Source organism: Canis lupus, chromosome 23, assembly GCF_011100685.1.
Source record: "Canis lupus familiaris isolate Mischka breed German Shepherd chromosome 23, alternate assembly UU_Cfam_GSD_1.0, whole genome shotgun sequence".
Lineage (NCBI taxonomy): Eukaryota > Metazoa > Chordata > Mammalia > Carnivora > Canidae > Canis > Canis lupus.
Genome location: NC_049244.1, coordinates 31475991 through 31620169, shown reverse-complemented (window position 1 = coordinate 31620169; position 144179 = coordinate 31475991). Strand labels below are relative to the sequence as shown.

General features: G+C 39.4%; 1 protein-coding gene across 4 annotated transcripts; it reads left to right on the top strand.

Annotated features, from left to right (window-relative positions):
* Positions 1 to 43100: 43100 nt before the first annotated feature.
* RYK (receptor like tyrosine kinase) lies at positions 43101 to 133569 on the top strand. 4 transcript variants are annotated; one of them, XM_038570928.1, is made up of 15 exons: positions 43101 to 43338; positions 74741 to 74862; positions 86528 to 86627; positions 88749 to 88883; positions 90972 to 91025; positions 94854 to 94998; positions 99561 to 99661; positions 103452 to 103577; positions 105057 to 105143; positions 108886 to 108955; positions 114558 to 114690; positions 115961 to 116070; positions 116234 to 116393; positions 131372 to 131508; positions 132456 to 133569. In XM_038570928.1, the coding sequence occupies exons 1-15, from the start codon at positions 43101 to 43103 to the stop codon at positions 132565 to 132567; spliced, it is 1830 nt and encodes a 609-aa protein (XP_038426856.1). In that variant the 3' UTR covers positions 132568 to 133569. The 4 variants fall into 4 exon arrangements, with proteins under 4 accessions (XP_038426856.1, XP_038426855.1, XP_038426858.1 ...); XM_038570927.1 differs by having other exon boundaries at positions 103443 to 103577; XM_038570930.1 differs by lacking the exon at positions 43101 to 43338 and adding an exon at positions 49539 to 49593 and having other exon boundaries at positions 103443 to 103577.
* Positions 133570 to 144179: the final 10610 nt, after the last annotated feature.

Sequence of the window (144179 nt, the reverse complement as noted above, 5' to 3'; positions counted from 1 at the left end):
ATGGAGAAGGAGAGAGCTGCTGGTGGCCTAGAGAGGTACATAGGACCTGCCAACCCTCGGTAGGGCCCCCGTGGGACTCTCCGCCATTCTACAGTCTGGAAGAATTTGCATGTTTGTCCAGATGAGCTGAAAGATCAAAAGGCATGGACCATTTGTTCCTGAGCTCTGCATCCTGCCCCTAAATTACCTCTGATTTATGGATATTCATCTTCACAGTCTTGAGGGACACACTGAGTTTATAGTATTTACTCCTTAAAGTGATTCTTAAACATCTACTATGGCTGGGCAGGGTTAACAAAATTAGGGGTAGAGAAGGATGGGTGCCGAGGTCAGGGAAGTCACCTGACCAGGCTGAAGCTTCTCCTTTTCTTGACTTGGGCTTTTTCTTCTCTCCCACCCCTCTTACCCTACTTGCCCTGCCTGTGGCATTGAGGGCCTGCCTTTGGCCCACTTTTGCCTTGGCCAAGCATGGACCATCATATACTCTCTCTGCCTCCAGCATCACCATTGAAGATTAATGCAAAATTGTTGGTGCTTCAACGTTTCTTTTCTAGCTAGTTTGAAAACACTGCCACAGAATTAAATCTCTCCTGCAAAAGTCCAGGACAGCAGTTCAGCTTGGAGATGGGCTGGGGTGGGGGACAGGATGGGAACCAGGCACCATTGAAAATGTTTTCTGTAGAGACATTCTGAGGTCAGATAACAGAGTCCTAAAGCTCCAAGTCCGGGTTTGCTATGGATCTGTTTTTCCCTTCCCAGGCCCCCAGCCTTTTCCTGCTCTCTTCTCTCCCTGACACTCTGGTCCTGTCTTTCTTGGCTCTGTCCTCAAACCTCAAGAAGGAGAGAAACAAAGGAGTCAATCCTTGGAAAAGGGCTCTTCCAAATTCAAGTTTTTTGTCATTCCTTTTGGAGGGTTTAGAAGGCTTTAGGTAAAGGTACACATAAGACTAAGCCAAATCCTTTTTTAAAAAAAAAAAGATTTTATTTATTCATGGGAGACAAAGAGAGAGGCAGAGACATAGGCGGAGGGAGAAGCTGGCTCCCTGTGCAGAGCCTGATGTGGGACTCGATCCCAGGACCCCGGGATCACGACCTGAGTTAAAGGCATACTCTCTTTTTTTTTTTTTAATAAATTAATTTTTTATTGGTGTTCAATTTACCAACATACAGAATAACACCCAGTGCTCATCCTGTCAAGTGTCCCCCTCAGTGCCCGTCACCCACTCACCCCCACCCCCCACCCTCCTCCCCTTCCACCACCCCTAGTTCGTTTCCTAGAGTTAGCAGTCTTTACGTTCTGTCTCCCTTTCTGATATTTCCCGCACATTTCTTCTCCCTTCCCTTCTATTCCCTTTCACTATTATTTATATTCCCCAAATGAATGAGAACATATAATGTTTGTCCTTCTCCGATTGACTTACTTCACTCAGCATAATACCCTCCAGTTCCATCCACGTCGAAGCAAATGGTGGGTATTTGTCGTTTCTAATCGCCGAGTAATATTCCATTGTACACATAAACCACATCTTCTTTATCCATTCATCTTTCGATGGACACCGAGGCTCCTTCCACAGTTTGGCTATCGTGGCCATTGCTGCTATAAACATTGGGGTGCAGGTGTCCCTGAGTTTCATTGCATCTGAATCATTGGGGTAAATCCCCAACAGTGCAATTGCTGGGTCGTAGGGCAGGTCTATTTTTAACTCTTTGAGGAACCTCCACACAGTTTTCCAGAGTGGCTGCCCCAGTTCACATTCCCACCAACAGTGTAAGAGGGTTCCCTTTTCTCCGCATCCTCTCCAACATTTGTGGTTTCCTGTCTTGTTAATTTTCACCATCCTCACTGGTGTGAGGTGGTATCTCATTGTGGTTTTGATTTGTATTTCCCTGATGGCCAGTGATGCAGAGCATTTTCTCATGTGCATGTTGGCCATGTGTATGTCTTCCTCTGTGAGATTTCTCTTCATGTCCTTTGCCCATTTCATGATTGGATTGTTTGTTTCTTTGGTGTTGAGTTTAAGAAGTTCTTTATAGATCTTGGAAACTAGCCCTTTATCTGATATGTCATTTGCAAATATCTTGTCCCATTCTGTAGGTTGTCTTTTAGTTTTGTGGACTGTATCTAAAGGCAGACGCTCAACCGCTAAGCCACCCAGGTGTCCTTAAGCCAAATCTTTTTTAAGGTAGTTATTAACCCCTGGGGGAAAAAAACATATAACTATAGTTTACTATAGTGAACTCTTCGGCTCAGCCATAAACTATACTCATATGTTATCCCCCAACAGTAACTAATAATGTAACAAAAAGTTTGGTCATAGCAATCACAGCAGGGTGGAGAGAATGGCAGTGGAGAGAAGGAGGTGGTGTTAGTGCTAATCATTCACCTTCTGTAATACGAAGTCAAAAGATAATGTCCAGAGTTGAGAAATACAGAAGTGTATACAAGAAAAAAAATAGCTAAAAAGTTTCAGAAAGGGATTAGGACTAAGAAATTGCAGAACAGTGCTATCTATCAACCATAAACCCCTATTTTATTTATAAAATAACCTACATGCACTACTTCGATTTTTGGAAAGTATAATAAGAGAAAATTTGCAAACACAAGCTGAATGTGGAAAGATAATGTTGAAAAACATTTCCTTTAAAACAGAGTAAAAAGCCAGCAGATGGAACATATGAGATAAAAATAAAACGACACAAGAACAAATCTAGATGCCTGGATGCAGGGGAAAGAGAAGAGAGCTGAAGGAAACAGTGGAGGAAGTAGCCAAAGGACATTCTCCTGACACAAAGTAAAACACAAATCATCCGAGCAAGGTTCCAGAGAGGCCAGGAACATGAATGGGGAGTTAAGAAAAAGAAATTCAGATGGCCCATAAACACAGGAAACCATACTAAGCCAGAGATTCAGCTAAAGAAATACAAAACAAAACACCAAAGTTTTCGCCCATCACAACTGGCAATACTTAGCTCAATAATATTTAGTATTGCTAAGTGAATGGAGACACTCCAATGTTATTGAGAATGCCAACATTTTGTGGAGCAAACTGGCAAAACATGATCAAAATCTTAAATGTCCTTATTTGGGGTACCTGGGTGGCTCAGTAGGTTAAGTTTCTGGCTGTTGATTTCGGCTCAGGTCACAATCTCAGGGTCCTTGGATAAAGGCTCCATGCTCAGTGGGGAGTCTGCTTGTCCCTCTCCCTCTGCCCCTTCCCCCGCCACCCCGCTCTCTCTCTTTTGCTCTCAAATAAATAAATAAAATATTTAAAAATAAATAAATAAAATGTCTTTGCTCACTATCCCAGCAATGTCATGAAAAGGAATTTCTTCCTTGCATATACTCATTATTTTTTAAAAATATTTTATTTACTTATTCACAGACACAGAGAGAGGGGCAGAGACACAGGGAGAGGGAGAAGCAAGCTCCACGCTGGGAGCCCGACGTGGGTGGGACTCGATCCTGGGTCTCCAAGATCACACCCCAGGCTACAGGCGGCGCCAAACCGCTGCGCCACCGGGGCTGCCTGCATATACTCATTAAAGCACGTCAAGACATCAATAATTGTTCAAAGGTGTTTCCTGCAGTATTGTTTATGGCAATGTAAAACTTGAGATGATCTAAATGTCAACCAACAAGGTATTGATTAGGGCAGCCCAGGTGGCCCAGAGGTTTAGCGCCACCTTCAGTCCAGGGTGTGATCCTGGAGACCCGGAATCGAATCCCACGTCGGGCTTCCCGCAGGGAGCCTGCTTCTCCCTCTGCCTGTGTCTCTGCCTCTGTTTCTGTCATGAATAAGTAAATAAAATCTTAAAAAGAAAACAAAACAAAAAAACAAGGTATTGATTAGATCCACAATGGCACAGCCACAAGTGGAATGAGGGCAAACTGTTCCCTATGTTAAGTGAAACAGAACTGTTTCACTCTTTGCATTATATTGTATTATTTTATGCTTTACAAAATGTTAACTGGAGTTATCTGGGCGCTGGTATTATTGTCATTTTTGTTTTCCTTATAATACATTTTGGCATTAAACCAAATAAATGTTTTATTTTGGTTTTGTGTTGTTTTAAGGAACCCAGAAAGGGCCAATGAGAATACTAAAGAAATATTACATTTAAATGCACTTGGAAAAAAAAATAAATAAATGCACTTGGATAAAATTTCAGAACTGGAAGCATAAAAAGAAAAAAATCATATAAACTTCCAGAAAGAGAAAACAACTTACATATGAAGAAACAAGATTCAGCCTGACATCAGATTTTATAGGAAAATTAGGTTTTTTTTAAAGATTTTATTTATTCATTCATGAAAGAGAGAGAGAGAGAGACAGGCAGAGACACAGGCAGAGGGAGAAACAGGCTCCATGCCGGGAGCCTGATGTGGGACTCCATCCCGGGACTCCAGGATCACGCCCTGGGCTGAAGGCAGGTGCTAAACCGCTGAGCCACCCAGGGATCGCCTAGGAAAATTAATTTGAGTCTGGAATTCTATAGCCCGCCAAATTACTACCCAAAAAGAAGACACAATAAAGACATTTAGACACATCTAAAAAAAAAAAAAAAGACATTTTCTGAAATCTAGGGAGTCAGAAATTTACCATTTATGCACAGCCTATGAAGACATCACTCAGGAAGCTATCCCATTAAAACAAAGTAATTTAAAAAAGAATACATGAAACTTATTTTAAAGAGTGGAAGCTAAGTGTAAGAAGAAATATAAACATAGAAAGAAAATGAACCCATACTAGTTTGAACTTTGATGCTCAGAACATTCGCCTTTGACCTACAAAGGTTTAGTAATCTAAGGCTGTTTTGTTCTTTTTTTTTTTTAAGATTTTATTTATTTATTCATGAGAGACACACACAGAGAGAGGCAGAGACACGGGCAGAGGGAGAAGCAGGCTCCATGCAGGGAGCCCAATGTGGGACTCGATCCCGGGTCTCCAGGATCACACCCTGGGCTGAAGGCGGCGCTAAACCGCTGAGCTACCCAAGCTGATGCCTGGAACATTCTCCTTTGACCTACAAACGTTTAGTAATCTAAGGCTGTTTGGTTTTTTTCTTAAGAGTTCCAGTCAACACTGCTTGATTCTGCAGCAAACAATATTTACAAATTTGTAACATTGTAATTATATGTTACAATAATGTGATTTATATGGGGTTTAATATCTTAGATTCAATCTGTAGACAAAACATGCAAGGAAATGAACAGAACAGAATGTAAATATTATAAACCTCGACAAAGTAAAGGGGAAAATCGTGCTGAAAGCCAGGAAACTAAATTCTCAAAATTCCTTTAGCTGCAATTAGTATAGCAAAAGCCAGGACTCGCTGATTAGAGTTTAGGGTTCCATTAAGTGAAAAAGAGCCCAGGCCAGATGTAAAGGAAGTGACTCCACTGATGTATTGGAGCTGTCTCTAACTGCTCCCTAGAGCTGACTGTCTTCCTCTCCTTCCAACTCCTCATTGGCATCGTGTCGTTAGCTTGAAATTAGCCATAGTGGGAATATTTACACCACAGGTATGGTCACACCTATACATGAGGGCTTTTGTCCTGCCAGAGAGCCCATTGTTAAACACTTACTGGCACACCAGTTGGAAAGCATGAGCCTCTGGCCTGAAGGATAGTAAAAGGAAAAAGAAAAGGAAGGTGTTGAAACTCTCAGGGTTACATGAGCTGTGGGGGAACCAGTGGGATTCTTAGACAGTGAAATCTTCCAAGGCCAAAGGTAACTACTATCTTGAAACTATTCAACTCTGTTAATATAGCCCCAAAGCAGCTATAGACAATATCTATGTAAGTGTGGCTGTGTTCTAATAAAACTTTTTTTTTTTTTGAGAAAGAGAGCATGTGAGAGCATGTGAGAGCAAGCACAAGTGAGGGCAGAGGAGGCACAGAGAGAGAGGGAGAGAAAGAAACTTAAGCAGACTCCCTGCCCAGGGCAGAGCCCCATGCAGAACTCCATCTCACAACCGTGAGATCATTACCTGAGCTGAAATCAAGAGTCAGATGCATAACTAACTGAGCCACCTAGAGACCCCTAAAATTTCTATGACAGGTAGCTAGCCTGTGGGCCGTATAGTTTGACAACCTGTCATCTAAGACAAATCCCCACAGGAGGGTATTTCAGTTACGGCACAGAGAATGTCTCAGAGCCACCACTGGAGTTAACTGAATAGCTGGATATTTGAGCCAGAGGTCCCATTTCTGGCTCCTCATGGCTTCCAAGTGGCTTGCAAAGGAACCAGAAGTTCTTATGTCCCAGGTAAAGAGACACAAAGGTGCTATAACAGATAAGATTAAGTTTGGCTTTATAGTAGCTTAAAAATGCACAGTTTAATCATGGCTTAGAACACACACACACACACACACACACACAGATTTATTCTCTCATGTAAAAGTCTGGAGGTTGGCTCTCCAGGGCTTGAAGTGTGAGGGACCCAGGTCCGTCCCATCTTTTCCCTTTGCTATTCCTAGATGTTGCCCTTATCCACATGATCTGAGGTGGCTGCTGAAGCTCAATCATTCTGTCCACCACACCCTGCAGGCAGGAAACAGAAGGGGGCAGCCCTCTCCACAGCCAGTTTCACAGACGTATGACCTGTGCAATTGCTTTAGCAACTCACTCAGAAGAGTTCACACTTAATTTAGTGGACTGACACCATCTTGAAATTCTGAATAATGTTATCTTTGAAATTGTGTTTTGTAAATGAAATCCAATGGAACAATGGAGCATGTACGTGAGCAGTGGAGATGCATGCAATTCGTGTGTCATCACTCCTTGCAGACCTCATTCTAGTACAACATAGGTTATGCTTGCTATGCAGCTTCCATAAAATGGTTATTATGTGCTCAGATCCACACAATCAGAAGGACCTTCATGCAAGCATTAATCTAATTCTATGCTATTTTCTAATTCTATGCTATTTCTGTTTTTAATTTTTAATTGATTTTATCTTTGAATTCATGTTTTGTAAGTGAAGTCCAGAAGGACAAGGGAGGATGGGCAATATGCGTGCCTCCTGTTTCTTGCCACCCATTTGCATGTGCATGTAGTGTTTGCAATGTATTGGGAACTCAGATTTCCAGTGGACCCACAACGTGTGGGATTTTAGCAAGATTCCAAGTAAGGACAAGGTAAGCATGTTATGTCCATGTCTGAGTAAGCAGGAGCTGACAGCTCCAAGAGGACATGCTTTTCATTGGAACTAGAACTTGTTTGAACCACAGAAAGAAGGCAGTGGCATTCTTTTTTTTAAAAAAAGACTTTATTTATTCATGAAAGACACACACCCACACACACACACACAGGCAGAGACACAGGCAGAGGGAGAAGCAGGCTCTGCACAGGGAGCCCGATGTGAGACTCGAACCCAGGACTCCAGGATCACGCCCTGGGCAGAAGGCTAAACCGCTGAGCCACCCAGGGATCCCCAGAAAGCAGTGGCATTCTAAGAAACACAAATGACCAAGGACCTATTATATCTTTACTTATTTGTATTACTTCCCTGTATTTGTCAATCACTCACTTTGAAAATGATGACAGATAAAAGATAGGGCAATCCATAGTTCCTTCTACATTCAGCTCCTTTTACTAATCAGTAAGGTAAAAGTAGAGAATGTTGGTACAATGTGAGCACATCAAGAGGTAAAATTAATGTGCCGTGGTTGTTTTTTTTTTTAAGATTTTATTTATTTATTCATGAGAGGCACAGAGAGAGAGAGAGGCAGAGACACAGGCAGAGGAAGAAGCAGGCTCCATGCAGGGAGCCTGATATGAGACCTGATCATGGAACTCCAGGATCACACCCTGAGCCGAAGGCAGACGCTCAACCACTGAGCCACCCAGGCATCAATAATGTGCTGGTTTTATGGAATGTTTCCACTGTTGGGTATGAATAAAATACAAGCACATGTACAATCTATAAATTATAAATTGTATAATTCCTGTGATTTTGCTTGCATAGGAGTTTAATGCTTTTAAATTTTGTATTTAAGACTGGCATTGCACAATATAAAGATGAGTGGTAAAGGTCATAGTCATAGTATAAAATTTTAATTTTGCTTTACTTAAAATAACGGTAAATAGCAAATAAAAAGCACTATGACAAGTAAAGAGAGAGACCTCAAGAAGAAAAGGAAAACTTTAATATTTTAGTACTTTTAAAGTACTAAAGCACCTTAGCACTTCACTAAACTTTACTAAAGTACTAAACATGGTAGTAGTTTTTTCCTGCTTTCTGAACAAGGGGATCCTGCACCTTTATTTTATTCTGCATCCTGCAAATTATGTAGCTGGTCCTGGCAGCACATTGTCCTAGGGTGCCCTATGGGACCAGTCTCATCTCTCACATTAACTGACAGGAGCCGATGACCCTCTCCTCACAGAAAGCAGCAGAGGTCCAGAGAATCCCAGTGTTCTGAGGGGCCCCACTTCGGTGGATATGGTTAAGGGTCTTTATTTACCCAGATACCCAGATGACATCTTGAGGAGAAGAAGGGAAAGGGACAGAGCTGAGTTTTCCAAGAGTCTATGGAAACCAACCACATGGGGGAGTTCAACTTCAAGTAGATTGAATGCTCAGATTGAAAAAAGACTGTTGAGTGGGAAGAGAGAGTCCATTGTTGAAAGGCAAGCCCAGGCTTCCCCACTATACAATAGGGCTGGCCTGTTGGGGAGTTCCCAAGTTTCTTTGCAGGTCTGATGGAGTGTGTGCACTTGCAAGCCTGCTACCCTCTGGATCCCATGCACTTCTGTCTGAAATAGGCTCCTTCCTGCTTCCCCTGCCTTCTTTCCATCCTCTAGTCCTGGGGCCCTTGGTTACAGGCTATCCTTTCACCTCTCTGCCCTCAGCTCAGGTGTCTCCTCCTGCAGGAAGCCTTCTCAGACACTTGCCCTTACTCTCTCCTCTTCCAGCACTTACTGCAACCTCCACATGCCTAGTTTCAGAGGAGCAGTTTGAGAGACAGCAGGCACCGGCCCACAGGCTCAGTGTGGAGGCTGCTTGCTGTTCACTTACCCTCTTTGAGCCTGTTTCTCCATATGGAAAGTAGTGGTTACAATACTAGACCCACTGATCTTCCAGGATTTTTTAAATTTATTTTTTGAAAAAGTACTACACATGCATGCAGTACACAGTCTAAATAAGCGCATACAATGAAAAGTCCCTCTCCTTCCCTATTCTTTCCTCCAGACTCCCAGTTGTCTTCTCTGAAGACAATCCCTGTCACCAGTTTCGTTATCTTCCCTCCATACATACTCCATGTGCATTAGAGAAAATACATGGTTCATCATCATTTATGTAGCATTCTGGGGGTGAATGAGTAACCAGCCTCTAAGGAAGAGTCAGATAAACCCAAAATATTGTTTTTTAAGAAGTGATGGTTACAAAGCATCAATATCACAAAACACAAAGAAAGGCTGTAAATGTGTTCCAGGATTAAGAAGGCTGATAGATTACATAAAAGCATTATATTCATGTTAAGGTTATCAAAATTGGTATAAGTGTACTGTGGATATGTAAGAGAATTCCTTATTAGAAAACATGGGATCCCTGGGTGGCGCAGCGGTTTAGCGCCTGCCTTTGGCCCAGGGTGTGATCCTGGAGACCCGGGATCGAATCCCACGTCAGGCTCCCGGTGCATGGAGCCTGCTTCTCCCTCTGCCTGTGTCTCTGCCCCTCTCTCTCTGTGTGACTATCATAAATAAATAAAATTAAAAAAAAAAAAGAAAACACATACTGCCATATTTAGGGGTAAAGGGCCATTATGTATATAACTTACTCTCATATAATTCAGGGAAAAACATGTGTCTGTGTTTATGTGTGTATGTGTGTGTATAGGTGGGTATGTTTGTATATGAGAAGGGGACAGAGGGCATGAATGATAAAGCAAATGGCAAATGGGGTAAAATGTTAATAATAGGTGAATCTAGGTAGAGTATTGATGAATATTGCTTGTTTTATTTTTATTTTTGTAATGTATGTCTAAGTTTGAGATTATCTTCCCTAGAAAGTTGATGTTTGTATTTGCAGGTTCCATATTTGCCAATACATCTACTTGCTAAACTTTAACCCTGACAGCAATATTCAAGCATGTCCACAGTCATCTGCAAATTTGTACAGAGATATGAAAGGTTTGAGTTTCCCAACACACATGTTCCTAGCTGAGGTCAATCGAGTGGCATTCTGGCTTTTGGTTTCGGCTCTCATGCTATAAATAACTGTCCTTTTTGCAGTCTATTTAGTGCCACGTTTTCCACATTTTTATGCTTTTTGTTGATGATTTCACTGTTTAAAATAGCCTCCAATCATAGTGCTAAAGTGCCCCCCAGTGCTCCTACAAACAAGAAGGCTATGATGTGTCTTATGGAGAAAATACATATGTTAGATGAGCTTCGTTCAGGCATGAGTCATAGTGCTGTTGGCCATGAGTTCAATGTTTATAAATCAACAATATGTATTAAATAAGATGTTTTTAAACATAAACACACATAAAATATGGTTATGTATATATTGATGAGTTGATGAAAATGTTGTGACCAAGACTGGCAGGAACCTAACCTTGTATTTCCCCTGGGAGCAACAGTTTAGTATCTGCAAATTCAGTGTTTGTGGCAACTTTATAGAACATAACTACCATGAATAACAAGAATCAGCTGTTTATATATATGTATTTCCTGCACAAATGACAGTATACAATACACAGTGTTCTGTACCTCATATTTTTAGAGATCGTGCTATTATATTTGTTATTTTGAATAGATCCCTAATATTCCCCACACGGACGTATCCTAACTGATCTAACCAGTTTTCTAGTGATAAACATTTGTGTTTTATCTTTTCAAAATGCAAAGCTGATCATGTCACAGTCCTGCTTAAAGTATTTCCATGGCATCTCCTGGTTCTTGGGATAAAAACTGAAGTCCTTAATCATGACCTGCTGGACACCCTCACACAGCATCCTTCATCAGCTTGTCTCCCGTTAGCCTTCTTCTGCCCCCTGGTGTTAACCACACTCTTTCCTGCCACAGAGCATTTGCTCTAGCTTTCCTCATGAAACAATTTCCCCATTGCTCACCCTTGACCTAATGAACTACCCTCTTCCTTCAAATGTCAACTTCACAGATTGATTTTTGTTTACCAATGTATCCTTTGGCCTCTCATAGAACTGGCATTTAGAAGATGCTCGATACACCTTTGCTGAACAATTGAAGGAACGAAGCAGGAGGCAAACAGGGAGAGAAGCCAGCTGGTAAGGATTATGTTTATGTGGATCTCTTTTGACCAAACTCTTGGTCTTAAACTCTTCGTGGAATAGAAACTGTACAGCTGCCATATCATCTCCTCTCAAGCTCTCAGTTCATTAGCACCGAAGTAATTTTCGTTGGATTCGACAAGTAATGATGATGGAAAATCAGTGAATACAGCAAAGTGCCCCTTGGGGACCCGGTTACTGAACTTTTCTGTGCCAGTTCCTCACCATGAAAAGAAGGTGATACTGTCTGGCTTTGGCTTGTTGTGAGTAGCACACCTAGCACTTAGCACACGATGTGGGGACTCACCCCACCCCCAACTCCAACAATCCAGAAAAAGTTGGCCTGTTTTCTAAGAATATCCTCAGCCTATTAGCTCAGAACAAAAGATCTGAGTGCAGCACAAAAATATTGAATACAGTAAGATCCACTTACTGTCACCGTTCCTCCATAGGCAATCTCCTACTCTTCTTCCAGCCAAAAGGTGTTTTATGGAGCCAAGCTAAGGGGAAGAAACCAAAAAGGAAGTATCACATCACTGTGTTTTCCCACCTCCCCAGGGGCTGATCACCATGTTCCTGAGCTGGGAGGGAAGGAGCTCTTTCAGGACTGTCACTGGCCTTTGGCTCCTTTCTACCTTTGAGTGACTAATTCTATTTTCATGGATTCTCTAAAACTATATGAAACTTGTGGTTAAACCCACATCCTTCCCCTATGCCAAAAGGCCCTCCCACATCCTCCCAAGTTTTGGTTGCGAAATGAATTGAACTAGTTCACAGAAAAGACCTGAGAAAGAGAGACAGAGAGACAGAGAGAGAGAGAATACATGGGGGAACCTATATACTAGAATCCAACCAACAACTTCTCACCATCATCTCCCTGGTCTGCACCACCCTCATCTCACCGGTTTATTGCAACACCCTAGCTGATCCAGCTTTCACCTCTTGCCCTAGTCATCCTCCATGTTTGGGATTGCCAGATAAAATACAGGACACTTTGTTAAATTTGCATTTCAGAGAAAAAACAAATCATTTTTTAGTATAAAGATGTCACAGATATATAGGATATATTTCTACTAAAAAATCATTCATTTCTTTCAAATGCAAATTTAACTGGACATGATCAAGGTGTTTTTGTTTTTTTTTTTTTTTTAAGATTTTATTTATTTTTTCATGAGAGACACAGAGAGAAGCAGAGACATAGGCAGAGGGAGAAGCAGGCTCCTGGCAGGGAGCCCGATGTGGGACTTGATCCCTGGACCAGGATCATGCTCTGAGCCAAAGGCAGATGCTCAAACTCTGAGCCACCCAGGCGTCTCATGATCAAGTTTTATTTGCTAAATCTGGCAATCCTACCCATGTAGCAACCACAGTCATCCATTTTAAATGTAAATTAGCTCAATTTTGGAAGAGAGCACAGACTGTAATTTTTCTGACATTGGCCATAGCAACATTTTTCTAGATAGGTCTTCTCAGGAAAGGGAAATAAAAGTAAAAATAAACTTTTGGGTCTATCAAAATACAAAGCTTTAGCACAGCAAAGGAAATAATTAACAAACTAAAAGGCAGCTGAATAAAAGATATTGGCAAATGACATATCCAGTAAAGGGCTGTATCCAAAACATATAAAGAAGTGATAAGGGCAGCCCGGGTGGCTCAGCGGTTTAGCACTGCCTTCTGCCCAGGGTGTGATCCTGGAGACCCGGGATCGAGTCCCATGCCTCGCTCCCTGCATGGAGCCTGTTTCTCCCTCTGCCTGTGTCTTTGCCTCTCTCTCTCTCTGTGTGTGTCTCTCATGAATGAATAAATAAAATCTTTAAAACAAAAAGAACTGATAAAATTCAATAACTAAAAAGCAAATAATCTAATTTAAAATAGTCAGAAGGCATTAGCAAACATTTCTGCAGAGAAGATACAGATGCCCAACGGACACATGCTCAATATCACTCATCATCAGGGAAATGCAAGTCAAAACTACAATGACATATCACCTCACACCTGTCAGAATGGCTAAAATCAACAACACAAGAAACAACAGATTTGGGCGAGGATGTGGAAAAAAAGGAATCGTTATGCACTACTGGTGGGAGAACAGTATGGAAGTTCCTCACAAAGTTAAAAATAGAACTACCCTATGACCCATTAATTGCATCACTGGATATTAACTAAAAGATTACAAAAAAATAAATTCTTTTTTTTTAAAGATTTTATTTATTAATAAGAGACACAGAGAGAGAAGCAGAGACATAGGCAGAGAGAGAAGCCGGTTCCATGCAGGTAGCCCAATGTGGGACTCGATCCTGGGACTCTGGGATCAGGCCCTGAGCCAAAGGCAGATGCTCAACCGCTGAGCCACCCAGGTTCCCCAAAAACACTAATTCAAAGGGATACATGTACCCCTATGTTTATAGAAGCATTATTTCCAGTAGTCAAATTATGGAAGTAGCCCAAGTGTTCATCAATAAATGAATGGATAAAGAAGTGGTGGTATGTGTGTATATATATCCATACCTATATTTATAATGGAATATTATTCAGCCATAAAAAGAATGAAATCTTGCCATTTTCAATAACAAAGATGGATCTAGAGAGTATAATGTTAAGCAAAATAAGAGAAAAACAAATATCATATGATTTCACTTATATGTGGAATTTAAGAAAGAAAACAAATGAGCAAAGGGGAAAAAAGAAAGAGACTCCTAACTATAGAGACCCAGAGAGGAGGGAGGTGGAGGGATGTATGAAATAAGTGATGGGGATTAAGGAGGGCACTTGTCATACTGAGCACCGAGTGTTATGTATAAGTGTTGAATCACTATTTTGTACACCTGAAACTAATATTACACTGTATATTAACTAACTGGAATTAAAGTAAAATAAAATGAATGAAATAAATAAAATATAAATTAGCTCATAACATCCATTTGCTCAAAATCCATCAATAGCTCCCCATCTCTGAGCAAAGTCCTTACCTTGATCAGCCTTCTCCGGTACTTCTTCAATATCATCCCCTACCACTCTCTTCCTTTGCTGCTCAATCCAGCCACACTAGCTTCCTTGTGCCTTATTCTTCTCTCAGATGGCCGCATGGCTAGCTACTTCACTTTTTTTTTTTTTTTTAAGATTTATTTATTCATGAAAGACACATGGAGAGAGGCAGAGGGAGAAGCAGGCTTCTCGCAGGGAGCCCGATGTGGGACTCGATCCCTGGACCAGGGATCATGCCCTGGGCAGAAGGCAGACGCTCAACCGCTGAGCCACCCAGGTGTCCCAGCTCCTTTGCTTTCTTTAGGTTTTTGTTCAGATAGGATTACTCTCTCAGTGAAGCCCTCTCTGACCACCTTTTTTTTTTTTTTTTTTTTTAAGATTTTATTTATTCATTCATGAGAGACACACACAGAGAGGCAGAGACACAGGCAGAGGGAGAAGCAGGCTCCATGCAGGGAGCCCAATGGGGGACTCGATCCCCGGATTCCAGGATCACGTCCCAGGCTGATCCCAGGTGCTAAACCGGTGAGCCACCCAGGGATCCCCCTCTGACCACCCTTTAAAAACTGGAGCCATCCTATCCTCTATCACCTCTCCCTGCTTTTTCTCCAGCACATGTCATCACTAACATACCACATTTCTAAATATTTGTTGGTTTGTTCTCCAGCTCCCCACTAAAACATATGGTCCATGAGGGCAGGCATTGTGTTTTGTTCAAGCTGGATATCCAGCCCCAGAATCCTTCTTGGCACATCAATGTTTGTAGAGCCAATGATGAAACCAAGGGCAAGAAGCACAGCCAAGAAATCCCAGAAACAAGGGGGTTTTGTTTTGTTTTTCTTTCTCTACGGGCTTGCTCTAATCTTTCCCCACTTACTCATCTTGCTCAAAGGCACCCATTGGCTGCCTTCCCATATCTCACCAGGACTTTTCAGAGGCACCATTAAAAAGGCTGGGATGATCTGATCAGCTCAGCTCACTCTCCCTTCCTCTCTCTTTCTCTCTATCCCTGCTTCCCTCCTTGCCTCCCTCCCTCTTTTCTTTCCTCCCTCCCTCCTTATTTCTCTACACCACTTGTGTTTTTAATATTTTAATGAATGAGTAATACTTCTAAAAACACACTTTATGTTCTTAGTATGCCAAACAGGAGTGATTTGGAGACTCTCAGGGCCAAGAGCGAATGCCACGAAACATCTTCCTTGTGTCCTTTCCCACACTCAGATTCTTTGCAGAGAATCAATCACCCATTCTCTAGTCTATATTAGCCAGGAGAGAAGAGGCTTTCCTTTGGTGGTAAACAGCCTCCAAATCTTAGTCAACATGAAATAGAGTTTACCTCTTGCTCATGATACATGTCCAAAATCAATTGGCAGGGTCTATATACTGAGTCTCAAAGAACCAGACCAATGGAGGCTTCCGAATTGTAGCTGGGCCATCTGGCCATCCTCTTCAAAGCAGGGAAAGAGAGTGATGAAGGACACATGCTGGTTCTTAAATGCATCAGCTGAGAAGTGGGGGGCATCACTTCTACCCACAATCCTTTGTCTGAAATTGGTCACATGGCCCCACATAATGGCAAGAGGGCTAGGAAATGTGGGACAGCATACAATTATTTGATAAGAAGTAGATATCTCTTCCTAGGCACAACCTTTGGGAAGGGGAGGAGATACACAAGTGGATAAGCAGTCTGTTCAGACACAGACATTCATCTCCTCATCCACTTCACCTCTCAGAGCTCAGGGAATTCAAATGAGCCCTGGCTATACAAGAGAAAGAGATCAAAGGTGAGCCAGCTCTAAGCACCTGAACGAGACCAGATAGCAGTAGGGGAAATAAGATGATTTTCTAGTTAATGCAGGTACCAGGGACATCTGGGTGGCTCAGCGGTTAAGTGTCTGCCTTTGGCTCAGGGTGTGATCCTGGAGTCCCAGGATCAAGTCCCACATCAGGCTGCCTGCATGGAGCCTGCTTCTCCCTCTGCCTGTGTTTCTCTCATGAATAAATAAATAAAATCTTAAAAAAAAAATGCAGGCACCAATTGTGCCTACCTCTCCATGTCCAGATCCCATATCTGCTATGGAAAACAACACTATCTTTCATTTCTCTGGCAATGACAATTTTTTTTAAGATTTTATTTATTTATGTATGAGACACACACACACAGAGAGAGGCAGAGACACAGGCAGAGGGAGAAGCAGGCTCCAAGCAGGGAGCCTGACGTGGGACTCGATCCAGGGTCTCCAGGATCAGGCCCTGGGTCAAAGGCAGTCAGTTGCTCAACCACTGAGCCACCCAGGCTGCCCCTGCAGTGACACTTTTTAAAGAGTTTTCCTTCCTATGTGCATTTCATAAGGAATAGGCAGAGAGTGTGACATTTTTATAAAGGAGAAACCAGAGGTTCAGAAATGTGAAGAGAATTGCCTAAAGTCATAGAGCTCATAAGGGGCAGAACTGGAACTTCAGCAGTTCTGTTTGCCTCTACCTGGTGCAGAGCTCATGATCACATCACACGTCCTTTGACAGGGCTTTGGGGAGAGGAGGAGCACAACCCGTTCCGCATGGATCTCTGCAGCCACACCGCGTACGTAGGAAACCATTACTGCTGCCTTTGTTGTTCATAAACAGGTTAAGATACAAACATTAGGTAAAAGTTAGCCCTGCCTAGGAAACAGAAAGCATGCGATTATGTGGGAGGTACGGAACAAAGTGTAATGCATTTTCAAAACGGAAAGATAAGGGGAGCTTCTCAAAGTCCTACTCTTTCCAGGTCAGCCAGTCAGCTAAGTCGTGGAGAAGAGCGGGCTGGTAACCTTGAGCAACTGATAACTTTGCTGAATTTACTTACTGAATCACTTACACAATTTCCACACTGGTAAAATGATCATTGTAGCAGCCACTTTATAGACTTTTTAAAAAAGATTTATTTATTTATTTATTTATTTATTTATTTATTTATTTATTTATTTTTAGAGAGAGAGAGAGAGAGCACACAAGTGGGACGACGGAAGGAGAAGGTGAGAGAATCTCAGGCAGACTTCGTGCTGAGGACAGAGCTTGAGGACATGCCCCCAAGACCATGACCTGAGCCCATACCAAGAGTTGGATGCACACCTGACTGCCACCTAGGTGCCCTACTTTATAGACTTCTGTGTGGACATAATGTATATAAGCTTTTATGATGCTCACACATAGGTGTCATCATATAAAAGTTGTCTGTGTAGGGCTGCTGAGTGGTACAGAGGAAGCCAGTAGGACCTGGAGTTCAGAGATGAGAACACAAGAAATGGGAGCAGGGGCTTCCCTGTCTTCCTCCTTCCCTCACATTATTTTATTTTTAGTTATAAAAGACTGTGGAGCAACAATTATTTTTTTTAAGTTTAGGAATCAGGAAGAAAAAATGCAAAGGAAACACTCATAACCTCAGTGTGGTAACTGAAATATCTTGCTTTGTCCATACTTATGAGTCAATTGGCATTCTCTAAATACTGTGTTTTGAAACATTTTTCTGTGTTGCCTCTTAGGTATAGGATAGGTTATGCTTCAGTAACAACCCTCAAATCTCAGAAACTTAATATAATAAAGGTTTAATCTTTATTTGTCCAATTCCCCCTATGGACCTTAGTGACTCTCATGCAGTTGTCTTCCATGTGGTGACTTAGAGATGAAGGCACCTTGAACCTTATGGCACTTCCATGTGAATATACAGTCTTCTCCTTGACTGTGATGGAGAATCATGCATGGGCCCTTAAATACTTGAGCCCAGAAGAACATTTATCCCTTCCTAGTCATGAGGCCATATCTTACAGCAAGGCAGAGTGTGGGGAGGCCCAGGAAATGTAGTCTTCCATGTGTCCAGGAAGAAGAAAACTGAGACTAGCGCTGAGCCATTCTGTATGCAACTTCATGTCTGCATAACTTTTCATTAGTTGCACATTCCATAATTTATGGTAGACATTTAGATTGTTTCCAATATTTCAGTATTGTAAATTTAAGCAGAAGTTCCCAGTTTCACTATGCTCATAGTTGTAGCCAAACTGGCACCGATACCGCAATATTGTCAGATCTGGGCCTCCACCTACTCATCCACTGCCTCAGATCTCATCCCCACCCAATCAGACCAGCCTCAGCTCCTTCTTAGAGTCCTTAGGTGGGTGATGGGCCCTCAGATTCTACTCATTCAAGAATATACACTGAGTGCTTGCTGTATGTGAGGCAGTATGCCTGACACACATGCAGAGACCTACTACCTCTGCTGCCTGGAGCTGTTTCCTGATGGTCTGCCGGTCTATGGCAGAGGGGAGAGGGTAGGAGAATACACCTGTCCTTGTTCCACATGGCACTCAACTAGTTAGGACCTGAAGGCTACATGGCTCGGAAATGAAGTCTCACACAGACCTTTGTCAATTCTTCTTCTATTCTCTCATAAAGCTTCAAAACCAGTGAGGCAGTCAGTCTTATGGTGGTAGAGATTCAAATCCTCTTATTCTCCATGGTCCTCATCTTTATCCTTCCTAGAGAACACTTACTCATTCTTCACCCAAAATGCCGAAGCTGCCATGTACATCAACTGATGCAAACACGTACTTAAAGAGAGGAGCATCCCCTAATGCCACCCACCAGGAGCATGGTAGACTCAGGGCCACCAGGTCATCCAGAACCCCCTCAGACATTAGTAACACTCAGTGGACATCACCAAGAAAAGTTTCTTTCTTCTTTTAGATAATTTCCCTAGAGAAATTCCCAGATGTGGGATAACTGAGTCAAAGTATTAAAACATTTTTTATGGCTCTTAGTTCAAGTTGACAAATTGTTTTCCAAGATTTGCATGGTGGATAATCACTATCTACAATAATATCGGTTCCTTGACTGTCACCAGGATTAGGAACAATCGTTGTAAATTTTATCACTGTGATAGACAAAAATCATACTTTTCCTTTGCTTTAATTTGCATTTCTGTGATTATCACAAGCTTTAATCTTTTGCCATATTTGTTTCTAGGAATTTTTTCACTTGTATGACTTATTAGCACAGATGTTGGTTTATTTATTTATTCAAAACATTTTTTATAAGTTCTTTATATAACAATGATGTTAGTCTTCTGGCCATGGTTGCATCTTAGAGCCTCCATTCCACCCTAGCACCCCTGTTCTGGTGTATTTGCCTTTTTATTTTGGTTCTGTTCTTTTCTTTCTTTCTTTCTTTCTTTCTTTCTTTCTTTCTTTCTTTCTTTCTTTCTTTTTTTTGTGTGGTACAGAAGTTTAAACTTTTTTTTAAGATTTTATTTATTTATTCATGAAAGACACACACACACACACACACACACACACACACACAGAGAGGCAGAGACACAGGCAGAGGGAGAAGCAGGCTCCATGCAGGAAGCCTGATGTGGGACTCGATCCCGGGACTCCAGGATCACGTCCTGGGCTGAAGGCAGCACTAAATCGCTGAGCCACCGGGGCTGCCCTAAACTATTTTTTTTATTCAGCGTTGTCAGTCTCTGACTTTGTGGTTTCCTCTTCTTTCTTTCTTTTTTTTTCTTTCTTTTTTGTTTTAATCTCAAAGCTTTCAAACATATTACTTGTCCATCAATAGGGGACTGGATACATCCACACAAAGGAATACTATGCATCTCTAAAAAGTAATCAGAAATAGCAATATATTCTGCTATAAAGCAATCTCTGGGATATATTATTAAGTGAAAAAAGCAAAGTGTGTAGAACAGTGTGTACTGTATGTTACCTTTATTTTAAGAAAGAGGCAGGAAAAATATGGATATATATGTATATGTGTATACATTTGATTATATTATATTTTTTTAAAAGGAAAAAATGGAATAAACCTAAACCAAAAAGGAACCAGAGCCTTTTGAAGAAATGGCTAGGGCAGGAAATTACAAGATAAGCCTGGAATATCTTGTGTACCAGAAAACAAGGAAATTATGGAAGACTACTGGGTTTAAGCCAAAAGGACACAACAGCTAACAGGAAGGACTTTTCACTAATCAAAGATGGAATAATTTGAATATTAAAAATAAACAAAAAAGGTCTGAGAAAAATAATGACATATGTGTGTACTTGATTAAAACACAATAAACATATTACTACCATAAGTCTGTAATGTTATTAAAAATAATTCATTGGTGAGATAAGTTGATGAGAGGTCATCAGCTCATCATTCTGAAAAGTAGTAAAGAAGAGAAAAGAATAAATAATTTATTTTGCCTCTTTTGTACAAACTGTATTTCAGAGTAACTGAGTAATTGATGAAGATGAATTTTCCACTATAGATTTCCAGCTAATGCATGCAAAGGAATGTGGTAACCAGCCTCCAATGATCCTGACTCACACCCTATGTAGTATTCACACCCTATGTAGTCCCCTCCCAAGTTGTACCAGGGCTGACCTGTTTGACCAGTGGCATGTAGAAATGATGGTATGTCACCTCTAAGATTAGATTATAAAGGACTTTGGCTTCCATCTTGTTCTCTCATTCTCTTCTCTCTCTCTGTTCCTCTCTTTTTCTTTCCATCTCTCTCTCTCACTACTCATTCTGGGGCAGCTGCCATATTGTGAGACATTCAAGTAGTCTATGGAGAACCACACTAGGTAAGGAACTGAGTTATCCAGTTAAAAGTCAGTAGAACTAAAGCCTGACAACAACCACGTACGTGGAGTTGGAGGTAGATGATTCCCCAAATGACTGGAGCCCCAGTTAGCAGACTGATTGCAATGTCATGAGAGACTCTGAACTAGCTAAGCCATTCTCAGATTCCTGACCCCAAAAGCTACGAGATAATAAATGCTCATTGTTTTAACCTACTAGATGTTGGAGTAATTTGTTATGCATACACTGCTAAATAATACAAGGGGTTAGAATATCATAGATTTGTACTAATAATTAGATGAGAGCAATGCTCATCAATGACTGCTAAAACCATGAGGTGCAGAGCTAAGAAGGATCTTTATAACCGATGGGTCTGTAGGCTGATGATATCTGAACTTAGTAATCAAATTTTTTTTCATACTCACAGTTACAGTTTATTCTGGTGAGGAGTACAGAGCAAATCCAACAAACGGTGAAGTCCAGGGAGAACCAAGTGTAGACTTCAAGAGTCTCTCCCAGTGGAGTCACCCAGGACACACTTAATTTCTCCAGCAACAAATTGTGACAACTCCTGCTAAGTGATGTCAGTCAGGAAAATGTAACTGAATCTAGGAGTCTGGTGTCAGTCACCCAAAATTATAGTGCTTGTGTGACTATCACTGGAACTCTAGATCCCAACAAAGAAACTGTTTTAATAAAATATCTACACAAAATGGTACAGTGTGAGTAATCAAATTTTTAAAAACAACTTCATTTTTATTAACTCTTTGTTTGAAAATGCTTTATTATGTACGATTTTAAACATATAAAAAGTACAGACAATAATAGGCTGGAATCTATATGCCCATTACTCAAGCATTAACAATTATCAGCTCACGGCCAATCCTGTTTCATCCATAGCACCAACCAACTCCCTTCACTCCATCACCATACTGAGTTCCTTTGTTTTTTTTTTTTAAGATAATTTCTTTATTTATTTGCAAGAAAGAGAGCAGAGATTAGGAGAGAACAAGGAGGGGAGGGGAAGAGGGAGATGGAGAAGCAGGCTCCCGACTGAGCAGGGAGCCTGATGCAGGACTCAATCCCAGGACCCTGGAATCATGACCTGAGATAAAGGCAGAAGCTTAACCAACTGACCCCTACACACACCCCCATAACCCCCAACATCCCCCCCCCCCGCCGCCCCCAGCCAGGAGCTCCCTATACTGAGTACTTTCAAATAAGTCCCATGCACCATATCATTTCATCCATGTCACACACAAAAAAAGAGACAAATAGACATTATATATCTTCTGATGTGATGCAATTAGAAGTCTCCAATATTATCTATGAAGTATTATTGCCAAAAAAAAAAAAAAAGACTTGAACTTGAAATCAAGTTCCAACTACAAGTTTACAGGAAATACAGAGGATATGTAGGAAACAATACATATAGGTGACTTGATTTCTTCAAAACACAAATGGCTTAAAAGAGTGGAGAAACAAAATTAGGAGATATATCAACCCCAGTGATGTGTGGACTATATTAGCCAAGGTCCTTCAGAGAAACAGAATCAATAGATTACATATAAGAAGGGTTTTATTATAGGCATTGACTTACATGGTTATGGAAATTCATATGTCCCACGATCTGTGTTTGACATCTGCAGATTCAAGAGAACTGGTGATGTAATTCAGTCTGAATCTAAAGGCCTGAGAATTGGGGATACCAATGGCATAAGTCCCGGTCTGAGTATGAATGTCCCAGAGCCATGAGTGACAATGTCTGAGGGCAGGAGAAGCTGGATGTCTCAGCCCAAGCAGAGAGAACAACTTGCCCTTCTTCTATCTTTTTGTTCTTTGCAAGCCCTTAATCGATTGGATGATACCCACACTGAACTGGCGAGGGTAACCTTCTTAGTCTACAGATTTAAATGCTAATCTCTTCTGGAGACAACCTCAGAGACACACCCAAAAATAATGTTTACCAGCCATTTGAGTATCCCCCAACCCAGCAAAGTTGCTACACAACATTAAGCATCACATGAATCCTATTAGGACATCAATTCAAAGAAGCCATCTGTAAAAGACATTGTGAGACAATCAAGGAAAAGGGAACATGAACTAGATATAAAAGGATAGTAAGAAAAAAAAAATAAAAGGATAGTAAGGAATTGTTATTGATTTCATTAGGTGTGATAATGGAACTGTGCTGCTTTTTCATTTGTTGTTCTTATCTATAAGGATACATATAGCAGGGGCACCTGGGTGGCTCAGTGGTTGAGCATCTGCCCTTGGCTCAGGGCATGATCCCAGGGTCCTGGGATCGAGTTTCCCATCAGGCTCCCCACAGGGAGCCTGCTTCTCCCTCTGCCTATGTCTCTGCTCTCTTTCTGTGTGTCTCTCATGAATAAATAAATGAAATCTTTAAAAAAAATAAGGATATATATTGAAAGAATTTGTGTATAAAATTAAACTACATGATGCTGGAATTTGCTTTGCTCATCATGAAGTTTTTGTATTTTGGCTTTCTAAAATATTATATTAAAATATTACTTACTTTGATTATGGAGTTTTCTTTGTTTTAGGCCCAAAGCAAGTGCCTCACTCAACTCACACTAGTCCTGGCCCTGAGGAGACTAAATGTAAGCACAGTAGTCAAGAAGTAAGCAATGTGGGGATCCCTGGGTGGTTCAGTGGTTTAGCACCTGCCTTCAGCCCAGGGCGTGATCCTGGAGACCCAGGATCGAGTCCCACATCGGGCTCCCTGCATGGAGCTTGCTTCTCCTTCTGCCCATGTCTCTGCCTCTGTGTGTGTGTGTGTCTCATGAATAAATAAATATATAAATCCTTTAAAAAAAAAGAAGTAAGCAATGCAATCACAGAATGGAATGAATACTATAAAGGTAAGTGTTGTAGAGAATTGCTAGGGAGTGAGGAGAGAGAGATTGGGAGACAGTGTGTGTGTATGTGAGCATGTGGATTGTGGGAAATGGGGGAGGCAGGCTGGGGAATCAGGGAGCTTTCAAAGGAGTTGCTGAAACTGGAGAGAATTAGAGGTAATTCAGAATATGTTTGCAGGATGGAAAAGATGTGACTTGCTAATGGCTTAGAAAGAGGAGAGGAGTGAAAGGTAGGAGACTGGATTCAGCTTCAGTAATGGTTAACTGAGGTGAGCAATACTGAGGAGGAAAAGCATTCAAGGGAAACCAAGTTTGATTTTGAACCATACTAAGTGTGAGCTGCTAAAAGCCACAAATAGAGCTGAAAAAAGCCATTCATATTTGAATTCTAAAACCCAAGATACCAGACAAATCTGGAATTTGAATTCTAAACCCAAGATACCAGACAAATCTGGAACTCAGGTGGAAAGAGATGAGCAAGAGATACAAATTTGGGCAAGATCACTTATGGAAACAGTGTCAATAGAAAAATGGAGTGGGCATAGATCTGAGCTCTGGGTTCACCAACACTAAAAGGTCAGATAAGAAGGGGGAGCCTGGAAATGAGGCTGAGAATTAGCCATCAGTGCGGTAGGAAGAGAACAAGGAAAATATTTCCTCAAGAAGAATTGTGTGAAATCCTGCTAAGAAATGAAGTAAACCGAAAACAAAACAAAACAAAACAACAACAACAAAAAAAACAACCAACTATTGGGTGTGGTAACAGGCAACCAAGAGGTGGGCAGTTTCCATTGAGTAGGGAGATGGAAGCCGGATTGGAATGAATTGGCAAATGTATTTGAGAGAGGCAAGGAAATTAAGACAGCGAATCTGATAATGCAGTTAAGCAATTCTTCAAGGATGGAGAATAGAGAGGCGACTTGAAGGAATCAAGTTGGGGCATAATCCACAACTCTCATCTCTACTGTCTACCTACAGTATTTTGTATTGAGTACAGCTCTGGCTCGGGGAGCTGTGGAGATTGATTTCATGAGTATGGGGTACTTTGTGAGAAGATTATAAATAGGAAATAATCTGTTTTACATTTTGAACATTCTTTTACATATTAGCTTTTAACTAGCTATGACAATGGCAGAGAAGGATATTAGCTAAAAATGTTAGGTCTACATCAGGGGATGAGTTTTTAAAAGTAAGAATCATTTCTTGGGGTGCCTGGGTGGCTCAGTCAATTAAGTGTCTGACTCTTGATTTTGGCTCAGGTGATGATCTCAGGGTCATGAGATTGAGCCCATGTCAGGCTGCACTGGCATAGAGTCTGCTTAAGATGCTCTCTCTCCATCTCCCTCTGCCCCTCCCCTACTCCAGCACAGCTCTCTCTTAAAAAAAAAAAAAAAAAAATCATTTCTTAAGGCAAGGATCTAGGGTACAAGTAAGGTAAGGTAGGGGGTAGGGGTGAGGGAAATTGAGCCCTATTCCTGGGCAGAGCATCTGATAGATGAGACGGGGTCTGCCTACCACCCACCACCCATAGAGTGAGTGTCCTAATTGAGTGGACAAACCCGTAGAGCAGCCATGAGATGGAGCAGCCTCCGTGATACTTTCCACCTCAGAATTCGTGAGCAGTGCACCATTGTCCCTATGCTTTCCGACAAGAGTAAAGCCAGAACTGTCCCTGATAGCTCTAGTCACCCATGGGTGGGGGAGGTCCTTCCCTCACCAATAGAAGCAGCAAAGGTGGCGCCTCTTCTCTCCACCCCACCTCCTGTTCTCTAGTGAAGACTGGTGGAGAGAGGAAGAACAGCAAACATCCATTTAAAAAGCCACAGACCTGGATCCCTGGGTGACTCAGCAGTTTAGTGCCTGCCTTCGACCCAGGGCGTGACCCTGGAGTCCCGGGATCAAGTCCCACATCAGGTTCCCTGCATGGAGCTTGCTTCTCCCTCTGCCTGTGTCTCTGCCTCTCTCTCTCTCTCATGAATAAATAAATAAAAATTAAAAAAAAAAAAGCCACAGACCTTATCTCTCTTATCCATGTATTTTTAACTAAGCTTAAAGGGAGAAATTGCCTGCTTTGAGAGGTAAAGAAACTTATTGTGAGTTTTGAATTCTAAACCCAAGATACCAGGTAGCATGCTGCCCATGATAATTAAAGGAATAGAGACAACTCTGTGCCTCGTTTCAAGCAAATTGAACTATAAAATATGACAACCTCTCTGAGTCCTGTTTGTTGTGTCCCTATCTGTGGCTCTTTTTAAATTTCCTTCAGACATCGGGCAAGGACTGCTCAGACGGGCATAAGTTTCTGTACTTTATTATTTTTTTTAATATTTTATTTATTTATTCATGAGGGGCACAGAGAAAGAGAGGCAGAGACGCAGGCTCCATGCAGGGAGCCCGACGTGGGACTCAATCCCGGGATTCCGGGATCAGGCCCTGAGCCAAAGGCAGGTGCTCAACCACCCAGCCACCCAGGCGGCCCAGTTTCTGTACTTTAGACAAGGAAATGCAACATTCATTTAGTCAGCAAATTTGGCTGCTCTGTGGCCAAACTTCGCCCAGCGATACATCCAGAAACACACAAATCCACCTCTAAAAGCTTGTAGAGTAAGACAGCTTTTGCTGAATGTTCTCCCAAAAGGGGCAGTGAATGGAAAGTTATGCCACCTAACATTGTAATCTCTCCCAATCCCTCCTCTTGGGAAGAAAAGCTATCTCTTACACAAAATGCCCTCACTTCCTCCTCTAGCTGCTGGCTCCTCACTGCCCTCTCTTCTTCCTAGCTTTCTCAGGAAGGCTGGCTGTCAGCTTCTTCCACCTTCCCTTCCACCCCTCACCCCAGCAGTCCTAACTGGTCCTGACCAGAGATTTCCTGCCCTTGAATATCATCAGTCAAAACAGGTGTATGGGCCCACTGTCCCCCGCGACAGGACTGTCATTTAATCACTGAGACCCTTGGAATTTGTAATGGTTTTCCTAATGGTTTCCTAAACTGTAACAACTTACCACAAACTTACTGGCTTAAAACAACACAAATTTTAGATCTTCAGTTCCGTAATTCAGCAGTCCCAAATGGGTCTCAAGGTGTCAGCAAGGCTGTAACCCTTTCTAGAGGCTCTAAAATCTGAGTTTTGCCTTTTCGAGCTTCTAGAGGCTGCCACATTCCTTGGTTCTTGCTCCCCACCCCCACCCCAACCTTTGGAGCCAGCAAGCACATCACTCTGACCTCTGCTTTCATCACTGTGTCTTCTTATCTGACTCTGGTTGTTCTGCTGTCTCCCTCTTCTACATTTAAGGACCTTTTTAAATACCCTGGCCCTGCCCTTATAATCCAGGATATTCTCTCTATCTCAAAGTCAGCTGATGAGCAACCTTAATTCCATCTGCAAATTTATTTCTCCTTTGCCATATAACACAGAATATTCACAGTTTTGGGGGGGATTAACCACATGGACACTTTTGGGGGGCCATTATTTGTCCACCACAAAGTTCAAAAGTTAGTACAGCTGGTGGGTGCTTGTAGGGGAATGGTCTCCTCTTCCTCTAGCCAAAGGCTATACAGGACAGACATGGTGCTGGGCTCTAAACTCAACTCAAGTAGGTGGCTAAGGGCTTAAAGTCTTCTTCTAAGTTGAGCATCGTGTAACCCTTTCTCAATATTAGCTCTGCTGCAATCCTTGTCCCTTATCCCCATGTTAGGGGTCATTGGGCAGGGCTGAGTGGTGGTAAATGATTTTCAGAAGAAACACAGATAAACTTTATCTCTAATCCAGAGACATTTTCTCTCCATGACCATTTCCATCCTCCTCTGGAAAACTCTGGGCTCACAAGCACTGAGCCATCCAGATTTTGGTGGACATCTTGGCATTTGAATGTCTAGTCCATCCCAGGTTAACACCAGACTAACATTAAATTCTTCTCATGGACTCAGGAAGGAAGGGAAGCACTGTCTCCCTGGGGTTCTGATTTGTAGATGAGGAAACACAGGAAACAAGGCCACTTATTTTGATCTGGGAGTGACCATCACTCCAGATTCCAGGTCTAGAGGGTATACTAAGATAGTCTCCGAAGACTGCTGTCATTGATTCCTTATCTACCTGAATGCACTTGTTGCTTCTCACATCAAGATGTAGAGTCTAATTCTCCTGCCTAGGCTGGCCTTGGTGACTTGCCTGACCAATAGAATGTGATGAGAGTGACATTCTGGGTCCTTTGTGTCTAAGTCACAAGGTTTTTGCTGGATCCTCTTGGAATCCAGCTATAATTATGTGAGCCCATGTGACATGGAGAAGGCAAATGTAGGCTCTCTGGTTAATAGGACCTGTTGAGTTCCCAGCTGAGAGCAGCATTAACTGCAAGCCACAGGAGTGAGCTATCTTGAACATCTAGCCCAGCCAGGCCTTCAGCTGACTACAGCTCCAGTTGTTATCTGAAGGCAACAGCATTCGAGGCCTTAAGTATAAACCATCCAACTTAGACCAGCCAGCTCTTAGAACTTCGAGCAATAAAAATAGTCATTTTAATCCACTAAGTTTTGAGGTAGGTTTGTTACAAAGCAATAGACATTTATGGTAGGCCTATACTCTTGGGGAACCTAGAATAAGTCTAGGCAAGTGCGATGCTGAGACTACTGAAAAGCACCAGATATCGATAGAGAAGATATAAAATGTGTGATTGAGGGATCCCTGGGTGGCGCAGCAGTTTGGCGCCTGCCTTTGGCCCAGGGCGCGATCCTGGAGACCCGGGATCGAATCCCACATCGGGCTCCCGGTGCATGGAGCCTGCTTCTCCCTCTGCCTGTGTCTCTGCCTCTCTCTCTCTCTGTGACTATCATGAATAAATAAATAAAATCTTAAAAAAAATGTGTGATTGATAAATAATAAAGACTAAATGTCATAGGATTTTGGAAGAGAAAGATATCACTTGTGGGGAGCTGATCAAGGAAGGCTCCCCTGGAGAAAATGAGACTTAATCTGAGTCTTAAATCCTGGGTAGACTTTAACAGGTAGAGAGTGGGGATAAGAGAGAATATATACTTGAAAGAAGTAATCTAGACAAAAATGACACATCAAAAGAATGAAGGGTAGATGAGAAAGGCAAGTAGATATGCTAAAAACACTCATCTTTCAAGATTCAGGGCAGCGGTTCTCTCTCCCAGGCAACCTCCTCCACTTTCTCCCATTTTCCCCCCTTCTGCCTTACTTGAAGTGATTTTTCTGCTTTTGTCATAGCACCAGGAATACTTCGAGCTATGCTTTTTTTTTTTTTTTTTTTTTTAACACTCCAGTTATGGTTAGGCTAACGGTAAGTGCCAAAGCAAAGAGTTCCCCAAATACAGTGGCTTAAATCATGTGGATATTTATTTTTCTCTCTTGTATAACAGTTTTCGGAGGAGACCTGCCACTCATGATCATTCAAGGACATGGGTCCTTCTAAGTCATTGCTCTGCTATTCCCTTGGGCAATGTCACTAACACACATGGTAGAAACTTGGTCACCAACACATCTAGGCTCCAGCCAGTCTGAAACTGGGAAGAAAGGTACAGGAGGCATTCTGACATTCCCAAACCAGAAGGGGCATATATCACTTCCTTCACACACCCTTGTCAAGAACTTGGTCACACGGCCTCACTGAAGCCCAAGGGAGGCTGGGGATGTGTGATCCAGCTGGGCAGCCATATAGAACAGTAATTCTATCACTAGGGAAAAAAGGGATTTGGGGTGGGCAGGAGTAGTCTGTGTCACAAGTGCTCATCTTCCTCTGAGTCTAGGAGCTCCTTGAGGGCAGAAACCACATTTTCTTCATCCCTAGTCTCCAGCACTGAGCCTGCTGCCTGACCCAGAGGAGTATTCAGTCCATATCTGCTGGATGGATGAAGCTATCACAGTGGCCTAGGCTGGATATGAATAAGGTGCAAGGCAGTGTGGGGACCTGAGAAAGAGAGACAGATGTGGAAGTATTTAATAGGGAAATGCACAGGGCTTGATGAAGCTTGCCAGAACAGAGAGCTTTTAATGTTATGATCTTCTGTGATCTAAGCTGACAGCTCTTTGGCACAGGTTTAAAGAACTTGTACTGAATACCTCACTTAACAGACATTTATTGAACACATTCCAAATTTAAGAAATTCCTCAACTGTTTCAAAATCACTTTAGGAAGAAGCATGCCTCGAGCTTGAAGACTTTCAGGGTTTTTTCTCAACACTAGCCTCTGCTACTGGTACCAGGTTTGAGCACCTAACTGCACATCAGGGCTTTCACCTGGCAGCCATTCCACATCATCAATACCTTCCTGCTCCGACACCACCTCCCTGGAGTGCCAACCACTCCCCAGAAAGTGAATTGTGTGTGCTCCCTCACGGATGTCCAGACACTCTCTCCTTTCTAGAAAACAGGCTCTGTGGCTGAATGCGGTCTAAACATGTTATTCTTCAACGCCAGCACAAGTTTTGGAATCAGTACAGACTGAGTCTGAATTCTGGCTCTGCCATTTACTAGCTACATTGGTAGTAGATTTAAGTGACTTCATCTGTTTAAATCCCAGCTCCTTCACCTGTAATATGGGGATTATAATGAGGCTACGTCACGGGATGTATGAGGATTTAATGAGCTTCCAGGTATAAAGCACTTGGCTCTTAATATTGCACTCAATAAACAATACCTCTTCAACTATTATGACAACTAGGTTTTCAGGCCTCTGAAATGGCTTCTCACATAAAGGATATTAACAGGTGTAACCGAAATAATAGCCAGTTATGGCTGTGCACAAAACTCAAGTGTGCAAATTGGAACCTTAGTAATTTCTTTTTTTTTTTTACATATTTTATTTATTTATTCATGAGAGATACAGAGAGAGAGAGAGAGAGAGAGAGAGAGAGAGGCAGAGACACAGGCAGAGGGAGAAGCAGGCTCCATGCAGGGAGCCCAATGCAGGACTGATCCCGGGAATCCAGGATCACGCCCTGAGCCAAAGGCAGACACTCAACCGCTGAGCCGCCCAGGGGTCCCCTGGACCCTTAGTAATTTCTTGACTTGGCCTTAATTTCCGACCCTGTGGCTCTGTCCTAGCCTCCATAGGACAATCTGATCCTGGTGCATGCATATTTGGTTCTATGAAAAACTGGGGCCCACGTATATCCATTACCCCTCTTGCTTCCTATTATCAGAAGTACAAGACCTATTTGAGCAACTGCTGCTGGGAAACTGAACCCATAAGTCTTCCCTTCCGCTAGATGCCCTTCCTGCCCTTCCTGCCCTTGAGGACAATGCTCCTTCTTCCCTTTCTCTTTCTCCTCTCATGAGAACTCATGCTGAGAGGAGTGTCCCAGCACTTATCACTCTTGTTCTTCCTTTATATCGCTACCTCTCCACCTACATCCTCCCCAGCACAGAGCTCCTTTTTTTTTTTTTTTTTTTTTTTTTCAGAGCTCCTTTTATACAGATGGAAGGGACTTATACATGTACGTGTGCACACACGTATGCATGCACACACACACCTGGCAGAAACCAGTTCTTTGAGTTTGTGCATACTTTACAGACTGTTTTATCTCCCATCCTCCAGAGAACAGAAGTTCTTTGAAATGATAAGCTAAGGAGTCTGTCATTCCTGTTCGCAGGCTTCTTGCAGTGGCCAAGAGGAGTGAACATGCTATTTGATGTCTCAGCTATCAGTCTGCCACAAATTAATACTTCATCTTTTATCCTGTCTGATGAGTTATACAGGTTTCTAATAATGTAGTTGCAAAGAAAAAAATTATGTACCAGCTGGCTCAATTCAGAGTGGTCAGAGACCCCTTTGTGGTGTTCCCATTGACCCTTCTATTTCCCACTCCAATCTTTTCATTTAACTTTTTTTTTTTTAGGATTTTATTTATTTATTCATGAGAGACACAGAGAAAGAGAGAGAGAGGCAGAGACACAGGCAGAGGGAGAAGCAGGCTCCATGCAGGGAAGCCCAGTGTGGGACTTGATCCCGGGTCTCTAGGATCGAAGGTCCTAGGTCGAAGGCAGTGCTAAACCGCTGAGCCATCCAGGCTGCCCATCATTTAACTTTTACCAAAGTTATACACATAATTTTAAAAGTCAATTAAGCCTCTAGAACATCAGAAGGACAGCAGTCTTCCAGGCCTCCTCTCTTGTCCACCATCCCATTCTCACTTTAGTCCTTTAGCTGGTTCTTTTAATATTTGCCCCTATATTGCTAAAATTGGAATCACATTGCTACTGCTCTATTTGTAGGCATTATTTACAGATTTCCAAATAGGGAGATGAAGATAGCACTTCTTGTAAAGACCCCCCACACATATTAAGTTGCCCTCCCTCCACCAATACTTAGGGTTTGTCCCATGTCCTCCCACCTAATCCTCTGGACCACAGCCCTCTTGTCCTATAGCACAGCTCTCATCTCTTATTTATCCTCTCATCTTCTTTGTCTTATTTGCTACCTCTATATATTTATTCTACTTTCTGGGATATTTCCTTGGCTTTTTATTTAAACTTTAAAAAAAAGATTTTATTTATTCATGAAAGAGAAATCAAGAGCACATGAGTGGAGGCGCAAAGGGAGAGGGAGAAGTAGATTCCCTGCTGAGCATAAATCTCCCATTTCCTGGGATCTGGAGATCATGACCTGAGCTGAAGGCAGATGCTTAATCAACTGAGCCACCCTGGTGCCCCTATTTCAACTTTTATATTGGGTTACACACTTTTTTACATCACAGTTTATTTTGAGTGCTCTTTCCTTTTTGACTTTTTCTTTAAGCAACTAATTCCTATTTCACAGATGCTACGTTATCTTTAATTTCTCTGGGAATATTATTAATCATCATATTTAAAATATTTTCTTCATTCTTGGCATTGTCTCTATTAATACAGATTCTTTTTTTTTTCTGTTTATTTTGGTTTTTGCCTTTCATGTCGAAGAACTCCCTCAAATGTCTAGTGGTCCTTGCCTTTCCTTTCCTCTTTGGGTGTACAATGCTAAAAATCTTATTGTTGGCTGGTGATCTTGACCAGGAGTAATAAAGGTGGAAGGAGCACTGGGTGTCAGTATCTTTTGATATTTCTTCTGTACTGCTCAGATTCCCTGAGGAAAGATCTCCAATCTCCAGCCAGCATCCTGGGAGTTGAGTGTAGGAAGAGGGCTGGAGAAGAGAGCAGAGTGGGGAGGGGGCCATATTCTGTGGTCAGTATATAGATTTTTACTTTATCTTCCTATTTTTAGTATGGTACCTCAGCTCTCATCAGTGGCTGATGTCTTCCAGTCCAAAGACCTTTGTTTTATCCTTTCCAGATCATAAACTTTTAGTTTTGTGCTCAAACTGTGGAGAAGACCCCTGGATCTATATGCTTCTCAATCAATCTTCCTATTCTTAGCACACCCCGTGCTTCTCCTTTTCCGAGCTACCTGATGCTGCAACTCCTGACTTAGGTTTTAGCAAAGTCAGTTGCCATGGATCATCCTCTTTTGGCTTCCAAAACGTAGTTGCTGCTGTCCCTACCATCATTTCCCTTTGTTATTTGGGTTTATACCCTTAAGAAAAAAAAATCCCTTTCCTGCCATTTTAGTAGGGCTTGGGGAGAGTGAAGAGATAAAAACTCTGGGGATCCCTGGGTGGCGCAGCGGTTTGGCGCCTGCCTTTGGCCCAGGGTGTGATCCTGGAGACCCAGGATTGAATCCCACATTGGGCTCCCAGTGCATGGAGCCTGCTTCTGTCTCTGCCTCTCTCTCTCTCTCTCTCTGTGTGACTATCATAAATAAATTAAAAAAATTAAAAAAACTGTTCACTGCCATCTTTCTTTTTTTTTTTTAGATTTTATTTTTTTATTCATGAGAGAGGCAGAGACAGAGGGATAAGCAGACTCCTTGCAGGGAGCCTGATGTGGGACTGGATCCCTGGACCCCAGGATTACACCCTGAGCCAAAGGCAGATGCTTAATCACTAAGCCACCCAGGCGTCCCATCAATCTGCCATCTTTAAGTAAAAGTATCTCATTCTATTTTAGTCCTTTCTGGTTTCACTTAGGAACCATGCAAGCTAGATGCTATGATGTAGCACTTTAAACATCCTCTATAACCCTTCCACTGCTCTGGATCTGCATGAATGAGGATTATTCCACAGGCCATCTTCTTTCTTCTTGCAAGCAGACTGCTCAACATACAGATCTGTATTACCTCAGACACCACACTTCTCAGTTTCAACCTCACTTTCAACAGTGCCCAGAAGAGCTTAAAGAACCCTGGTCAGGCAGCCCGGGTGGCTCAGCAGTTTAGCGCTGCCTTCAGCCCAGGGCCCCATCCTGGAGATCTGGAATCAAGTCCCATGTTGGGCTCCCTGCATGGAGCCTGCTTCTCCCTCTGCCTGTGTCTCTGCCTCTCTCTGTGTGTCTCTCATGAATAAATAAACAAAATCTTACAAATAAATAAATAAATAAACAAACGAACGAACCCTGGTCAGTACTATCTTCTATCCACCTCACCAGGAATTGCAGATATTCAGCCCTTTTAGCAACCTCCAAATTCTACCCTACTCTTCTGCTTTAATCCAGAAAAGATTTTTCCTTCATACTTCAGAAAAAAATGGAAGCAATCAAATGTGATTTCCTCGATGTTTTTCTCCTATTTGTCTCCCCGATGAAGGAATCTGTGTCTGAACCCATCCAGAGCCCCCTCTTCAGTAGACTGGGAGCCCACCTAGTAACAGTCTCTGTGTCTAAGGCAGCCAAAGGTGCTCCTCCTACCCTGTTGACCATGCTGTGGCTTTCAGAACCAGCTCCTCCTGCCTCTTTGGGACTTATTTCCTGTTCTTTGCATCTTGGACCTCTCCCTGTTTTGGCACATTCTTTTCAGCTTAGAAACAACTTAAATGTTTCCACCTTAGAAGAATCTCTGTAAATCCCCATTTAGATACTGCATGCACTTTCTCTCTTGACTCCGCCTCCCAGCTTCTTGAAAACATCAGCGCTCATTATCTCCACTTTCTTGCCTTTCCTTACTGCTTTGACCTTTGTACTCAGCCTTCCGCTTGCCAGTCTCCCTCACCAACGCCCCTCTGCTGGACACATGTGTTGGACATGCCACAGTTCTTGGCCTACTTGGCAATATTTAGCATGCTGGGCCTCCTTTATGTACCATTTTTCCTGGACTGCACTACTGCTCTTCTGATTCTCTTCACTCTCTGGCTATTCTTTCCCTTTTATAGTTTCTCTCTCTCTTTTAAAAAAGATTTTTATTATTTATTGATGAGACACACACACACACACACACAGAGAGAGAGAGAGAGAGAGAGAAAGAGATTGAGAGAGAGGCAGAGACAGAAGCAGGCTCCATGCAGGGAGCCTGATGCGGGACTCCATCCCAGGACCCCAGGATCATGCCCTGAGCGGAAGGCAGGTGCTAAACCACCGAGTCACCCAGGGATCCCTGTAGTTTCTCTTCCTTTGCTGTCCTTGATGTTGATGTGCCCGGCGTTCCATCTCAGCCTTCTTTTCCCTAAACTTCCCCAATAATCCCATACTAACCACTTGGTCTCCCTTGCCACTTCTGTGTGGATGACTGAATTTCTTCCCTAGCTTTTCTGCTGAGTTCAGGCCTGCATTTCCATCTGCTAGAGGGACATTTCTACCAGGATATTCCACTGGAACTTCAAACTCGGCATGCCTTAAGCTGAAATCACTATTTCAGAACCTAAACTTGTACAAAGTGCTTTTTGTAATCTGTGAAATCTTGGGAAAGTTGCGTTCTCATCTGGAAAACTGGATGATAATACATTCTGTATAGGATTAATTGGTCTCCTTATGTCTTATAATGTATATCCAGCATTCATCAATCAGAGTGTCTGACATACTGTCCATGCTCAACAAAAGGCCCCATCATTAGCAGTAGCAGAAGGAGGAGGATGGTGAAGAGGGTTAGGCACTGCCATGACCTGTTCCCAGTCCAAACACCTGGGATTCATTCCAGGCCCTGCCCCCTGCCAACCTTATTTAATCTATCATCAAGCCTACTGATCCTATCCCATAAATATCTGTCATATCAGGTTTCCTGTTCCCATCCTCACTGCCCTGCCCACCCCATTCAGTCCCAGTCTTCTCTCACCTAGGTACTGAAAAATCATGCTGCTTGTTTTTCCAGCCTCTGGTCTTATATTTTCCCTCCAGTCCATCCTCTAAATTTTCACCAAAAATGATACACCTAAGGGACACCTGGGTGGCTCAGTGGTTTAGAATCTGCCTTCGGCCCTGGGCATGATCCTGGAGTCCCGGGATTGAGTCCCATGTCAGGCTCCCTGCATGGAGCCTGCTTCTCCCTCTGCCTTTGTCTGCCTCTCTCTCTCTCTCTCTCTCTCTCTGTGTCTCTCATGAATAAATAAAAATAATAAATCTTTAAAAATAAAAAAATAAAATGATACATCTAACATGCCTGTCTGATTGTCACATCTCTCTTAAGCATATTTCAGTAATAATTAAAATTGTAGCAAAGAGTGAGGAAAGCGAAATATTTAAAATCTTAACTGCTTGCAGCTGCATCTTCCCCTAATGCATGTTTCCTCCTGAGCTCAGGGCTCTTTTTGGTAAAACACCTGAGTGGATGCAGAAGGTGAACAGTTGAGAAGAGAAAACAGAGGTAGCTAAACTCCTCTGCAGAGAAAATAAACTGGAACTAAGGGTTTAGAGGGCATCTACAAAGGATAAGAAAGTTAAGGAAAGCCTTGAGGGTGCAAAGATTCCAGCTCACTATCTCAGTGAGTTGCTGGGGTGCACTAGGCTGTGGTAGAGTAGGGCTGTCAAAAGATTAAGAGGTATCTAATATATCCTCTCAAGATCTGGACCGTTCTGTGATGCTCTAGAACCTCTCCCATTCTGCCCTCAACCTCATTGCCTTTTACTCTGCCTGGAGGCAAAGTTTTGGCTGGCCACCTGGGAATGGGGAGTTGGGGTGGGAATTGGTTTGTCTGGGGTTGAGCTTTCAAGCAAGCAAGGCCAAGAGTTTGCTTAACAATGGAAGGATTGAGCAAATAAGCAGATACACTGAGGATAATGGATTCAGGATTCTTACTGTCAGAGAAGAGAGTTACAAATAAGTAATGAGGAAGGAATGGTGTAGGATTAGAATCAGGAGTATTAATACTTATGGATTTTATAGATCTGTGTATGTAGGCATATAAATACACAGAATATACACAGATAAATATATTTATTTCCATACTCTGTCTCCTGAGAAGGTCTAAATCAATTATATCACACTAGCAATTTTAAGCACACTATCTTCCAAATCTTGGTTTCTAAATATCATTCTCCACTAAAAGGAACTGGGGGTCCTAAGAAAAAAGGGCTGATTCCAGGCAGGGACAAAAATGTACAAGAGAAGATAGGAATATTTTGTTGTTTCATAAAGTAAGGAAATGTTCAATGAATGCTAGAGACCTATCAAAAGAACATAGGGATGAGCTGAAGGAGCTCAAAGGTGCCCCTCCCCCCAAATTTCTTATTAATCACAAGTAAGGGGGGCGCCTGGGTGACTCAGTGATTGGGTGTCTGCCTTCAGCTCAGGACCTGATCCTGGGGTCCTGGGATCACATCCGGCATCAGGCTCCCTGTGGGGAGCCTGCTTCTCCTGTCTATGTCTCTGCCTCTCTCTCTCTCTCTCTGTGTCTCTCATGAATAAATACAATCTTAAAAAAAAAAAAAAGACTTTAAAATAAATCACAAAAGGAAAAATAGTAACTTTACGGCAAGGAAATGTATCAGACACCAGATTAACCAAGTGGTCAAAGATAATATCATCAGTAATGGGCCACACTGACATCATGCACCTTTTTTTTTTTTTTAAAGATTTTATTTATTTATTTGAGACAGAGAGAGATCACATGAGTGAGCTCTGGGAGGAGGGGAGGAGGAAGAGCGGGACAGAGTCTTAAGCAGACTCCACGCTGAGTGTGGAGGCTGACACAAAGGGCTCGACCTCACAACCTGCCATCATGCTGCTGAGATCATGACCTGAACTGAAACCAAGAGTCAACTTTTTTTTTTTTTTAAAGTTTTGACTTACTTATTCATGAGAGACACAGAGAGGCAGAGACATAGGAAGAGGGAGGAGAAGCAGGCTCCATGCTGAGAGCACAATGTGGCACTCTGATCCCGGAACTCTGGGATCACCTCCTGAGCCAAAGGCAGACGCTCAAGCTGAGCCACCCAGGCATCCCAAGAGTCAGATGTTTAACTGACTATGCCACCCAGGCACCTGACATCATACACTTTCTGATATAATATACTGAGAATATAACATTTAGGTGATAATCCTATTGAAAATACATAACCTGAATCTAATCATGAGGAAACATCAGGCAATACCAGTTGAGGGACATTTTACAAAATAACTGGTTAAGGTCAAGAACTTTAAGCAAAAGAAAGGTTGAAGCACTTTAAAAAGAGATGGTGTTAAAAAAAAAAAAAACTAAAAAGACTTTATAAATAAATACAATGTCTGATTCTGGATTGGATCCTGGACCAGAAAAAAATAGTTAAAGAAGACTTTATTGAGATAATTGATGAAATTTGAACATGGACCATGGATTAGAAAATAGTAATATATAAATGTGAAATGTCTATATTTTGAAAATTGCACTATGGTTATGAAAGAGAAAATCCTTTTTCTTAGAAAATGCACAGTGAAGCTTTTGGAGGAAGGGGGCATTATGTCTCCAACCTATTCTTGAGTGGTTCAGAAAAAAATCCATCCATCTACCTACCTATCTATGTAACTATCAGTGATAAAGGAAATGGAACTGAGAATTTCCTGGAATTTTTAAAAGATACCAGATCCAAGAACCTCAATAAATTTCAAGCAAAGTAAATGGAAAGATAGCCAATAAAACTTCAGAACACCATAAAAAAAAAAAAAAAAACAACAACCTCAAAACAGCCACAGAGAATAGACAGATAATGTGTCAAAGTGGCAGTTAGAATTACAACGGACTTGCCAACAAATAATGGAAACCAGAAGACAGGTAAGGAAGAGTATGTCTGGAATACAGGAGATCCTTTAGGGAGTCTCCTAGTTTATCATGCCCTGTGATTAAGGTTAATGGCAAACTAGGACAATTCAATCCAGGTAGGATCAGTAATGGCCAGACCCTTTAGGAAAAAAGATTTGGGTCATCCCCGCCAGGTAAAGAATGAGGACCAGCTGAGGAAGTGTTTATCGGTCTTTAGGAGGGCAATTCAAGAATCTATCAACATTATAAAGTAACTCCCTTTGATTCAGCAATTCCACTCCTGAGAATCTGCCCTTTTTAAATATGTGTGATGTGCACAAAGATGCATGTGCAAGGATTCGTGGTCTATCACCAGAATCATGAAATCTATCATGGTCTATCCCAACCAAAAGAATACCAAGGATATACTTCTGTATGCTCTGTCATGCAAGCATCCTCAAGACCTCAACTTACTTTGATCAGTGAAAATAGCAAAACATGCAGACCATTACCTTTTGTACAATTTCATTTCTTTTCTTTTTAAAGTTTTTATTTATTTATTTATTCATGAGAGACACAGAGAGAGAGAGGCAGATCCGGGGACTCCAGGGGTCATGCTCTGGGCCGAAGGTGGAGCTAAATCGCTGGGCCACCAGGGCTGCCCTACACTTTCATTTCTATAAAACTTAAAGCATGCATAAACACACAGTTGTGTGTCTAAACACATATACATATACACATATGCATGTGTGTGTAAATATGGAGAAAAGGGCTATAAGAACATACACCAAACTGGGAGGTGAGGGGATTCCTGGGTGGCTCAGCCGTTTGGTGCCTGCCTTCGGCCCAGGGCATGATCCTGGAGTCTGGGAATCGAGTCCCACATCAGGCTCCTTGCATGGAGCCTGCTTCTCCCTCTGCCTATGTCTCTGTGTCTCTCATGAATAAATGAATAAAATTTGAAAAAAAAATAAAAGAACTGGGAGGTGAGGAGAGAGATGATGATTTGTATCAAGGAGGATGTTCTTATTCCTTATACTTTTGTGCCGCTTGAATCTTTCACAACACAATAGGTTAATATATTACTTGTGGAGGGAGAACATTTAAAAAGTAAACTACTCTAGAGTACACAGAGCAGCAGCATTCCCAACTCCGAGTATTCCAGGTACAGAGAACAGCAGGGCAAAGGCCCTGAGGTAGGATTGTGTCTGGTATATGGGAAGCACAACAAAGAAGTCATTGAGGTGGGGAAAGAGATAGGATCAGAAGGGAAGGGAGGAAGATGGAGAGTGAGAGCTGCCTTGATAGCTTGTAAGGACTTTGCCTTTTATTCTAGATGAATTAGGAAGCCATTAGCAGTTTAAGAGCCAAGGAGCAACATGATCTGGTTCTGTATAATAGGATAGTTCTGGCTGCTACGATGAGAACAGACTAAAGAAAGGAGTCAGGGGAAGGCACAGAGGCCGGGGAGGCAGCAACTACAACAGCCCAAAGGAGAGGTGGTGGAAGCTGAGATTTTCTTGACAGAGTGGCCAGCATCACCTGGAGGGCCTGTAATGCTCTTTGGGGCACAGGGACTCTTTAGAACAAATAATGAAACATATATACCACTTCCGTGTTCCTATTTCATGAAGTCGATACTAGGGTATCAGTAATAACTATCAGTTGATTAGTCTGGGGTGGGGCCAAGGAATCTGAATTTCTACAAGTTACCCGGTGATAGTACTGCTGGTCTGAGAATCATACTTTGAGAACCACCAACTTTTTCTTCAGCGCACTGATAAAATTGTGCAATAAACATGTGCTAATCAAATGTCCTCAAGGAAGCACCTTGCTTATCCCAGCGTCCCAGTGCCAAGCATGATGCCTGGCACCAATGCACTGGCCCAGATCTGGGCCAGGCGTGGTGCTGTACTGAAAGTTCTTGAGCATCTCTGGTTTGAATGGTTTGAGCTAAGTGGTGATTAAACTTTTCAGGAAATGGTCATTATAGGGAAGGGATCATTATAATAACAATAGCAATGGGTGTAACACTCACCCAGTCCAGTGTCTGGAGTCTGGCATTATCACCCCTATTCTATAAATGAGGAATCCAAGGGTCTGGAGTTTAATTCACTCAAGGTCACACCATTAGCAAGTACCACAGCCCGGCCAGGCCTGACTGACAGCTCTGCTGTGTTTACATCACAGACTACTTCAAGAAGTCACTTGAGATTGCCTTGAAGACAGGAGCTTCCTCTTTTGGAGACTGTGAGCCATTTTGAAGAGTGTGGGAAACACGCCATCCTTTGAGAAAATGCCTCCTGTCGAATTGAGGGCCCTGTTCACATAGCACATTTCCAGCCCCAAGCTCTTCTCGACAGAGTCCCGGTCCCCTAAGAGGTAGCAGCGCCTGCCCCAAGATAAGGATTTTTGACGACCTTTGTGTTTTTATCGTTCTCTTGTGGAGCACGAGAGACTCTCCACTCTCACCCTCTTCTCAGCCTCCTCCTGTAGGATGATGGACACAACTCCCGGGCTGAAGCTTGACAAATCCACGCTAGCCTTTCTCTAAATGGAACAGATCGCTTTTAGTAGAGAAGGAGAAAAAGTTCCAGGACCTCCCGCTGCATCAGTCCCTCTCTCTCTCTTCCCCCACCCTCCCCAGAGGATAAAAATAGCCGCCTCCCGGGCCTCCCTGCAGGAGCAGCAACTGCACACGGAAACCCGGCCTGTCCCGCGAGCAGCTGCGCAGTGAGGCCCGGGCCCGGCTGGCGACCCGGGGTCAGGGCGCGGGCCTGCCCGCAGGGGCGAGGTGACCCGGGCCGGGCAGGGACGCTTGGAAGTCTCAACCGAGACAGGGGGCACCTCGAGCAAGTCTGAGCACGATGGTGGGTGCTCGCAGAAATGCACCCCGAGACCTGGAGCTCCGCGCACGGCTCGTTGGGCAGCCTTCCGAAAAGCCAAGGTGTATCCCCGATTCTTAACCCCTTTAAGGGGCTGGGACTCGCTAGAACATTGAAACGTACGTGACAGCACTTCTCTGTGCGGGCCAAGTGCACCGCGAAAACAGACGCACTCTTCTGCACACCACAGGCTCGCATCCCCGGATGAGGGTTGACGATGGGGACGCAGAACGGTTTTAAGAAATAAAAATTCGTAACGTGTAAGGATAAGGTCACTAAGCTTTGCTGAGCAGGATCTTTTTGGAGAATAAGTGCACGTAGTATTCTATCCATGGGATAGTGACACAGGAAGGTTAATGTGGACCTCCCGATGGTGGGATCAAAGGTGCTTTCTATTTTTCACCATTTTCTCAGTAAGAAGAAACAGGTTTGGCAAACTGATTTTTTTTTTTAAGATTTTATTTATTTATTTATTTATTTATTCATGAGAGGCAGAGACACAGGCAGAGGGAGAAGCAGGCTCCATGCAGGGAGCCCGACGTGGGACTCGATCCCGGGTCTCCAGGGTCACGCCCTGGGCTGAAGGCGGCGTTAAACAGCTGAGCCACCCGGGCTGCCCTGGCAAACTGAATTTAAATAAAATATTAAAAAAGAAAGAAAGAGGGGAGCCACCTGGGTGGCTCAGCGGTTGAGCGCCGGCCTTTGGCCCGGGGCGTGACCCTGGAGGCCCGGGATCCGATCCCATACCGGGCTCCTTGCATGGAGCCTGCTTCTCCCTCTGCCTGTGTCTCTGCCTCTCATGAATAAATAAATAAATAAAGTCTTTAAAAAAATAAAGTAAAAAATAAAAAAGAGAGAAGGAGGGGAAAATAGTTTCCCTTTTGCTCCCGGAGCGGCTGCACGCAGGCAGTCCCTCGGCCCCCGCGGAGCCGGCTCGGGGGCAGCCGCGGCCCGGGCCTGCCGGTCTGGACTGTGTGTCGCGGGGAGCGGGGGTGCTGCAGACAATAGACGTGCAAACATCAGGTTGGTGACAACGAGGGGCGGGGACCGGCTCCTTTCGGAGGGTGCCCGGAGAGCCCCTAGCGCGCGCGGCAGCGCTCGGAAAATCAAAGCGCTCCCCTGCGGGCCCGGCCCCGCCCCGGCCCCGCCCCGGCCCGCCCCGGCCCCGCCCCGAGCGGACGGCGCGTGCGTGCGCGCTCTCGGGGGGCGGCGTGCGCGCGCACGCGCTCGCCCCCGGGCCGCCCCCTCCCGTCCCCTCCGCTCCGCTCCGCTCCGCTCCCCTCCCCTCCCTTCCCCTCCCCCGTGCAGCGGAGGATGCCGCCGAGGAGGAGGCGGCGGCGGCGGCGCGCTCCGGCGGTCTGAAGCGGCGTGCGGCTGCCACGGGCCGGCGGCGCGATGAGCTGGGCGGCCGCCCCCGGCTCGGAGCTGTGAGGGGCTCGGGGCCGGGGGTGGGTGGCGGCGGCGCGGCGGGCGGCCCGCGCTCCTCGGCGGCGGCGGCGGCGGCGGCGGCCATGCGCGGGGCGGCGCGGCAGGGGCGGCGGGGCCGGGGCCGCCTCCCGGGGACCCGCGGCCTCAGGGCCCCGCCGCCGCCGCCGCTGCCGCTGCTGCTCCTGCTGGCGCTGCTGCCGCTGCTCCCCGCGCCCGGCGCCGCCGCCGCCCCGGCCCCGCGGCCTCCCGCGCTGTCGCCCGCGGCCGCGGGGCCCAGCGTGAGCGTCTACCTGAGCGAGGACGAGGTGCGCCGGCTCATCGGTGAGTGGGGCCGCCTGCGTCGCGACGGGCAGGTCGGGCCGACCCCGGGGCTTCCGGCCGCCCGCGGCCCAGTGCAGCCCGCGCCGCCGCCCTGCGGACCCGCCGCGGAGCCCGCGGCCACGCCGTGCCGCCTTCCCCGCGCACAGCCTCCAGCTGCCAGCTTCTCCGCCCCCCGCTTGTCATCCAGGGCCCCGGTCCCGGGCTCCTCCAGGTTTTACGCGGACCAAACCTGCAAGCCCTTTGCCCCAGTGCAGGCCAACGATGCTGTTGCTCTTACTTTCTGGTTATCTTACCTTTCTTTTTTTTTTTTTTTAAGTATTTATTTATTTATTCGTGGTGGACACAGAGAGAGAGGCAGAGACACAGGCAGAGGGAGAAGCAGGCTGCACGCAGAGAGCCCGACGCGGGATTCGATCCCAGGACCCCGGATCAGGCCCCGGGCCGGGCCGAAGGCAGGCGCTCAGCCGCTGAGCACCCCCCCCCCCCCCCCGGGCATCCCGTTATCAATACTTTTTAAAAACGAGATGGGGAGGAGCGAGAGGTTGGAAGGGCACACTACGAGTTCGTGGCAGTCTCCAAACCTTGTGACAGATAAGCATATTTTTTAGATCGTGGGTGAATCTCCGGGTAGCAGACCTGTTAGCGTCGTTCGGTTATCTTTTTGGTTTCTTGTCTTGGATATGTTGGGCCGTGGGCCACCCTCGTATTCTGAATTCCTTGTAGGGAAAGGAGAACTTAGTTTTGGGTCAGTTGGTTGTTCCATTCCACCTAATTAGCTTTGTCGTTTGGGGGATTAATTTGAGAAATAATGGTGTCCTTGTACTGAGACTGGATTCTGGAAATGAGCCCTCAGAGGGAGGTCTGATAAAAATGGCCCCAAATGGGAAGTCTTTGGTAGTTAGGGGTATCTAGACATTCTTGGCGTGTTAGACTTTTGTATGTTGTGACACTAAATATTATTCCTCCTCCTCTGAGTGATGGGAGGGGAAATTATTATTATTATTATTATTATTATTTTTGATCACCCATTATCTATTTTTATTTTTATTTTTTAAGTTTAGAAGACTTTCTTGAAGTCGATTCAGTGTTGAATGGTGTTGCTTTTAGCAGTCTGTTGAGACGTTGTTACATATATGGGTTTCTAGTCTATAATCAAAGGAGAATGCTGTGTTTTTGTAATGTCTTGCCCCTCTTAGTCCCCTTTTCCGTATAGCTGAATTAGCTAAATTTTGTTGAGATGAATTAAAACTGGAAATTAGGTTAGTACTCGGAACATAAAACTAAGGTTTAGGAACGATAATGAATGCTCACAGATAGACTTGTATCTCACGATTATTTTAAAAATATTAATGCATTCTGCATGATTTTAAAGGTTTTTTGGTTAAAAGCTTGTATATGATTTGTGACTTTGTTCATATGTAAGAGTACATGTTAGAAACCTGCCAGGTGGGGGTAGGGGGCTGGGAACAACCAGGCTGACATTGATTGAGTGCCTGCTATTTACCGGCCCCTGCATGTTTTATACGCATCATTTCCTCTCATTTTCTTGTGACCCAGTTAAGTAGATACCATTATTCCCATTTTATTAAAAACATTTTTTTTTTCTTTTAAAGATTTTATTTATTTGACACACAGAGAGAAAGCACCAGCAAGGGGAGCAGCAGAAGGAGAGGAAGAAGTAGGCTCCCCTCTGAGCAGGGAGTCCAATGAGGCGCAGGCCTTCTCCCCAGGAAGGCAGGATCCTGACCTGAGCCCAAAGCAGACGCCTAACCGGCTGAGCCACTCCATTATTCCCATTTTAGAGTTGGAAGAAAGTGAGGCTTTATGTGACTTTCTCAAGGTCACACAATTCATAATCATTAAAGAAAAAAAATTAAACATAGTGTTGACATAGGCCACAAAGTTTTATTAATTGTAATGAAGATATTGTTTACATAGAAGTTTTATTACAGCGTGGTGGAAAAGAAGTCATTACTAATTAATACTTGAAATAATGTGTATGTATCTGTCACCTGACTGAAGAGGATCCAGTTTATGCCAGGAATGGGCTGTTGGGAGGAGGGGAAGGAGGAGTGCCTCACTGATCAACCTCTGGGGCAAGAGAGACCTCCAGTCGTATTTTTTCTAATGCAGAAGGAGTTGACCTGTTACAGTATGTCTTTTTGACTCCCCTTCTTGCCAGATTCAGGGGCATCTCCCTCATCCACTGTACCTTTAAAGTTTCTTGGCTGCTCCTGTTTGGGGAAGAACAAGTGGGTAGGACTCAGATGTCTACCAGGCATCTTGAGTTCTCAGACTGCAGTTTCTCACAGAAACCCTTGCGGTGCTTAAGACTACTTGAAATAATAGTTTGTACTATATTTCTTTTTTTTTTTTAATTTTTTATTTATTTATGATAGTCACAGAGAGAGAGAGAGAGAGAGAGAGAGAGGCAGAGACACACAGGCAGAGGGAGAAGCAGGCTCCATGCACCGGGAGCCCGACGTGGGATTCGATCCCGGGTCTCCAGGATCGCGCCCTGGGCCAAAGGCAGGCGCCAAACCGCTGCACCACCCAGGGATCCCTGTACTATATTTCTGTATCATTGTGGGTTAAATGCCTCTGAAAGCTGACTTGAGAAACTAATCATCATTTTAAAAATATTTCCAAGACCATGAGTTTGGAATTCCTAGTAAGAAAGTTATAAATGAACTTGATAGTGACGGCTTTATAAATTGAACTAATTACACTTGATATGAGAATAAGTTGTTGTTTTAATCCAATTAATATGTGCACACAGCTTAAAAATCAAATGGTGCTAAAAGGCTTAACATAAAACACAGCAGTGTCCTACCCTTGGCCTTTTTATCCTCTAGGTTCTACTTTCCAGTGGAAGCTACCATCTCATACTAGTTCTATTTATTTATTTTCCCATTTTTTACTTTCATATTTTGAAATTAATGTAGAATAAGCATTTGATTTCCTAGTATCATAATTCAGCACTTGCCCTGTTCTCTGGCCCAGTCCCTCAATATAGCTACATAACAATTTTTGGTAAAACCAACAATTAGTATTTACATTATTGCGTATATATGTATTGCTCACTTCTGAGTTAAATAGTGATGCCAGATTATGGGATTTTTCCTGTACTGTTTTGTTTTTACTGGAGCAAATAATTGCCTTCAACCTTTTGATTAGTTTTCATGTATCTATGGCTACGTTCCTTAAATACTCCCAAGAAATCTATTCAGTGCCTTTTGATATTTTTTTTTCTAGGTAGCACAAATCATCTCTCAGTTCCTCTTAGAGACTCCCTACTTGGGAGCCTTCCATCCTCTTGCTCCAGTCTGGACAGTAGGATTGTTTTTCCTGTGATTTCTGTTCCCTTCTCTCTTCCCTTGGAGCCTGTTTCCTGGATCACTTGCTTTCTTTTTCTTGGTTTGCTTCATTTTGCTAAAGGGTATCCTCAGTAGCTTCCTAAAAAGGGATCCATTGGAGGTAAATTATTTGAGGCCTTGTAGTCTGAAGGTGTCTACCCCTACCCTAGATACTTTATGGATGATTTATAAATGCTTATAGATGATTTGCCAACATTTAGAATAGTAGGCTGAAAAAATATTTTTTCCCATAATTTTGATGGCATTTTCACAGTTTCTGGATTTAAGGGTTTCTTTTCTTTTCTTTTCTTTTCTTTTCTTTTCTTTTCTTTTCTTTTCTTTTCTTTTCTTTTCTTTTCTCTTTTCTTTCTTTTCTTTTCTTTTCTTTTCTTTTCTTTTCTTTTCTTTTCTTTTCTTTCTTTCTTGATTTTATTTATTTATTTATTCATGAAAGACACCCGGGGGTGGGGAGGATGTGCAGAGGGGGGGATGTGCAGAGGCAGAGGCAGAGGGAGAAGTAGGCTCCATGCAGGGAGCCTGATGTGGGACTTGATCCTGGGACTGTGGGATCACGCCCTGAGCTGAAGGCAGATAATCTACTGCTAAGCCACCCAGGCATCCTGGATTTAAGAGTTTCAAATAAAAAATCCAAACTCATCTGACTTTTGTTTTTATTTTTGTTTTTATTGAAGCTCAGAGTCTTTTTCTCTGGCATTCTGAATTTTTAAAAAGATTTTTAAATTTTATTTATTTATTTATTTGAGAGAGAGAGCACAGAGGAAGAGGGAGAAGCAAACTCCCCACTCAGCAGAGAACCCAGCAGGACTCAATCCCATGATCTTGAACCTGAGTCAAAGGCAGATGCTTAACTAACTGAGCCACCTGTTTGCCTGTTGTTTATCTTGTTTTAGTAGGCCCTTTGGATCTAGAAAATCATATTCTTTATTTTTATTTTTTTTTTTATTCTTTAGTTTTAAAAAATATCTGTTACTTTGATAATTTCCTACCCTTTGTTTTTTGTTTTTTCTTTCTGAGATATCTATTGGTTTGATTACTATATCTCCTGGAATTGATCTTCAGATACTCTTAACCTATGTTTCTTCTTGTTTATATCTTTGTGTTTGGAGATGGAAAGTGTGTGGGTGGGGATCTTCTTAATTTTGTCTTCTAAGCTTTTATTTTTAAAATTTTAATGATTTTAAGTTACAGAAGCTCTTTTTGTTCTGTCTTCATTTCCATTTATTTTTTTTAATTTTTATTTTTTAAAGATTTTATTTATTTATTCATGAGAGACACAGAGAGACACAGGCAGAGACACAGGCAGAGGAAGAAGCAGGCTCCATGCAGGCAGCCTGATGTGGACTTGATCCCGGGACTCCAGGATCACGCCCTGGGCCAAAGGCAGATGCTTAACTGCTGAGCCACCCAGGCGTTCTACGTTTCCATTTAATTGCATTTTCTGTTCCCATTTTATTCTTTATGGATGTATTATCTTTGAGGTGTGTGTTTATGTATTTTTCATTTTTTTGTATGTTTAATATGTTTTTAATGTTTCTTTGCTTTTTCAAGTGTGCTTGTTAATTTCAGAATTCTTTTTATAGTTTAGATCATAAACATCTGGTGATACTTGGCTGTCTGCAATTAAGAGTGAGATGCTGAAAAGTTGATCAGGAGAGTATTTGTGCTGGTGATCTAGTGACTTCTTTTGAGTACAGGTAGTCTTTTCATTGGGTGTCTACCCCACATGTCAGCACCTTCACATATCCCTTGAGAGCAGTCAGTGTCTGCAGAGAAGATACCTCCAGTAGTCTGCCTCTGGTATGTTCGGTAATACACTGGCTACCTAGGTTTGGGATATCAGGTTGAGGAGGGAGATGAAGGGTGCTACCATTCAAGCTGCAGACTTTGACTTCTTTTGAGAACCAAATTCTCCTTTTGAGAATTGAGAACCACAATTCTCTTGCCTCTGTGGTTCAGTTTCTTCAGAAAAAACTTAGGGTCTCTTGCTGGATCTGAAAGTCCATCTCTTTAGAGGCTCCCCCTTTGTCACTCCTAAGCCTCAGGCAGCCCTTTGGTTGCCTCAGGGTCCTGATGAGAAAAGACCATTTCAATCTATCTCCTCTTTTGGAAAAGTTTGTTGAAATGTCTATTGTGTTGTTGTCTTCTTTCCCTTTCTGTTTGTCTTTGTGGTTTAATGTCTTTGTGATTTCATTAGTATCATTCCCATGAGTTTGGGGGAGGAAATGGGAATAAAGGCTAGGGATCATTCCACACATGTAAATGACATTTAAGTTTGGGCTTTGACTATTGAAGAGCTGTGGATGTGTAACAGGATTTTTTTTTTTTTTTTTTTTTTGGTAATAGTATTTAGAAGAGTAGTAGTTGATACTTTTTAAAATGCTGCTGGCATGGGATCCCTGGGTGGTGCAGCGGTTTGGCGCCTGCCTTTGGCCCAGGGCGCGATCCTGGAGACCTGGGATTGAATCCCACGTCGGGCTCCCGGTGCGTGGAGCCTGCTTCTTCCTCTGCCTATGTCTCTGCCTCTCTCTCTCTGTGACTATCATAAATAAATAAAAATTTTAAAAAAATTAAATGCTGCTGGCATGGAGCAGTCCTTTGCTTCTGGCAGGCACAAAAGTAATTCCTGTTTTAAGTATATATTGTTTCCATTTTATAGTTGAAGAAACAGACTTGGAGGAAGTATGTAACTCACTCAGTTCCTTGATTGTAGGGCATACATTCCTGAGGAAGTCTTATCTGTACAGAGACTCCAAAAGCCTCAGGAAGCTTTACTCTCCATGTGGCATCCCTGTATCCCCCAGTCCAGTGAATGCTCTCATTTACTATTTACTCTTCATAATGGGCTGCAATGTAGACATCCACTTCTGCATTTTCACTGGTAAGGACTTTGATTTGGGGTCCTTTGGGCAGTGAGTAGAGGGTCAGGTCTTGACTCAGTTCTGCCTGAATCCAGAATCCATCTTGCCTCTTTGTTAGCTCTGGAGGAGTTGTGATTAACCAAAAATACTCAAGAAGTAGAATTTGAAAGCCTGCTGCCATGTGTTTGTGCTTTTGACTATTATCTGCATTTTCCTATGTTCTCTCTCTAATTGATCTAATAGTATTGAGTTCCCTGAAAATACAGGGCTTGTGAAACTGTTATATGGCTGGGGGCAGTGCTAGGAGTTTGTTCCTAGCAAAATCCTGAAGGGTAAGGGCTGTGGTATAAACTGGTTATGGCAGCAGTGGTGATAGTGATAGGGACTCTGTAAGGGTCTGGGGTTTTCTAAGAATAGACTGCCTTCTACCAATTAGACATTCACTTTGGGTAGCTTGCTTTTTCTGTTAAAATAAATATCTCTGGAAGATTTAAGCATTGTTCACATTTTATTTGGAATCAGTTGAATACAAGTTGAGATTGATGCTCCTCAAATCAGTCCAGTAAAAAATTTTGAAGCCCAACCAAGTACCATATATTGTAGTAGAAAATGGTGACTCAAAGTTATTAAATTGCTTTTCTGGAGGATCTCAGAATTTCATAGGGGAGACTAACCATTGTATCGAGGACTGTACCACTGAGATAAGAGTCATACTGCTGATTGACATAAGTTATTGTAGGAGTGATTACTTTGGACTTAAGAAAGGAGAAAGAACCTTAGAGAGTTTAGGGAAAGTGTTCCAGGAACGGAGACATTTGAGCCTCATCTGGAGGATGAGTTTGATAAACAGAAAAGAGGAGCAGTTCTTGCCAGGTGAGAAAACAGCATGAAAAGCTATAGGTGTATGGAAGTGGGGTATGAAATCAAGTAGGAAAAACCTAATGTGGCTAAAAATGAGAAAAATTGGCAAAGTCAGGGAATGGTAGGATATAAAGCTGGGAGGTAGGTTGAAATTGGAGTTGGAATTTGAACTTCATCTTGTAGATAATGAGCTGTTGAATTTAGGAGAGGAGAATGCACAAACAGGACTGGGTTATAGAAAAAATGACTTTGGCCCCAATGAAGGGCTTGGAGAAAGACAAGCTGGCTTTGGGATCAACTAGGGTAGTTGCAGGAGTGGGATGGATTTGTGCGAAATGTACAAGGAGTTTGGAAAAGACTTAGCGGAGGAGACCTGACGGTTAAAGAAAAGAGAAGTCGTTCTGGGCTGCTGAACCAAGGGACTCTTTCCATTTGGGAGGTAGTTGAGGAAAAGAAAAATAAGATGAGCCATGTGTTCCTCTCTTTCCTGTTAAACTTTATTTTTTTTTAATTTGTTTTTTGTTTTTTTAAAGACTTATTTATTTACTCATGACACACACACACACAGAGGCAGAGACACAGGCAGAGGGAGAAGCAGGCTCCTTGAAGGGAGCCCGATGCAGGACTCGATCCCGGATCCTGGGATCAGGCCCTGAGCTGAAGGCAGACGTTCAACCGCTGAGCCATCCAGGGATCCCTCCTGTTAAACTTTAGGCCAAGTGCTTGGGGTGGTGGTGGTGAGGAGGGCAGTGACTGTTCTCTCTACTTCTGTGTCTGGCATAACCTGTGAGGTGTAGGGTGCTTGCTGGTGGAGTTGGGTTAGCATCCTGCAGCAAACTCTTAATCCTGGGCATTTTGGGTGGAGTTGGTGGCATTGATGGAGGATTAATTTGAGTCCATGTGTTCTTCATTGGGAGAGCAAGGCTGAGACATTGTGCAATTGTGGGTTTTGAGTTTTTTTTTCCCCCCCCTTCTTCATGCTACACATGTGGGAGAACTCTATCCAATTATGGCTAAACCTGTCCCCTATGAGTCACATCCTGAGTTGACTAGTCAGTTCTGAAGGTGCTGCCTAAAATACTATTTGGATTTTAAGGGTCACTTTAGAAACAAATGAAACATGAGGGTATTTTTTTGAGTGTCCTGAATTGCGAAGTTCCATAGCGTTACTTTTGTGGTTTTAATGCATTTATGCCAGTGTTGTGAAAAAAGTTGCCAGCTATACATACTAAAGCAAAACAAAAAGACTGGGGCATGAAACAGAGCCTTTAGCTACTCTGAACTTATATTACACTTAAAAGTACTTTTTTTTGTGTTATCCTTGTTGATGCAAATCAAGTACGATGTTTTCTGATCAAAATGTTTATTAAACAACTTTCATTTATGTGGGACCTCTTAAGATGTGATGTGCCAAAACAAACGTGTGTGTATTGCTGAGTTACATAATAAATACTTAGTGAATGATTGTTTTTACTATGCCCAGCAAGTGTTACTGCTGAGTGGTAGAGTATTTCTGAAACGTAATGTAATATCATACTTGTTCATAATCTCATGCTTGTTCATAAGGTAAATATGTTATTATGTCTTGTTTATGAATAAATATGTTACTTAAATGTGTGTTTTATAGCAAGAAGTATACTTCTTGCTATATGCCAAGTACTTCACATGTGTTCTTTTTATTTTATCAACTATACAAAGTAGGTGGCATTGACATTTTTTTTTTAATAGATAAAGCTGAGGCTTTGGGAAATTACACAATTCACTGGAGGTCACAGAGATGTCTGGGGCTTTGTGACTCCAAAGTGCATGCTTTCTCTTTGCTGCTTCTGAAGATTAGCAGGTTACTTAGTCTTTATCTAACCAGAATCATCTGAGAGGCTTAAACAAAATATGGATTTCTCCTAGACTTATCCTGAGCAATTTATTTACGAGATCAGAAATGGGGCCCAACTCATGAACTTTTTGAGTGCCATGTTTCATTGATTATAAGATGTAGTTTTCCCATGTTTGAACATCTCTATAAAATTGGAACCATTTTATAATCAATGGTGAGTCATCAGTTAATTGACAGTTTTTTTTTCTTTCTTAGTGGCACAAAAAATAATGTTACAGTTTAGACTAAATGAAATACAGTGTGGTAAAAGGATTGCCACCTTTCCTTTTTTTGAGGGGGGGTACCTGTCAGCTCTCTTTCAGAGATGTAAAATTCACTAATGGTATTTATTATTTGCTTGTGGTAATGGCTGTGTAGTAATGATGGCAGTGAGATATTACCATTAAGTTTACAGACAATAGTAATAGTTTTCAGCTAGGAAGTTGCTGGCAAAAGAAATAATCAGCGGTTAAGGTTGAAATATCAACCTTATTTGTGAAAGTCTTCTGGCCTTTCCCTAGACAAAGACATGGATACTCAGTCTATTAAAGTTTTGCATACTGTGCTGACTTTGACTTTGGGGGCTTTGTAGGGACCTCTGATGAAAGCTTATGATGGTGCATCTTGTGTTCCACAAAAGCTGGCTCTGGAAGGGACATATTACATTCTGTATTTCATCCTGGTAATCCCCGACCTCCTTACATGAATTTTTAAAGATTTGCATATATTAAGATTCACTTTATTGTGTTATATGAATCTTGATGGATGTACAGTGTTAAGTATCCACCATAATATCATATAAAGTAGTTTTATCATCCCCCCAAAATCCCGATTTATTTTAAATAAATTTGCTTTTAAAAATGTATTTATTATGGAGAAATTCAAATATTCAAAAGTAGAATAGTATAATGAGCCTATGTGTACCCATCATCCAGTTTCAACAATGATCAACTAATGGCCAATTTTTTTTTTTGGTCTGTACCTCTCTACACCCCATTCTACTCCTTTGCCCTTACTGCCCTGATTCCCTATTTGGATTATTTGAAGCAAACTCAAACACATAATTTTGTAAGAAAAATTTTAGTATGTACCTCTGAAAGATAGGGACTCTTTAAAAATGTACAGTAACCATTTTTACACCTAAGAAATTAACGGTTCATATGTATCAAATATCTGTATGTTCAGATCTTTTTGATTTATAGATGTTTATATGGAGACTCTTGCCTGCCACCTCTATCCTCTCTTAATCCCCTCCACCCTTCCATGTGTTTAGTTCCTCTGATTGCCAAGCTGTTTTTCACCTTAGGGTCTGCATTTGGTGGTTGCTTTGCCTCACATACTTTGCCCAGATTTTTACATGACTGGAGCCTTCCAAGTCTCAACTTAAAATGTCACACCTCAGAGAGCCTTGCCTTTCTAGGGTTGACCCCCCAGTGCCACTTTGTTCTTATCACCCTGTTTTATTTTAAGCATGTGATACTTTTGTTGTTTCTGTCTCCCTCTATATAAAAGTTTGTTCTGTTTGAGTAGAGACCTTTTATATTATTCCACTCTAGATCTCCAGTACCTAAAACAATATCTAGCATGTAGTAGATGTTCAGTAAAAGTTCAATGAATGAATAAATGAATAAATCATACTCTTTTTAGGGGAGATTCACTATCTTATGCCTTAGGGAGGTCATCATTCTCTTTATCATTTCCCATTACCTGCTGAGTTAGTATCCAAGAAGGGAGTTCGGCTGGACTTACTTATATTTATGAATGGGATTTTTTTTTTAAGATTTTATTTATTCATGAGAGAGAGAGAGAGAGAGAGGCAGACACAGGCCACAGGCAGAGGGAGAAGCAGGCTCTATGCTGGGAACCCAGTGTGGGACTTGATCCCAGGTCTCCAGGATCACGCCCTAGGCTGAAGGCGGTGCTAAACCACCGAGCTAATGAGCTACCCGGGCTGCCCTGAATGGGAGTTTAAATAAATTAGTTTTTAATACCTTATTTTCTTTGAGGTTGCTTAATTTTCCCAAGTCTGTTCCTTGTAGCCCTCTTTCTGGTAAGGTGTCCCCCATGTTGGCTTCCATAGGTCTTACACTCTGACAAACAAATCAGTATTACTATACTCATAACATTCTGTCTTTCCCATATACTGCATTAAGGTCATCCCATGGGTTGACACATAGCAGGCTCCCAGCAGACTGTTGGTCTGCAGGACAGTTGAAAGCTGCAAAGTATTCAAGAGAGCTTCTGGCAAAAGCCTTTTCCAGTTATTAAAAGATGGGAAGTGCAGTTTCTCATCCTTTCTTCTGAAATGCTTGAGCTACTGTTAGTTCTATCCAGTGCATTTTTTCATTCTACATTTCATTGTACATTCTACATTTCAACTACACAATGTAGTTTTCACCTCTGGAAATTTGATTTGGGTCTCTTTATATCTTCCATGTCTCTATTTAACTTTTGACCGTGTGAAGTATAGTTCTAATAGTTGTTTAAACATTCTCATCTGCTAATTCTAACATCTGTGCTGGTTCTGAATTGATTTCAATTAATTTATCATCTATTTATTTATTTATTTTCCTTCCTTCCTTCCTTCCTTCCTTCCTTCCTTCCTTCCTTCCTTCCTTCCTTCCTTCCTTCCTTCCTTCCTTATTTTAGCATGCCTGATAGGGTTTGAGTGGATGGCAGGCACTGTGAATTTTACTCTGGTGGTACTGAATATTTTTGTATTCTTGGGTTTTGTTCTGAGACTCAGTTGAGTTACCTGGCAACAGTTTGACCCTTCTGATCTTGCTTTTTGGATTTGTTAGATAGGACAGGAGCAATGCTCAGTGTAGGGCTAATTATTCTCCTAGTACTGAGTTAAGAACCTTTTGTGTACTTTTCTCTGGTGACCTGTGTGAATCATGAGGTTTTCATGTCTGGCTAGTGGGAATAGTGGTGATATTCCAGATCCTACACAAGTAGAATTGTATATTTTATCCTTTCTCTGTCCTTGTGCAGCTCCTTTATCCATACTGTGAAAGACTGGAGGGCAACTGTTACATGCAGATCTTGGAGGTTTTCTGTGCTTTCTCCTCTCTGGTACTTCATCCCACTTACTCTAGCTGTCTTTGTCTGTCTGAACTCTCATATTTTGTATGGTTCTTGGTGATCTCAGACACGAGAGTTAGTCTGGTCTATCTTGTCTAGAAGTGGAAATAGGGATTATCTTTTTTATTATTTGCATCTTTATGATTGTATCTATTCTAATTTAAATCATTTGTCAAAGGAGAATTTAGTTCAATTTAAAGAAAAAAGTTTTATTTTTTAAGATTTTATTTATTTATTCATGAGAGACACAGAGAGAGAGGCAGAAACATAGGCAGAGGGAGAAGCAGGCTCCCTGTGGGGAGCAGATGTGGGACTGGATCCAAGGACCCCGGGATTACGGGATTACAACCTGAGTTGAACGCAGATGCTCAACCACTGAGCCACCCAGGCGTCCCTAAAGAAAAAAGTTTTAGTTTGTATATGTGTGCATGCACATGTACACAAATGTGGGAATATAGTAGATAACATGGTATAGGACAGTACTGAATTCTGCATTTTTGAGTTTTAATTCCATTTTATGATATATGTGTTTATTAATGTGTTGGTTTCTTCATATATAAGACAAGATGCTTTTCAACTACGACAGGGTATCTTTTATCACGGTCGATATGATGTATATGAAAATGTTACATAATCTTCAAAACAACTTAGTTATTGGTGGGAGAGTTGCATGTTTTTGGATGAAAACTAAAATCATAGAAAGTTTGAAAGACAGGTCACTTAGATATTAACCTGGTTGATTGATCATCTTTATTAGCAACACTTAACTCATACTTCAAAGAGTTCTTTATTGAATGTTTACTAGGCCTTATTTTAGGGGCTTAATATATTTTAATAAATTAGATAATATTTTAATAAAATGGATAAATATCTCTCCCCTCATGGTTCTGAGTTCTAGCAAAGAGCTAAATGGCTTGCCTGAGAAGAGAATTTATATAGTTTTGGAACTGGACTTCAGATTAGGACTTTGCAGTGCCAGTTGCTGGCAGGAAGAAGTGATGTTTGTGAGTTCTTCATTATGCTTTCCTGGACATAACAGTCAATGCTAAGTTACTAGTGGCATCCATGGCTGGCTGAGATCAGAGATCATGTTCCTATTAGGAGTTGGCTATGAAGTTGAATGGTGATCATGTCAAATGGTAATTTATTCCATCTTTATTACAGAGCTGTACCTGCAATGCATGTTTGAGCTAGTCAGATTATCTTATTTAAATAGGACAGGAACTAATGACATTATTTTCCAGAGTATCTTTTGACCAGCTACTGGAGCATTGTAGTACTATGGCACCTCATGTTTCATATGTTATGCTATAGTGCTAGAGATTATGGGTTGTCACTTATTTTCCTTGGATAAGATTTGGGAAGAATTTTACGATCTCTGCAGTTGTGGCACAAATCACATCTTTGGGAGAATTCTTTTATGGATTTTGTTTTAGATGACAAGTATGTTAATTAGACCTGAAATCTTGTTCCTCTATTTCAGTGTCTAGCTCTCTTTATAATTTCTTATTCATCTACTGTAGTATTTTCAGATGGGGAAGGTGATAGTCCATCATTTGAGTCACCCACTTGAAATCAAAAGTGACCTTACTCTACCTTTGATTCTACACAGGTGATATCATCAAAGGTAGTAGAGAGATAAACCTGAGCACAGTATTTATGATGGATAGCTTTGGGTTTCCATTTTCAGGAATCACAGAATTACAGTGAAAGCTACTTTCTGAAAGTAATCTCTAAAGGATAGGGGAGGAGAGATGCTTAGTAAATGGATCTTTGCACCCTGTAGCTTCATGATGTGTTATAAATCAGTGGCAACAAATAGCCACTTCAGGGGATTGTTTTTAGGTAAACTGTTGATTTTGACCACATTGTCATGTTTTCTTCCCGAAGTGGCAAAATAAGGAAAGGTGCTCTGTGATTGCAGATGCCTGGCTTTTCCTTGGGAGGACCAGGAGATTCCCTTCCTTGAAGTTGACCACTTAGCTACCTCTTAGGGACGGAGAGGATGGGTCTGCTTTCCTTTCCTTCAAGCAGGCCAGTTTTAGGTAGGAGATGTGGGAGCAGCCTGGAGGAAGGGAATGGAGGGAGGGGGCATATTTACACTGTCTTCTGTTGTCCAATAAGCATATTGTTTTCTCTTCAAAGCTCACTTTTATTCTTTTTATACTCACTGTGTATCATATTATATGCTCTCAGCTGTGTTCTATGGAGATGCTTAAGGTTGCAGGAGAAAGATTGGAGAAAAATGATGAATTGGTAGAGCATTACATGAAAAATCTTATTTAATCTGTAAGATTATGGTTTTAACCATTATAGAGATTGAGGATTTATATGCTTTTTCTTTTGTAATTATGAGGAAAGGATTCTCCTTTCCTATAGTCTAATATTTGTAAATTCATTGTCTTATAATGTAGTTAAATATTAGGTCTCAGCCAATTTTCTAGTTAAAATTTGACTATAGTTAGATTTATTAGATCTTGATGGACAAATTATTTTATTGTATCTATTTCCACTGACTAGTTTCTATAAACTAGGAATATTTGGAATATGATCTTACTTATTTTTTTTTAGAATTGATTAAAATGTATTTAGTGGTTTTATACCTAGTAAGTGATGTTGGCTTTTTTCCTCTGGCTCATGTACTGGACTGTACTCAGAACTTAAATTATCTTGACTAAATTTTTTACTTAAGTTTTGACTAGCGGGATCCCTGGGTGGTGCAGCGGTTTGGCGCCTGCCTTTGGCCCAGGGCACGATCCTGGAGACCCGGGATCGAATCCCACATCAGGCTCCCGGTGCATGGAGCCTGCTTCTCCCTCTGCCTGTGTCTCTGCCTCTCTCTCTCTCTCTCTCTCTGACTATCATAAGTAAATAAAAATTTAAAAAAAAAAAAAAAAAAAAAAAAAAAAAAGTTTTGACTAGCATTTAGAAACTGGATGATATCATAGAATATAATAGAGGTTTGGCTGACATTTGGAAATCATAGATGATATCATAGAATAATAGAATTTTGTGGCTGGGGAGGGACATTAACATCATCTGGTTTAGCTCTCTTGCTTTATAGTTGAGAAAATTGATGCCTAGAGAAAGTGGTTAAATAATTGATTCCCAAAGTTCACTCAGTTACTTATTAGCAAAAACTCTGCTTTAATTCTGTTTCCACAACATTACTTTTGTTTTCCTCCCTTAACTGATTCCTGATGTTTTCTTTAAAATATCATTTCCCAGGACACCTGGGTGGCTCAGTGGTTGAGCATCTGCCTTGGACTCGGGTTGTGATACCGGGGTCCTGGGATCCAGTCCCTGCATCTGACTCTCTGCAGGGAGCCTGCTTCTCTCTCTGCCTCTGTCTCTGCCTCTCTCTGTGTCTCTTATAAATAAATTAAAAAAAATCATTTCCCTTAAAATTCATCTTTGATGTAGTTGATTTTTATCAACAGGCTGCCATTCATGCATCTAATATTTGAGTAGCTACAAATATTCGAAGACCCCAGTCCTGCTTGTGAGGTGTACACAGTACTGGGGAGTACAAATGCATGAACAGTTCTCTGGAATGTATTTTTTTTTTAAGATTTTATTTATTTATTCATCAGAGACACACAGAGAGAGGCAGAGACACAGGCAGAGGAAGAAGCAGGCTCCATGCAGGGAGCCCGACGTGGGACTTGATTCCGGGTCTCCAGGATCACGCCCTGGGCTGAAGGAGGCGCTAAACCGCTGAGCCACCAGAGCTGCCCCGGAATGTATTTTGTTAAGTGCTATAAAGGTAGCTCTAGGGAAGCCTGGGTTGGCTCAGTGGTTGAGCATCTGCCTTCCGCCCAGGGCGTGATCCCAGGGTCCTGGGATCGAGTCCCACATCAGGCTCCCTCCAGGAAGCCTGCTTCTCCCTCTACCTATGTCTCTGCCTCTCTCTGTGTGTCTCCCATGAATTTTTTTTTTTTAAAGGTAGCTCTTTTTATAAAAGGAGATGGTTTGCTCATTGGCACTATTCAACTGTTGTTGTGGCCTTGAGAAACCAATTGTTAACCTTTAAAATTATTTGGAAAATTTTTTGAACTAGTGAATTATTTGAACATGAGCTAGACAGGGCAGATCATGTAGGACATAGGCCTTGATTAAAGTTTGAATTTAAGATTATATAGGGAAAAATTAAATTTTCTTGATGGGAGTTGAGAGTTTTGAGGAACAACTTTGGTTTCTTGGCTTGGAATTTAGTTTGTTTAAAAATAAAGTTTTGGACAAATGCCATAATTTCTAATAAGAGCAACATTCCTACTTTGCTGGAGTTGATAATGAAAAATTAAGTCTGGTTATTGTATCGAAAAACTGAAATATTTTTCGTTTTTTGTTAGAATAGAAAAGTTATACTTATTCAGATAACAAAATACCGCCTCTTTGGTTGATGGCTGTTTACTCTTGCTCCTATTTGCCTTCTAGCAGGGCCCCTTTACCCCTCTACTCACTCTACTTTGTCTGGTCTATCCTCTTTTCTGCTGGCCCTTTCACTTTATCTTGTGGAGCTCCAGTTCAGTTTTGAGGTCTCTTCTGACTCTTTTCATAGTCTCTTTATCTTTTCAGCTTAACTAAGACCTGGTTTTCTTTTGTAAGTGATAGTTTCCTCATAATTCTTTCCAGTCACTGAAAGCCAATTTTATTATACACCCTCCCCATTTATGGGGCAGAGGCTAGCTCTTTTTCTTTCCTTTTTAAGAAATAATAATTTGTTGAGGTGAAATCCATGTAACATAAAACTAACCACTTTAAAGTGAACAATTCAGTGACATTTAGTACATGTGCAATATTGTGCAACCACCACTTTTCATTCCAAAACATTTCCATTACTCCAGAGTAAAGACTCCTTACCCATTAAGCACTCTTCTCCCCACCCTCCTGCCCCCGTCAACAACCAATTTGTATTCTATCTCTCTAGATTTATTTATTCTGAATATTTCATATAAATGGAATCCTACAATGTGAAACTTTTGTGTCTGGCTTGTTTTATTTAGCATAATGTACTTCATTCCTTTCTGTGGCTGAATAATATTCCATTCTATATATGTATCAAAATTTATTTATCCATTTATCTGTTGATGGACATTTGGGCTGTTTTCACATTTATACTATTATGAATAGTGCTCTGTGAATGTGTGTGAGTGTACTTGATTGAGTGTCTTCAATTTTGGATGTATACCTAGAAGTGGTATTGTGAGTTATATGGTAGGTTCTATGTTTAACCTTTTTCTTTTAAGTTAGCTCTACGCCCAACATGGGTCTTGAGCTCACAACTCCAAGATCAAGAGTTGCATATTCTACCAACTGAGTCAGCCAGGTGCCTCCATGTTTAACTTTTTGAGGAACCACCAAATTATTTTTCACAGTGGCTGAATCATTTTGCATTTCTATCAGCAATGTATGTAAGTTCCAATTCTCTACATCTTTGCTAACACTTTCTTTTTTCTTTTTTTTAATTAAAGCTGTCCTAGTAGGTGTGAAATGATACCTCATTGGGGTTTTGGTTTGCATTTCCCTAATAACTAACTAATGATGTCAAACATATTTTTATATGTTTGTTGGCCAATTTTTATATCTTTAAAGAAATATCTACTCAAGTCCTTTGCTATTTTTGTATTGTCCTTTTGTTATTGCGTTGTAAGTCCTTTATATGTTATGGATACTAGACCTTTATCAGACACATAATTTGCAATATTTTCCTTCATTCTGTAGGTTATCTTCATCTTCTTGATAATATCTTTTGATGCACAGAAGTTCTAAATTTTTATGAAGTCTAGTTTGCTTCTGTTGCTCATGCTTTTAGTGACATATCTAAGAATCCATTGACAAATTCAAGATCATAAAGATTTTCCCCATGTTTTAGTCTAAAAGTGTTATAGTTTTAGGTCTTATATTTAGGTTGCTGATCTATTTTGAATTTCTTTTATATATGGTATGAGGTAGGGGTTTAATTTCATTCTTTTGTATATGGTTATCTAGTTGTCCCAGAATAATTTGTTGAAAAGGCTACGCTTTCCTCGTTAAATGGTCTTGGCATCTTTGTTAAAAATTAGTTGGCTAGAAAAATAGGTTTATTTCTGGATTCTCAGTTCTATTCCGTGGGTCTACATGTCTGTTGATACCATACTGTTTTGGTTTCTGTGGGTATGTGGTGAGTTTTGAAATCAGGAATTGTGAATTCTTCGACTATGTTCTTCATCAAGATAGTTTTGACTGTCAGGAGCTATATGTGTGATTCTGTATTAATTTGAGAATCTGCTTTTCTATTTCTGAAAAAAAGAATTTTAATAGAGTTTGTACTGGTAGATCCATTTGGGTAGTATTACCACCTTAACAATAGTGAGTCTTCCAATCCATGAAAATGGGATGACTTACCATTTATTCAGATCTAATTTGTCTCAGCAATGTTTTATAGTTTTTGTTGTTAAGCCTTTGTTTAAATTTATTGTAAAGTATTTCATTCTTTTGGATGCTATTGTGAATGGAATTGTTTTCTTAATTTCCTTTTTGGATTGTTATTAAGGCACCAGTTTTATCATGCATTACATCCTTCTTTTTCTATTTTTGATTGTTTTGCCCCAAGACCGTGACGCCACATCTTCCTTTTGATTCAGCGACAGAAAGGAATGATATTTACTTACCTTAGGGTTGTTGGACTCCCCTGCCCTCTATAAGATGATCCTTCATAACTTCAAACCTTGACTTGTTTTTATTTCCCTCTCTTTATCCCTGGATATTAAAACCTGCTGTGACTTTCTTCTCAACTATTACTCCTTTGTACGAGCTGGTATTCTAGTTCCCAGCTCTCTTTTCCAAATAAGGTGCTCATAGAAATGGCCACTTTAGACTTGGTCCTCTTAGCTCTTGGAACTTTTCTCACCAGGGCACACCAACCTTCTTTCTCAGTCACTTCCTTGTACTGAAACCAGGCTGTTTCTTCGTCTCTTAAAGAGTTACATAGTTTCTGGCTTGTTGTAGACTGGCTCAATAAAGTATTACTAAATAGATTGCTTCCCTCATTGCCTATCTAACCATTCCTCATTGCCCACCTTACCTCTATGGAACCTACCACATTACTTGCAGACAATGATAACTCTTGTTATCTGCTACCCCTGCTTTGAGACTGCATTTAATTGCTTTGTCATATTGACACACTAATAATAGCGATTAGAAAAGAGTGTATTATCTAGATTGCATCTTCATTTGTCTTTTTCTTAATTTTTTTTTTTTTTTTTTTTGTGAGCGTATGATGGGCAAGGAAAGAGAAAGAGTATATTCAAAAATAATGCATGATATTCTTGGGGCATCTGGGTGGCTCAGTTGGTTAAGCTTTTGCCTTTGGCTCAGGTCATGATCTTGGAGCCCTGTGTTGGGCTGCCTGCTCAGTGGGGAGTCTGCTTCTCCCTCTCCCTTTACCCCTTCCCTTGCTTGTGCTTCCTCTTTCTCTGTCTCTGGAATAAATAAGTAAAATCTTTTTTTAAAAAATATTTTATTTATTTATTTATTCATGAGAGACACACAGAGAGAGACAGAGAGACAGAGACACAGGCAGAGGGAGAAGCAGGCTCCATGCAGGGAGCCTGATGTGGGACTCGATCCTGAGACCCCAGGACCACACCCTGGGCCAAAGGCAGGTGCTAAACTGCTGAGCCACCCAGGGATCCCCAGTAAGTAAAATCTTAAAAAAAAAAAAAAAAAAAAGCATGATATTTACCACAGATTTTATCTTTTCCAAAAAATCAGCTTGTTGAAACTACTTTTTATCTTATTAATTTTATTTTCTGATTATGTGGGTAAAAATTTGTTTAGGTTATTTGGAAAGGATATAAGACCATAAAGAAGAAAAGTATACATTATTTAACCAAGTATTGGTAATTTTTGGTAAATAACTTTACAGTATTTTTTACATGTTCTCATATTTTTTTAATGTAATTGAAGTCTTACAAAATAGGAATATAGATAACTTTTTGAGGTAGATAATACTTCAAAATTTGTAGTGTTAAGTTTTCCCTCCCTCCCTGCTTCCTTCCATTGGCCACCCTGTGGTCAGAAGGTAGCCTGCACATTTTCTACTTTAAGAAATTGATTGTGCTTTCGTTATGGCTGATCACTTTTTGTAACTCTCTTACAAATGCTTTGAAAGAATTGAATTTCCTATAAAGTGCTGTCTTTTTTTTTTTTTTTTAAAGTGCTGTCTTGATGTGTCAATATGTCTATCATATTAATCATAGCTACATATATGTAAATTATGTACTCTACATGCTAATATCAGTCATAGACTAATAGTTCCATACCATGATTATACTTAACATTGGGTTCTCTCCATATTTCTAATATTTGGGGATGATTGTGCTTCCATTGGATTCTCTTTGTATTTCTAATATTTGAGGGTTTTTGGATTCTTGATATTTTTTTAAAAATTTTTATTTATTTATGATAGTCACAGAGAGAGAGAGAGAGAGAGAGGCAGAGGGAGAAGCAGGCTCCATGCACCGGGAGCCCGATGTGGGATTCGATCCCGGGTCTCCAGGATCGCGCCCTGGGCCAAAGGCAGGCGCCAAACCGCTGCGCCACCCAGGGATCCCTGATTCTTGACATTTTGATTTAGAGCTGTAAAGATTCAAGATTATAATACTCTCATCATGAGGTATATATCTTCCCAGTATACAAAGCTTCTTTATCGCCTGTTAAAAATAAAACTATTATTAATGTCTCAGAATATTTTGGAGTAATTTTGCAGGGAAGAATACATAATTGGTATATTTTCTGAAGCCTTCTGAGAATCTCATGTCTTTACATATGATTAGAATTTGTTTGGGATTAGAATTTCCTGGCCTGCTTGCTATTCCCTTGAAAAATATTGCTTTATTGCATTCCCTGTCGTCTTCAGAATTTCCCGTATTATTGTCATTCAGATGGTGAGCCTGTGAGTATTCCAAGAATTGTCTTCTCATTTCAGCCCCATTGTTACCGGGGTTGTATGTGAAAATTCTTTGATCTTCTCTTTCCAGTTCTTAGTGCTTTGCCAAGTTTTACTTTTTGGTGTACCTGGATATTTGTAAGGGAAAGAGGAAGGTGTTTTAGTCAGTGATAATTTATCATTACTAGTGTTAATACTGGTGTATCAGAGATTTATCCTTGCCAATGTGGTTTTTGTTGAATTTCATTGCTTGAGGGCCTTCTCGCTCTTACTAACCTTCATGGATTACTTTAGGCAGTTACTAGATTTTTGTTCAGTAAATTGCTGCAGATATATATGTATTTCTTTAAACATGTTTTTGAAAACCAGTTTTTTTTTTCCGGTTTAACTTTCATAGGAAATTTAATAAAAAGAATAAAAGCATGCATAAAAATAATCCATAATCCATAATTTATGATCAACCACTATTAATATTTGTTGATATTTCCTTTCTTTTCTGAGAAATGGAGCACACACATCATGTATATACTTAAATATTTAACTTTAGTTCACTGAACATTTATCAAATACTTCTTACATTGAGGATGTATTCTAGGTGCCAGACACTGTTATAAAAATTTGCTGTATATAGTTTGTATCTTGCCTGTTTTTATTTTATGTTACAGTCTAAGCAAAACCCAGTTTATTAAAATTTATTTGTAACAACTCTATTCATGACTTTGTAGTCTTTTCCAGTGTTTTTTTTAGTTACTAAAACCTGTTCTCAAAAGGGGACCTCAGTATATCACATAGATGAATTGGGAGAGATTTGATTAAAGAGGTATAATGACTTACCACCTCTCGCCTTCTCCAAAGAAAGAAACTTTTGAAAACTATTCTCTGTTATGGATGTACAGTATTATAGTTTATTAATTGCTGCTTTATTGCTGGTCATTTATTTTGTTTCTTGAATTTAAAATATTACTTTGATTAATAACTTTATAAAGTTTTTTATCTACATTTGGTTTCCTTAGGGTGGATTTTTAGAAGTGGAATGACTGGATCAAAGAGTATAAATTTTGTAAAACTTTGATATATATTCATAAACTGTTTGCTTGCTATACCCTAACATTCAGTATTACAGTTAAAGAATATAAACGTTTCTGTTACAACATCAAATGCATTCCTAAACAAAAACTCTTCAGGATTGCCTGTTCACTAAAAATAATAGGACTTATGGGAAAAATAAGGTTAAAGGCAAACCACTCAAGACCTCTGCAGTTTTCAAACCAAGTACTAACAAAAGCATAATTGGTACCTTATGAGATAACTTGGACTGTGCAATCAAACCACTTAGCACAGCTGAGGCTGCTTTAGAGGAGAGTTAAAGATATTAAAATATAATAGGATGGAAATCACTGGCCTGCATAGTCTTGAGGTAATGCAGATGTAAGTAGATTTCTAAGCCAGTGGAGCTGCCATAGAGGTAGACACACAAGAGGAAGTTCAGCTTGCTGTGTTCTAGGAACTGTGTAGGCTGGTGGTGCTCCTCTGAGTAGGAAGCCCTGGGTGCAGGTGCTCATTTTTGTTTTCTTAAAATAGGGCAGAGAGGGGGTGCCTGGGTGGTTCAGTGGTTGAGCATCGTCTGCCTTTGGCTTAGGTAGTGATCATGGGGTCCTGGGATCGAGTTCCCTATCAGGCTCCCCCCACGGAGAGCAGAGAGTAGAGAGTAGGGGAGAGAGGGCTCCTGCCTGGCAGGAATTGAGACTTGAGTGAGGGTCTTTTTCTTTTCCATAGAAAGTTATAATTCGGGATCCCTGGGTGGCGCAGCGGTTTGGCGCCTGCCTTTGGCCCAGGGCGCGATCCTGGAGACCCGGGATCGAATCCCACGTCGGGCTCCCGGTGCATGGAGCCTGCTTCTCCTTCTGCCTATGTCTCTGCCTCTCTCTCTCTCTCTCTCTGTGTGACTATCATAAATAAATAAAAATTTAAAAAAAAAAAAAAAAGAAAGTTATAATTCTTTACCTCCTATTCCAGTTCCCCTCGCCTGGGAAAATTCAAATATGAACCATCATAATTTTTGTGTTATAGTGGCATTGTTATTTTATTAACTAATCACTTATAAACTAATTGGTGTTATAGGAACCTGTCTTATGACAAAACAGACTGTTTTTGCTAATTTTATAGGCAAAAATTTGAATCTCATTTTAATGGTTTCTTCAAAAAAGTTAAAAGCCTTTCAAACTAGGAATTATTAACCTTGGTCAAAACAAATGTTTTCAAAATCTTTAGTCAGAAAATATCAACTCTGTGTACCTGTCACATTAGAATTTAAACACCTTAGGGTAGTAAATTTCCAATTTCCAATTTATTTTGATGGCCATTAAGTATTTATAGATATGGATCATAGGACTCCAAACTCTCAGCAGCTTATGAATATTAATTTATTTGTTGAGAGTAGAAGACATGGCTTTGTAGTGACTCTCATTTGTGGGAATGGCTTCATCCAGGATTATGCAGTGTTCACTCAAAGTACCAGAGAAGACAGAGGGTAGGGGAGTCAAGTCAGTTCAAGACTGCCTGGTTTCTAGGGTTGAGTGTACATGTCTACCATAGGCAGAAAGTGATGGGAGAAAGTTGAGGGTACTAGTAAGAAAGTGATTAAAGTAATTGGGGTTGAGGCCAGTAGGAAGAAAATGAGGAAACGATTGGTATAATAAAATGGGAGAAACAAGAAGATTTTGGATATGGGAGGTCTTATGAGCCCAGAAAACAGTTGTTATAATAATAAAGGGAAGGAGCTGAAGAGCTACTACATTGAGACATTACATTTCAAGATTTTGGAGGTAGAGCTATTTACATATTGCTGCTGTCCATAGAAATGGGTTGCTTTGGTATAGGTGGAGGTTGTTGGGAGTTGAGGATCAAAAGGCACATTGAAGGACAGGTTGAGAGTGCATTGGTCTCAAGGACATTGGAAACCTGCTATAGTAAGTCACAGAATAAGTATGTACAGAAGTTTTATAAACTAGTTCTAGAGTCCTTAATGAATGAGGTAGCTAAGATACTGAGAAGATTAGAGAGTGGCATAGTTTGATAGTGTATGTCTGAAAGGAAACAGGACTTTTTTTTTTTTTTTAAGATTTTATTTATTTATTCATAGGCACAGAGAGAGGGGCAGAGACACAGACAGAGGGAGAAGCAGGCTCTATGCAGGGAGCCCGATGTGGGACTCTATCCTGGGTCTCCAGGATCATACCCCAGGCTGCAGGCGGCGCCAAACCGCTGCGCCACCGGGGCTGCCCAGAAACAGGACTTTTAAAAAAAAAGATTTTATTTATTTGTTCATGAGAGACACAGAGAGAGAGGCAGAGACATAGGCAGAGGGAGAAGCAGGGTCCCTGGAGGTAGCCTGATGGGGGAATCCATCCCAGATCCTGGGATCACGACCTGGGCCAAGGCAGACACTCAACCACTGAGCCACCCGGTGCCCTGAAATAGGACTTTTAATAAGAATACTTAAGTAATCATCAGAAGTGGTTATAGAGATTCAGGGCAATACCCATTAAGGGGGTAGAATGGGTCTTTCAAGGCTCTACAAGGCCAGCTATGCCTCAAGGGGTGGAAGTTGGTTGAAGTTACAGTGGTACTGGGGGATGACAGTATAGAAAAAAGTCATTGAAGAGAAGGGGGGTCATGGATGGATGAACAGGTTAATAAGCATGCCAGCCAAGTTGAGGTCCAAATAGGCTTTAGAAGCTTGAGAAAGTTAGCAGTCCAGTCTTTGCTCAACCTTCTATTGGAATATTGTAGAGAATTTGCTCTCGTGTCTTCAAAGAGAATGTTTTCTAGTCAGGAACCTTGGTTTCTATCTAGAGTTTGAATTGGTAGAGCTGGAGAGACCTTGAGCAATTTGGGAAGTACAGATGCCCCTAGGATGTTGGAAAGGGAATTGGCCATATCCCTCAGTCTCATCTTTTGAGAAGTTAAGAACTCAGAGAATTTTTAGTACGACTAAAATCACAAATTATTAAGGACTGCATGCATGGCTTGAGGATGTGCTTGCTTTTTTGTTTTTCTTTTCTGTGTTTATAGCTCGTTTTCATCTGGCTTTATAAGGAGTTGAATTTACAGAACCCCTAGACGTTTTTGATATTTTGAACTGTGTCTGGAAAACTTAAATATTTACACATTATTATTACTACTAGTAATAGCATCATAACTATTATTTATTAGGAACAGAGTTCTTTATTTCCCTGAAAGATGTTTTAAGTTTAAATTCGGAAGATGTTGATTACTTAAGATTATTTTTTTCTACAACTTTCTTGTTAGTGCTGATTATATACTATGGTCTGCAAGCTTTTTGAGATTAGAAAAGAAAGGTAAAACCTATTGACTTTTTTCTTCCTCTTTTGAAAAATTTAGGTTAACTTTACATACAATGATATTGCAAATTTTTTTATTTTTTATTTTATTTCTTTTTTTTGTTTTTTGTTTTGATATTGCAGATTTTAAATGTATAGTTGATTGGATTTTGAAAAACACATATACCTATGTATACACTGTCTCAGTTAGATCTAGAACATTTTTATTATCGGAATAATAAAAAGTTCCTGTGCCTCTTTGCAGTCAATTCACCGATCTCTCCCACCCTCTTTCCCAGACTATATGGTTTGATTCTATCACCATATAGTCTTCCTGCTCAAGGATTTTATGTAAATGAAATTATATAGTATGTAATCTTTCATACATAACTTCTTTTCCTCGTGTAGTCTGTGAGATTCATCCCTTTTGTTACAAAGTCTCAACAGTTTCTTTTTATTGCTGAGTATTTTGTTGTATGAATATACCACAATTAGTTGTTCATTCATCTGATGATAGACATTTGTATTATTTCCAGTTTCAGCTCTTCTGAATAAAAGTGTTATCAACATTCACATACAGATTTTTTTGTGGACATATGTTTTCATTTCTTTTGGGTAATGACCTAGGAATATAACTATGGGGTCATAGGCTATGTATATGTTAACTTTATATACAAAATTGCCAGTTTTGTAAAGTAATTTAACATTTTTACACTCCCAGCAATGTGTAAGAGATGCAAGTGCTCCAGCATGTTTGCCAACCTCTAATAGTTCTTGTAGGTAGAAATGATACCTCGTTGTTGTTTTAATTTGTATTTCTCTGATGACTAAGGATGTTTAGTCCCTTTTCATATGCTTATTTTCCATTTTCATGTATTTTCTTATAAGATGTGTGTTCACATCTTTTGCCTAACTTATTTAATTGGATTATCTCTTTATTTTTAGTTTGTAGGCGATCTTTATCCTAGAAACAAGTCCTTTTTTTAAGAATGATGTGCTGTGAATGTTTTCTCCTGGTTTTTGACTTGAATTTCATTTACTTAACAGTGTCTTTTAGGAACAGTTTTTAATTTTGATGATGACCAGTTCATCTATTTTTTTTTTTTTGTCTTTTGGTTTATGTTTTGTGTGACCAGTCTAAGAAATCTTTATTTATCCTAGATTGTGAAGATATTCATTACATATTCTTTTAGAAGTTTTATAATGTTACCTTTTACATGTAGGTTTATAATTTATTGCAAATCAGTTTTTGTGTGATATGTAAGATAAGGGTGAAGATTCTTTTCCCCTTTACTTTTATCCAGTTGCCTTAGCATAACTTCAATTGAATTGCCTTGGTGCCTTTGTTGAAATTCCATTGACCCTATATTTGCAGGTTTGTTTTTGGATTCCGCTCTCTTGATACATGTCTTTTTATCAGTACCACACTGTCTTGATTACTGTAGTTCTCAATTATGTTGTGAAATCAGGTAATGTGAGTCTTCCAACATTATTTTTTCTTTTTCAAGATAGTTTTGGCATTTAAATTTCATTTTAGAATTAATTTGTTTCTTCAGAAAACTTTTGGAATTTTGCCTAGGATTACTTTAAATCTGTACATCAGTTTGAGAAACTTGACACCTTAAGAGTGTTGAGGCTTATCTAAAAGAATTATCTCTCTCCACTCATTTAGGTCACCTTTAATTTTTTCTTAGCCATGTTTGGTAGTTTTGTGTAGAGGTCTTATATCTTTAGATTTATTTCTAGGTACTGATATGTTTCGATGCTACAGTTTTGATTTTTAAATTTTATTTTCCAGTTGCTAATATATAGAAATACAGTGCATTTTTTTTATATTGGCCTTGTATTCTGAGACTTTGCTAAAGTCATGAATTGGTTTTAGTAGTTTTTTAGTAGATTTTATAGTGTTTTTTACACAAATAATCCTATCAGCTGTGAGTTTGAGTTCATCCACTCCAGTTTTTATGCTTTTTTGTCTTGTCCTTATACGTTGGTTAGGACCTCTAATTCAAGGTTGAATAGAAGTGGTGGAAGTAGACATCCTTGCCTTGTTTCTGATCTTAGAAATAAGAATTTGATAATTCACCATTGAGTATGATGCTAATTGCAGGGTTTTTTAAAAAAAATATTTTATTTAAATTCAGTTTGCCAACATGTAGTATAACACCCAGTGCTCATCCCATCAAATGTCCTCCTTAGTGCCCATCTGAGGGGTTTTTTATAGATGCTCTTTACCAGACTGAGAAAGTTTATGTCCATTCCTAGTTTGTGGACAGTTTTTGTCATTAATTTTACCAAGTGCTTTTTCCACATCTACTGAGATGATCCAGGTTTTTATCTTTTATTCCTTTAAGGTGATGAATTAATGATTTTTTTGAATTGGTGATTTTTCAAAATTAACTTCTCATATACACTTAATCATGATGTAATTATCCTTTGTGTATATTGCTGGCTTCAGTTTGCTAATATTTTACAGAAAATTTTATGTATATGTTCATGAAGGATGTCAGTCTGTAATTTTCTTATGTTTCTGTCTGGTTTTAATATCAATGTGATGCTGGCTTTATAAACTGAGTTAGGAAGTATTTTCTTTGACTATTTTCTGAAAGTTTATGCAAGGTTGATATTATATCTTCCTTAAATGTTTTATAGAATTCTTTTGGACCCAAGCTTTAGGGGGAGATTTTTATTATTTGGATTTTTAACTTCTTGTCAGTTTTGGTAAATTGTGTTTTTTCTTTTTTTTTTTTAAATTTTTATTTATTTATGATAGTCACACACAGAGAGAGAGAGAGGCAGAGACACAGGCAGAGGGAGAAGCAGGCTCCATGCACGGGGAGCCCGATGTGGGATTCGATTCCGGGTCTCCAGGATCGCGCCCTGGGCCAAAGGCAGGTGCTAAACCGCTGTGCCACCCAGGGATCCCTAACTTGTGTTTTTTCAAGGATTTTTCTAAGTTATTGAATTTATTGTCATAAAGTTGTTCATACTAAGTTGTTTTTAACATCTGTAGGATTTGTAGCAAAGTTCCTCTTCATTCTTAATATTGGTAATTTTCTCTTTTTTCTTAATCAGTCTTGCAAAGGATTTAATATTCATTTATCTTTTCAAATAATCATCTTTTGGCTTTATCCTTAACTTATAGTTAATTTCTTTATTATAACATTTGATGGAGAAGGTAGCCTTTATTATGTCTAGTTAGAATCCATTTTTTAAAAATGTGTATGGTCTAACTCATGATTAACATCGTGATTAATACCCTGATGGGTGTTAATCGTATGGAGGGGCTACCAGTTGTGGGGCGTCCCAATTGGGTGGTGGTTGGCAGCGGGAGCGATGAGGTAATTCATTCAAGGCAGAACAGAAGAGATAGAAGTTTATTGAATACATGCAAGGGGGACAGTGAGGGTCATGACAGCAAAACTGAAACTGTCTGCTAGGAGGCAGTGGTGAAGGGCCACCGTGATGAGGGCAGAGTGAGGAAATGTAGGGACATAAAGAATTTCCCTTTTTGATAATCTGAGGAACTGTACTGTGCCTGTTTGTAATTGGTCAGTTAGGGCCTATGTCTATTTTGAGGTAGGTCGCTTAATAAGCCTGTGTACTTTGAGCTAAGTGGTCTCTGTGGGCCCTTTTCCTTGCTTAAGTTTCCATTGCTCAAACCTGCTGCTTAAAAGAGCCTCGATAACCCCCTTGTTTCCTGTCCCATAATTATATTGTTCAAAGAATATCATAACCAAAGTAACATTAGTTCGCACCTTGGTGAGGTAGAGACTACACCAGGTGGAGTTGTCAAGAAAGGAAACTATTTTTGCAGCAAATAAGGAGATCACGGGGAATAACTTCTAAAGCCGTGACTCCCCAAGCAAGGGTGAATGGTTCCTTTTATTTGGGGTTAGGATGAATATTCAGAAAGGGCAGCTTTGTCATCACCTTGTGGAGGTGAGCTTAAAATTGTGACTGCACCTTAAGGAAACCTGCGTATACACACATTGCCTGTCTTGTTAATGAGGCTTGTGCCCATCCTGGGGTGAATTTTTAGCATTATAATGAGGTAAAAGTAACTGTCCCTTCGTGGCCACCTCCAATCTCTGCTGGTGTGAATTGGGGTTAAGCTCAACCTGGTCTGGGTGGTCTGGGCCTGCCAGAGCTTCCTTTGAGCAGTCATTTTTGCTTGAGGGGTAGTTTTGGTTTCCATCATGGGATGCTGTGCCCATGGCATTCTTTGCCTGAGTTAGAAGCTGGAATGAAGAGCTTAAAAATGTGGGAAAAGGTGGGCAGTAGAGGTTAGGCTTTGGGAGTCCAGCTGGGGACAGAATAGCCACTCTAGATTTTTATGTTTTCTGAAATGATATTAGTCTCCAACTATGATTATGGATTTGTCTCTTTATTATTGATTTTTCCTGTTGTTTTTTGCTTTCTATATTTGAGATTCTTTTGTTAGTTACACAACTATAGCGTCCTGTGTTTTTTTTACTAATGCCTTTAATATAAAATCTTTTTACCTTGCTCTAGTTTATCTCATGTCAACACTGCTCATCTACTTTGTTTTTCTTCCTTTTTAAAAGTTTTGTTCCAGGTGTACTTCTTGTAAACAGCATCAGTCTCGACTAGAGTAAGACGTGACTTTTTTTTTTTTTTATAAGCACGTTTAAGCAGTTTACAATTATTGTGATTGCTGATGTTTTCTTTGTTCCCAGCTTTCTTGTTGCGTTCCCCCCCCACCCTTTCTCTCACCTTCTTAATTTTGTTTTCCTTTTCCCCTTTCTCCAATACCACCAGTCCTCCCTCCCCATGTCTGCAGCGCTACCTGTCCTGCCAGCAGGGAGGGTCTTTTGTAGAAAACCCCAGAGTTTGTCCCATTGCATTTGGTACCTCTATAGGATAACTAAAGCAATGCCACCCAAAAAGTGCAGCTTTCCCCTAGGTAAGCCTCAAATCTCATTTCTGAATTAATGATTTTAGATTCAGTTGAGAAATGAGAAAATTAATTTTACGGGAGAAATGCCTGTAGCAGAGTTATTTGTTTCTATATCTTAGGAGGTGTAAGATCTCCATCTTGACCTCTGCATACCGCAGGTTTTCAGGCTTATGGTATAGATTCAGTAAATAGGAGATTGATATTTTGATTGGTTCAGCCTGTACCCTTTCCTTCCAATGTGTGGAATATATATGTTACACATCACTAGAGGGACACCTAGATACATCTTTAAATACCAGCAAATCAGTTGAAAGAAAGAAAGTAATTCTACTTTTATTCATTCAGTTCTTTTGGATTATCATGGAGAAAGCCTCCATTTGATTCTTATATCAAATACAGGTAGGACGAAAGGGAATGACAGAATTAAAGAACATGATATGTTTGGAGGTTGGATGTGGCCTTAATAGAGAAGGTATGGGAGTGAATGAAATTTGGAAATTGCTTCTCTAGCACTTTTTAGGTGTCTGGTTATTTCTGCTTTATCTGCAGAACTGACTTGTTTAACATATGTTTACTGAGCATCAGCAGAGAATTGTCCTGAGAATATGGGGAAAGAACATGTGTTGATGTGGCAACTAGTGTGAGTGTATGATGGTAAATGCTGTCGGAGTGGCCAGGATGTACTTGCCTATGAGGCAAAGGAGAGATCATCTCTGGCCTTGGGTCAGACTAATATTTTCACGAAACTACATGTCTTTCTCCCTTTTATTTTGAACCTCTCTTCCTAAATCTACGTCAGTTTTGGGGGAAGAAGGGGCTCTTGTTTATAGGTATTACTCTGAGAAGGACTGTGTCTGAAAGGAGAAGTCACATTGGTCCTCAGAAGACAGAGTGGCTCCCAGAGTTCTAGATCTAGCATACCTGTGTTTAGCTGGATAACTAAATTGTTTAGAATCCCAAGTTCTTCATCTTTATTGATGATGGTGAAACCCAGAGTCCTACCTGATTCATTAGATAGCATATGTGAGAGACATTTGTGATGTACTTTCGTACATCCTATTTTCACTCTCAACTTGTATTTGAAATATTGGTGGTTAATGATTTTGAGTGCATTTTAGATATTTAATTCTTTTTTTCTCTTTTTTCCCCCTAGGTCTTGATGCAGAACTTTATTATGTGAGAAATGACCTTATTAGTCACTACGCTCTATCCTTTAACCTGTTAGTACCCAGTGAGACAAATTTCCTGCACTTCACTTGGCATGCAAAGTCTAAGGTAAGAGAGTGGTCAACCAAAGATGCCAAGACAGAACCACTCAGGCCCTCTACCTGAGGGATGGTCTGCCCTCTGTACAAAAGGGTCTGTGGCTGGTGGGTTGTAGCAGTACTGGGTCTTTTCAGATTTATATTTTAAGTCTTTAGCCTATTCTGTTAGACTTTCTCAAGTCCTTTAAAATGAAGGTAGCCATCATTTATTTATGTGACTAGCTAATGACAGAACATCCTTTCAGGCTTTTCAGGCAAGGATGCAGATCTGGTTTGAATAGGGAACAGTTGGATCTGCTAATGACTGCTGTTACTCTGAGCTGATAGGAGTGGTGGATAGGAAAATTGGTGAGATAGGTGTTTGGGGCATGTTTGATGTAATGGATACAGTTTTGCCATTTCTGGAGAAATGGTACAAGTGAGATACATCAGACACACGACACCCATGTGTGCTGTGGCTAAGCTCCTTTAACGGTAAGGAGCCTTCTGTCTGGCTACTTACTGATGAATTCTTCACACTTTCTCTAACTGACTGAACTCCATGAACATGGTAAGTTTTCTCACAAAGAGTGGGAGCTTGAGGGTAGAGCCCACCTCCTCCAGTCAACTTTAATTTCTTTTATTATCATTATATATAAACTGAAGAGGATTTTATTTGGGAAATAAAAATAGTTTTAATACTAAAATCTCTTCTAGAGTTTTTTTTTTTAAGTATTGTAAATTGTTGTCTGTCCTGATATTTGTTGCAAGTCATTTAAATTTGATGACTTTAATATAGATCTTTTTTTTTTTAAACTTTATTTATTCATGAGAGACACAGAGAGAGAGAGGCAGAGACACGGGCAGAGGGAGAAGCAGGCTCCATGCAGGGAGCCCGACGTGGGACTCGATCCCGGGTCTCCAGGATCAGACTGAAGGCGGCACTAAACCGCTGAGCCACCCGGGCTGCCCCTAGATCATTTTATCTACTTAGAAAACAGTAATGAGTATTAGGAAACTTCAAGTATTCATAGAATTACTTTAAAAACTGTTGAGACTTTGTTTAGGTCTAAACCCCAAAATAATCATTGTTTATAGTTTGGTATACTTCAAACTCAGTTTTCTTTTTTTATGTTTTAAACAAAAAAGGGGAATTTATTCCCCTTACCTATTACTGTTTCCTGGCATCTTTCCATGTCTCTACTTATATATCTAACTTATTCTCTTTAATGGCAATATAGTATGATACTGTATGGATGTATGATTATTTTTTAAGTGCCTCATTGACACATGAATTTTTGATAGCATTTCACTATTTCAAACAATGCATCCTTTTATTGTTAGAGATAGTTTTCTTCACTTCATCTGGTAGGCAAGATCCATGGTACAGAGATAGCGAAAACAATTGGTAGTTCATATTTGTTGCTGTTTTTACCTTTGTTATTGATGAATATAGAAACGTAGAAATATATGTGTGCATATGTGTACTTGGGTGTATGTATATATGTGTGTACATTGAGAAGTTTTTGTGCACTTGTGGCATTATTTTTGAATCGTAAGTTATTGCCAAGTTGTGAAATGGCAGAGTCAGAGTGTGAATGTTTAAAATTTTGGTTGGACATTGTCAAATTATTTCTCCCTTCCTCTTCCAAGATGGTGCCAATGAACTAACATTCCTTACCAACCAAGTGAATAGGAGTGCTTATTTCTTCAATTCACTACTTAACACAAAATATTTTAAGTATAGTTGTTTGCTAACCAGATGAGCAAAAATGATTATGTAACTGTCCATATTTTCATATTATTACGGTTGACCCTTGAGTAATGTGAGGGTTATGGGGCATGCATGTCCCCCTGCAGTTGAAAATCCATTTATAACTTTTGACTCCCTCAAAGTATAATTACTGATTGTCAATTTTTTTTATTAAAGATTTATTTATTCATGAGACACAGAGAGAGAGAGAGAGAGAGAGAGAGAGGCAGAGACACAGGTAGAGGTAGAAGCAGGCTCCCTGCAGGGAACCCGATGTGGGACTTGATCCAGATTCCAGCATCATGCCCTGAGCCGAAGGCAGAGGCCCAACCCCTGAGCCACCCAGGCATCCCACTAATGGTCAATTAATGCATATTTTATGTGTTATATGTATTATATGCTGTAATTCTTACACTAAAGTAAGCTAGAGAAAAGAAAAATCATAAGGAAGAGAAAGAAAATCATAAGGAAGAGAAAATCCATTATAGTATATACAGTATATACAGTATTACACTATAAAAAAATTCATGTAAGTGGTCTTGTTCAGTTCAAAAACCATATTGTTCAAGGATCAGCTATATATATATATATATATATATATATATATATATATATATATATATATACTGAAGCATACATTTAGAGAAATGTGTACTGAATGTATACTAAATGCATACTGAAGCATACATTTAGAGAAACATTATATACACATATACAAACAGGCATTAAAATAGAGCTACAGTAGTGCAATTAATGTTGACTTAGCTTGGATTCTGGGTAAAACATATATGCCTTGTCATCTGGAGCACTTTGACTATCCAACATTGTTACCTTGGGGTATCCAGATACGGGGCTGCTTTTTTAGTGGTGGATTATCTCTTTAGGGTAAAAACTGCAAAACAGAGGTCAAGAAAGAAAATTCATGTGAAATAATTAAGAACATTTAAGAACATTGGCCACAGGTAAAAGAACATTTATCAACCTTCACTTGGTTGGTAAGGAATAATGGCAACATTATTGCCAAAGTAAATGGTAGAAATGATTCAGAAAAGGTTCATATGAGACATTTTCATCTGAGGTTCATCAGTATCAGTGAGTAGGACCTGAACTCTTCAAGGAAACTATGCTAACACATTTTTCAGTATTCTTACATAATATTATATGACCTTACTACTTAGGGATCAGGGTAACTTTTAATTTTGATATAATTTCAAATGTAAAGAAAAATTATAGTAGTACAAAGAATTCTCCTACATCCTTCATCCAGATTCACTGGTTGTTATTAGTTTTCTTCCTGTGCTTGCTTTATCATTCATTCTTTCTCCCCACCCTCATGCACGCATACTTTTTTCTTGAACTATATGAAAGTGAATTGCAAGCATCCTGTCCCTTTAGCCTTAAATACATCAATATATATTTTCTAAGAATAAGGGCATTCTTTACATAACCAGAGTACAATAATCAAAATGAAGAAACTTAACATTTATACAATACTATTATCTAATGTACAGGACTCACATTTCATCAGTTATCCTGATGATGATCTTTATAGTTCTTTTTTTCATCTGATTTAGAATCATACATGCAGTTGGGTGATGAAACTTTAGTCCTCTGTTAATCTGGAACATTTCTTTGGCCTTTCTTTGTGTGTCTTGACCATGACATTTTTGAAATGTCAGTTTTTTTGTAGAATGTTCCTCAATTTGAATTGTCTGAGGTTTCCTCATGATTATCTCAGGAACGTCTCCTTGCTAGTAACACCCAAAAATACTGTCCTTCAGAGTGCACATGATGTTAACTTGTCCCATTACTGGTGATCTCTGATCACTCAGTTCACCAAGTTTCTCCACTGTAAAGGATTCTTCTTTCTAATGAATAAGAAATTGTGGGGAGATTTTGTGAATTACATTTTCAAAATATTCCTTATCATGCTTTCAACTACTAGTTTTTGCCTCTATGTTTAGAATTAGTTCTCACTTTTTAGCCAGTGCTGTCAAAGAGAATAGTATGTTCCCTCTCATTGGAAGAGGTCATCTCTACATTGGGTAAATATTTGGTGGGCATGTTGTAGAGGGAATGGGAATTTAAGCATTTGTGGAGTAATTGGTCTTTCATTTTAAGTTCCCTTGCAACTCTGAGTGTTTCTCTGAACATCTTTCAGGCAGAGAAACTTCTTATGTTCTCCAAAAAATTGATAATCTTTTGTAACTTTTCCTACTTTTAATGTTGATAAATATAAAAACAATACATGTATTTTGAAGTAGTGAAAAATCTAATGAAATAGTAGAGAATCTTCTGTAGTACTCTACTGACCTTGAATAGGGTATGATTATGTCTGGGCTCAGAAAAAATAATGATATATCATGAGAATGGTTCTTGGGCATGTATATGGGTAGGATTTGTGAATAAAAAGGCAGTGTGGCATGTGGCAGTTAGAACTGAACAGAATTAAACCTTCCCCTAAAATACATTCCCTTTTTAAAATATACATACATCGGATGTTTTTATTTGGAGTGAGTTTCAGGGATCTGATATTGCTGATAATGGATGTCTGAAGAATTTTAGGAGCCTGTCACAGGAAGAAGTTGGAATGGAGGAGAGTAGAGAGAGGAAAGGGTTCAGATAAATATATACATTTGAATGGGAAGCAGCACTGGCCTGGGCACATGTTGGGTCAAGAGGAGCCCTGCTATTGCTCTAGGTCCTTCCATATTCTTCATGAATAATTTCTGAATTACTTCAGTGGCAGGTTTTAAATACCATCATTATTGCACATTTGAGCTACCATTGCTAGTATGATATTCCTGGTGAGGCAGAAAGAAGTTCTCTGACTTGTTGGAGGGCATCACCACTATTACACATCTAAGCCAGAATCCTAGAAGGGCCCCTATACTTCTCCTACATTTGCCAAGTCTAGTTGATTGTCTCTCATAATTATACTTTGAGTTCATCTTCTACCTCTCTCTGGACATAATATGCCATCTGTAGTTTAAGCCTTAGTTTTTTCTTAACAAGATATGGAAATAGTTTTATAACTGGTCTCCTTGCCTCGGGACTAACTGCTTGCTGCATTGCTGCCCCACCTCACCGCTTAATCTCTGCTCCCAAAAACTGCTCTAGGGCTCTCAGTTGCCACCAGAATAAATTTCTGATTTCTTAGGAAGTCTGTATGATCTTGTCTCTGCCTTTCTTTTCTACTTTCTCTTCAGCTAGTTGTTTAGTCTCGTTTTGTTTGACAATTTTTTGAATGCCTTGGACTCTGTTACATTGCTGCCATTGGCAGTGCTAGAAATGCCCCTTCCCCATTGACTCCTGTTCATCTTATAAATCTCAAACCTGGTATCACCTCTCTTTTGGCTGTGCCAGGTGTTCCTTTCTGTACTGTGGCACCCTTCTCTTTTCTCCCTCATCACCATTGTCATACTCTTAAGAATATCATATGGTTGATCTTCCTTTCTATCTCCCTCTTAGATGCAAAGCCTTTCAAAGGAAGGAACTCCTTTTCGTCTTTGTGTTCCCTGTGCCTGGTATTTAGCACAGTGTACTATACCGGGTACCTGGTACTTAGTTATAGGTGCTCTTTTACTGACTACAGAAGAGATGGAAGAAGATGGTGGAAGCCACAGGGCACAGCTCAACATACAGGGATCTTCTGAGTGGTTAGAGCTCTTTAAAGTTGGAATGTGGTGAACTTCCTGTTTCTAGAAGTGTGAAACATAAGTTGGGTACACTTGACACTGGTTGTCCACCTGGGATTTGTCAGGTATTTCACTGTGAATAAACTTATAAATTGGAAGAAATGAATGGGATTCATAGCTAAACTAATTTCACAAGTTCATCTGTAATAGGATTTAGAATTAGGGGAAAGTAATCATCTTCTATCTTAAAAGGTTTTACAATAAAAAACTAAGGAATATGTGTGTGTTAATCCAGTTTCAGGCTTTGGCTACCATTGCAACCCCTAATTCCAGTATTAGGTTATAATCTCTTTGGTAATTGTAGCACAGTTGAGTAATTGAACTTTGCTTATTTTAAAAATTAATCTTTTGAGCATTCAACATATGCATACGGTACAACACTCAAAAGGCATAAGGGATATACAGTGAAAAATAAGTCCCCTATACTTTCCTAGTACCATCCCCAATCAATCTAGACACTGAGTTGCCCTTCCAATGGCAACCACTGTTACTTGATTCCTGTCTCCCATTCTAAAGCTAGTCTGTACATGGATAAGCATCTGTGTGTGTGTGTGTGTATTTTAACAAGTAATATACTGCATACTTTGTGCAGTTTGCAGAGCACTGAATATATATTGGTAAAGGGTTTATAGAGTTGAATGCTTTCTCTTTCAAATCACTGAAAAATACATTATATGGTTGCAGTTTGGTTTACTGATCAGTTAGTTATTATGAGGGAAAAAAAATAAGATCCAGATTTGGGAAGGGACTTGCTCAAGGTAATAGTAGAAGCAGAAGACATAGGTGGTAGAGGTGACTTGAAATGGGAAAGTCACACAAGGGGGCAAGAGAGACCTGGCTTCTTTACCTGAGAAGACACAGGATTCTTCACCTGATCATTTTGGCTCTAGGATGCAGTCATGAACTTTCTGGAGGAAGGCCACACCTCCTAAGCTCTAACTATTTATCAGAAATTCTCAGTTCTTACTTTTTTAAGGTATGCCAGGAGGTAAATAAAATGTTTGCTTCCAGAGATCTCCAGGCTCTCCTTGATATGCCCATTCACACTGTAGATATTTTAACATTGGTTTTCATGTATCAAAGCTTTTTGCTAATAGTGCTGTTTGTCAGTGTTTACTTGGTTGTTTTGTCTTGCCAAATAGACTGTGGTCTTCTCAGAAGTGAAGCTGTATCTTATTCTTGACATCTGTTGAGTAGTAGTTAAATACCATTGGTTAATTGCATTTCCAGGTGGGATGAGAACTCTGGTATTTCTTTTCTTTCACAAGACCACATGGTCAGAAAAGCAAAAACTGCTGGGTGGTTTTAACAAAGAATTAGTTTCTTCTATATTCCAGAACATTCTCTGATATCTGGGGGAAAAGCATGCCACTGCATCTGTTAAATGTCAGTAGATATTTTAGATAGCTGGAAGGCAAAAATATACCAGAGTGTAGCAGAATACTCCCCCAATTCCCGTCCACTCTGTAGCTGTTCTCTGGTTTCAGGAATTCTTCATCATTGTCAGGAGGGTCTGCAGGGAACTTGTCCAGAGTTCCTACAGTATCTCCTGCAGAGTGGGATTTCCGTGAAGAAGGCAGCACTTTTGGTAAATTCAGAGAAATTAAAAGACTGTACGGCTGTAGGAAAATGTATTCACTTTAAATCTGTACTGTGTTCCAGAAGGAAATGGCTTTACTCATCAGCTGCCTATTTGGAATTGCCATTTGTTTCCAAGTAAGGGAAGATTACCAAAAATGTTTATTTTTTAGCTTATTCAAATATTTATATTTTCTCTAGCTTCTTTTCTGAAATATTTTGGCTTACTCTTTTCTGATAAACAACTGCTGTTCAGATTTCCTTTGTTCCATTAGGTTGTGAATGTTAGCTTTAGAACGGATCTGTTTTTTCAGAGGATCATGGGCAAGTGAGACTCCACATAGATCGATACATGGCAGAGTAAAGAAAATTGTACTGTGACAACTGACAGTTTGTTCTCTGACCCCCAAAACTACAATTTAAAAATTAATATTCTAAGAATTTCAGAGAGAGAAGAGAATGTCTTGTGAACATCTCGCATGTTTAGATAGTCCCTCAGAAAGGGAGCCGGCAAAGGGCAGGCTTCTTTCTGTACTTTCATACTCCTTATTCCTCTAGGTTGCTTTTCTAGTCAAAAGGTCAGCCTTCTCAAACCTCCCACCCAGCCCCTTCACCACCTCTCTCCAGCTCCATTTATAAGCTCATTTCCCTCCCCTTTGCATTTCTGAGATACTTGGATGCTCGTCTTGTCCCCTGCCTTCTGCATTGCAGTTAAGGCTTTTGACCCCATTTGCCATTCTCTGCTTTCCTAGAAATTCTGGTCTCTGGTTAGCTCTGCGTCTGCTTACAATAACTGAGACCTAGAATAAAAGAGCCAACAGGTGTGGGGAAACATACATTTGTCTTTGAATCTGTTAAGTTTTGAGAGCTGTAAGATTTATAATATACTTATGTTTAGTAAGTAATTTGGCATATGGGAGAGATTGAAGGTATAGGAGAGTGAGACCAGTGAATGATAAGAGATCCCATTGGTGGTGAAAATGGGCTAGAACCTTGTATAGTAGGAGAAGAGGATATCTTTCCTTGGGACCGTAGTACAGAGGTTAAGTGCTCTAACATTTGAAAACAATGACTTCAAAATGGGGTTCCTGTGGGCTAGCAGAAGAAGATGAGGACATTGTCTGAAGAGTGAGGAAGTGGGGAGGGCAGCAGATGGTGATGTCCTGTGACATTTGGAATGAGTAGACTAGGGAGGGAGAGGAATCTGTGAGGAAAGGCTTGCTGACAGCATTAAGGGCCTACCTACCCTGAGCCTGGAAGTCATCTTTGTGTAGAAGCACCCTTCTCTCCAGGGATGTGATTTCCTCCAGCAGTGCTGAGCAGCAGTAGAATGAGAGGTTAGGGTGCTGGTATGGCCCCCTGAGGGTATGGAGGGGAGTGAACCAATTGAGGGTACCAATATGACTGTCAGTAACATAGTCATCTCTGGGGCACAGGCTCTGGGAAAGTGAAACCAAGTCACAGAACTGGTTTTGTAGGAATCAAAGTTAGTGATGGGATCTTTGATAGGGTAGGATTTGTGCATTTGTTTTGGTTTTGGCGTAATTCTTTATCATTTAGCAATACTGAATACTTAATATTGAAGCTACCAGGAAGATGGCATGAGACAAAGTGAGCCAAGGGCCAAGGCCTCTGCAAAGTTTTTGTTTGTTGTTGATGTTGATGGTATGAGAAACAGCCATCGTGAGCTTCGGGGTATAGAGGATTTTGCACAAGAGAGGAATGTCTAGAGGACCTAATGATCCTAAAAGAATGCTGACCCTGCTGCCTAGGCCCTGGGGGTTAGGTATTGTAAGAACTGACTGATAGGCAGGGGAAGAGATGACTTCTGAGGAAAGCCAGGTTGCAGGAGAAGGTGGGGAAGACAGTTGTGAAAAGCTTAAGCATGTAGTAGGCTGTTTAGAATAGTGGGGGTCCCAAAATGGGGAACAGAACAGAGGGCTGCAGCAATGTCCTTAGCACAGCACAGAAGGCTTGTATCAGAATCTCTAGGGTCAGTAGTTAGCTGGTGCTTATGGGGAAATGCAGTGGGGCAGTAGGATAGTTATTCTGGAATGATGCCACCGGGGTCTGTGTTTACCAGGGGCCCTGTGCCAGACTGACAGATGTGTTGTATTAAGTATCCTATTTGATCCTTGTAATGTGTTGTGTTAGCCTCATTTTTCAAAAACTGAAACTCAGAAAAGTTAATAATTTACCTAAGGATCACAGTCTCATGGTTCCAGTCTACTTCTTGGTTAATTTCTTTCCTTTCCTTTCACGGTCCTTTCCTTTCCGGGGGGAGGCGGGAGGGAGGAAGGGGAAACCGGGACGGGGGACAAGGGAAGGGAAAAGGGAAGGGAACGGAAGGGTGCAAGGGAAGGGAAAAGGGAAGGGGAAAGGTGAAGGGGAAAAGGAAGGGAACAGGAAGGGGACGGGGGGAGAGGAGAGGGAGGGACGCGGCGAGGCGAGGAGGCGGAGACGGAGCGGAGAGGAGGAGAGGGGGTATAGAAGGAGGAAGGAACGGAAGAAGGCCTTCCTTACGGCCTTCTCCTACCTTCTCATTCCTAATCCTTTCTTCCTCCCTCCGCCCTCCCTCCCATCCCTCCTCCTCCTCCCTCCCTCCCTCCTCCCTCCCTCCCCCTCCTTCCCTCTTTCCTTTCCTTTCCTTTTTCCTTTTTTCCTTTCCTTTTTCCTGACCTGACCTGACCTGACCTGACACAGAGAGAGAGGCAGAGACATAGGCAGCGGGAGAAGCAGGCTCCATGCAGGAGCCTGATGCGGAACTTGATCCCGGGATTCCAGGATCACGCCCTGAGCCAGAGGCAGATGCCCAACTGCTGAGCCACTCAGACGTCCCCTTGCTTAATTTCTTTTGTGCACTTGCCCTTCGTGTATTGTCCTGTTCAAAGATAGTAGGAATATAGGAATATAGCTAATGTATTCTCTTAGTCAATGAGTATGGCTGCTTGCTCCTTGGCCCACACTTAGCCAGGCTGCTCTAGCACCCCCTGGTGGCATTGACAGTATTGCAGCATGCTAAGGTAAGTGAACACTGACAAGCCCAAAAGTACCACTAAGTCAGTGATATGCAGCAGCAAAAACATTTTCTTTGTCATGAACATAGCACTTACCAGATACAGACTTTAACAGTTGTTTGTATATGTATCTTAACTGTGAAGTAATACTATGATATTTGTATACCCCTAACAGTGTTCAGGGACATTCGAGTATGAAAGTGTGAAAAGAGATCCATAGGGAGAGTTAAATTCATTGGCATGATACTTACCATGGGTAGACAGACACCCTTTGCCCCAGACAGTCCCTTTTCTCATAAGCTAGGATGATACTCTCTTCCTGTTTACTTTAATCTTTATTACGTCCCATTTCATTGGCTTTTTTCATTAGCATACAAACACATTATAATACCTCCCATTGAAGAAAGAAAGAAAAGCCTCAGAATCTGTCTCCTCGTCCCTCCAACCTGGCTCCATTTTTCCTAGTTAAGTTTCTTAAAGAATGGTTTCCTAAACCTCTTTTCTACCCCTCTTTTCCCATCCCACTGCCCCCTTGGCTTCCTCCAATTCTGGCTCTTCACCAAAACCACCCTTGTGACCACTAGATGGGAGAGAAGTACCATTTTTATCAAGACCCCTGCAGGCTATACAACGAGTGATATGAAATATAAAGCTTCATTAAAGGGGACAGCCCCGGTGACGCAGCAGTTTAGCGCCGCCTGCAGCCCAGGGTGTGATCCTGGAGACCCTGGATCGAGTCCCACGTCGGGCTCTCTGGATGGAGCCTGCTTCTCCCTCTGCCTGTGTCTCTGCCTCTCATTCTCTCTCTGTGTCTCTATGAATAAATAAATAAAATCTTTAAAAAAAATAAATAAAGCTTCATTAAAGGTCTTGAAGGTGGCAGCTATTCCAAATTTCAGCTATTGTTTTACGGTTTGAGCTATTTCTTCCATGACCATCAGTCTAATGATAGGGCTGTATTTATTGATGCTGGTTGGTTATGTTAAGCCACCTATGTAGGCCAGGTATTGATAGTTAATATTGCTGTCGATAGTTAATATTGGTGTTCTAGTGATATCTTCATAATCACCTCTTTTTCTTTCTGGATTCTTAATTACTTGAGAAGTAGATTCAGAAATTAGATGGGTTTCCAAACATAAACTTTATGGTGAAAGCTGGGCTAGAGTCATTCTATGAGAAGTTTGTGCTTTGTAATCTGCTTGTGGAGTGAGTGGATCTGTAGATCAGATTTTCATCCACTAGCCACATGGAAGCCCTCAGACCTGGCATTTATCAATCAGAGAAGACATTGGTGACTAGTCAGTGGTCTGTAAATTACACATGTCAACAACTTGGCTCTTCATATCTGTCTCTCCAGGGCCTGTCAGTGGCTGTGTAGTTCTCAGCAAGATTTCTGAATCTTAGAATACAGGTTTTACAGGAGAGTGGTGGTACTGTTCTGGACATGAAATAGAGAGTGGTTTACTGAGTTGAATTTTTATCCAGTTGAAATTCCTAGGACCGTTTCTAGCAATTTGGATTTTTTTATAGGTAGATTATTTGTACATATGAAAGGCTCATGCATTTACTAGTTAATGAGCTAATCAGTGAAGTCAGACTGTGTCCTTTCTGTTATCACAGATTCAGTTTGTTTATGTCTATATTTTACAGGTTGAATATAAGCTGGGATTCCAAGTAGACAATTTTGTGGCTATGGACATGCCCCAGGTCAACATTTCTGCTCAGGGGGAAGTTCCACGCACTTTATCAGGTGAGTCTGAAAGAATTAACATTCTGTTTTCAGTTGTGTTCCCCATGTCCAAAAAAGAATAGTTTTTTTTTTTTAATTTTTTTATTGGAGTTCAATTTGTCAACATATAGCATAACACCCAGTGCTCATCCCACCAAGTGCCCCCCTCAGTGCCCATCACCCAGTCACCCGAACCCCCTGCCTACCTCCCCTTCCACTACCCCTTGTTCACAAAAAAGAATAGTTTAATAATTGATGTGTAGTGTATCTTAGTTGATAGGCATAAGATGTGTAAGTACTTTTAAAAATCGGATTATTTACACTGTGTTTTAAACCATTCCCTCTTCCATCCCTTCCAGAACTGTCTGTGCTCACTTCTTGTCTCCTTTTCTGCATTGCTGGCCTTGGCCTCCACGTGTGTCTCTGTGTCTGGTCTCGTTCCTCTGACTAATTCCTACACCGTGGCCTGGATCATCACTGAACATTCATATCTGACCAAATGACACCAGGTCCATTAGGGCCTCCTACCCCCATCAACTGCATACATTGTAGACTCTCCAGCCGTGTGCTGTATGTTTATCATCTGCCCCTGCCTGCCTGTCTGGCCTTGTTGCTGCATTTGCCCCAGCATTCCAGTGGTACCATACTACATGAAGTTTTGACATCCTTGCCTTTGCATGTGTTGGTCTGTGTATATGAAACTGCCTTTTCCTCTTTTCTGCTTATAAACTCTAATTCGTACTAAAGATTCTTCGAGATTCAGTATCTGCACTGTCCTTTTCTTGCTTCCTTCTGTCCAGTTGTTAACTCTTTCTTCTGCTTCCTATCCTGTAGGATCTTGTAATTTGACTGTTTTTGAACTAATTATGTTATCTTGTAATTCTTTGTGCTTGTCTCTCCTTGCTGGCCTGTGGCTACCTACCCTGAGCGCTGGAGCTGTCTTTTTTAGCTATCTGCCCTTGTTGCCTAGCACAGCATCTGCACAGGATAGTCATGTAATACATGTCTGACCAAATGATTAAAGGGTTATATTTACCCAAATTTAACGCCTGTTGAGTCAGCCTTTTGAGAAAGGTTCCTGAAGATATGAGATTTTAAGAAAGGCAAAACAAACTTCTTAAAACTTGAAAGCATAAGCTGTGTACTTTTCACAATATAGCAGTATTGTAGAACTCTTCCTGGCAGTCTTAACCATTGTTATTAGTGACATACATTAAGCTTTAGGAAAGCATAGGGGGCTTCCTCTTTTTTATGAGTCAATAAAGAAATTCAGAAATGCCCATATTTTTCATATACTCATACAGATGATAGAATGATACTCTAAATTTGTAAAAAAAAAGAATCTTAAACTGAAAGATTAAAAAAAAATGATGTGCACCCATGTCTGTTCTCTTGTTGCTATAGTAATTGTTTAAAGCAAGTTTCTGTTTAGAAAGGTTTTTATACTGTTAGATTCATAGTTACTTAATCTATCAGGTTTATCACTTTACAGCTTTATATTTAATCTCTTAATTAAGAGCAATACATAATTACATTTTGGTATAGTGAATTGTTTTTCCTTTTTATCAAGTAATCATTCTTATGCTGAAGTGACTGGTAAGGTAGCAGGGTTTGCCTTTTCTGTAGCTTTAGTATATAATAATAAGAGGACTTATGAGACAAAGTGATCTATTAAAAATCATGAGCAAAAAAAAAAAAAAATCATGAGCAAAAGTTGAAAGTAGGGACGCCTGGGTAGCTCAGCAGTTGAGTGTCTGCCTTTGGCTTGGTGTGATCCTGGAGTTCTGGGATTGAGTCCCACATCGGGCTCCCTGCATGGAGCCTGCTTTTCCCTCTGCCTATATCTCTGCCTTTCTCTTTCTGTGTCTCTCATGAATAAATAAATAAAATCTTTTTTAAAAAGTTGACAGTAATCTTTTCCTTTATGTCTTGGTTTGTTCTTTAATGCTAACTTTTATATCTATAATGGATGAAAAAACATTAATGTCTAAAGCTGTGTAGTTTGAAGGTAAGTTCTTTGAAAATTTTTGTTTAGTGTTATGTAAATATTATTTTTAGTTTTAGGCAACAAAGAATTCTATAATACTAGAATGTTGATTTTTAGAAAATTAAAATATCTTTTCTTTTTTGTTTTTTAAACAGTGTTTCGGGTCGAGCTTTCCTGTACTGGCAAAGTAGATTCTGAGGTTATGATACTAATGCAGCTCAACTTGACAGTAAATTCTTCAAAAAACTTTACAGTTTTAAACTTTAAGCGAAGGAAAATGTGCTACAAAAGTAAGGAATTTATTTACCAAAGTTTGTTTTATATAGATGTGATAAGGTCAAAAATAAGTTTTGTCATTTTTCTACAGATTTGTGACCAAATCTTGATAATAGTTGCAAGTGAGAAAAAAAAGCACTAACAGATGAAATTCTAAGATAATCACCAAGTAGCCTGTTGTCAGGAATCTCCCTCAGGCTCTGCAGTCTCAAAATCTTTTATCAGAATTGCTAGGGTGTTTTCCATTAGGGATGTGAAATAGTACTCAAGTGGCTGGTCACATGATTCTGATAAGGGCCCCTAGTGTTGACTGTGTTTTCCTTATGGAGGTGGTGTTGCACAGAAGCATTACCTGGGGCCAGATAGACTGGGCTTGATGTGGAGACAAGTCATTTAACCTAAGTTTCAGCTTTTTCATTTGTAAACAGGGCATAATAAACTTTTAAACTCTTTTAAATTTTTTTAGACTAATTGAATCAGACCTAAATCTCAGAATACCATGTGTGAGTACTTAATAGATGTTACTAGCTTTGGTTTTGAATAATCAGTTACTCAAGAAATTACAGTGGCTATGAGAATTCCTAGCACATAGGCTGTAGATGAAAGAATTTTAGAGTTCTCCTTAAAGGTTATCTAGTTCAACTTATTTTAAGTTGCACAAAGGTAAAATGATCTGAATTTGCACCGTCACTTTGGTTACTATCTAAGATAGGGAAAATAAAACCTTCTAAACTTATTGAGTGCGTACCATTGAATTCAGGTAACCTTTACAATGACTCTAGGTAGCAGTTCCCTCATTACTTCCATTTTCTCAGAGGGAAGCTGAGGCTGAGTGCATCTGACCAACTTGCCAAGGTCAGACAGGCAGGTGGTGCAGCTGGATGCAAACTGGTGCTCTTAGCTCCATTGTTAAACTCTCTCTTAACACATTTCCTAATTGAAGTTAGTGCTGAGTATTATGAAAGTACCTGAGGTCAGCAAGTGAGTTATAATGGCTGATGTCCAGATACATGCCAATAAAAAAACTGTACTGCATTAGAATGGACATTTTTTTAAATGGAAAGTTAGCAAGCACCTTTTAGCTCTAGTGTTTTGATATATTTTTCAGTTCTAGTATATTCAGTTATGTACCTAACTTTCATGTAATTTTAGAGCCAGAGTTGACTTTAGAGTCTCTCTAGTTCAACCTAGTCATTATATAATTGATATGAGGAGAGTGGGCCCAGAGAGACCACCTAAGCTGGCACAGCCAGTGAAGAGTGTCGAAAGCCTGGTTCCTGATCCCTAAAAAGAGGCTATGGCGGTACCATGGTCTAATGTCTAAAGGCAGGATGATGGCCAAATGTGATGTGATCGATGGAACCCACCCCTGTTAGTTAGCTGCTGAGTTTAATGATCAGCTGACATTCAGAATGATCCCATACTTTCTCTGTTTTCTATAATGTGTGTGTGAAAATTAACACTAAAATACAGCTGGTATAATTTTGATTCTGTTTTAGACCTAATATAGTGCCACCCTTTCCATTTGGTCGTCATACTTCTGGCCACCCCAATCATCCAGTTCATGACTCTTACTTTAATATGTCATCCTAATGCGTCTGTCTAAAAAATGTGTTTTTTACTCTACTACATTTAAAAAATTGCAACAGAAAACATCTGTCCTATATCGAATATTAATCGGTGTTACTGGCAAGAAAATATTCCTTTATGTGTGAGTGGGGACTGCTTGATTAGATATTTTTCGTTACTTAAGAACTCCTTAGAGCCTTTATACTCTGCTAATGTGAATTATGTGTCTCCACAGAGGTTAAAATATTTCTTTTCCCCAAACTTCTAGACCACAGAAACCCTTTTTCATTGAACATCTATAAGCAACACCCATAGACTAGGGATTGGTGATTATAGTGATCATTATCAGAGTAGCAACATAGTATTTATTATCTTGCAACAAATACCTTGTTACTTAGTTCAGGCAGTGTTCTAATAAAACACAAAACTATGTTAGAGAAAAACTCAGAAAAATGTGATTAAGGTATTTAAGGATTTACATGGAAAAGGAAGAATTTCTAAAATGTCTTTTTCTTTTTTTTTTTTTAATTCAGAACTTGAAGAAGTTAAAACTTCAGCCTTGGACAAAAACACTAGCAGAACTATTTGTAAGTGTTACTGTTACCTTTTTCAATCTCCAGGGAAGAAAAATGGCTGATTGCAAATGCACATTATTGTATGACTTGAAGGTCTTGTAGTGTCCAGTTTGTCAAAAGATAAGTGAGGTCTTGCTATTTATTTCACTGATGTATTGTAGATTGGTATATATAGAGTCAGGTGAAATGATTAGAATATTGAAATTTTTGTGAAGCAAAACTCATACATATTTTATAACATGAACTATAAGCAAGAATTTATATCACATCATTTTGAATGGTTATAATTAAAGTATGAAAATGAAAACATGTATAAGATCCTTATCTCAATAGCAGAAGTTTAGAAAGTCTGATTTTTGGCTTGGACTGGTTAATTTCATCCAGCTGAAAAGTAAGGATACTTAAGATACTTATTTAAACCTACAGAGCAGAAACTCAAAAGTAAATTTTTATTTTTTTGGTAATGGTTATGTTTAAATGGTGTAACTTAGACTTCTTTTTTCCTTTTCTGATATGGATGCATCATTGAGTCTTATACTTTTTTTTTTAATATTTTATTTTATTCATAAGAGAGACAGAGAGAGGCAGAGACATAGGCAGAGGGAGAAGCAGGCTCCCTGCAAGGAGCCCGATGTGGGACTCGATCCCAGATCCCGGGATCAGGACCTGAGCCAAAGGCAGACACTCAACCGCTGTGCCACCCAGGCATCCTGAGTCTTATACTTCTTGAGATACTTTTAATAGCACTATATTAAAAGGATATTAGATTCTCTTCATAGAAGTAAACTTAAAATTTGTGACTGGAGAATTTCAAATCTGCAAAAGATGACAGAGTGCACTGATGACACTGCATATGACCATTACCCTACTTCAGTAATAACGTTTTGCCAGTGTTGTTCCATTGATTTCTTCCTCCTTTTTTGGATGGATAGGTGGGTGGGGAGGGGTAGAGTATTTTAAAGCACAATCCAAGCATCCTTTCATCCATAAATATTCCAGTATGAATTTCTTTTTAAAAAGATAATTAAGGGGTGCCTGGGTGGTTCAGTCTGTTAAGTGTCTGCCTTAGGCTCAGGTTAGGATCTTGGCCCACACTGGGCTCCCAGCTCTGCAGGGAGCCTACTTTCCCTTTCCTTTTGCTCCTCCCCATTCTTGTTGTGCTCGTTCTCTGTCAAAATGGATAAATAAAATCTTTTTTTTTTTTTTTTAAAGGTAATTAAAGAAATAACCCACAATCACCCAGGACCTGTTCACTTGTATTTGATATATTACATTTAAGAAAATTAACAGTAATTCCTTAATACTAATAGCTAGTTCTTGTTCATATTAACCTGATTATCTCAAAAATATCTTTTTATAGTTTCTCGTCTGTATTAGGATCCAAATAAAGCCCACACACTCTAGTTTGTTACAAATTTTTGTTTTAATTAATTTATTTATTTATGATAGTCACACAGAGAGAGAGAGAGAGGCAGAGACACAGGCAGAGGGAGAAGCAGGCTCCATGCACCGGGAGCCCGACGTGGGATTTGATCCCAGGTCTCCAGGACTGCGCCCTGGGCCAAAGGCAGGCGCTAAACTGCTGCGCCACCCAGGGATCCCTGTTACAAATATTTTATATTAATCAGAAATCACACCCCCTTTTATATCACTTTTTTGTTGATGAAATTGAGTCATTTATCCCATCAGATTTCTCATATCTGCATCTTTGTGGTATTAATGTATTTTTCTTTCTCCTAGATTCTGTACTTGATTAGATTTAGGGCCAATTCTTGGCAGGAATAGTTCATAGATGAACTGAGGGACCTCCCTTTTCTGCCCCTTCCAAGATTGAACAGCCTGTGGCATCCTTGAGGAAAGTCCGGCCTTCATTCAGTCTGTAGTAAGGTCTAGCTGCCCTGGAATCTGTTTGGTCTCTTTGATTTAATCTGTTCTGATTTACTGTTTGTTGATCAGTTTAAATTTTAGAAAGCCATCTTTCAAGTTTTTAAAAGCTAATAGCTTTTATCTTTTGTCCTTAACCTATCCTCAGAAGTCCACATTTGTATTTCTGTCAACTTGATACCTCCATGTAGATGTATACTGGGTACTCTTAGATACAACACAACTGTTGATTCTCTTTCTTTTCCCAACCTCCCTTTTTCCCCCAGTTTTTGTAAAGGTATCATTGCCACCTAATTCTTTAAGCCAAAGTTTTGATTCCTCTTTTCCTTTTACCCGAATATCATTCATTAGCAAGGTCTGTTGACTGTGCCTCCAGTCCGTTATACTCTTGCCCACATCCCTGCTGTCTCTTTTTTGGACTACTATAGTAATTTTCTAACTTGTTCCCTGCTCCTGTTCTTGCTCAATCCTCAAAGCATTCTTTACACAGCATGCAGTCAGTTTTGTTTTGTTTTTTTCAAGTCTCCTCATGTATATCATTCCTTTGCTTAATAACGATTTCCTGTCTTATGTAGGATAAAACCCAGATTCCTCAGGTTTTATTCAGTAGAATTATGATGTGAGTACTCATCATTAAAACTTACTTGATGCCTTGGTTATACCAGTTCTGCTTCTATTTCTCTGTCTTTGCCTGTGCTTGCTCAGATCGTATGTATCTCTATCTCTGTGCATCTAGATCTTCCTCAGTTTGTGTGTGTGTGTGTGTGTCTGTGTCTGTGTCTGCCTGCCTGCCTGCCTGCCTGCCTGCCTTTGAGTCACTTTCCTGATTGCCGAGGTTTGTTTTCTCTTTCCCTCTGTTTTGAATAATAGGAAGTTGAATAGTATTTCATGAATGGGGTTTTGTTATCTTGCCCTTACCTTTAAAAATAAATAAGCAAAATAATCTGTTACTCTCATAAGAGAAAATGACTAAAAGTTTGTTGCTTTTTAAAAATGTGTTGGTCACTCTGTTGTATATTTCTTCTGTGAGTCAGTGATTGGCAAAAAGATGTCTCACCTTTCCCCTCTAGATATCACTGTTGAAGAGATGTGAAGGATATATAGATCTGTGCTGTCGATTTTGGTAACTACTAGCCACTTATGGCTACTTAAATTAATTAAAATGAAATAAAATTAAAACTTCAGTTCCTCAGTAGTACTAGCTGCATTTCAAGGGCCTAATAGCCACAAGTGACCAGTGGCTACTCTATTGGACAACATACTACAGAACATTTCTGTCACTGCAGAGATTTGTTGGACAACACTGCTATACATACATCTAAGATTTGTGACTTTTGTACTCATTAATGAAAAGTTTTCTTTAAAACCCTTTTTAAAAGCTCCTTCAGGGATCCCTGGGTGGCGCAGCGGTTTAGCACCTGCCTTTGGCCCAGGGCGAGATCCTAGAGACCCGGGATCGAATCCCACGTCAGGCTCCTGGTACATGGAGCCTGCTTCTCCCTCTCCCTCTGTCTGTATCTCTGCCTCTCTCTCTCTGTATCATAAATAAATACAAAAAAGACTTAAAAAAAAAAAAAAGCTCCTTCAAGGGAGCCTGGTTAGCTCAGTTAAGTGTCTTCCTTCAGCTCAGATCAGGATCCTAGAGTTCTGGGATTGAGCCCCATGTTGGGCTCCTTGCTCAGCAGGGAGTCTGCTTCTCCCTCTCCCTCTGCCCCTCCTCCTGCTCATGCTCTCTCTCAGATAAATGAATAAAATCTTAAAAAAGAAACCCTCCAACAATATTTTAAAAATTATGAGAACTTGTATCAATACACCACTGGTAACTCATCAAAGAGTGGGTACATGAGATGAAAGTATTTTTTTACAGAGAGTAGGATACCCATTGTTTATATTGGTCATAGAGAAATTGATAGTATTTGTTTAAAAAGCTTAATGTGCTTTTCATTTTTATTTCAGATGATCCTGTACATGCAGCTCCGACCACTTCTACTCGTGTGTTTTATATCAGCGTGGGAGTTTGCTGTGCAGTAATATTTCTTGTAGCAATAATATTAGCTGTTTTGCACCTTCATAGTATGAAAAGAATTGAACTGGATGACAGGTATTATATCTATTTGGGGAAAGGGAAAAAAGTAAAGGGTTATTTGCATTTACATGGGAGCCCATGCACACCCATGCATATGGTGCACAGGGGAAGAAGGAAGGATAATCAGATCTTGCCAAAAGAAAAATGATTCTCTTTGGGATTACTGTCATTGTGTTTTTCTGATTTTATTTAAAAATTTTTTTGAACAGAAATTACAGTTTCTTAGTTGGCAGATCACATTTTGCTCCCATCCCCTTTAAAAAGTGATTTTATTCCAGACTCCTAGTACCTTTTTAAAATAGCCCTGTTTCTTCCTCCTCTTTCTTTTTTTTTTTTTTTTTTATTGGTGTTCAATTTACTAACATACAGAATAACACCCAGTGCCCGTCACCCATTCACTCCCACCCCCCGCCCTCCTCCCCTTCTACCACCCCTAGTTCGTTTCCCAGAGTTAGCAGTCTTTACGTTCTGTCTCCCTTTCTGATATTTCCCACACATTTCTTCTCCCTTCCCTTATTTTCCCTTTCACTATTATTTATATTCCCCAAATGAATGAGAACATATAATGTTTGTCCTTCTCCGACTGACTTACTTCACTCAGCATAATACCCTCCAGTTCCATCCACGTTGAAGCAAATGGTGGGTATTTGTCATTTCTAATAGCTGAGTAATATTCCATTGTATACATAAACCACATCTTCTTTATCCATTCATCTTTCGTTGGACACCGAGGCTCCTTCCACAGTTTGGCTATCGTGGCCATTGCTGCTAGAAACATCGGGGTGCAGGTGTCCAGGCGTTTCATTGCATTTGTATCTTTGGGGTAAATCCCCAACAGTGCAATTGCTGGGTCGTAGGGCAGGTATATTTTTAACTGTTTGAGGAACCTCCACACAGTTTTCCAGAGTGGCTGCACCAGTTCACATTCCCACCAACAGTGTAGGAGGGTTCCCTTTTCTCCGCATCCTCTCCAACATTTGTTGTTTCCTGCCTTGTTAATTTTCCCCATTCTCACTGGTGTGAGGTGGTATCTCATTGTAGTTTTGATTTGTATTTCCCTGATGGCAAGTGATGCAGAGCATTTTCTCATATGCATGTTGGCCATGTCTATGTCTTCCTCTGTGAGATTTCTGTTCATGTCTTTTGCCCATTTCATGATTGGATTGTTTGTTTCTTTGGTGTTGAGTTTAATAAGTTCTTTATTCTTCCTCCTCTTTCATTCTTCTGTCATTATCCATTCATCTGTCCTTCCATCCAGTAAACATTTATTGAGAACCTGCTGTGATTTAAACCATTGGTTCTCAACCTGGTTGCACATTATAATCATGGGTAAGCTTTTAAAACATGGGTGCCACCTTTCAGAGCTTCTGATGTAATTGGTCTGGGGTGGTGTTGGGGCATCAGCATTTTTCTTAAAGTTTCCTGGATGGTTCTAATGTGTAGCCTTGGAGATATGCTGGGTTAGATATACTAAGTGCTGGGAATATAAAAAAATTAATGATATACTTTATAGCTTTAAGTATTCATCATTGACATTAACCTATAATTATAAAAGTTTATAAATTTGATGATTATGATTTGTGTAGTATACTGTCAAAATAGAAAAGGTGCTTGCCCCAGCCTAGATGGGTCAGAGATGATAGGGAGGACTTTATAGCCAAGATAGGGTGAGAGGTATAGATAGAATGACAGGTTTACTTTCCCAGTACATAATTCTCATTTTCCTCCTCAGTGATTCCCACTTGGTTACTGAAAGATTCCAGCTTCATGATTTGGCTTTCAAAGCCCTCCATTATGTGGAGAGGTATCTCCCATACTTGTTGAACCTTTCTTACTGTACCCCTACTTATGCTACAGTCACATGATTATGTGTTCCACACTTTTGCCCCGTAATTTGCCCTTTAGGACTTTAGTCATGCTTTCCCCACAGAGGTCCCTGCATTTTCCACCAGTCCAAACGTGTTCCTTCTTCAACTTTCAACTCCCTATTGCCATTTCTTTCATGAAGTCTTTTCTAAGCCTCCCAACTGCCCATTTGTTCCTTCTCTGTTTCTCTACCTCTCTCTCTCTCTCCTATCCTCTGCCTCTCCTTCTCCCTCTTTCCCTCTCTGTCTCTCTTTGGTACCAGTTATCGTACTTTATTCTCCTGTAATAATTTTGTGTGTACTTGTCTCTCCTACTAGACTGTAAGCCTTTTCCAGTTAGGAAGCCGAATGTCTTACTCATTGCTGAATCCCTAGGCCTACACAGTGTCATATGCACAGTGGATAGGCATATTTGTGGCATAAACAGAAACACAAGGAGACAGGGAACTTGGTTGGATTCAATACCTGCCCCTCTGTTTTACTTGCTTTATCTGAGCAGAGAAGGAAGAGAAAGGAGATAAGAATGAAAAGAGAAATACATGGGTGACATGTTTCAGAATAGGTTTTGTGTATATGATGGTGTTGAAGTTAGCATTGGGGTTTATAGAGGAAGAAATGGCATTTAGAAGCTTCTGAGTGGGAAGTAAGGGAACAGGAACATTTAGATAGAACTTTGAGAGGATACCAGTACAGTTAAAGGAGTCACTGAGGAGCATAGCATACAGAAGTTTAGATAGACACATTTTCCTTGAATGTTTACATGTGTGCTAGGGCTGTGAAGACACATAGGCCAGAGTTGTGCAAAAACTGTCAGATTCTATGGGACATGTACCTCAGCCCGCTAAAATAATCAGTTACCACTCATGCATTGGGGATTCTGGTTCTTTCCATTTTCAGGCAAAGTTTTCTAGACATTGCCTGAATGAAAGCAACTTACAATATTGCTTGTTTTCAGAGTATAACCTAGTGGATAAGACCATCAAAGAGCCAAAAATGTCTCTGAATTCTCTAATCAGTTTTATGGCTTCTTGAAAAGGTACTCAACATCTTTGTAGGCACTTCAAGAATTCTGAGGTGGTACAAGAGTGCCATCTACTGTTCAGTTACTGGGGAGAAACAACCAGTAAATAGTTTTGAGTCTGGCCATTTATATCACCATCAGGGTCTATTGGTTGCAAGTAATTTTTAAGGAATAGTTTTACATTTATTATATAACTGGAGCCTCAGAAAAATCCTGGGAGGTAGATTTTCTTAGTCCTGTTTTATGGGTAAGTAAATTGAGGTCCTTTATTTTCCCCTTTTGCGGGGAAGTAATATTTCTCTTCCCTCCCCTGGACTTTTAATATTAATTTTTAGTCTGATCATTGAGTAGTACTTAGAACTCTGAAAACAGGTACTCTTTAGTTCCTTATCATTTTAAGGATTGAGGATACATAATATTAGTAATAATAAAAGTAAATGATAATTTATTAATGTATGTTTGAAGCCAGTGTATTCTTCTAAATGCTTTACTTATATTATTTTTCACATATACCTTTTAGCAACCTTGTCAGGAGGTAGAATTAGGCTCATTCTAAGCATGAGGAATTTGAGGCTACAGAAGCATTAGTTTGCCTGAGGTCATACAGCTAGTAAAAGGTGATTTTGGCAGTTTTGATTTCAAGGTTTAAGCTCTTCACTGGACTGCTGCATACCCACTACATGTGTAGCCTCACATAGATCAATTCTCAAATAGCAGCCTTTTGTCATTATGTGTTTTTTAATCACTGGGTTTTGAAAATTTAGAACAGTTCTGTGAGCTGTGGTCAGATCAAAGATTTTGCCTTTTTAAGAAAGTTGGGAGCCTTGAGTTGGACTTTGGTGATCCTATAGCTAAGACAGGCATGAGAAGCCTATCCTGACAGTCTGGTATGACTTCCTGCCATCTGATTTCATTCTTCATGCTGAATTTCTATCCTTCACTTCTCTACTACTACAAAATTAAGAGCTGAGGTAGTGAAACTCAAATATGGCCAAGTGTAACCTGGGATAAGGCTATTGCCCACTGAAGAGACAGAAGTACATACTTAAGAGGTATTAATTTGTGGTAATCTTGAGTAAAGGGTTAGCAATTACTTGAGCCTACCATCTTCCAGATCTCCCATATTATCTAAAGAATGTGGTGTAATGGAATGTTTCAAGTACTAGAGAATTCTGATAAGTTCCATAAATTCTAAAAAGGTAGGATTGAGGAAGAAGGAAAATGTATGTGATTCAATTAACTAGAGCTAGATACGATAGCTCTTGAGCATGTTGGCCTATTTGATTTTGGACCATTAGTGAAAGAGGCCTGTAATTCTCCTCCTTTTTAAAAAAGCAAACTAATTGGGATGGGTTCTTTTCCTAAGGGATGACCCATAGATCCCTAACATGTCTTTGTGTGAGGTTCAGGACTGCTGTCTATGGTGTCTGAGGACTAATACTTGCATTTCTGAATGACTGATAAGATGAAACTGCTTGATATTGTGGAGCTAGCAGAGAAAAAAAGCTCTACTTTATGGTATTAAAATTTCAACATGGAATGTTTGTGACGGACATCCATGCGTTATTGTGACTGCCATCAAGATTTTAAGCTGGTTATAATGGCTGCATGCATTTTTGAAGATACAGAAAAAGGAAATTTCTCACTGAAGCTGACTTATCAGTTATTTCTCTCTTAAAACTTGTTTGCAGCATCAGTGCCAGCAGTAGTTCCCAAGGGCTTTCTCAGCCATCTACCCAGACGACTCAGTATCTGAGAGCCGACACACCCAACAATGCAACTCCTATCACCAGTAAGAGTTAATTTAATTCTAAAGATGATATAGTAAAGTTGTCTGTGGTCTTTTTGCCAGCAGTACCTGTGTTGTTAGTAATTTGTGGGGCATGTGTACCATTCTGTGTAGTACATGCACAGGATTAGGCCTGATCTTCAACTTTTGCTTTCTAGAGCATTGAGGGGAACATTCTAAAATTGGAGTAGTAAAAATATAATTTATGTTTAATTGCTAGAATTAATTTGGGGGAGATTTCCATAGATTAATTACATTAAAAGGGATACTGAATCACTTCTAGAGAAATTCAGAAGGAATATTTTCAAGTAGTTAGAATATGCCATTGAGCTGTATGAAAACTGTTAGATTTTAATAAATTGTTTGATAATCTTAAGGGGTATGGACTTTACGTCATTGTTTAAAGATTTTATTTATTTGAGAGAAAGAGCATGAGGGGTAGGGAAGGGAGGGGCAGAAGGAATGGGAGAGGGACAAGCAGACTCTGTGCTGATAGCAGAGCCGACCGATCTCAAGACCCTGAAATCAAAAGACCCTGCTTAACTGAGCCAGCTAGGCACGTTGTTTTTTGATTATGATAGGAAGCTAGCTGCCATTAGAATTGAGAACATGGAATCTGATTTTCTTTTAAAGATTTTATTTATTTATTTGACACAGAGAAAGAGAAAGCATGAGTCGGGGCAGGGGCAAAGGGAGAGAGAGCTCCCTGCTGACCAGGAAGCCTGATGCGGAACTTGATCCCAGGATCGTGGATCATGACCTGAGCTGAAGGGAGATGCTTAACCTTTTTTTGTTGTTTTCGAACAGGATTTTGGTGAAAGTTTTTATATTCTAACAGGTTGATGTTGGGGAAAATAATCATTCTTAGTAAACAAGTTAGACATAATGAAGAATCAGTCTTCACACAAATAAAACACAACATAATCATCAGGATAAACAGTGGACCACAAATCAGGGCTCAATTCAGTAGTGTTATTGATTAATTAGGTTCTTACAGGCAGTTATCTTCCTTGGGCTGGCATTTACTTTTAGGTAAACTAAGATTATCTGCCCTTCATCCAGTGCCCTCTTGTGGTCTTTCAGTACTGTTTCCCATTAAAAAGAACTAGGATTCTTTAGGGAAGTGGACGATTTCAGGACTAAGTCAGGAATGGACAAGATAAACCTGGGCCACGTAGAGATGGGTCATTTGAGCATCAAAAAGAATGACTGTAGTGGATTGAAACATTGAATATGTAAAAATCTGTAAGTTTGTAATGATAAAAGTTGATCATTATGAGAGGTAACTAAGGCACCAATAATACCTCATTCTGATGACTGGCTATATGAACTGTATTTCATATATCAGCAGTTTCAGTGTAACCGTGTAGTGCTGGTTGATGAGGGAAAATGCTTGCTTACAGAAGAATCCTACCTAGTAAATGTGAAAGGAGCGAAAGGATAGAATTAGAAAGTCAGGGACACCTGGGGAGCTCAGTCAGTTAAGCCATCTGCCTTTGGCTCATATCATGATCCCAGGGTCCTGAGATTGAGCCCCACATTGGGCTCTTGTGCTCAATGGGAAGCCTATTTCTCTCCCTCCTGTTCCCCTTGCTTATGCTTTCTTTCTCTCTGTCAAGTAAATCTTTTTTTTTTTAAAGAAAATCATATTTGCAACTTCCGTTAAAATATTTGATTCAGGAAAAGATCATCAGTGTTTAAAATCCTGTGAACAAAGAGAAATCAGATTGTCACAGCCTGATTCCGCTAATGAAACTTTGCATCACTAACAGTAGGACAACTAGATATTTTGTACTCCGACATGTTATATACCACCCATGGAGTACTTTGTCTCCCCTCCCCACTCCAGGAGTTAACCTGGACCTAATCACGGCTGTGGAACTGACTGGCAGTTTGCAAGAAATTAAAGGGATATTTATTTGAGAGAGAGGGAGAGCATGAGCAGGGTGAAGGAGCGGGGGGTGGGGGGGGGTGGAGAAGCAGACTCCCCATTGAGCAGGGAGCCACATGCCCAGGATCCTGAGATCATGACTTCAGCTGAAGGCAGCCACTTAACCAACTGAGCCACCCAGACATCCCACGAAATACAGGGATAGAGGAACAAGTTAAATGATACTGGAAGAAGCAGATGTTAGACATTCCCCAGGATAACTGAGCTGGTTTCTTTAATAAGAGTGGCAAGAAAAAGAAAAGGGGGAAGAGGGAATGCTTAAGATTAAAGAATTTAAAAGAAATCATAATAGTAGTTAGCATCACTGCCAACGAAAGAAAGAATTATATGTTCTTCAGAAGATACGATCATAGTTATGAAAATAGTTCGGATTATTCAGAAGAAACACATCATTGCTTTTAGTGTGCAGATGTCAAGCTTTGCTCATTAGAGTCAATTTTTGATTGTTACTATAATCTTGAAGAAGTAGATTCGATTATTCTATGCTAAAAGCAAAATACTTTTCAAGACTCAGTTGAAATTATTTATTAAACTATTTTTAGTTACTATCGATAAGAAATATACTTATTTTTTATGGACATTATCTTGAGATAGATCGTTCATTTATTTTATATGGCAAAAACAAACATTTTTAAAAAATAAAATGGAAATCCATTTTTGTACAAATAAAAAACGACAAAGAAAGGAGTAAAAAACTGTTTGAAGACATAATGACCAAGAATTTTCCAAAATAACAAAAGACAGCAGACCACAGATCCAAGAAACTCCGAGAATTCCAGGTAGGATTAAACATAGACAAATACAGACACACACCTGTAAGTATCCTGTTCAGACTGCTGATCGGTGGAATCAGGTGTTGTCAGCCTAATCTGTTGGTCACAAAGCTCCCAGGCCTATCATCTAGATTTTGTAGCAGCGTGTTGGTGACCATCATCTAGGTCTACTAACTCTTTAGGGAGTTTTCTTCCCGTATGTTTACCAAAGTGCATAAATCTTAGAGGTACCATTCAATTTCTACTTGCTGATACGGAATCCTTTTATTCTAACATTTTTTTCTTGGAATGAAAAGTTTAAGTTATGGTTAGATTCTTTTGTTTTTGTTGTCATCATGGCAAGAATGAGAAATATGGGAGCTGAAAAACCAATGTATCTCACAGTGATACGACTAGGCTGTATAAATATGAGATTGATTAAGTTGATCAGGTGTTTTGTTAGAAAAGGTAGTTTTACGAGCATCTTTTCATTTGAAAAGTGTTTCCTAGGAGACTATACTAGAAACCCTTTGGAAGAAAACAGTCCATAAAAGGGATTGAGTTAAGTCCTGTGAGTCAGTGCTTATTTCTTTTCTTTTTTTTTTTTTTTTTAAGATTTATTTATTTATTCATGATAGACACAGAGAGAGAGAGAGAGAGGCAGAGACAGGCAGATGGAGAAGCAGGTTCCATACCGGGAGCCTGATGCGGGATTCAATCTTCAATCCCGGGACTCCAGGATTGCACCCTGGGCCAAAGGCAGGCGCTAAACTGCTGAGCCACCCAGGGATCCCCAATCAATGCTTATTTCATGGCTGAAAGGCAGCTGAAGTGGTGGTCACGGTAATATTCATTGTTTCATAGTGTTTCTTCTTTTAATTACTCATTTTAAGATTTTGGGGTAGGTGAAAGTGTTTCTTTAAAATTTAGTGTGGCCGTTTTAAGTTCATGTGCATGCCTTCTTCTTTTTATGATTCTTACATTTATTTATTCCTGTGACTTGAGTCCTGAGGTTTTGACTGAATTAGTTGACCCTGATGGCATAATAAGGGTATTTATATTTCTTGGTCTGGCTTTGTTGGCTCCTCAGGTTATCCTACCTTGCGGATAGAGAAGAACGATCTGAGAAGTGTCACTCTTTTGGAGGCCAAAGCTAAGGTGAAGGATATAGCAATATCCAGGGAGAGGATAACTTTAAAAGATGTACTCCAAGAAGGTATTTATTATCTCAAAATCAGTTTCTCAAGGAAAATTTAGACTATAAATTTTTTTTTATTTCAAATTTTAAGAATTTTATCTCTTTGTGTCTAAGGATAGTTAGAAGTACACAATTTATTTCCTTTATAAAACTGATTTTCATTTTCTCTTTCTTTTGATCTTTAATTTGCCTTAATATAGCTTTGGCATAATTCTTAATTTTCAAGTATATTAAAGCATTCATGTTATATTAGCCTTTATTATCTTTAAATATATTTTTGTTCTTGTTTAAAGATATCACTACCTAGCAAACCTGTTTGCTGTGACAGATAGTATGGGGGCTCTAGCAGACAGAGCAAACATGGGTTTTGGTGTTACACCCAACTTCCAATCCTAGTCTCACAATTTATCATCTGTGTGACCTTGGAGAAATCATTTAATGTCTTCCATGTCCAATTTCCTCTTCTCTAAATTTGGACTATGATGTCTGTTCTTGAACTGGTTGTGAAGATTAGATGAAATGATATACATTAAGTGAACTAACACACAGATGTTTGATAGATGTTATTACCCTCCCCTTCCCCAGTTGCTGGTCCTTGTTTTCTTTCTTGAGTTTTAGGTTATTAATTGAAGAGATGCTGACAGAAGAGTATAGAGATTAATGATAAAGTACCTCATTGAGCCCCTCAAATTGTTAAATAGAGAATTACCTTTTCTTTCCCCCTTCCACAAGCCAGTTTGGAATGTTTTGAATGTATATGAGTCACTCTGAATTCACCTCTTAGTTGAGATGCTTATAGGTCAATCACAGCAAAGAGAGAGGCTTGAACTACCACCCTCAGTGACAAATAGTAATTAAAGGAAGCACATTTTTTGGACTGTTTTTGAATATATGAGGGGAGTCCATTTTTCTCTTTGTTATTATTCGAAGCTAAGCCTAGAAATTCATAAATGCTTCTATGGATACCCCATTACTGATTTCCAGTGTTCCTGGCTATATCATTAGTTTATTTAGAATAATTCAGAAAGAATTTTCATATATTTAGTTTAAATATGGCATTTTAAAAGCACATTAAAGCATTAAAGTATTTCTTAGTTACAAAGAATTTTTCTTTTAAAAATTTATTTTATTTTTAAGTTTTTATTTATTTGGCAGAGGGGAAGCATAAATGGGGTGGGGGCAGAGGGAGAGGGGCGAAGAGCTGAGCAGAGAGCCCAATACAGGGGATGCTGGGTGGGTGAGGGGATGGCTCAATCCCAGGACCTTGGGATCATGACCTGAGCTAAAGGTAGACGTTTAACTGACTGAGCCACCCAGGTGCCCCAGTTACTAAGTATTTCTAATAGTCATTTAAAAAACAAAGATTGGTTAGAGTAAGGTTGTTGATCACGTATGCCCTTGTTATGTTTAAGTTATATTGTGCCAGGTAATTTCGTACTTAAAATTTTAGGAAGGTTGTCATACAATGGTCTCATTAATTATTATTTTTCCTTTTAGGTACTTTTGGACGTATTTTCCATGGGATTTTAGTAGATGAAAAGGATCCAAATAAAGAAAAACAAGCATTTGTAAAAACAGTTAAAGGTAGGATTTTTTCCATTTTAGAATGCTTTCCTAAGGTGAATCATGCCAGTAAATTCTGTCTCAAACTCTCAGTCTTTCCCAGACCTTTAAGTCAGTCTATGTTAATTTAACTCAATAAGAGGAAATTTGAGTTGTTTTTGTAAGGTATAGAAAATAGAAGTCTAATAATTTAAGATGTTAAAACACTTACTAGGTATTGCCCAGGCTTGTAGTTTAATTATATCCATTTGACCTCATTGTTGCTATATTTAATATTGTATTTTTTTTCTAGGTAAAATTCTTTGTTTTTTCTCTCTTAAAAACATTGTTGGGATCCCTGGGTGGCGCAGCGGTTTGGCGCCTGCCTTTGGCCCAGGGCGCGATCCTGGAGACCCGGGATCAAATCCCACATCGGGCTCCCGGTGCATGGAGCCTGCTTCTCCCTCTGCCTGTGTCTCTGCGTCTCTCTCTCTCTCTCTGTTGCCTATCATAAATAAATAAAAAACTTAAAAAATATATTTAAAAAAAAAAAAAAAAACATTGTTACTAGTTTTTCCTCCTTTCCTCTTTCCCTCTTTCCCTTCTTCCCACTCCCAATATTGCAGTCTAATAAAGGATTTTAAAAAATAAAAATAAGGTACTATGAGTCTGAAAGTTAGAAGGTGCATAGCCTTGCTTACCTTTCCCCCACTCCCCCTGCCTTTTTTCTGCTATTATATATAATGCTGCAGAAAATACCCATGTGTGTATATCTACTTCTTGGCTTAGTTTTGTAGGTGTGACTAAGTTGGCATTGCTGCCCCAATTGTATTTACATTTAAGATTTTGATAGATATTGTCCAGTTGTTTGTTAAAGGGTAGCACTAGTTTATGTTATCATGAACAGAATACCTATTTTCACATAATATCCTTTTGGAGAAATATGATGTTTACTTTTTTACTTTATAATCGATATTTATTTATAAAAGCTTAAATCTTAGTTAAATCTGTTTATTCATTTTAAGAGAAAGAAAAATGTGGTAATTTATAGGGTGCTTAATGTCTGACAGTGTATGATATAGACTGAGATGACAAGATGTTAATTTTGGAAAAACAAATTTAGCATTTTGATGCAGAAATTGAGAGAAAAATTAAATTCAGTTTAACATGTAGGAGGTGACAATTTTATGAACTTTTTAAAGTTAATTTATAAGAACTTAGGTTTCTAAATCTTCTTAAATGAATTCATGGAAAGTATGAAGGATTTATGTTTATGGTTTCTAAAAAGTTGTACTAACCTAACAAAAAAATGTGGGGATCCCTGGGTGGCACAGCGGTTTGGCGCCTGCCTTTGGCCCAGGGTGCGATCCTGGAGACCCAGGATCGAATACCATGTCAGGCTCCCGGTGCATGGAGCCTGCTTCTCCCTCTGCCTCTCTCTCCCTCTCTCTCTGTATGACTATCATAAATAAATTTTTAAAAAAAATTAAAAAAAAAAAAAGAAAAAATGTGGAAGTTGATTTCTTTTAATTTAGCAAATTGGTTCTTTAAGGATGCTGCAAATATATACACAAACACACACTCAACTTTTATGTTTTCTAAACAAATGGTTTAACTTACTATACTGTTCAGTATGTATTTTATTTACCTACTTCTTCTAGCCTGAAAGCACTTTTAAAGAGTAATATTTAAGTTAGGTCCACTAGGTTTTCTGACTAGTTTTGAAGGATATTTTACATATTAGTCTTTGAAAATGTAAAATTTGAACCCTCAGTTTAATAGCTGTTGACTTTTGTTACATTTTCCCCCATTTTTAAGGAAATATTTCTCTGTAATTTTAATATTTCTTCTGGGGTTTATACATAATCTATGGACAGTTTATAACCCAGCTGTTACTAATTTGTTCTGAATGAATCTTAAATTAGCAGAAGAGCTTTCTGTACAGAATTGGATTGATTTAAGGTTGGAAGGGGGGAAAAGGGGAAATAATAGTGATAAGAAAACACAATGCGGATACTGGAACTGTTTCACAAGATAAGATTTCCCCCTCCGGATACACTTGAAATTGTAGTCCCTTGGTTGTTTCTGTGCCTTACCACTGTAATTATAGTGTTCTTTCTGAGCTAGCCGGAAACAAGAGAAAGCACAGTGAGTCCTTAGCCAGGATATGGTTACGGTTTGCATGAGAAATAAAGAGGAAGTGCGCTGACCGCAGTCCTTGCCTCAACTCCATACAATTGAGTATCTATGAGATTTATTCTTTTGGAATTTTTTTTTTTTTTTTTGAAGCTATGTAGAGCTGACCAAGGTCGTTCACAAATCCATATACTTCGTTACATGCCACACAGAAGTGCAGCTTAAAATGCAAGAATTAAGTGTTTAGAAGATTATTGCCCTTTGCTTTTAGACATAAGCAAGAAATTGCAGTTTGGCTTCTTAAAAAATTCATAAATTTGCAGACTTAATGGACATTCCAGTAGAAATGTACAGAGATTGAAATTAGGAATCTGAATTTCACACAGTGAATATTGTGAAATTGAATTCCATAAAATTAATTAATTTGAGGCTATTGGTGTTAAAGCCTTGTTTTATAGCTGCTAATATATTGCAGTTTAGAAATAAGTATTTTTTATTTCTTTTTTTCTTATAATTTTTGGAATGTAAACATTTTATAGTATATTTTTCAAATTTATACATCTTAAATCTTTCAATATTTAAAATTAAGACTTGAACTAGACTAGGAAAGCAATCCAGAAAAATGATTTTTTCTTACTAAATGGATACAATTATTTTTTTCTCCAATCCATAGTATTCTTAGATCATCATCCAGTTCAAGTGTCCTCTGCTTAATAGAATATGCTCTTTAAAGTTAAGAATTTGAAAAAAATTATACATAAAATGACATGCCCTAAAAAATTAACTTTTACTTCTGTCTTGGTACCAGTTGGCAAGAAAGTAAACAATTACTAACTTAGGTGTGGACTTCTAACTATTACTAGCTTGCAATCTGTAAAAGACCCTCCAGTTCTCAAATTGCCTTGGCCATAATTTAATTAAAATTTATTTAGATTACAGAAGGAGAAATAAGGACACATTCTGCCATTCCTAGATGATTCTAATTTTTGAGCAGTTTTTAGACAACTAGAGTTTATTCTAGTAGACATTGGTGTGAAGCACCTTTTCCAAAGAAGTACAAAGTCTTTCAAGTTCTTGGCTCTTTGTCCACCCTTTTTACATTCCTTCAAAGGTTTTAAACTAAGTGAAGTTGTCTGGAAAAGTGGACCTGCTAGCAAGCATGGAATAGAGTGATTCCAGTTAGTTTTAGAATGAAATGAAATTTGTGATTTCTTAGCTTCAACAGCTCTACTTTTAAGGAGTGAATGTGACACAGACTCATAGTGCCTGACTGCAGTGTCCTGGATTTTACTCTTGGTTCAGTATTTTACTAGGTAGGCCTGGGATGTGGATCTTGGATCTGCCAATCTTCGTATCTTTTTCTCGGTCTTGTAGCATTGATCAGAACCTTTAGGGATCCCTGGGTGGCGCAGCGGTTTGGCGCCTGCCTTTGGCCCAGGGCGCGATCCTGGAGATCCGGGATCGAATCCCACGTCAGGCTCCCGGTGTATGGAGCCTGCTTCTCCCTCTGCCTGTGTCTCTGCCTCTCTCTCTCTCACTGTGTGCCTATCATGAATAAATAAAAATTAAAAAAAAAAAGAACCTTTATAAAATATTATTACTACTGTTTTTACTGTTGACATACAAATTAGTCTTTTTCTTTGTATAGATCAAGCTTCTGAAATTCAGGTGACAATGATGCTCACAGAAAGTTGTAAGCTACGAGGTCTTCATCACAGGTGAGAGAAGAACCCTACCCAGCATTAAAGTGTTAAGCATGGTAACATTGTTTGCTACATTTTTATAATAAGAATGTTGTGATATGTTCTGAATTGAAAGCTTTTTGGAATAGCTTATTTTTTTTAGAATATTAAAGTGAAATGCATGCTCAGTGCACAAAATTTAAAAATGAAGTATAAAGAAGAAAATAAAGTAGAGTATGTAAGTCCACATCTGGATAAACATAGCTAAGCTTTCAAGAGAATTTTTACATATTTTGTGTACATGTTTTCCTTTAAAAAATAGAATAGTAAGATACATATATGTATATACTAAAAAATATCTATGAGATTTTTTTTTTAACATAGAGTACCAAAGACAAGCATAATTAACACCAGTAATCCCATTTCCTAAATTCAGTGATAGTTTTAACATTTTGCCTTTTCTGTTTGGTGTATGTATGTATGTCCACTATCCATCCAGATGGTACATAGCTATTTATGAGTGTAGAAATATTTTATTTTATTTTATTTTATTTTATTTATTTTTTTTTTTGTAGAAATATTTTAAAGTAAACTGGACATCTCAACATTTTCAATTCACTTCCAGCATGCAATCCTCCCTCCCCACAATGAGAATGTTTGCATAAATAATCATAACAGCATTATTATCTTTAACAAGGTTAATGGGCTTTTCAATATAACAAAACAATGTAGCTAACTCTTCATATAAGTCACTATGAATTCATGTTCTCATTTAAAAAAGATATATAGGGATCCCTGGGTGGCTCAGCAGTTTGGCACCTGCCTTTGGCCCAGAGCGTGATCCTGGAGTCCCCGGATCGAGTTCCGCATCGGGCTCCCTGCATGGAGCCTGCTTCTCCCTCTGCCTGTGTCTCTGCCTTTCTCTCTCTCTATGTCTATCGTGAATAAATAAATAAAATCTTTAAAAAAAAAATAAAATAAAAAATAAAATAATAAATTATATAGCAGTTCATTGAATGGATGTACTGCATTTTATTTAACCACTGTCTTGTCATTAAATCATGTTATGGTTTTGAAAAAATACTGTAGTTCCATATAAAGAGCTTTTTAAAAAAATCTTGATTATCAGTCCTCCTCACAGAGCTATAATGAAAGCTTCTACATTCTGAGACAAAAAGGGCTTAAATATAGTATTGCAGTATACAGCAGTATCAGTATTTTGGCAGGGCTTTTGTTGTTGTTTTTTTTAAACAGCATATAGAGTCAGCTTTGTTTATATGCTTATTACAGATTTGGTTGTGTATGTTTAAAAAAAATGGGACAGTGACCCATCCTTTTTGGAAGATATTTATAAACTTCTGGGGATAAAAGCACATGGAAAAGTGATGCATGCTGCCTTTTGCATGCATTTTAATTTCTGTGTACTTTGAGCAGTTACTTGGGTTCTGCCAAAAAATAAGATGACTGTGCAGAGTTTCATTTTTGAATTTTGTGTATACTTTGGTTCATATTTGAAAGAATTTGAGAACCTGAAAAGAAAGCAGCAGTAGTAAGATCAATAAAATGTTAATGAAAATCAGACTGAGTTTATGGCATTGTGATGATGTAAGAGGAAACAAGCCAGCAACAAAGATACAAATATTTTTGCTGTGATTGAACATAAAAATCTCTTAGCTTCTGAGCAATTAAGCTTGAATAACAATTAGAAGTTGTTAAATCTCAGTATTAAAAGGAAAGAAGTGTAAATGTTCCTTGGGGGAGGAAAAAAGGTTTTCTAGGGTCAAAGTCTGAGGTAGATGCCATTAAGCTTATACCTGGGACATTGATTAATATAATGAACAGATAAATTTTCTGGTTTCACTGAGCATAAGAAAGCCCAAGGACCTTTGAAAAAATTGAACATATAGTATTGAGAGACTGAAGATGTCCTGTTGAAGGGTTAAAGACAAGTGGTTGAAAAATGATCTTCCATTGGCCTGATTCAGTCCAAGTGTAGAACTTACAGAGGAGAATGGATGGATAACTCATCCCTAAGATGGTATTTTCTATAAAAACACATTTTGTTTCCTCTGAGTAACAAAACAAGAAATAGGTAATGGTCATTTGGAAATCTCTTTGGCAATATTGGAAGTGCTTGAAATTCTTTTATGCTGACTCTATGGGGCAGAGCCAAAAGTGTTTAATATTAGTATGTGATGTCAACTTAGAACTTCTGTACCTACCTCGTATTCTTACCCTGGTAAAAGGTTCGCACCACTTCACAGAAGTGAGAGAAGGACAAATGTAGACAAAGCCAGGATTTTCCCAAGAAGCAGTTTTTAATGTACTGTAGCCCAAAGATGCTTTGGCTGGAAAATGTTCAGAGCAAGTATTCGCAGCATTTCTCATGTGACTTTCAGCTGTAGGGTTTTCCAGCATCATATCAGAATGAATTAGCAGCCCTAGAACACCCTTAGGTGATGGAATTCCACATGGTGAATGGGGTTGATACTGAACATTCAGTGATCAGGGAAAGTCTTCTAGAAGCAGATTATATAGTTTGGTCATAGTTAATTATTCTTCCTGCCTATACAGTAATACCAGGACTCTTAGGTTTTGGGGTTTTTGTTTGTTTTTGTTTTTGTTTTTGTTTGTTTTTGTTTTTTTTTAGTAGGTGGCATGCTCAGTGTGGAGCCCAGTACAGGGCTTGAACTTGGAACCTTGAGATTAAGACCTGAGCTGAAATCTTGAGTTGGATGCTTAACCGACTGAGCCACCCAAGTGCCCTAGGACTCCTAGTTTTTAATGAGTAGAACACCTTGTCAGTTTATAGAAAAGTACATTATTGTTCTTTCCATTCATTGTAACAGTTTGTTTTATCTTTAAGAGGACTGAGGACTAGGGCCTATGATGCTTTACTTTTTGACCCCTGGTGTCATGGCTGTGTCTATAAATTTATTTGTTCATTCTCTTATTCTAAACCACGAGTGCCAGTTTTGCACTTGCAACTCTGCTAGGCCTGAGGTATAAAAATGAACTAATGAGCTTTAGTGTTCATGTTACAAAACTGATCAAGCAAATGTAATACAGTCAATTAGAAATAATACCTCGTTTCCGAATTTAATTTTTTAGAACTAGTTGTAGTATGTAATTCCACATGTGAAACATGTTTATTACTTCATGTTTCAACATTCCACAAGTAAGAATTGTAAAGTGTTGAAATACTTTAAATTATTTTGAAATTCTTTTTATTCCTTTTTCCACTGGAATTTGTGAGAATAATTTTTACTCTACATTAAAATAGCTGTGTAAACAAAATTTATTTTTATTTAAATTACATCAGAAGTACTTCGTAACAAAGGGCTCTTGAGTTATTTCTCCTTGTGGTTTGGCTCTCCACTGGCCCAAGTTTCCTGATGGCGACTTTCTGAACACTGAGTGCCTCCCAACTCTCTCTCTGCAAGGACACTGGGCAAGACAGGGAACTGGATGTAGTTCTTGTTCCTTATCGCCACAAAACCTTCCCTTCCTCTGCCTTGTTCTTGTCCACAGCACCAGTTTCTGCTCTCATCCACCCTACATCTAGGTCTCAGATCTTCCTCTTTATCTACTTTTTCTTTATGAAATGGGCAGAACGAAGACCAGCCACTTGTACTTTAAAATATGTTCATGCAGCTTGTTACTTCTTCTAGACAGCTTTTAATGATTTGATCTCAAACAGCACCAAAATACCTTTAACTCTGCTCAGTGGATTTCAGACATGAGGAGAGGAGCAGAGGAGTAATCTTGGGAGGGTTAAATTGGGTAACTTCACATTACTAAAATCATGGTGTGCTCAGTTGCCTCTAAAATGCAGACCTGCTATAATCATTTTATTGTGCGTGGGACGTGGTATGAAAAGAGGCTTTGTCACTTTTCATGTATTCCTTTTTTGCTCTCCTGGAAGAGCATATCCAGTGGTCCAGGGGAAAGCACAAGGGTTTCTGGAATCAGATGAAGCTTTGAATTTTTTTCTCTGTGCACTTTTTGTCCGTCCTTGGCAGATTACCTAACCTCTCTCTGCATGGGTTTCCTCACTAAGTGGCACTAATCAGCACTGCCACTGTTAGACTGTAATGCAAACAGAAGCTATACTAGAGGGGGTTACCTTGAGTCCTCATTTTCCAGCTTCTCAGGATCAGTGCTTTCCCTTTTAGTAACTCCTGTGTAGCATGAAGGGAGCCCCTAGCTTTCACTTGTGCATTGTTGGGCCAGAATTGTGTGGGTGTGGTTTTAAAAGAGACATGCTTAGTTGAGACAATTTAGAAAATACAGAAAAGGCAAGGTAGAAATGGTCTAAAGCCCTGCAACTTAAAGACAACAACTTTTAATTCTTGTCATATTTTTGTGGAGTTTTACTATTTTTTTCCATGTTTGGAATTATCCTGCAAACATATATTAATTTTGTATCTTGCTATCCTATAAGATAAACATGTACTCCTGTTCTCTTTACATCTCTTTGTGACCATTTAATTGTTATATACTATCCTGTTATTTGAGTGTACTCTTTCCTTACATTTGCACGTTGAAGTTGTTTGCAACTTTTTGCTATTAATATTGTATTAACTATCCTTGTTCATGTAACTTTTTAATGTTTAATATTATTTTCTTATTAAATATCCTTAGAGGCAGAATTTGCTAAATTAAAGAGTAGGAATGTTTTTAAGCCATATTACTTGTGTTATCAAATATTTATTAAATGCTTATTTTTTCTGGCACAGAATGCAAAACATTGGGTGTAAAAATAAGAATTCATCTTAGTTTTTGTCTTCTAGAAATTTTCAGCATAGTGGGGAAAAATAAGATAATTATGTAAAAAGGTACATAACCTTGGAGAAAATTAAATTATTTCCAGATATTAGTAGAAAGAGGTGTCATTAAGTGATAAGATGGAAGTATTTATGTGTGCTGTGGAAATTTCAAAAGAAACAAAACTGTTTACTACATGCTTTGGCTTTATTCATAACGAATTTTATGGTTGGTGTGATGCCATAAAGGTATGAGACTAAGGCCAGGAGAGAGTTGCACAGACTATCTATAAATGGTAAATTTAGGATTTAGAAATCAGATTCTGAGTCCCATATGACCAGCTAAGGACATCTTGCTTTTCTGACAGTTGCAGCCTCTTTGAGGCCTTCTTGATGATCATATTCTGGTCCATAGTCTGCATGGGTTTCCACCCCCCTCCCCCATTGTAATTGATGGACTAAAGGGCATGATATAATACACTCAGAATGTGTCAAGTCATTTTTTAAATGTCTCTGATTAACTCTTAATAGTAAAGATTTAGTGTGGCTAAAATGTATCTTCAGAGAATCCAGTCCATAGGAAACAACTTTGCGTTTACAGCTCTTCTCTATCAGGAAAGTGCATATGTGAAAAATATTCAAGTCTAGTTTCAAAGGGCATTTATAATTTTATTACATTTTTAATGGTAATCATTTTTAAGTATGTTTGAGATTTTCTTGTTTTGTTTTAGTTTACATTTTTAATGGTAATCATTTTTAAGTATGTTTGAGATTTTTTTGTTTTGTTTTAGGTTATAAAATAAGCCCTTGAGATTTTAGATTTCACTTCTTCCTGATTTCTTCTTCTTCTTCTTTTTTTTTTTTTTTTTTAGAAATCTTCTTCCTATTACGCATGTATGTATAGAAGAAGGAGAAAAGCCCATGGTGATACTGCCTTACATGAATTGGGGGAATCTTAAATTGTTTTTACGGCAGTGCAAATTAGTAGAGGCCAATAATCCTCAGGTGAGAAAAATTTGCCCAAATATCAATAATTTACCAGGAACTTCTGATAGTTTCCTTGAAAGTAGATGTTAACTTTCTTATATATAAACTGTGTAAAACCCTGCAAAAAGGAACTCAAAATGAGCCAGAAGGTATTTATTAACCTGTTGATTTAGAGGAAGATGATTTATGATACCTGTTTTGAAGGTTGCACTTTACTGATGCTGAAGTTTTTCCATTTTATCCATTATATGTTTATTTATAATTACCTCAGACTCTCTCTTAACACCATTTCAGTCATTTTCCTGATAACTCTTTGAAGGCACTGATACTAGATCTCCCTTCTAGGAGTGGAAACACACTTGTCTGAGTCATTTGGTTCATATTGTATCAAAAGCCGGTGGTGACTAGAAGTCTGAATTATGGGGATAATTGGATCTGTTTTTAATATCCTTGGCTATAAGATGTCAGTCATCTAAGAGTTTTCTTCTCTTTATTGCTTGTGTACATAGCTGTGGAGCATTTGGTTACATTCCAGGCACATGATGGTAGATGTCTTAAAGCCTAGCTGATGTTTTGTTGCCTATTGTAACTTGTAGCCACATTTAGTTTATTTTAGGGTTTATAATAATGTACTTACTACAGTTGCCAGGAGAAAGTGGCTTTGAAAGCTGTATTGAATATTTGACTTAATACATCAGGACACTTTGTAAATTGACAGGATTAAAGTCAGGTTTCCCAACAAGTTGTTGGAGGCTGTAGCCCATCAGCATCACCTGAGGAAGAATTTCATTCCCCAGCCCACAGACTGGCATGCTGACTCTAGAGGAGTATAGCAGTAGTGAGAGCTGTAGACCATTAGCTTGAAAATGGTCTCCAGAGATCATCTCCTAATCCAAACTATTAGCTTTTAAGAAAAGAACAGGTTATCGAATAATAAGCAATTAAATATTACCTTGAGAATTTGGCATTTATGGAACAGCTGAATTACAGAGCAGCTGCTGTATGTCCTGGGTGTTGGGGAGCTATTCCCAATATGAGATGAGAGAGGTGGTAAAGTAAATGGTAAGTTACATTGCAGAATGGTAAGACTATAGTAGATACAAATATAGGGAGCTATGAGAACGTATTCTTGGCGAAGAAGTAGCTTTTTAAAACTCTGTGTGTAGGTGTAAAGAAGTATTTTGGGATGGAGTAGGATTGTGGAATAAAATAAGCAGCTGGCTGCCATCATCATTTTTGTGCTAACTGCAAACAATGTCTTTTTTTTTTTTTTTTTTTTAAACCACAGGCAATTTCTCAACAAGACCTGGTACACATGGCAATTCAGATTGCCTGTGGAATGAGCTATCTGGCCAGAAGGGAAGTTATCCACAAAGACCTGGCTGCTAGAAACTGTGTGTAGGTGTTCTGAGCTCGTCATTGTCATTCATGTTTGGTTTTCTCTGGATTTGAGGTTGTCTCCAGGAGTTACAGTGGGCATTGTGTTGTATTTAAGAGTAACTGTGATCCAAATGTTTTAAATACTCTGATTGTATTTGATGTTCATGTCTTTACTTTTCAGCATTGATGACACACTTCAAGTTAAGATCACAGATAATGCTCTCTCCAGAGACTTGTTCCCCATGGACTATCATTGTCTAGGGGACAACGAAAACAGGCCAGTTCGGTGGATGGCTCTGGAAAGTCTGGTTAATAATGAGTTCTCCAGCGCTAGTGATGTGGTAAGTGCTGGGACTCTTGCATATCAGTAGAATGGAGAACAGGCTTTATGTTTTAACTATTTTTCTATTTGTTTTAATCTAGTAAGTGTACTTCCTTGCTTCTTCCAGCTTAAGGTGACTGTTTGCATCCCTCCTGGCTACATCTCTCTGCTTCATGTTCACATCACCTTCTCCTCGTTTATGTCTATCTCTTAAAACTCCTTCTGCTTGTCTCTGGTAAAGATACATATGATTGCATTTAGGACCCTCCTGTATAATCCAGGATAAGCTTTTTTGAGGGGAGGGAAGGGTTACATTTTTGTTTTTGATTTTTCTCAAGTAATATAAAAAGAGAAAGCAGAGTTTGATTTTAGGTTAGCACACAGCTGTAAATTGAGTATCATTAAGGACCAGTTGTACTATTATTGATATGGTACTAGTTTTGAGGGGTTGCCAGATCTTTATTTAGAAGTTCTGAATTGTAGCTGGAATTCTTTACCAGCTCCTACATTAAGCAAAGCTGTTTTCATGGGGTGCAAATGAGTTTAACTTTGGTTTTAGCACATAACTTTAAAACATAGTATCAGTTAAAGTAGAACTATATGGTTTTTCAAATCTACTAAGAGAGATAATCGTGGCAGAGATAGCAAGAGAAAGGACAAGCAGGGAGGAGAGGAAAAAGCAAGTTCCCCAGTGAACAGGGAGTCCAGTGTGGGGCTGGATCTCAGGACCCTCAGATCATGGTCTGAGCTAAAGGCAGATGCTTAATCAACTGAGCCACACAGGAACCCCAGCATTTAAAATGGCTGTGACCCAAATTCTTCTGGCTGTACTTAGAATGTGATGGTGAGAGTACCCATTGATTTACATTCAACATGGTTAACTCATAAAATGTTCAGATTTTTCTTCTTTAGATTCCTAGTAATTCATTTCTTTTAAAATATATGTGTGTATATATATTTTTTCCTTAAATATCTTTTGCCTTGGCTAATTAAGATTAAAGGAATGGGAACACTGTTCTGTTTCCAATGACTGATAAAAATATTAATGTAAAAATCCATTTTTCAGTTTTCTGGGATTGAATACTTTTTGAAATCTTTTTTTTTCTCTAAGATTTTATTTATTTATTTGAGAAAGAGGGAGAGCACAGGAGAGTGAGAGGGAGAAGGCGACTCCTCATTGAGCAGAGAGCCTGCCATGGGGCTCAATCCTAGGACCCTGAGATCATGACCTGAGCTGAAGGCAGATGCTTAACCATCTGAGCCATCTAGGCAGCTCTGCTTTTTGGAGTTCTTATATTAATACATAAATGTTTAAGATTGTGTTTTAATATTTGTATTAAAAATATGTATGTATAATCATTATTCTCTGTTCCTGCTTTTCCTTTATGGATGGAGTTGGGGGTTTAAAAGCTACAGTTAGGGATCCCTGGGTGGCGCAGCGGTTTGGCGCCTGCCTTTGGCCCAGGGCGCGATCCTGGAGACCCGGGATCGAATCCCACGTCGGGCTCCCGGTGCATGGAGCCTGCTTCTCCCTCTGCCTGTGTCTCTGCCTCTCTCTCTCTCTCTCTCTGTGTGACTATCATAAATAAATTTAAAAAATAATAATAATAAAAATAAAAGCTACAGTTAATATGCTATTTTGGGGCTGAGAAACTTTATACATAGTCATATGCAAAATAAGTAGTGTAATCCCACTCTCACCAGTCTCTACACATGTAAAATAATTTCAGGTGTAAATATAGCACCTAACAAATGATATTATTGCCTTGGAGAGAGTATTTTCTTTGTTCTTTAAAAGATCATTAACATTTTTGTATTTTTTTTATGGTTGAAAGTTCTATGTGATTTGTTTGGAAATACATTAATGTTTTCCATCTTAAAAGTAATACATTGCATCTCTTGCTTGTGTTTTCACAATTTTTACTGGAAGGATTCAGTACTTCAGTATGTCAAGATTCTTATAATGTTAATATCAGCTTTTAACTGTTGAACTTAGGAAATATGCACAACTAGATTTTGACTAGTTATAAATCTCTTTTATTATTCCAAGATATGACATCATCTTAGGCATTCTTAAGAATTTCTGGATATTGTTTTTATTGTTTTCATCACATGTAGGGTACCACCATAGATTTTTTTTGTGTAACTTTCTTTTCCTTTATTTGAAAATAGATTTCTTGATTTATATCTTCTTTCAATTATTTAGGTAATTATAGTAGCTAACATAATTCTGCTGTTAAGAGACTATATCCTATTAAGAGACTCAATGCAATCAGGAATGCACAATTAAGAGTTTCTTTCTTAGTGCTTTTTTGTCTTTACAGTGTTACATTGTGTTTAAAAAACATTTTCTTGGGAAAAACAAGTCAAGGAAATGATTTCCATGCTAATCTTATCAGTATGGCTTGTGGTAATGAGATTCTTTAAGGTATTTGAATAGTTTTTAGGGTGTAAAGTAAATTAAAATATGTTCCTGTGCCTTTACAGTATTTATTTTGTGAACATAAAAGATGACCTAGAAGAAGGAAAGAAATCTATAAAATTATCCAGCTGTTGTATCTACAGCAAAGTGCTTCTTACTACGCTTGTTTGCCCAGTGCCATGGGAGGTCATTGCCACACCCTGAGCAGACTTGAGCAGGAGAAACTCACATTCATAATATGCCCATGAAGAGTGGTCGTTTGAACTACTGTGTGATATCAAAGAGAAAGGTCCAGTTTTCAGAGAATGCTTCTTAGTTGTAAAAGTGTGGGAAAACTTTCTATTTTATATTGTTTCTTTATTACTCATTTTAGAATAATGCTTAGGTTTCCAGCATTTATTTGCTTTCACTATGGTTGCAGGTTTTACACATCAACAAAATCTTAGACTAATTATTTAAACATAAAATTCACATTTTAAGAGAAATAGCATTGTATGGTGACAGATTGTAGCTAACACTTGGGAGTGTAGCGTAATGTATAAACTTGCATAATGAATCGCTGTGTTGTACACCTGAAACTAATGTACCATTGTCAGCTATACTTCAATAAGAAATAACTAAATAAAAATTAGCATTTAGATGAATTACTGTAAAGACATTAAAGAAAAGCCAGAGAGGTGAAAGGATTATTCAGACATTAGGAAATAAAGATTTAAAGTTTAATATTACTAATATTAAAAAAAAATTTTTAATTGTTTAAAAATTTGGATCAGTTGCTGTCTTGTGATCAGGTATTGCCCTTGATGTATTTTCTGTATTAGACTCTCCTTAAGAATAGATGTTTTCCTCAAGAGATCTCGTGAACATCCCTTTTCCTTTCCTTTCTTGTACTTATCATTCTATTTAACATTACCTTCAGATAGCCTGTGTTCTGATGGAGCAGTGTCGAAGCATCTAGTGTAATAGAGGAAAAGTGTCATAGATAGATACATGTGATGGCCTGGTAGGTATCCAATATTTGTTCTTTTCTCTTTTCTAATCACAGATTCTAGGGTAGATACATAGCAGAAGTGGTGTCTCTCTCTCTCTCTCTCTCTCTCTCTCTCTCTCTTTTTTTTTTAGAAGTGGTCTGTTTTCAATCATGTATGACACTCTGTGCCTAAAGATTGTTGACTTTTGAAGTTGAGTTAGCAACATGTACTAAATTTTATACCTGATGCAGTCAGTACATTTTATGTATAGTCATTCTATATCTGGGTTCATTTATTTAGCTGGAATAAAAAATATTTCCACAGTGATAAATCTGAGGAGTATTAAGATTTTTAGGTAATAGTTAACCTTGGAAGAACTGCTGAAAGATCCACTTTAAGGGTCATGAATATACATTTATTAATGAGGTCTTAAATTTTAAATAGTAAAGCTTTCTTAAAGTAATATACTCCTTCTTAAAGATGTATATTTCAGTTTTGGTTATTGAAAAAGCCTAGAAACTATGTCTGAAAACTTAAAATTCATAGGATAATAAAAGCTTTGAACATTGGATATTTAGGATGGGATATATATATAGTAAAAAAAAAAAAATATATATATATATATATATATATATATATCAGTAAAGCCTGTACTTTGTGCACAGTGATGTCACTTTTGAAAACTTGTGAAAATCAATCAATGTTAGTTAGGTGAACTTAAGCTTTCACTGCTATGAATATTCCTCCATGATATTTTGATCTTCAAATTGAACTTTTTTTTTTACTTCAATTTAGTTAACATATACTGTGTTATTAGTTGCAGAGATAGAATTTAATGATCCATTAGTTGCATACAACACCCAGTACTCATTACATCAAGTGCCCTCCTTAATGCTCATCACCCAATTGCCCCATTTCCCCGCCCACCAGCCCCTCCAGTGACTCTCAGTTTCCTATAGTTAGGAGTCTTATGATTGTCTTACTCTGTTTTCATCTTATTTTATTCTTCCTTCACTTCCCCTATTTTCACCTGTTTTGTTTCTTAAATTCCACAAATGAGTAAAATCATATGGTATCTGTCTTTCTCTGACTGACTTCTTTCATTTAGCATAATACCCTCGTTCTATCCACAATATTATAAATGGCAAGATTTAATTCTTTTTGATGGCTGAGTAATATTCCACAGTCGGGATATGTGTGTGTTTGTGTGTGTGTGTGTGTGTGTATACATCTTCTTAATCCATTCATCTGTCAGTGGACATCTGGGCTCTTTCCACATTTTGGCTATTATGGGCATTGCTGCTGTAAACATTGGGGTGCATGTGCCCCTTCAAATCACTATGTGTGTATCCTTTGGATAAATACCTAATAGTGCAATTGCTGGGTTGTAGGGTAGCTCTATTTTTAACTTTTTGAGGAACTTCCATACTGTTTTCCAGAGTGACTGCACCAGTTTGCATTCCTATCAGTGGTGTAAAGAGGGTTCTCTTTTCTCCACATCCTTGCCAACATCTGTTGTTTCCTGAGTTGTTAATTTTCAAAGTGAACTTTTATTTATAGGGAGTTGATAAAGAAAGATCCATACTCCTTCCTCTGGTTTTCAAAGCCTTCTGTTTCTTACCTTACCTTCCTGTTTTAGCTTTATAATTTCCATTGTGCATTTCCTTATATTTTGCATTTCATCCAATCTGGAATTCCTCCTGGATCCAAAGACACAAGTTACTTTTTGCCCTTTGATTTGGTCTTCTTTGGACCCCCAGAGAATTTTGTACTTACCTAATGGCACCTACCACTGATGCCTTATATTTTTATGCATAAGTTATTCTTCCTAGAATGGGCAATGGAAACTCTGCTTTCCTTCTTTTTTCTTTAGCAGGTGTTCCACAGTTACAGACTTGAAATTGATGTACATATATATACCTTTTGGGTCATTTATTTTAAGAACATTCACAGCCAGCTATGTTAATCTTATCCCTGCAGAGCTGTGTACTTGAATTTGTAAAAGGATCCTGAATGGCTCACACTGACCCCTTATCCTCTGTATTTCCATGCTGAATCTCACATTTCTCCTTGTCTTATTCCCACAGACTTGACTTTAGAGATTCCATCTTTTTTGACTATAGTTGTTATTTATGAGTAAATTTATTAATTGACCTTTGTGCACTGAGGCTCCCCTCTTACCTATTAGATATATTGCATAGATATCTACTCTGCCTTTCTTCCTGATGCCCATGTTTCTGAAAACTTCAGTGCAATCTTTGATCTGTACTTTTCTTTAGTTCTGTGGTTGGAGTAAATCTTTTTTTTTTTTTTTTTTTTTATTGGTGTTCAATTTGCCAACATATAGAATAACACCCAGTGCTCATCCCATCAAGTGCCCCCCTCAGTGCCTGTCACCCAGTCACCCCCACCCCCCGCCCACCTCCCTTTCTACACCCCTTGTTCCTTTCCCAGAGTGAGGAGTCTTATCATGTTCTGTCTCCCTTTCTGATATTTCCCACTCATTTTTTCTCCTTCCCCCTTTATTCCCTTTCACTATATTTTATATTCCCCAAATGAATGAGACCATATAATGTTTGTCCTTCTGCTTGGAGTAAATCTTAAGTTAGTGTGAAGATATAACACAGTTGAAGACAATAGGTAGAATATCTGGTTTGGGGAAAATAGGATTGATTTGATATGAGGCATATTGAATTCAGGATATTAATGGATGGAATGCAGGTCTGGAATTCTGGAAAAACATAGAAGTAGGATATTAGAAATTGGAGATCAGCTTCATTAAAGTGGAGATTGAATGAACAGAAGGGTTTGATCCCAGAGGTAGTGAATATATACAGAGGAGAAAGCCAAGGGAAGAATGTAGGGAATATGTAGTTTCAGTTAGTGAGAAAAGAATGATGAATGAAGAATTAAAACAAATTGAATGCTGTGTCATCGAAGCCAAGGAAAGAAATAGTTTCAAAGAGACTTTAATTTGTAAACATACCTGCAGTGGTCAGAAAGGGTGAGGAAATCATTCAGGGCATTTGAATTAGTGGATTTAGTAAATCATTAAGGATAGATGTGATTGTGGGTTTTGTGGGAAATGTTCAAGGGAGGGCAATAAGTAGATTGTCCTTTGAAGAACAGCTATGAAGAGGAGTGAAATGATTTTAGTTTGATGGGATGGCAGGATTAAGTGAGGCTTAATTTTGTTACTTTTCTGGGGATTTTTTGTTTTGTTTTGTTTTTTAATTGGATCCATTTGGTTTGCTTTTTAGGCCAGGGAAACATGGGGAGAAAGATTGGATGTGTGGTTTTTGGAGAGGATGTCCAAGAGATAATAGGTGAATGGGCTCAAGAGGCCAGATAAAGGTGTAGTCTTGGCGTGGGAGGAAGAGTACTTTTCTTCCAGATGGGAGTAAAGCTCTTGAAGGAGAGAGAAGATACAGGAAATTCTTGAAGAAGGATCTCTCATTGGAACAACTTCACATTGCTGAATATATGTGCAGTTGGGGTTCACAGAATGAAGGGGAGGGATAGAAAAACTAAGAAAGACTGAGATGTTTCCACATTTGGTGAAAACTATAAACCCACAGATTTTAGAACTGAACAAACCCCAAATCCAAGAAGCAAAAAGAAACTAAACCACAGGGATCCCTGGGTGGCGCAGCGGTTCGGCGCCTGCCTTTGCCCCAGGGCGCGATCCTGGAGACCCAGGATCGAATCCCACACCGGGCTCCCGGTGCATGGAGCCTGCTTCTCCCTCTGCCTATGTCTCTGCCTCTCTCTCTCTCTCTGTGACTATCATTAAAAAATAATAATAATAAAATAAAAAAAGAAAGAAACTAAAACACAGTGCATTATAATCAAATTGTTGAAAACTAGTGATAAAGAGAAAATCTTAGAAGCAGCTGGGAAAAAAATGTTAATATACAAAGGAAACAAAAAGGATGACAACAATTTTCTCATTGGAAGCAGTGCACAGGAGAAGACAGTTAAACATTTTTAAAGTAACTGTAAGAAAAACTCCTATAAACATAGAATTCTATATCCAGTGAAAATATCTTTAAAAAATGAAGGGGAAATAATGACTTTTTAAAGAAATACCAAAGCTGAAATAATTGTCATAAGCAAACCCACATATAAAAAATATTTTAAAAAGTCCTTTCAGAACCAACGATACTAGATGGAAATATGGAGCTATACAAAGGAACAGAGAGCACCAGAAATGGTAACTATATGCATAAATATGTACTTTTTCTTATTTAAATCTCTTTAAAATAATTGAACATATTTTAGTGCCCCCTCTCTCATTAATAAAATAGAAAATTGTTAAGGAGAATATTTATACTATTAAACCTCAATATTAGAAAAGAAGAAAAGTCTCAAATCAGGGACCTTAGTTTTTACCTTAAAAACTAGAAAAAGATGGGCAGCCTGGGTAGCTCAGCGGTTTAGCGCCGCCTTTAGACCAGGGTGTGATCCTGGAGACCCGGAATTGAGTCCCACATCGGGCTCCCTGCATGGAGCCTGCTTCTTCCTCTGCCTGTGTCTCTGCCTCTCTCTCTCTATGTGTCTCATGAATAAATAAATAAAATCTTTAAAAAAAAAAAAAAAAAACCTAGAAGAAGAGCAAATTAAACCCCGGGTAAGTAGGTGAAAAAAAATAATATAGACAGAATTCAGTGCAATATGAAATAGAAAAACAATAGAGAAAATCAGTGAAACCAGTGCCTAAACTGTGAGAATACTTATTTATGATAAATCTCTCACCAGACTAAACAGGAAAAAAGATGTAGCAAATTAACAATGTAGTGAATGAGAAAGGTGATAGCATTACAGATTCTCACAAGTATTTGGTAGTAAAAATATTATGAACTTTTTCCCAGTAAATTCATGCACTTAGGTGAAATGGACAAATTTTTTGAAAAATAACTTTCAGAGCTTAAGAAATTGATGATCTGAATAGCCATGTATCTATTAAGGAAATGGAATGTTTAGTTAAAAACCTGCCTGAAAGAGAAAACTCTGGGTCCAGAGAAATTTTAGGGCACTGGCATTCCAAACATTTAAAGAAGAAATAGTACAAATTCTATACACTCTCAGGAAATTGAGGAGAGAACATTTTCTAATTCATTATATGAATAATACTCCGTTGTGTATATGCCACATCTTTGTTATGCATTCATCAGTAGAGGGGCATTTAGGTTGTTTCCATATCTTGGCTGTTGTGAATAATGCTGCAGTCAACGTAGGGGCGCATTTATCTCTTCAAAATACTATTTTCATTTCTTTCTTTTTTTAAAAAAATATTTTATTTATTTATTCATGAGAGACAGAGAGAGGCAGAGACACAGGCAGAGAGAGAAGCAGGCTCCATGCAGGGAGCCCGACATGGGACTCGATCCCCAGGACTCCAGGATCACACCCTGGGCCAAAGGTGGCGCTAAACCACTGAGCCACCCAGGGATTCCCCCTATTTTCATTTCTTTTGGGTATACCTGGTAGTGGAATTACCAGATCTCATGTAGATCTATTTTTAATTTTTTGAGGAACCTCCATATTGTTTTCTTCCCCTAAGTTTTTAAAAAACATAAAAGGATCCAAAAATATGAAGTTCTTGGGAAATATCTGAAAAAAATATGAAATATCTACACAATGAAAACTATAAAACATTATTTGAAAGAAATTAAGGACCTATATAAATGGAGAGCTATCCCATTGTTTATTTATCAGAAATCTCAATATTAAGATGTTATCTCCAAGTTGATCTATAGATTTGACACAATCCCAAAGAAAATTTTTGCAGGCTTTTAATTTTGAGGGTAAAAATTGACAGTTTGATTCTAAAATAGATAAAGAAATGCAGAGAACCTAGAATAGCCAAAAGAGCTTTAAAAAAAAAAAGTTGGAGGTCTGATTTAAAGTTACAGTAATCAAGACAGTGTAATGTTAGCATTAAGATAGACAAGTTAAACAGAACAGAATACTTAAAAGTTGATCCGCATATGTATGGGCAGTTAATTTGCAAAAAAGGGCAAAGGCAATTTGGTGGAGAAAGGATTGTCTTTTAAACAGTCCTAGAGCAGTTGGATATGCAGCTACAAAAAAAATGAATTTTGATCCATACCTAGCTCCATATATACAAAAATTAACTCAAAATAGATCAGAGATTTGAATGTAAAATCTAAAACTATAGCAATTTTAGAAGAGAACGTAGGTGAAAATCCTTTGGAACTTTGTGTTAAGGAAAGATTCCTTGGGACCAAATCAAAATCCCTGGGAGAATAAATCAAGCTATCAAAATTTTCAACTTGTGCTCTTTGAAATACAGTATCAAGAGAATGAAAAGACAAGTCACACTCAGAAAATATTTGCAAATCATACACATGTGATAAAGGAAATACATGAAAAATATATAAAGAATTCTTAAAACTTAGTAACAAAAATGGGCAAAATATTTGAAGATATGCTTCACCAATGAAGATATACAAATGTCAAATAAGCATATGAAAGTCAAATTCATTAGTCATCAGAATGCAAAGTAAAACCACAGTGAGATAGCATTACACACCCATTTGTATGGCTAAAATTGAAGACTGAAGTGTTAGCAAGGATATGGAGAAACATAGCTTTCTTATGCTGCTTGCTGGTGGGAATCTAAACATATGGTACATTCACTTTGGGAAATGGCTTGGCAGTTTCTTAAAAAGTAAAACATCTGAAGCACCTGGGTGGCCCAGTCAGTAAGCTTCTAACTGTTGATTTCGGCTCAGGGTCATGATCTCAGGATTGTGAGACCCAGCATGGAGCCTGCTTAAGATTCTCTCCCTCCCTCCCCCTCTGCTTCTCACCCCCCAGAAGCTGAATATACCTACCATATGCAATCACTTCACTTCTAACTTAATGAAAGCATGTATCCTTACCAGTACTTGTACACAGATGTTTATAACAATTTTCAGTAACTAAACCTGGAAATAATCTAAATGTCCATCAGTAGGTAAATGGATAAACAAGCCACTGTATTCATATAATGGACTACTATTCAACAATGAAAAGAATGAACTGTCAATATATACTATGTCATAGATAAATGCCAGAATCATTATTCTAAGTGAAAGAAGCTAGGCAAAAAAGTATATTGTTTGAATGGTTTCCATTTATATAAAATTCTAGAAAATGCAAACTCATGACAGAAAGCAGATTAATGGTTACTTGGGGATGATAGGGGTGGCAATGGGGAGAGGCAGGAGGGAAGGATTCTAGAGGTGATGAATTTGTTCATTATCTTGATTTGGCGATGGTTGCAGGAATGTATACATAAACATATATGAGCTTACCAGATCAAGCACATTATGTGCATTTTATTGGATGTCAGCTATACTGCAATAAAAAATAAAAGCTATCTTTGTTATCTGACCACTGCTGCTAACACGTAGAAGATTAATTTCTAAATTTGCTAGATCTTAAGACAAAGATTTGTTTAAAACACACCTTAGATGATTCTTTTCATTAGTCAAGCTGGGAAAGCACTTGGCCCAGATTAAATTAATGGGTCTTTGGTCATCTGAATCCATTTCCATATGTGAGAAGGAAATGCTAGGTTTCTAGTATTAACAGAAAAGTCAGTCATAAAACACTTCATTGTGATGCTTTTATTGTGGTCAGATGGGAGACCCTTTAGAAAAGGATAAAATTCTTTTCTCAGCAGAGTATATAGTATACCGAGGTCAGCCTTGCCTTATAAGTTCCTGAAGTAACAGAATGGAAATCTCCTAATAGTCCCAGCATTAGTTAATATTCCATTAAAGAGTAAAAAAAGAATTTTATTTATATACTTTGACAACTCAATGAGTATATGTTGCTAGTGAAAAAAAGTTTCATATCCTACATATTAAGAAGCTATAAAATAACACAAATTGAGAAAAGAGGACTAAGATGAAAAAAAGAACGTTGTTATTCTCTAAATGTGCTTTAAACGGATGTAGCAGTAGCCTTTCATAAAACTCTGGAAAAAACAGCTTGACCTTCTTATTGCCCCTTTTCCAACGACGTCAAACAAAAGGAAATTATAGAATAAGTCTGTCTAAATTTTAAATGGCTTAGTTATCGGAAGACTTTGGAGAGCAGTTTTTCCACAAATCATCTTTTTGCTGTTTGGTCTTGATATTTTTTAAAGAGTTAGCGAGCCAACATATAATTAATCACTTTTGTTGGCTTTTAAGGAAATGAAACTGCAATGTACCCTTCGGGTTTATTGTTCTTTTTTGTGTGTGTTTATTAGGGTTGCAATATATAATAGACCTTAGGTGGGTGCTCAGTGTTAATAATGTGGACAAAACAGTGTGAAAAAAATAATTTTTTAAAGTCAGCTTATATACATTATACTATTTTCATACCTGTGTACCTTCCATATCTCAGATACCAGCAGCATTACTGTGAAAGTCCCTTATAGTCAGAAGTTGTCAGAGTGTACCTCCCTTGTCAGTGAATGGGGTTTGTCCACTGTGTACAATATGGCAGTACCCACTTTTTATTAATTCCCATTGTTTCTTCCTCCAAAATCTGGTTTGGACTGATTATTCCTTATCCATAGCTGCTGCCACAATCAGTGAATAAGAACAGATCCATCTCATTTCATGAAGAAGGGGTAGGAACACCCAGCCAGTTTTATTACTTTTTTCAACTCTATTTCATCAGAGTAGTGCACTATCTTCCATAAAGAAATTAGACATGATTTTTTAAATTAAGCATTACTAATCATTGTCATTATTAAATGTTTACCTAGAGTGTGCTTTTAAGATAGACAAATACCTGGATGTATGCAGGTACCTTCCTTTAACTTTTATTAATTTGAAATCATTTTCCATTTTTAAACCAGTAGTTTTAGGGAAAATTAGTAGGCTCTGTCTCCATGAGATTTTTTTTTTAAAGATTTATTATTTATCTCAAAGAGTGCGTGAGCACATTTTCAGGGGCAAAGGGAGAGGGAGAGAATCCCAAGCAGACTCTGCACTGAGTGCAGAGTGTGATGTGGGTCTCAATCCCAGGACCCTGTGATCACAACCTGAGCTGTAAGCAATACTCAGATGCTTAACTGACTTTGCTGCCTGGGTGCCCTTCTATGGAGATTTTAAAACTATACATCTGTCCCCATCTGTTCCTCTCTTCCTTTTCTCCCCCGCTCCTCTTCAAAAACAGAGACATCTGGGATGGGCATTGCTCCACCCTAATGATCTGTTAATGAAAAAGATACTAAATTCCAAAGGTTTAACTTTTGGGTTTTGGTATTTAAGAGAATCCTGCCTTTAAATGGAGTTGGGGGATCCCTGGGTGGCGCAGCGGTTTGGCGCCTGCCTTTGGCCCAGGGCGCGATCCTGGAGACCCGGGATCGAATCCCACATCAGGCTCCTGGTGCATGGAGCCTGCTTCTCCCTCTGCCTGTGTCTCTGCCTCTCTCTCTCTCTGTGACTATCATAAATAAATAAAAATTTAAAAAAAATAAAAATAAAAAAAATAAATGGAGTTGGGAGATATTTTTCTTGCCCTGTTTTTGAAAGAGTTTGTGTAGGATTGTGTTGAAAGTTGAACTGTGCCCTCTGTAAAAAATAGGTTGAAGTCCTAACTTCCAGTACCTTAGAATGTGACATTATTTGAAAATGAGGCTATTGCAGATATAATGTTAGGATGAGGTTATGCTCAATTAGGGTGGACCTTAATCCAGTATGACTAGTATCCTTATAAGAAGAGACACAGACATGTGAGGGAAGAATGTTCGTGAAAACAGAGGCAGAGAATGAAGTGCTGCTTCTACAAGCCAAGGCCACCATCAAAAGCTGGGGGATAAGCGAGGAAGGATCCTTCCCCATGAGTTTCAGAGGGTGCAAAGCCCTGGTGACACCTTGATTTTGAATTTCCAGACTCCAGAATTGTGGGATAATACATACTGTTGTTTAAGCCACCTAGTTTGTGGTGCTTCATTGTGGAAGCCTTAGGAAACTAATAAAAATTTGTCCTGTTTTTTTTTTTTTTTTCTTTCAAGTTTGATGGAATTCACTCAGTGAAATACGATGCAGTTTTCTTCGTGGAAAGATTTTTAACTATGAATTCAATTTCTTTTCTTTCTTTTTTTTTTTTTAAATTATTTGAGAGAGAGCATGAGTGGAGGGGCAGGGGGAGAGGGAGAAGCAGGCTCCCCACTGAGCAGGGCTCGATTCCAGGACCCTGGGATCATGATCTGAGTCGAAGGCAGACACTCAGCTTACTGAGCTACCCAGGCACCCTGAATTCAGTTTCTTTAATAGATATGGGCTACATAAGTTTTCTACTTATTCTTATGTCTATTTTGGTAATTTGTGTCTTTTGAGAAATTTGTTCTTTTCATCTAAGTTACTGAATTTATTGTCATAAAGTTGAGTCTATTTTTTGATGTAATGATGTTCCCTCTTTCATTTCTGATAACAGTAATTTGTGTCCTTTATTTTCTTTGATTAGTCTAGCTTAGTGGTTCTCAAGGGACAGTTTTGTCCTCCCCATGAGGGAACATTAGGTAATACCTGGAGATATTCTCAGTTATCACACTTTTGGGGCATCTAGTAGATGCCAGGGATATTGCTAAACATCCCATAAGGTACAGGATAGCCTCTCACAACAAAGAATTTTGCAGCCCACAATATACATAGTGCTGAAGTTAAGAAACCTGTCCTAGACTTTACAATGTATACCTACTTCCCATTTTTGTGAAAATTAGATGGAGATAAAGGATTCAAAATGTCTAGAACAGAAGGGACTCGTAAACATGATACCTTCCTCCTCTTCCAGCTTCAGCTTTGTTGACTTCAGGTTCGTGAGTGGCAGTGGATCATCAGGAGTCTCTGCTCTGAGTCTTTTCTGGCTGCATGGCAGTAACTCTGTGTAGATACGTTGCCTGCCCTCTGCACAATCCCTGTGAGCGAGTGTAAGCACAGCTGGGCCAAAATGGGGAGCCCTGGTTGGACCATGAACAAATATTCTTGCCACAGCTTATGATTTCTGTTCTTACCAATAGTTCACATGCTGATTTTAAATAAATCTGATCTTTTACTCAAGCAAGGTTGGAAGGTATTTTTCCAGCTTACTTTCGTCTGGTAATATAAATTATTTGAATGTAGTAAAAACCCATGACATCTTATATTTTACGTAGTTTACATATTTAACTTACTCAGAATGTTCTTCCCTCCAGTTAGGCTAAATTTATACTCATTTTCCACTTCTCAATTTTGCAAACTAGCTATGGTTATTTAATGTAACAGATTTTTCATATTAGGAAAATCTTAGATATAATTAGCAGTTTTGGATGGTTGGTCTTGTAATCAATAGTAAAAACAGTTCTTTCCAAGGGATCTAATTACCTTAGAATATGTAAAATGATATTCATTTTAAACAGTGCCTTCATTAAGATGTTCTTTTCTGTTCCAACAAGAGAAACTAACTAGTTATGGTAGACTTTTTTTTTTTTTGTAAATAGTAACTTGCTTTCCTTGAGGGTTGAGTGCTATTTTTGGTTCATACCTGGTCATGGGAAGCAGCACTCTGACAACTGTTTTAAATCTTCCTTCATTGTGTTTCTCCTTCTCTCCTCAGTGGGCCTTCGGAGTGACGCTGTGGGAGCTCATGACTCTGGGCCAGACGCCCTATGTGGACATTGATCCCTTTGAGATGGCTGCATACCTGAAGGATGGTTACCGAATAGCCCAACCAATCAACTGTCCTGATGAGCTGTGAGTTTCTCTGAGCTTAAAAGACATGGGTTTCATTCCCCTTTATGATAGAGGGATAAAAGAAGAAGAGCTAGTGCCCAATTTCATACAGAGACTTCCTTTGGAGAGTAATGACTCTTTGGATTTGAATTAGACTCATGGAGAACCACAGAGTCAGCCAGACTCATTCACTCTTTAACACATTTGAAATTAGAACGTCTTGTAGTTCTTACATTTGTCGTGCTTAGTCTAATCTGAGAGACCAGTAATGTACATAGTAAGAAAATATTGAATATTATGTCAGTTATTCTATGTAGAGTGAGTATCCAACTTTCATTTATACAGCCTTAGTTGTAGAAAGCCTTTCTCATTGTCATCTTTCTTTGCTATTTGGTGTCAACTGATAGGTTAAGGAAATGTTGCAGGCTGAGACAGTTCCTGTTTCCTGTCTTTATCATATAGCTAATCTTCCCATAAAAAGGGAGTAGGGTGGGCAGGAGGCTATTCAGGTGATTGAGTGCACAGATGACTGTGGTCTTGGTTCCTGAATCCCCTGAAGGTTTCTATACCATGGTGTGGTGGCACCTTTTGCACTAATTTTACTGTAGATCCAGGGTGCTTAGAGCTCAGATTAGATTAGTCATCCTCTTCCTCTAAGTTCTTTTGCTCCAAAATCATAGATTATTATTTTGTCTGTGTTTTAGGTATTTATGTGAAATTTCTGTATTTGCTGATGTATTTTGATATGACATCATGAAGAATTGAAATCCACACATAAAATCCAGAAAACTTGTTAGTTTTTTTTTCTTTCATTTCAGAACTGCCAACATATAGTAATATTCATTCATTTTTAAGTCATTGTCCCCACGCCTACCTTTAGGGAGAGACATAACTGGCATCAAATTGACCAGAAGATTAGGAGTACTGAATCATCATTAGCCCAATTTCTCATTTTTGTCACTCTGCAGATTTGCTGTGATGGCTTGTTGCTGGGCCTTAGATCCGGAGGAGAGGCCCAAGTTCCAGCAGCTGGTACAGTGTCTCACGGAGTTCCACGCAGCCCTGGGGGCCTATGTCTGATTTTACTCTCACAGTCCCATGGCATCAGGAGTACGGTGCCTGTCGGGGCTCACTTGGAACCAGTCATGGATGCTTCGTACGTCATGCAACACCAGCAGAAGCACATTAAGTCTTCCAGAAGACCGTGCCTTAGGAATGCTTTAGAATCTGAGCTTTCTTTTAAAGACAGACTTAATAATGTGGAATATTTTCTAGATATCATTTTTATTAGGTTGAACTGAAAAAGTTTTTGTAAATTTTTTGGCCCCAAATTTTTTAAAACATAGTTACTTTGGACTAGGGGTACATTCTTACAAAATAAATAAACAGTTTTTAAAATTGTTTAAACACAGATACTTGGAATAGTTATCTTAGTGCCAACTGCTTTTTTATTTTTTTACTTCATCAAGGTAATGTAGGTGATTCACCTTTAAAGTTTTGGTGTTTTGCTTTTTTTTTTATATTTATCATTAGTCTTGGGATTGGTTTGTCTTCAAGATACATTTCTCTTTCTTAAGAAAAGGAAAACAGCATAAAAAGATGTCTGGTTTGCCTCGTGCAGGAAAAGGCAGTATTGGAGGAAGAAAACTTAAAGAAAAGCTGGGGGGAGAAACAACTTAGAAACAGAGGCTGTCCTTTCGTAGGAAACGGCTTCTTTTTTATTTTTTTAATGAAAGTTATTTCTGCTTTCTTATTTTGGGGGAAGTAGAAGCTGAGTTCGTTGAAACCTCTTAAACTTGACAGGAATTAGTATTTCCATAAGCCAGAAATAGGCTTGTGGCAGGTCAGTTGTAAACAATGGTGATCTAATTTATTTTTACTCTCTGGGAAAGGAGATAATACAATTTCAGAAAGTGAAATCATGCTTCTAAGGTTAAGAATCCCTTTTATTGCACCTAGAATAGTGCTATGCACAGAGTGGGTACTTGAGCTGTTCTGGGTAGTGTAAAAAAAAAAAAGTAAACTGATAAATTTTGTGTTTATCTTAAAGTTGGCTTAAGTATAAAGTTCTTTTTTAAGACACTTGAAAAATTAAAGGATTTCTTTTATATTATAGTTTTGAAAATATTGGTCATAAAGAACGATTGGTTGTTTTGGTAAGTCTTTGAACATGTACCTGCTAGGTCAATACCCATGTAGTCAGGCTCCTAAGCCCTAACACAGTTATAGCTGACTCTACTCAACCTCCAAATTCTAGTAAGAAGTTGGGATTGTTGTTACAAGGAAGTGTTAAAACATTGAAACTTTTCTCCAGAGCCATTAAATGAGGGGTATATATGTATTTATGGTTGGTTGTAGTTGGCCTAAGGCAGAGTTGAATGGGCCTTCTAAATAGTTAGGCCCATTGGTGCCTGCCTCTGCTCCCATCCTCATAGGTATATTAGGAAAAATGCATAGCAGTTGGAGGCTTTTGCCATTCTTAAAGAAGTTTTATGAATCAGAACATCTAGAAAAATTACTCACGCAGCACTTGCTCTGTCAAAAGCAGGCCAAAAGCATGTTTTTTCTGAGTACCATTTATTAATAACACTGGTTCTTTGGTTTTATGAAATACTCAGCCCCTTGAATGTCTAGTTTTTTAAAAGCTCTTTGAACAATTTGTAAGTTACAAATGTTTTTGTTTACAACCTGTAATCTTAAAGAAGGCATTCAGTCAACAAATATTTATCTAGTTCTTATGTGTATTATACACAGAGAATGGTTCAATTCTAGTTCTAGCATCCCTTCCAACATTCAGTGCATTCTGTTTTGTGTTTGGGTTATTGCCTTGTTTAGAAATCACAGTTCTTTGTACAAGATCAGTTCAAAAGAAAAAGTGCTGACATCTGACTTCTAACCCCTAATTAGCAGTTGCTCTCAGAGGTGCCCTCAGTTTACTGGGATGTGTGATGCCTTTAACCTTATCTTTTTATGTTTGTAAGCTGTTTGTTTTATGTATGTGCATTTGTTTTAGTAGGTGACGTAAGTCTTTAAATAGATTTTTCTTGCTGAGCCACTTGGAGTCATTGACTTCAATGAAAAGAGCAGTTCTAAGATTTCTGTGGCTGGTCTTCCAATTGTTTTTGCTGTAGGGTGTGAATATTATTGAAGAGATTTTGCCGAAAATATACTTTTTATAGGAAAGAAGCAAATTAACAAAGCACTGATGTGGTATTATAAGCTGGCTCTAATGACCTAGAGCTCTATTACAGTCTTTCCTTCCTTATAACACCCCCGTTGTAAGAAAATTTTATTTGTAGAAACAAGGAGGATTGGGTTATTCATTCAATACATGTATATTTATTGAGTGCCTACTTGTATGTCTGGCTTTCAAGATATGCAGGAAGTAGGACAAATGAGGTTCCTCCCTTTCTAGTTTTATATTCTGGTTGGGAGAAACATATAATGAACATAAGTAAGATTGATAAGTGCTATGAAAAACAAAAAGAGCAGTATTATAGAGAAAAACTTTAGGTGTAACACTTAGCTCAGCTTCTCTGAGCAGGTGGCATTTGAGCTGAGATCTGAATGACAAAAAGCTGTCTATGAGAAAATCCAAGTTGAAGGAACATAATTGCAGAGACCGTAAAGCAGGAACGAGCTGCCCTCTAGACTTGGCCGTACCTGCTCATTTTTCAGCTGCTGCTGCTGCTGCTGGAAGAAGAGGACAGAGACTGGTGTGGCTAGAATGTAGTTATGGATGGGAAGGTACCAGATGAGGTCTGAGAGACAAAGGAACAGAGAGCAGTAGGGCCTTGTAAGCCACGGTGCATATTTTATTCTAAATAAAATGGAATTTTTCATTCGGGATTTTTTAAAGTAAGGAGGTGACATGATCTGACTTGTCATTTAAGAAATACTATGCCAGGTCTTTTGTAAAGATTGAATTGTAGGGAGGCAAGGGGAAAGTAATAAGACTCTTCAAGAAACTATTGGATAGTTTTGGAAAGACAGTGGTTTGGGCCCAATTTAGGCAGTGTGGGCGATTGGAAGGGGCAGATTGGAGGCACGTTTTGACAGACAGGACCTAGATGGATGTTGGAGGGTTGGATCGAGAATGAAAGAGAATAATCGGATGACTAGTTGGTTTGGGGCTTGAGCATCTGGATGTATGGCCAAACTATATACTTAGATGGAAAAAAACTTCAGAAGGAACAGTATTTTGCTTTGGCAGAGGGAATGAATCAGTAATCTGTTATAGGCCATGTTTGAGTTGCCAGTTGGTTATCTAAGTAGAGAGATGAGAGTCTACACCCCAGGGAAGAGTTCTCATTGAACATATTAATGTAGGAGTGTGACATGTAGACTATCTTTAGAGTCCTGGTACTGGGTAAACTTACCTCTGGAGAGAGTTTAGATGGAAGGGCATTTTAGGACTGAGTCCTATACTCTTTAGTGAAGGAGGAAAAGATAACCAAAAAAAGGACTGAGAAGCCACTGTAGTTGGAAACAGCGACAACAAAAACAGAAAAAGAGGTGTCATGGAAGCCCAGGAAAGTAAGTATTTCAAAATCGAGAAAGAAGCCTCTATGGGATTTGGCATCATGGAGGTTATTGACAAAAGCAGTAGGAATTGGAGCAAGCTGAAATATGATACAAAGTGGGAAAGAAGAGACCTTCCCTGCTGTAGTCAGTGCTATTGAATAGTTCTGTGATGAAGGGAAATGGAGCTGTTAACTACAGATCAAAGAAGTATTTGGGGCTGTGGGTTGGGGGACTGGAAGGAGAGCATGTTTGTTTTCCAGGCGAAGATATAGCACCGCAAAACGTTTCCAAGGCTAATTGGAATGATCCAGTAAAGGGAAGAAATCCCTTTGGGGGTATAGGACACTTTTTTCTTGTCATTTGGTCTACAAAGTGTAAAAGACTCTCTACTCTAGCCCCAGTCCCTTTGGTTGTGGTAAAGGCTATGTTTTTATTGGGGGGAAAATGTGAAGGGACAGGGAGGTAGTACACAGATTTTAAATGTTTCCATTATATGAAAATCAGCCCCTGTTGAGTTCACTTCCTTAGGACTTCAGACCCAAGGTGGTCATCTTGCTTGCCACCATAATCTTTTGCCCCATTGCCTCCATAACTTCTGGACTTGCTTTGGCCCTTAACCAACCCACCCACCCACCCAGCCAGCCTCTGCCAGAGTACTGCTTTTCTAACATAGAGCTACTATCCTGTTTACCCTCTTTAGCATTTTCCCAAAGCCTTCGGGATAGAATTCTGAACTGTCTAGAAGTCTCCATTCTTTGCAGTTTCACCTCCTGCTTCTTCACCAACTCACTGCTTTCTGTCTGCACGCAATGTGCCATTTCATGTGTCCTTTCCTTTGCATGTGCTGCTTTTAGAGTGCCACACTCCACTCCAGATCACCGAGGCGCCCAGAAGACTGTTCTGACACCTTACCCTGTTCCTCCAGGCTTTGTAGTTACTTTTCAGCCTTGTTCCTGGGTTTGTACTCAGACAAAGGTAAGATGTAAGCTTATTTTTACCACTTGGCTGTGCATTCCTTGAGGATAGCGATTTGTATGTCACTCATGTCTAAATCTCGTATTTGCTTAATTAGTGCTTGACACGTGGCAGGGCTGAATATTTAATGAATTGAGTAAAAACATCTTTTTGCATGCAAGCAATTAAGTTTTAAAAAAGTCTGCTGATTATTTAAAAGCATTATCTCTTATTTAAACTACTCTTATGTTATCAGTGTGGTATTTTGGTATTTATATGCAACTTTGAAGAGTTTAAGTTTTATGTAATACAAACCAATATAGCATAAAATAAAGAGACTGGTAGGGAAGGCTATATCACACCCCACTGGGGGCTTAAAAGGAATTCCCCCCATCCCTTGGCCACCTGTCACTTCATTTTTCCTGCTTTTTCTTTGGTCACAGGAATAATTAGCCCAATGGCATATTGTTTCACATTTCCACAAGGTCAACTTTATTTGGAGTTCTATATGAAAATAGTTATCCCAAAGGAAATAATCCATTGACTTTCGTGGTAGGATGTTTTCCGGGTCTGCCCCTCATGCTCATCACTTCATATAATAAAAAGGAGGTGATATAATATATGAAGCTAGAAAGGAAAAATACTTATTGCTTATTAAGCTAATAATTTTTGTTCCTACATTCATTTTTGTGCTTCATATTTTAGGGTAACATTGAACTTCAGAACACACGAACATCCTACATAAGGATGTATATATATTTTATATATAAGTGAACTGAATCTGCAGGCCTCTGTTTGCTCTCTGAGTACTGTTCTTTAAGGGCTTAATAAGAAATGTCTCCTAACCTTTCAAAGAATAGATGTTAGAGACTTACTAAAAAAAAAGAAAAAAGAAAAAGAAATGGGAATGATATTTGAAATTATTTTTTGAGCAAATAATAATATGCCATTTGTTTATACTTGGTTTATCCCATATTTCAAAACTAAAGCATTTCTTCTTAGTGATTTATTTTTAGAGAGGGATAAGCACTCCTATGGGGATATATCAAGATTGGGGAAAACATGTATGGTTTGAAAATAAAATAACCATTTACCCTTAAAGAAAAAAAGAGAGATTAAATCTCACTTCGTGGTGCCTGAATGTTACATTTGGAATCAACTTTTTTGCACCTTTCTGAGTCTACTTTTTTGCTTTTTGTCTTCTTAGCTTCAAGAATAAGCACAGGCTGATAGGAATGCATCATAAGGTATAGAATTTGGCTAGAAGTGATAGAAATCTAACTGTAATCACTTAACCAAATACACATTTGTTTCTTTCCCATAACAAATCCAGAGAGAGGTAAACCAAGCTGGTATAGTGATTCTAGGATATCATCTATTACCTGGTCTTCTCCGTTTTTGCCGCTCTGCCATCTTCAGCATGCTTTTGCTCTCAGCGGCCTCCCCACCCCAAGGCCTAGACCTAGTAAGAGGGCAAAAGGATAAAAGGCAAAAAGTCATGAGTTAGCTGAGTTCTTTTTATGACACTATTAACTTTTCCATGGTATATTTCCACCAACATCTTACTGGCCAGAATTGTAGCACATGGGCAGCAGTTAGGCATTGTGGGAAATTAGATTTTATTGGGCTTTTTTTCAACAGCTTTATTGAGGTATAAATCACATATCACCTATTTAAAGGATACATATTAATGATTTTCATTATATCCACACTTTTTTTTTCATTTTTCATTCCAAACAGAAGCAGAATTCATTTTTACCATTCCAAACAGAAACTCCATACCCATTAGCATTTCCCACTCCTTGGCAACTACTAATCTACTTTCTGTCTCTACATTTGCCTATTCTGGACCTCTTTATAAATGGAGTCATGAAATATATAGCCTTTTGTTTGTAGCTTCTTTTACTCGACATAGTGTTTTTACAGTTCATGTCGCAGCATATATCAGTACTTACTTCCTTTTTATTGCCAAATAATATTCCATCACATAGATATATTCTCTTCATCATTGTGTGAGTGTATACTATTCATTCATGAGTTTATGCATATTTGAGGAAATTCTCTTTTTAATTGAGCATATTCTGACCCTGAGCAAAACTGGGTTTGCATTAGTACGGAAGCACCATCTAGTTGTCTGTGGGCAGCTAGCAATGCCTGTCTCAATGCAGAAATGGAGTAATGGACTGGAATCTTGTCTCCTGTAACAATATATTTAATGCTTCAGAAGTTCTGTCAAGTATGAGAGGAAGCGCAGTAATTGGGAAGTTTTAATGAAGGGAATGCCCAATCAGCTTCTTTTAAGGTTGGTGAGTACTGCCGTGTTTGAGGAGAAAGCCTGATAGGGATTATTACCTAAACTTTTAACCTCTATGTCCTGAAAACCTGCTATTCTCTATGATTGCTGTTACTTTGTCCCCTGGCCCTACTGTTTTCCACCAGTCCATAATTCTGCTACCACTTTATAGATTTGAGCTTGCAAGGATATTTATTTGTAGTGAGTATTTAGCCTGCAGTATCTTCTACCAAGTGCCTTTCCTGTAGCTTCATGGTCTGATTACCTAGGGCCTTTGGAACTAAGTCAGAGATTGGCTACATGTTTCCATAAAAATTCTTATTAAAAGATCCTAAATAAACATTTATTTATTTAATGCTATATCACCTGAATTTATTGAACTATATTTTATATGCCTTTATTCAGAGTATTTGCATTCATATAAGATTTGTTAATTTTTGGAGCTAAACTATTTGGCCACCACATTACTTACTATATATACATTGAAAGAATGCCCTAGAAGTTGTTTGTATAAGTCAGGGGACAGGATACTCTGGATATTCTGATAGACTTGAGGAATTGGTCATAGGTCCTGGTTCTAGAAAAACACCAGAATTAGTATTTTGAATCAAGTTCCTTTAACTCTCACTTTGTTCAGAATGGGTATGACTTGACCAGAATTTCTTCATCAGGAAATGCAGTGTCTTGATAGACTGTGTTTTAAGTTTTGTGTTGGAATCTCTAGGCAGTGCCCCTCTGGCCTTTGCTCTTTTTGTTCCCCCAGAAATACCTACAGATGACTTAGCTGAAGAAAGGGCAGCTTTATTTGACCTGACAAGCATTCTTGGTCAGCTAAGCAGACTCTTGTCTTGTGATAAGTACTCCCTAGGGTTCTTCTTGCTTCTTCTGGGAAGGCAGGAAAAGGAAGAGACAGGAGGCTGCAGCCTGGTGCTGCCAGGCTTTGTGCAAACCTGGGACTGGCTCCTCCCTGAGGACCTCCCTGTCTCCACTGTCCTCTCTGGCTACTTTGGACCTCTTCCCATTTTCAGCATCCCTTTGTTACCAGCCTCACCATCTGGCTCTTGTATCATCTCTCCCTCTCAAAAGAGCCTCATTGCCTTTCCACAGGATGCAACATTTCAAGTGCATTTAAACAATATAATAAAATTTAAAAATAGATATAAAGATTGCTTTTTTCCCACAGCCATTTTAGATAGCATCACATTTTAGAGCTAAAAAGAGGGTAACCTAACTATATTATCTTACAAGGAAGGAAACTGAATTCAGTATCATTTCCCAGACCCAAGATGAAAAATAGGCTCTTTCACATGTTGGTGATTTTTAAGGAGATAGGCTTTTTCAGGAAGAGGAATTAACTAGAGTAGTTATTAATACTGCAAAGGTGGGCATTTTAGTATATATCGAATGAGTAAACATTGATTTTATTTTATTTTTTAGATCTGTGGGCAAGTTTGGTATCGGAGCATAGTGTTCAAGACAGAAAAGTAGGGGCACCTGGGTGGCTCAGTTGGTTGAACATCTGACTCTTGGTTTTGGCTCAGGTTATGATCTCAGTGTTGTGAGATTGAGCCTTGAGTTGGGCTCCATGATGGATGTGGAGTCTGCCTAATATTCTCTCTTTCCCTCTGCACTACCCTCCCCCCTGCCCCCCGCCACCACTGCCCATTCACTCTCATTTGCTTGCTCTTTTTCTCAAAAAAAGAGAGTGGCTAAAAAGAGATTCAAAGGGTAAATGGCTGATGTTGCATGAAGGGCCTCAGATTGAGAGGTTTGGATTTTGTTCTATAGGTGATGGAGATTGAGGGAAGGGCTTCCATGAAGTGATGTGGTCATCTTGTAACAGTATTATAGCAGGTGGCCATTGCTTACTGTATACTAGTGTGCTAGTTCCTTTATATGCATTATCATTTACTCATTTACTCATTTATTATAGCAGGTGGCCATTGCTTACTGTATACTAGTGTGCTAGTTCCTTTATATGCATTATCATTTACTCTCCACCATCCTGTCAGGTAGTATCATCTCCATTTTACTCCTGAGAAAAGGGAAACTGAGCTAGGTTCCAGAGATAGTATATAGTGGAGCTGTGATTTTAATCCAGGAAGTCTGACCAGAGCACAGAGAAAAGGACATCTCTACTGTTAGGGTAAGAGGAGAGGATTGCAGGGGTGGCTGGGACATGGTGGGAGACCCTGGTTGGTGGTCTTAGCATTTGTAGTGCCATTAAGAAACAGTATTGTTGATTGAAAATGAAAGGTTGGACAGAGCCCTGGTAAATATCATGAGAGTTTGTAGCCTTTACTGAGTGAATTTGTAAAGTTGCTGACCAACATCAGTTGGAAGTGGAACTTGGCTGAGGTTGGAGACAAGGGATTTATGGTGGTACTGTCCTAATTGGTAACGGCATTTTTCTCCACATATTTGATGATAGAATCTGCTGTAACAAAGAGTAGATTAAATAAATGTTTATTTCTCTCTCACATTACAGTCCAAAGGGAGGAAAGTGGTCCAGGCTAGTGGAGTGGCTCATTTTCTAGGTCCACTCAGTGTTCTAGATCCCTTCTATCTTGTTCTGCCATTCTAGGCTGGGCTCATATGGCTGCATGGCCAGAGCTAGATCTCTACCACCTCAGTGTTCCTGCTCCTGAAAGGGGCTAAGAGCAGAAGTGGAAAGCAATAATTTCTTTTTAGGTAAGAGAAAGAGAAGTTATGCACATTACTTCTGCTCTCCTTTTATTGGTGAGAACTTAGGCACTGCAAGGAAGTCTGGGAAATGGATCCAGCTGGGCAGCCATGTTTCCAACTAAAACTCTTGTAATGTGGAAGAAGATACAGATTTAGGGGGCCAGACAGCAATGTGCCACAGAAGAGAAGGCTGAGTGTGAGGTTGATAAGGGAGTTGGGAGTTTTTCTAGACAGGTGGGAGAACAGCAGTGTGAGAGACTCTGGGGTTTTGATGAATGTAGTTCAGGTGGTCATTTGAGCTCTAGCTGGGCAAGTAAATTGAGGGTCTAGAGTCCTTGAGTCTAGGATGCTGCAGAAGATGTGAGACTAAAGGAGAGAATGGTTGGAATAGGAGTTCATGGTCTGGTTAGAATGGGACCTGGGTTTGGGTCTAGAGATGGCTTAGTTCTGAGAGATGACAGGACCTGTGGTAGAGCCAGGGATTTGGGAGGTGGTTGACAGGGTGAGATGGAGATTCCCAGATCTGAGATGGTCACAGAGTATGTTTGGTGTCCCCAGCACAGTGTTCAGACTTCTCATCCTAGCATACAGTAAGTACCCTTTACCATCTGGCCCCTAGCTCTCTTTCCCCTGCATCCCTTCTTTCTATCCAAGAATCTGTTTCTTGGAAAACAAATACTCCATTTCCCAGAGGTAAAAACCAAAAATGCCATCTTGTAGAAAGCTACATCATTTTATATCAAAGGAGATTCCTCTTCTCGGGTTCACGAAAGGAGTCTGGTCAGACCTCCAGGCCCAGACTGCCATGATGCACCCAGGCTGGGAGCTGGGAGAGGCTAGGAGGTCAGATCTGAGGTGGTCTGATAGAACCACCCACTGCCTCTCCAGAGCTGGCTCAGAGATTTTGGCCCTGGATCTTTTAGGAAGTCCCTGCAGATGCAGGCCATGAAAAGTGGCCCTCTCATATTCCCATTCCAGAGGCCCTGCCCACTCTCTACTCCCTCTCAGGAAAATGGTACACTTCCTCTCAGGAAGGGATATACTTGGAAGTCTGCTGTTCAGATGAGAACATTCAGTGCTCCTCAATATGAGACCAGCCTTGGTTCCTCTATTTCTCACCCCCATACTCCACCCACTCCTTCTAAATGTGTCTCTGTGCTCCTCACTTCTCTTTACTCCATCACCACCCATCTGGTCCAGGCTTCCATCACTTCTGGACGACTCTGACCCCTTCTTACTGGGACTGCCTTCTAGCCTCCCCAGTCCACTTTCACATCAGGATGTGAGATGAACTGATGTGAGGTCATCACACGATGGCCAGGATGTGAGCATTCCCCATCACAGGCTCGGGCCATCCTGTGATGGGGAATCCTCTCAAACAAGGGCCTGTCTGCATCCTCATAGTGGACAAATATGGCATGGCTTGATTCTCCAGAATAGCTGGAAACCCTATAAGCCTGGACAGGAATTTCAGAAGGAATTCTGAGGCATCACTGGAGGCATCTCCTCCCTCTCCTGGAAGCTGTGGGTGAAGGGAAGAAACTTCTAGAAACAAAGCAAGGCCAGGGTGGTTATACCAGACAGAAGGACTTCCTGGGCTAGGGGTGTGAATAATGTTCTCAGAAAAGAAACCACCACTGGTGGGGTGGTCACATGTAGTCCTTGAGATCCCTGGGGCTCAGGAAAAAGGAAGGCAACCTTGGACTTATTTTCTCTGCAGCAGACTAGGCCAGGGGCCCTCTCAGAATCTCCAGTGTTTGCTTGTCCTAAGTTGACTTTGTGCTGTGGCTTGGCCAGCTGGTATCCCACATACTGTCTTCACTGTGCCTGTCTTACTCTGACCTTCCTGTCCTCTTCATCCTTATCTTTAGCCTTCTTCTGATTCAGCCCTATTCAGCAGCTCTTTTCTCTCTCTTTTTTACAATTGTATTTTTTTATTCATGAGACACAGAGAGAGAGAGAGAGAGAGGCTGAGACACAGGCAGAGGGAGATGCAGGCTTCACACAGGAAGCCCGCTGTGGGACTCAATTCCGAGACTCAAGACCATGCCGCGAGCCAAAGGCAGACGCTCAACCACTGAGCCACCCAGCCATCCCTCTTTTTTTCTTTCTCAAGTGCATCTTGGGCTCCTGGGACATGCCTCCCTTCTTTCAGAGAAGCTTTCTCATCTTACTCTCCCTCTTGCCAACACTACTATCCCCTCCCACCCTGGACCCCTTAGGCTGTATTCTATTT

Coding starts and splice junctions, on each gene's coding strand:
- RYK (XM_038570927.1), top strand. CDS start 43,101: ATGCGCGGGGCGGCGCGGCAGGGGCGGCGGGGCCGGGGCCGCCTCCCG. Junction 88,884..90,971: donor AAGGAAAATGTGCTACAAAA/GTAAGGAATTTA, acceptor TTTTTAATTCAG/AACTTGAAGAAGTTAAAACT. Junction 108,956..114,557: donor CTACGAGGTCTTCATCACAG/GTGAGAGAAGAA, acceptor TTTTTTTTTTAG/AAATCTTCTTCCTATTACGC.